Source organism: Acanthopagrus latus, chromosome 12 (genome assembly GCF_904848185.1).
Source record: "Acanthopagrus latus isolate v.2019 chromosome 12, fAcaLat1.1, whole genome shotgun sequence".
NCBI classification, from domain to species: Eukaryota; Metazoa; Chordata; class Actinopteri; order Spariformes; family Sparidae; genus Acanthopagrus; species Acanthopagrus latus.
In genome coordinates this window covers 21499868-21644046 of record NC_051050.1, presented here as the reverse complement: position 1 = coordinate 21644046, position 144179 = coordinate 21499868, and the positions used below count along the sequence as shown (strand labels likewise).

General features: G+C 42.7%; 4 protein-coding genes and 2 long non-coding RNA genes across 11 annotated transcripts; 3 read left to right on the top strand and 3 right to left on the bottom strand.

Moving 5' to 3' along the window:
• Positions 1-32469: 32469 nt before the first annotated feature.
• Positions 32470-36363, top strand: LOC119029441. The gene is made up of 2 exons (XR_005077992.1): positions 32470-32674; positions 35834-36363. It is a non-coding gene; the product is annotated as an uncharacterized LOC119029441 (long non-coding RNA).
• Positions 36218-40978, bottom strand: LOC119029440. Its single transcript, XR_005077991.1, has 3 exons — positions 40534-40978; positions 39820-40131; positions 36218-36333 (listed from the first exon to the last, which is right to left on the bottom strand). It is a non-coding gene; the product is annotated as an uncharacterized LOC119029440 (long non-coding RNA).
• Positions 40979-52707: 11729 nt separating this feature from the next.
• Positions 52708-100606, bottom strand: arhgef28a (Rho guanine nucleotide exchange factor (GEF) 28a). 5 transcript variants are annotated; one of them, XM_037117287.1, is made up of 37 exons: positions 100436-100601; positions 98643-98805; positions 92257-92311; positions 85851-85995; positions 85394-85765; positions 82824-83013; positions 81856-82045; positions 81168-81237; positions 79429-79475; positions 79146-79218; positions 75161-75261; positions 74524-74795; positions 74261-74435; positions 74043-74154; positions 73285-73371; positions 72384-72426; positions 71471-71572; positions 70078-70201; positions 69414-69549; positions 68583-68638; positions 68114-68174; positions 67855-67993; positions 67644-67759; positions 66800-66940; positions 66419-66669; positions 66189-66314; positions 65988-66105; positions 65641-65895; positions 65474-65550; positions 65146-65324; positions 64973-65064; positions 64666-64851; positions 64284-64519; positions 63484-63531; positions 61776-62294; positions 59854-60139; positions 52708-54738 (listed from the first exon to the last, which is right to left on the bottom strand). In XM_037117287.1, the coding sequence occupies exons 3-37, from the start codon at positions 92287-92289 to the stop codon at positions 54563-54565; spliced, it is 5334 nt and encodes a 1777-aa protein (XP_036973182.1). In that variant the 5' UTR covers positions 92290-92311; positions 98643-98805; positions 100436-100601; the 3' UTR covers positions 52708-54562. The 5 variants fall into 5 exon arrangements, with proteins under 5 accessions (XP_036973182.1, XP_036973184.1, XP_036973183.1 ...); XM_037117291.1 differs by lacking the exon at positions 52708-54738 and adding an exon at positions 60864-61037 and having other exon boundaries at positions 60017-60139; positions 100436-100606; XM_037117289.1 differs by lacking the exon at positions 71471-71572.
• Positions 100607-105340: 4734 nt separating this feature from the next.
• Positions 105341-110243, top strand: ankra2 (ankyrin repeat, family A (RFXANK-like), 2). Its single transcript, XM_037117545.1, has 9 exons — positions 105341-105471; positions 105748-106096; positions 106215-106373; positions 106466-106531; positions 107432-107529; positions 107629-107754; positions 107907-107973; positions 108600-108680; positions 109228-110243. Exons 2-9 carry the CDS (start codon positions 105805-105807, stop codon positions 109281-109283), a joined length of 945 nt encoding a protein of 314 aa, XP_036973440.1. The 5' UTR covers positions 105341-105471; positions 105748-105804; the 3' UTR covers positions 109284-110243.
• A 606-nt stretch (positions 110244-110849) lies between these two features.
• btf3 (basic transcription factor 3) lies at positions 110850-116077 on the bottom strand. 2 transcript variants are annotated; one of them, XM_037117546.1, is made up of 6 exons: positions 115984-116077; positions 114349-114414; positions 113977-114090; positions 113680-113881; positions 113402-113458; positions 110850-111392 (listed from the first exon to the last, which is right to left on the bottom strand). In XM_037117546.1, the coding sequence occupies exons 2-6, from the start codon at positions 114412-114414 to the stop codon at positions 111346-111348; spliced, it is 486 nt and encodes a 161-aa protein (XP_036973441.1). In that variant the 5' UTR covers positions 115984-116077; the 3' UTR covers positions 110850-111345. The 2 variants fall into 2 exon arrangements, with proteins under 2 accessions (XP_036973441.1, XP_036973443.1); XM_037117548.1 differs by having other exon boundaries at positions 115921-116050.
• Positions 116078-122172: 6095 nt separating this feature from the next.
• On the top strand, positions 122173-124647 carry foxd1 (forkhead box D1). The gene has a single exon (XM_037117456.1). The coding sequence runs from the start codon at positions 122438-122440 to the stop codon at positions 123497-123499; it is 1062 nt and encodes a 353-aa protein (XP_036973351.1). The 5' UTR covers positions 122173-122437; the 3' UTR covers positions 123500-124647.
• Positions 124648-144179: the final 19532 nt, after the last annotated feature.

Sequence of the window (144179 nt, the reverse complement as noted above, 5' to 3'; positions counted from 1 at the left end):
CAGGACATGGGAGCTCACAACACACATACAGGAAGGTGTGTGTTCTTGACGACATGCAACACACACGCAGGAGAACGTTTAGGAGAGAAAGTCAGAACACGCTTAAAAATCACATACAAGCATGCTCTTTGTATGTTTAACAACAGTGAGCAGATTCCTAAAACCATTAAATTATCGATGTGTTTGTGGACATCAAGCGTATCGCTTTCCTTAGAAAAGCAAATCACAGTTGGAAGAGTATTTACACAGGGGGGCCTGCCGTCCATTCCCACAACTCACAGCTGCTGAAATTGTGAAACTGATACCTCAGGAGATCTTATAATGTATTTTTTTTAATTAAGAAAGGTCCCACACAATGTCATCGCTCAGTTTATTACACACACACGCTCACACACATGCACGTCTGGGACCTTCATCAAGCATCACATTCACAGTGGGAAACACTGAAGCCACAGCTTGTAACAAGCATTCACAACCAAACACAAGCTTTAAATGAGACAAACACATGTTTCAGGTGTCTTGGCTCAGTCTTCTTCAGTCCTCTGAGCCTCCCGCCTGCCCTGCCTGTTCTGGATGTTTCCCTGCTTCCAACACACCTGATTCAGATTAATTGGTCGTTGTCAGGCTTCAAGCGGAGCTCGATAACGAGCCGATCATTTGAGTCAGGTGTGTCGGAGCGCGTCTGATTCCTGAAAACAAACTGGGAATATCTTCTGAACCTGCAAGAAAAACTACTAATACAATCAGATAATCAAGAAATATTAAATAAATATCAATCAAGGAGCCTAATATTGAATGTCAAGTGAAAACTTTCTGCATAGTATAATATTACACAGCATATGTTGATTTTTTGATACATTTTGGCCAAAAATGAATTTATTCAACAATATTATCTTCACTTCAGACTCTTTAACAGATTGACTTGTACTTGGTTTGTGCCCGGAATCAATTCTGCATGTTCACTATTGTATTATGTTTGCATTCCACAACAAGTAAATCAAAAACATGAACATTTCTCTTTAGTGTCTCATTCTAAAGAGGCTCTATGTAACGATTTGTGGAAGTTTGCATGTATTAAATCACTTTTTTGTGAGCAGAGTGTTACGTTACATGAAGAAATGAGACCTTCCTCGTCTCTCGCAGTTGCTAGTGGACGATTTGTTGAAGTTGTTTAATTCAGTCTGAATTTCTGTGTGAAAGGACCTGAGTCAGACTCTCAACATAAGACTTTATGAATGTTCAACATCCTCAGTGATTATCTTATGATTATTATATTATTACTGTGGCTAACATAAGTTAGGAAATGGAGTCCGCCAATATAAACTAATGATCCGCTTCCAGCAGAACTCAACAGAGCCCCTTAGAGTCCGATCCTGGTTCTGATGCTTATTCATTTCCCCGAGATAGGGCTGTCACGAAATCTGATTTTCACTTCAAGATTATCGCAGCCGTAAGAATTCATGATAGATATTATCGTCATATCGGCAGAAAGCTTTGAAAAGAAAAGAAAATGCCGTCATTCACATTCATCTTTAATGTTGTTTATTCAATCATCATGTGTGTTATTAAGGGTTAGGGTTAATTTTCATGGTTATCATCAGCGCTGTAAATCGTGACATGCCTACCCAAAGTACTTTCCATCACTGTAATCCTTCTGTGAACAGGGAAAGTTACCAGCTCTCGCATATTTTAAAACTTTAGACAGTTTGACAGGCAGCCCCGGATCAAATATTGACACTTGTAGACAAATAAAGCCCCTGTTTTTTTCATCCGAAACAGAAACTCCTCAAGTCTAATTTCTTGGTTTCCTGACAGTTGTCAGGGGCTCACACTCACACACTTGTTAGTCTTGACAGGAGGCATTGTGGTGATGTGAACAGTGACAGAGGAGAGAGGCGAGAGAGCAGAGGACGTGAAGAAGAGGAGCTGCAGCTCACTCTTGTCAGGGTGGAAGCTCGAGGTGGAGGGCAGACATCCAGCTGGGTCTGGAGAACAATGTTGCACATCAAGCAGGGTTTTTTTTTTTTTTTTTTTTTTTTTTATTAAAGAAAAGAAGGGTAGAGCTGAGTGTCATCTGGTTTGCAGTTACTGTAGAAGATAGTGAATGTGATGGTGGAGCCAACATGTTCATAGAGAGGAAAAGCAAAAGGAACCCCACGGAGAGAGAGAGAGAAAGCAGTGGTGAATACAGAAATCAACTGCTGTGCTGTGGAGTTCAGGAAAGTAGAAACAGAGTGCAGCTGAGATGATAGAGGGCCGTGTAGGGATCGAAAATCCCAGATATGATGTGATGAGACAGATCTGTAACGGTTAAGTCGGTCTGCAAAACTTTAGATATTCAAGAAAAAACTCCTTGCAGCGTGAGAACTTGAGTCAATCGTTTGTTTGCCGCTTGCTATAGTTTCACTCGTGGATTCGGATCACCTGTTGCTCGTCCTGTGGAGACGTTGCTCCTGATTAATGATCGAGAGCAGCTTGGGGGGTGATCGCCTCACAGCCAATCAGGGCTTGAGGAGGCGGATTCTGTGAAGGCATAAGAGAGGCGTGGAGCGGCAGAAATCAGATCCTCTGAACCAGCTTAGCAGCCAAAGACTCTGGACTGTTGGGCTTTACCTTGCTGTCTCTTTTTGTTTTTTTCTGGTTGAGGAAGGTTTTGTGTGTTTGGCAGCTGGGTTACGTGACTATTTCAGAAAAAGTCACCTCTCAATTAAGCGACTTGAATCAAGGCTGTGCTTTTTACACAAGATGAGCAAAAATCAGGATTCATCGTATCTTCCCTGAACCCCTTTAAACCCACGTCCCTTTGTACACATTTCAGTGTTTCCATTCTGTTTAATTGGAGAAACTTTAGAGGCTGGTTAATGAAAATAAATGATTTCAGTCTCTTTATCAGACAAAGAGGAATTTGTGAGAATTGAGATGAACTGCGCATTGAAAAGCAGAGAACAAATACAAAAACCCTGCGATGGATCCAAAGCTCCACCCTCTGGACCCTGATAAACAGAGCTATGGACAAGTCATATTATTTGATTACCTCTATATTATATAATTACATATTTCTGTATTATGATGTGGTTGAATATAACACCACACGATTCAGAGCCCTCATGGACTGGATAAACCGCCAAGACTTGCGCCAACAAAGTCTGCAAGTGTGGTGAAGTCTGGACACACGGCTGCAGCCTTGGAGAGTTTTCCCAGCCGCCTTTTTGATTTGTGCAGAAAGTCACGCAAACACTCACATCTCTGGTTTATAAGACTTATATCAGTGTTGGCACGCAGGCTTCTATTGCTGTTAATTATGACACCATAGTCTATTAAAATGCTACGCAGGCAATCTGTTAGTTCTGTTCATAGGTCGACCTCCGATTTGTTTCAAACGTCACGTAAATCAGCATCACATCAGTTTGCTGCTGTTTTTTTAATATAAATCATCATCTAAGGAGATGCGTTTCCTCTCAAACCACATTCATAAATATTAACATGATCGCTTTAATTTCTGTTATACCAGATATTTATGCTTAACGAGGATCTTTTTTGTGTTTTTGTTTTTGTTTTTTTTTTGTTTTTTTTTAAAGCCAGAAGTCAGCTCTTCGCTGTTTGTGTATTTATTTGTTCAAAGTCGTGTTTTTTGTTTTTGTTTTTTTTGTTTGTTTTTAAATCTACATTAGGCTGACTCATGGTCTAGAAACACCACATCCATTTATTTTAATTAACCCCCATTATCTCAGTCAGCCGGCTCCTTACCTGGCGGCCCCTAAATAAGCCATGAGTCATGCCCTGCACCTCCTCCGCTGCAGAGCTGGCTGAAAGCAGCCGTGTGTTGCTCCAACGAGAGAAAGATGAGCAGATAAAGCCGGTGCTGTTATCTCAAGATTCATCGGGCCATCTGAAATCACACAAGAATCCCAAACATCCATAAAAGCAAACACAAAAACACAGCAAAGTATTCCTCCCCCCCCCACCTTCTCCTGAATTACTCAGATTACATCCTGGCAAATCCCTTATTTTGTTAATCAGCACTCGCCAGATGATTGTCTTCTCGCTACATCTATTCGCTTGTTTTTCTTTCAATTTAAAGTGACATGTTGGTTACATCCTTATCTGCTGGGCCGTTCTTTGGCGTCTGCCTCGCCATAGTATGAGGTTATCAGTCCACCCACAGGAATGCAGATATGAAGATTAACGGCCGCTGATTGTGTAAAGATTTTTTTTTTTTCTTTTTTCTTTTGCTATTGTTATTAGCCGGTCCTCCTGTAAACAATGTGATTGTGATCATTTTAGATGGAAAAGCCTCAGGCAGCCGTGTGAGTAATGTGATTTTTATTGCAAAACATAAATTAGAGCTGTGGATGTGTTCAGAGCAAGGATTGATTTGATGAAAAGCACTTCAGGTGTTTTTGGAGATGCTCTTTTGATGATCAGTTTTTTTTGGGGGGGGGGGATGGGGCATTTTACTGTGGAGATATCTGAGCTACAGGTAACGGATCACAGCCTGCAGTGTCTCCCAGAGGAAGAAGGTCCAATGTCAGTGAAGGGTCCAGCGTAGAGGGGAAAAACTGAGATCAGGCAACCAAGGATGGGAGGATGGATGGATGGAGGAATCAGCTGGCAGGAGCAGAAAGATAAATGACTGTGGTTTGGGAGGAAAGAATGGAAATTTCCGTAACATTTTAAATACCAGGCATGCTCAGAAGGAACCATGAAGCGCAGTGCAGTTCTGTGTAACATCTGGGCCTGACGGGGTTACAAAAGTTCAGGAATTAAAGTGCAGAAAGCTTCAGACTCGAGACAACAACGATGCAGAGGACGAATAGGTATCAAAACTCGTCCGATCAAATGAGCGGTTGAAACACAAACTGCTTCTGATCTGACGCATGTCAGATCTTTTGATTTGCACACAAAAGTTAATCAGTTTCTCTTGTTCCCCCTCCTGATGCTGTGATTGAATCGCAATCCAAGGTCAGACACGCTGACCTGATGTCTGCTTCTGTTGAGGACGAGCTGGTGTTCCTTAATCCAAACTTTGCAGCTTATCTTCTGGTTCTATTACAGTTTCTGAAGAGCACCTACTTCGCTGCATTGTTGACTTCCAGGTGTTCACTGTAGCATCTTACAGTACACCAAGAGGGAAAAAAAATGTGCTTCTTTCAATAGTCTTTTTTTATTTGCATATCTTTTTTGGGGGGGAGATGACTGAATTCTGACATTTTTCTTGCCTATTTAATGTAAGAAATGATCCAACCGAGTTTGAGAATAACAGAACAAACACGAGTTCTGTTATTCTCATTTGACTGCACTCGCCGCCTTTTTCAGTGAATCAGTCCAAGGTCGTGCAACTGAATGTTTGTCTTTCTACAAAGTGCCGGTTTAAAAAAAAAAATATGGTTATTAACTGAGGTGTGAGTCTTTTTAACGTGTGAGTCACGGTCAGGAGCACTGTGCAAAACTCTCTTTCTGCAAGTTATCTGCAGGAGAACTGCCAGTGGCAAAAGCAGAATTATGATTTTTTTTTTCTTTATTTTTTTATGGATTTCAAAACCACAAAATCTCACAACTGACAAACTCCATTCCTTTCCAGCATCTCTACAAAGCAGTCAACAGCGCACTGTCAGCGTTTTTAAGAGAATGAAAGTCAGTCGATCAGTTGGTCGCCCGGTTTCTTGAGCTCTTTGTTGTGAACGCTGGGCTCCACATTTTCCCGTCAATGCACACTGATGTGGTAAATAATGGACAACGGTAAGCACGGAAACTGACTGCCCAAGGCTGGTTTGGAACAGCGGGGGGGATCTCAGGCTGGCAGGAGGCTTAAATCAAGAGAGCAGTGTAGACTCCAGCTCCAATGTGCTGCTGATTCTGCTTTGTGGTTGTGATAAAAAAAAAAAAAAGCCTCCAGCCAGTCCAACAGTGCCCAGGAAGACACAGAACAGAACTGATGTGAGCAGGGGGAAGTTTTTCCTTCCTCGAACTGTTCACCAACTTCACTCGCCTGCAAGCTGCAACGTGGAGTTTCCTTCAGTCAGCTGTAACACCTGGAACAAGGGTATAGTAACCTCCTGAATTTATTTATTTTTATTTTTATTTTTCTCTGTCCATGTTGGAAGCGAGGAACAGATCCAATCAGCCGACTGCTGGTGTTCACTCTCAGTTAAACCAGATTCTACCGTGACCTCTCTGAGCCAATTGTGGTGTCAGAGTTTTAAAAAATGTGTCAGATGGCTGCAACCCTCCGCCCTCACCGATGGTTTTTCATCACTGCCATTCTTTCCCAGTCGGTCCTCCCAGTGATCCCATTAGAAATCCTGCTGCACATCTCATCCATCCGGACTTTCAGCATTAATCTTCTCTCCTTCACCAGCACCATCATCAGTGTCTGGACTCTATCAGGTGATATTGCTGTACAGCTCACAGCATCACTACCTCCTTTTTGAAATATGACGTCATGATTCAACTCTCTCGCAGGAGGTCCCGGAAAAATTGACATCATATTCATATTGTGGTGGCCAGTCTTGAAACTGGCGATCAGACTGGCTGCATGAATCTCCGAAAACATGTAATTTAATTGGGCCTCGAGTACCAGTTAAAAACACATTTGTCACCTGTGGATGACGCCAATCATTGTAGCACCGGCACGCTGGTAGCTGAGCAACGTGGCAGCTTCTCCTTTTGGCAAACACGACAACAAAACAAAGCTCGAGTCAAAGGGCCCTAAAATTCAACTGTATTAAAGTAGGAAATGCTAGAACACAGCCGACACGACCACTCGGTATTTCTCAAGGGAAGTTTTTATCAGATTACATAATACATTGCATCAGTGGCCCCTATAATTGGGTCCACCCCCTTAATTTCCGTGCTGACATGCACACAGGTGTATGCGGCGTCCCTTGCATGCCTATCAGCTGACGCTGACAGAAGCATAAACAGTTTGCTTTATGACCAAAGAATTTGACAGATGTTTTCCAATTGCAAGACAAGGCAAGCCCCGTTGAGCTTATCAGGGAAAAGCGTGAGGGGGAAAGTCCCCCGTCGCACGGTTACACTCCTGGCACCGGCATCAGTGTGGATGTAGTCTGCGAGCTGGTGACAAGGGAAATTGCCAGTAAACAAACAACCGAATCTTCGCCTGATAACACATGAAAGAGAGGGGGACTGTGTGTGGTGTGTGTGTGTGTGTGTGTGTGTGTGTGTGTGTGTGTGTGTGTGTGTGTGTGTGTGTGTGTGTGTGAGTGTGTGTGTGTGTGTGTGTGTGTGTGTGTGTGTGTGTGTGTGTGTGTGTGTTGGTGTGTGTGTGTGTGTGTGTTTGTGTGTGTGTGTGTGTGTGTGTGTGTGTGTGTGTGTGTGTGTGTGTGTGTGTGTGTGTGTGTGTGTGTGTGTGTGTGTGTGTGTTATGCGTTCATACCTCTCTGCACTGCGGTTTGCGTCCTTATCTCCCATCAGCACATGAGAGGATTCCCGGCGAGCAGCCGTCCCTTTGAAATCCTCCCAGCATGTTTGTTTATGTCAAGCACTCGCGTGTTTCAGGGATTACATCTTTTCTTTCCCTTTCCTGAATTCCCCTTCTCGTTCGCCTCCAAGGAATTCGGCAACGACTCCCCTCCACCTCCTGAGAGACACGCACACACATTTACTTTGGCCCTGTGGCGAGGATTATCAGAGGTCATTAGGACAATTTCGTGCATAACGATAAATGTAGTTTGGCATGGAAAACAGCACTGCAACATGATAAAACACAGTTGAGACAATTCATTAAACTAGAATATAATCTGAGTGCTGATATCGAGTGAGATAACTTCTGACTACCTTCCTCTCCCTTGCCAGGACACAAAATGTCAAATATTTGTTGCACCGCAGCTACTTCGACTCTTTCAATCATCCTTTTGGACGTAATGGTCAGGCTAATTAGGTCTTCAGAGAATACTGTTGTCAGAACAGTCAGGCTTGTCACTAGAAAGGAACCCAGAGAGACCATTAGAGCCTCGATTGATGTCCACTAGACAATTGCTGCAAGGGTTGTTCCTTTTTGACTAAATGAGCCCCGGTGTTCTGTTCCAGCTGTAAGACAGAATGCTCCAATCACAGCTGCTGTCTTCATATCGTATTTTTATTACTGGGCTGAAAGTTCCCTCATGGCCTGAGCAACCCCGCGTCTTACATATACAACTAATTTGCATCAAAATATATTTTGAAGGAAACACAAAATTAGCAGGATGAGAAAATATCTACATTAAAAGTCTTTCAATCAGTGACACGTTCAAAGAATTTGCAATAGATAACAGGGTTAAAAAGCCGATGTTTTAAGGAAGGTACCATGTTCACTATCTTGGTTTAGCTTGTTAGCATGCTAACAGTTGCTAATTGGCACCAAATGTACGTCGACTGTGACATGACCCATTGGTTTGTGTACTACAGCTGTGAAACCTTGAGGTTGGTATTAAATAGTGGTCGCTATCTGAGTTCTTTTGGACTGGGTGAAGCTGACGAACATATACTGACAGAGTTCCTGGTGCAAGAGGAAATGTCAGAGGGCAACCAAAATCATTAGCATGCATCGTCTTGGAAACATAAATATCTGTACTAAATCTTTTACCCGTCCATAAGACCTTTGTTGAGATATTCCAGTTTGAACCAAAGTCTTGAACCAAAGTCCTGGACCAACCTCAGCCTCCTTCCTATGACTTGTGAGCTGTATGGCGATACAACACTTCCTACATGTTTTTAAATAGATGCCAGTGAAAGTAATCCAGGACCTAATTATGTTTCCTCCGAAAAGAATTTGGCAAAGCAAATTAGTGGGATAGAAACATATGTTGTCGGAGATAGGCTGCCCAGAGGGATGGACAAACATATTGCAAGACTGCTGCAGCTCAGTCGGTAATGACAATTTCTAATGTGATTCTAGCAGTTTGTTGTGTTTTTTTTTTTTTTTTAACATAATGGAGTCATTTCCAAAAAGTCTGCCCAGGTCCAACAAGCTGGTCTGGGCAGAAATTTAAACTGTTAAGACAAGTAATGCAGAGTAAATGCATACAAATGTCGAAACAGAGCCGTATGTCGTGGTTTGCTAATGGATCTGTGAAATTATCCGCATTTAGGAAACAACCTTGATCACAGGGTGAAATCTCTCCCCTGCCTGTCATTACTGGTGCCATGAATATGCATGACGAATACATTTATGTTGGAAGCGACAAAGCCTGCTGACTTTCAAGATGGGGTGCTCTTTATTTATTTTTATTTTTTTTCAGGGAGCAAGGGAGACGGGTTAACATCATCATGTAAACGCACACTTACCTGCTAAGTAATTGCTGGTTTCTGATTCAAACAAAGACAGGTGCACATCGGCACACACGCCTCTCCTTCACACCGAGCCTCGAGAATATTTCACACGATGACAGAATCGAAGTTTCCCTCTGTGTCACGAGGAAAGAATGTCGCTGAGAAAGTCAAGTCTCGACATGCCCGTGCTGTCAAATTCCTCTTCTGGAGACAGTCGAGGTTATATCAGTTAGCCCAGGTTTGAACCCTTTTAATGAAAACAGTCTTATTGATATGATACTCAACAGACTCAGTTTATCCCATGAGCTGTTCTCTGCTAATGACTCACTCTGAGTCATGCAGCATATGGTCCTACTGTAGAGGTGACGTTGAGGAGGTCTGAAGTCTTGCTACACTGTGAAATAATGAATGTATTTGGGTTCCCTTCTCTGTCTGCTGTTATATCACGGATAATAACCCTGTCCGAGGTGATGAATGCTCGACGAAGACGTTTCGAATGGATCAACGTTTAGGAAACAAACTTTCCTGCTGACTCTGTGCCGCAGAGAGTGAAGCGAGCGTCCTCGTCGACAGCGTTTTCTTTTCCTCTCCACAGCACACAGACTGAACTGTCTCTTTCAGATAAGCACAAAGATAACAGTGATTTATATTGTTTGATCTTGAAAGCATATAGCAACAGCAGATGTTGTCTCGGAAGATCGGAGAATTGGAAATGATTCGTTCTTTGTAAACCAAGAGCAGGTCATGACTCTGACTGTCGGATGGTGACAAAACCCACCTACCTGTCTGTCGTTTTTTAGAAGGAGGTGATGTGTTGGACTAGTTCTTGGCTCAAGACTCCAGTCAGTCCAAGAAATACTCCAACCCCAAGGTTTTACTCTGCAACAGTCTTTGGCAGTATGCTAAGCTAACTGGCTACTGGGTGTAGTTAACGGACACCATGTGAGAGGCACCAGTCTTCACATCCAACCCTCCCTTGTCTGAAGAGTACACGAGGCTGCACGCTGTTTGCCAGGAAAACAGTATTAATAAAACGAACCTCACAGCCTTTTGTACAAATTCAATTTATCATTTATGATTTAAAGACACGTTTTTCTACTTTCAGGATAAGCGAGGCCCGTTAACAAATTGGCAAATACGTTTTGAATGTGCACAGATAATTTGTCTTCCTCTGAAGCAATCAAAAGCAAATATTTCATTTCTTTCTTCTCTTGACATTAAGTATGAGCTGTAGAGCTTCCAGCGTCTTTCCTCCGTCCTCCCTTTTTTTCCTTTTTTTTTTTCTTTCTTTCTTTAATTCAGCAGAATTAGAAGTAGAGGCTTCTGTAATGGCCCCCTGGAGGCATGAAATTATGAGAGTCAGAGAGAGCAAGGTAATTACCATCAAGACTTTGGGCCTCAACCAAAAGCACATTAGCCACTTCAAACGCTGAGAGAGAAATGCAAACACAGGACTAAGATACAGCTGCTTCACTGCTGAACTGAACCCTCTGACTGCCTTTTTTTTTTTTTTTTTTTTTATCATACCTGGGGGCTGTTTGTGGAACAACACTGTTTAAAAAGCTATTCTATTTTTGTTGAAAGACTCATTTCTGCTTCCTTTTTAATATACTGCAATTATAATTTCATCTGCTCATGAAAATGTCAAAGGCGGGTAGAAAAACTATACTGTAATACAATGTTATGACAAAAATAGCAGTCAAGTTATTGTCATTCTAGGTTTTTTTTTTTTTTCTTTTCTTTCCACTCATGGCATCGACATCATTAAGTAACCTGCACTCACAATTGCAACATATCGGTGTTTTTGGCCTCAAAACAAGAAGTGAGTCAACATTAGAAGCTCACTTCCAAAGAGTTTCCTCTGAATCCCCTGTTACATTACATAATACAGTGTGTACTCAGCAATGTAGGCGACTTTTAAGGCAGCGTTTTGCAAACTCAACTTCTGTGGAGAGCATCATGCTAACGGTCACAGCTTGGTTAGAATCAGGCAACAAAACTAGCCTACTTGGTTAGGTTTAGGAAAAGATGATGATGAATACATGACACGTTAAATATGTTGCAGAAATACTTACAGACACCACATTGGATTTGCCCGAACACGGATCTGGTCTCAGAGTCCATCTTTCTTCTCATCCTTCAGTTGGGAACACAAACCTTTTGTCTGTCTGTTGTTGTGATAAAACACACTTGCAGAATTGTGATTTTTACGTGAACTTCTGTGAGCAGCGTTGGACTTCGGCGTATGACCTTCATCTGGGGTCAAAAGCCATGATGGGGTGGCGGTGCATCAGTCCGTAGAGACTTTGCTTGGATTTCTTTCTACCAGAGCAGTTTCCGGTACAACACCTGCTTGGATCAGTCTATATGAGTGTGCCTGAGCAAAAAGGTGCCCTTGAGCAAGGTATCTGAACCCAAAACTACCCCAGATGGGGCAGCCCCCTCGTTCACTGGTCTGTTTGTGCATATATGTGTGTTTCAATCTGTTACTTATTTTGCAAACAAACTGAATTCCTCCATTTCTTTTCTTCTTTGTTTTCTTCTGCTTCATGTTATTTGTATGCAGATTAAATTGCCTCGGCTGGCTCTCCAGTCTGCACACCCTGAGGGCAAACATGGCATCTTTATTTATTTGCCAAACACACTTTTCCCCTTCTTCCTTTTTTGTGCAAACAAAGCAGAATTCTCTCTCCACTATCTGAAGCATACTTGCAAAGTTAACAATGAAAGACTACTGTGTACAAACTAATGGCGTCCTCCATCTTTTCCCTCTGACCGCTTTATGGTTTAAGTATTATGTTTTATTAGTTTTTCCTCAACTATCTCAGTGCCTCATTTGTACAGTTCACAGTCAGCATTGATTCTGTGATGCAACCATCGGGCTCTCGCCGATCAATAGTTCTCAAGAAGGCATCAACTAGATGCAGTGTGTGTATATATGGAGATGATCTCAGAGCTCTCTGCTGCTGCGACTGGCTCCGACTCTCCGCACAGGCAGGGAAAAAAAAAAAAAATCCATAAACAATACAAACATGCCCACGAATGATTATGCAAAGACTACTCAATCCTGACCCCAAAGGTAACTATTAAAAATGAAATAGTGCTTTGCTACTCTTAGTAAAACTGCTTTCAACAGGGGAGCAGAGATTGTAGTAGTAAATAAAATGTTGGTGGGCGCCTGGAGACTACGCGCTGTGGTTATTAGTTTGTTTCCCAGACTGTCTGTGCGCGAAGACACTTCCTCCCTTTTACTCCCTCACCAGTAACTGCGGGTCTCTGTGCGCGGCAGAGAAGCTCATTACTGCACTGAGCTGCCTCTAAATTTGAATAAATGTAAATACGGCACTGTGAAGCCTGCAAATGGTCAAAACGAGCAAAGCTACTCGGCCAAGTGAAGGGAGAAATCTGCATTATAAGCGCCAAACAGCCTCTTAAAAACGATGTGTAAAAATTCCCATAAAAGGCTGATGTGTTGTTAATTATGAATAATGAAGCGGTCATACCCACGAGCACCTCCTTTATATCGCGCTGAGTGAAAACTAGCTTTTATTGCAGCTGGAGGCAGAATCTCTCCTCTGTCTCGTATCCCCTCTCGGGGGTTTAGAGCCGTTCTGCTTCGAAGATTTAATTTTCACAGGCATGAAATTGGACCTCCGTCCGGCCGTACTTGCTGCAGCGGAGTGTCTTGACCCAGAGATTTTAGTCGGTGAGCCCAGCAACAACAGAAATGTGAGCCAGGGTCACACAGCACGGTATAAACAACACTGAACAGCCCCAGAGTGCTCCTAAAGGGGCAGCCCGGTGACCTCTAGTGAACCCAGCGGCTGCTTATGGGGATATTGATCTGTTTCTAATATACTTTTATTTAAGATCTAGATGGAAAACTCTTTTCCAGTGTCCCTGCTGAGGCGTAGTTGAATAGAGGTTATAGGAGGACGCAATTACGGAAATGCACCAATTGGAGTAATTGTGCTCCTGATTGTTGGAGCTTTTATGGAACCTGTTGTCCGTATTGTTACATTCCACCTCGCTGATTGCTTAACCACAGTCTTATCGTATGAGAAACAAGCGCCTGTATCGTCATGGTAATGTCACAAAAACATCTGTATTTGGATCATCTGAATACTGTCTGTAACTAACTCATTCTTCCTTCTCTAAACAGGTGTGGCATGTTTTATACAGAGCTTTTATTTAGTCACTTTACACTGTTATGGTCTCTTTTGGATATTCAAAATGTGGAAATGTAACAAGATGTTCATGGAAATATACAAGTCAGAGATTAATTGGGCCATTCGTGATAATGTGAGGAAACCATTAAGTGCCTTATTTACAGGAAAAAACAAAAGGATTAGGTCATTTTGCATAATTCCTTCAAAATGGAGCACTGTGGAGATCAAGATGTGAATAAAAGTAGATTTGAAAAGTTTATCACAAAAAAATTAACAGCGATTAACTACTGGTTGTGAGGTAGCGGTGTAACTATTACATTTGGCTGTTCATATGTGTCCACAGCACATTATCTGTGCATATCTGGATAACGTCATATTGATTTATTACTTCTGGAGTGAACTTGAAAGACTGTTACACAACCCAGAGATTTACAGCCGCATGAATCAGAGCATCAGGTGCAGCACTCGTCTGAAGAAGAATTGTTTCCTTTGAATTCCTGTGGAAACTTGGATAAAGATGTCCACTGACTGGTATGATGGTCAAGGTGACACGAAGGGTTTTCATTTTACAGACGTCAATGTGAAAGGCAACAAAAAACATTTGAAAGCAGTGAGGACAGATGGATCAGCGCGCAGTGAAAGCAGCTGCCAAGTGAAGGAAGAAACTTGAGAGGCATTATGTATATTTTAATTGGACCTATTTGTGTATTATACTTGAGAGAAACCTATGGAGACCTGCACACCTTGGAGGAATTCACAGAATGAAATTTGGAGTGCTGTACGGTGACAAGTGCGCCAACAAACCAGTCTTAATATCGTGACAAAGTTCGTGTAGAGAGAAGGTCGGGCGGAAATAGACCAAATAAACTCAGGACTTTGGCCTGGAAGGTGGCTGCTTGTGAAAGCAAAAACTGACACTTGTTTTAACTTGCATTGGTACAAATTATACTTAACTAATGTCACACACCTTACTTGAGGCATAATGTCAGTTAATGTAAAGTGACAACAAAATTTAACATAACAAGACGAATGAGACGTAACACATCCAGACGCTGTATAAGGGGACTTTTCTAAGCCTACTGAACTCAAGGGTTTTCCAACATTAACCTCCATGTTGGAGAAGCTTTCTAGTGGAAATTCTTACTGGCAGTTTCAGACAGAGGTTGTGACAAAAACGTCAGCTTTTGACAACCTTGATCGAGTCTGAGAGAGTAGCAATCAAGATCTGAACTCAACAGGTGTTCTGTTTGTTTACGTCCAAACCTGACGACATTTACCCAAACCATTCTCAAATTTTGTCTGAATCTGGCCCAGCCTGTTGGGACCCAACATACTCAGGTCGAGTATCCACATTCTAAACACATACTTTATACAGGTTTTCTCACCTGTTTTCTCAATGACTCACAGGGTTGAGGGAGTATTCGACCGAAGCGAGTGTCGTCCTAAATCCATCGTGATGACCGAGTATTCTCATTTAGGAGTTTTGAAATCCAAAATGTAAAATCTGAAGCTTTTCTGTAAATAGTTTATGAAGAAATAATAGATATAGGAACAATATCAATTTCAGGCTTAAATTCACAACTTCAGAGTCGGCTTAGCAGATACAGATACTGGTGTAAACGCTCATCCTTCATAATTTAAATCACAAAACTTGGCGTCTCCTAGTCCCATTAATATCAGGACCATGCTGATTTATTCTTCCATTAATTTAAGTAACCTTTGGGCCATCACTGAGCTTGGCTATGATAATATAATTTGTGGAGAACTCCAGTAAAATAACTCATATGCATCTTAATAATTGAAGGCCCTTAGCCCTCAGAGGCTTTAGCTAAATTATAGTGTTTTATTTGTAAAATACACTCCCATAAGTTGGTATCAGTCTCAAAACAAAATAGATTGCTTTTGCTGAACACAGTGATTAAAGACTGTGAAACTCCTTCCTAGTAACTATAAGTAATTGGCCTGAGGGAGCAAGGGCTCTTTGTTTTAATAAAGTAATGCTCCTCCTAAATTTGTATGGATGTGAGTTTTTCCTTTTTCATTATTAAAAGTCTGGCAGTATTGCTGCTGGACATTTGATATTAGAAAAAGTTTGTAATACTAGGAGGCAAGTGTTTTTGCTTCAATTTTCAAACCTCATTCCTATCCCCCCCCCCTTTTTTAATAAACGGCTTTGGCTGTTTCAATCACTTCCACAGCAGTGAGTCAAGATGTGGTGAGGCATGCTAAGAGAAATCATTCAAGGGAAGGCTGTGGAAAAGTAGTTGGACAAATGTGTGGGGAGATAATTTATTTGTCCGCTGTCACACCACATTCGTAAGAACATGAAAAGTAGGAAATGACAGGTCCTCAACTCATTTCCACGGCGCTTTCAGGAAGATTATGAGCTGAGACGGACAGATTTTCTGATTTATCTTTTGAAAACACTTCACTGGCACAGCACGACATTCAGCTCGAGGAGACCGTATGCAGGTTTTTCCCCTCAAGTAATATGAAAAGTGTCAGTCAAAAAGTGAAACGGCAGCTAACGGGGGATCCAGGCAGGTTGTTTTCCTGAGGCTTCTGCGATTCATGGAAAACAAGAGAGTGCAAAAAACACTTGTATGTCTGGATGGAATTAGCGTATATGGACACTGTGGGATAAAGCCAAACCCTACGTTTGTTTCTGTTAGCGCACACTGGTTCCATATGGGATGTTCGTGATGCTTTTAAATTATGTTGAGGAAAAATGGGCTCAAATTTCTCCACCGGTAATCTCACAGTAATAAACAGCTGCTGGCGGTGACCTGCACTGCTTGGGGGGGAGGTCAGATCCATAATTTATTTATTTTTTGTTGTCTTTTCCACTTTCAGTTCCCACCCAGTAAAGCAACGCGTCCACATGTGAGAGCATTGTCCTTATCGGTACCTCCTGCAGCTACTGTGGTGGGAACAAAGCGATAATATTGGAGTGATTACATGTGGATGAAATGACATCATAATATGTGCTTTTGTATTATGTTTTTCTCTCTTTGTGTCGGGAGGGATTATTTTTTTTCTTCCAGTGGGCTGTGAGGTGATTGACAGCAAACAGAGCGTAACGTATTTGTGCGTGGTGACATGAAAATGGTTCAGGTACAATGAGACGACGAGAAAATGGGAAAACACAATTATGTTTTTGTGTTTATTGTTAGGGATTAACTCACTCTGCGGATGTTTTTTTTTTTTTTTCTTTACTGTACAGCGGCAACCTATAAGCCATGTCCACACTAATGCAGATAAGGGCTCTGCCCACACTCCATGGCCCCTCAGATGGATTTCTTAAAGTTCAACATCCACATGAAAATGCCAAAAGCCGACTTCTTGCTCTTCTACTCCTCCTTCTTTGTGTTCCAACAACATTGTGCCTTGACCAAGGATTGCTACCAGCCTCGGGCTTTCTGTGTGATCACTTATTTTCTGTTTTAATAAAGCTGAACACGACCCAATCACCGGTATTAATGTTCAAAAGTGTATGTTTCTGCAAACCGTGGATATGTTGAAACTGAGGTCCAATTTTCAATTTGATGCTGTGACAACAGTTTCTGGCCTGGTTAGGGACAGGTATACAAACCATTTGGTGAAAGTTAGGAAATGTGTTTTTGACTGAATATGTTGATAGCTGGTGACTCCCAAAACAACATAATATGAAATCTACCGGTAGCCATCGAACTGGACCTCTGTCGTACCCAAATGTGGTTCGGTTCAGGCAGTGAAACTACTTGGTTAGGTTTAGGAAAACATTGTGGTTCCATTTAAAATGACTACATTACATAATGTTATGCAACTTCAAGAACGTCCCTGATGTATCTTCTGTTACGTCACATACATTTCAAGGTTTAGTAAGAATCATATAACTCACCAATGGCTTTTGGTTCCACATCATACACAAACTGCGATCTCCTCTGTGAAAGTTCTGATCATGTTAAACCCAACCAACTGTCTTCAACTTCATCTCTATGTGGACTTTGTTGCTCTCTATACTACTCCGCCCGACTTCCTCCTTTGCTGCTGTAATAATTACTTTAGCCACGAGAGGTCACTGCAGAACAAGTGTCATTTTTCAGATTTTTTTTTTTTTTTTTTTTTTAGCTTATCAGGTTCTGCCGCCATTAACACGGTTGGAAAATATCCCAACAACTTGTAAAAATATTCAGTGGTTTCATGCTTATAAATGTTTAAACACAGACTCAAACGATGGTCTTTGGCTTCTCGCCCAGCTCTTAACCCACCTCCATCCCCTCCTCCCCTTCAGACATGGAAGTCATTGAAATATGTTGCATTACATTCACTTTACATTTGTATAAGCTATGTTTTGAAATGTACAAATTTTGACGTATCTTTGGTTTGCAGGAATGTACAATACCAACATGATGATCTGACGGCTTGGCTGGAACATAAATGCCATCACTGGCACAATATCGTGCTTGTGTTTTCAAAACGCCTCCACAGGCATTAAATAATCATTTGAGTGAGGATCGTAAACGCTTCCTGCTAGCCGAGGCTAACCGTAACTCTGCACCAAGCGCCTCGATCAATAAATGTGCTGTGGTCTGACAGCATGGACATAAAGATATGATAGAAAATTGGGTTTTTAATGTCGCTGCTACAGCCATGCTGTCTGTGAAGATTGGCAATCATAAGTCAGTGTTTAAAAAAAAATTTAAAAAATGCAACACCGGTTTGTGAGACCAGCAATTTCAAAATTGATTCTTGGAGTATCATCAAAAAGCTTGCTCTTTCGTGGATGGAAAATGCCTGCCTTGTTGGCCTGAAAGATCAAAATGAAGAGGGAGAACATGTGCTTTTTAAATATACCCCAGACAATTGGCACAAATGCATAAAAACATGGGTATTATGGTTTTAATCATGTGTTCAAACATAGACTCGGATCTGTTGTAATCACAAAGATGTTTAAAAACAAAGTAGTGGAAGCACGTAGGTCAACATGAGGCTCGTGACTAGTTATTATAGTAATTAAATAGGTGCTCAACCTTATTTACACTGTGCATTGAGTTTATTCCTTATTGCAGCACCCTGTAATTTACTCCCTCATTAGAAAACACATCCAGCTCCGAGCTAATTCCCTCCCCGAGTAGCAGAGAATAAGATGCACAGCGGCAGAGAGCAGTTAGATCGAGACTCTCGTTCGTATGTTGCATATCGAGTCATAAAATGTAGCTTGGCATTTGCAATTCAAACACAATGATGCCTCCCCTGGTTTATTTCTAAATCAATACCTCCTTTCAGCAGCGTTTTTATGCTGACGAGTCAGATGGCTGATCGCGCTGAACCGCAGCATCAAATGATGATAAATATCGTGACGGACACACATCTGTACATCTACCTGATCAGCATAAGCGCTGATTCCTTTTTGACTAATAACATTCATATCTTTTTTTTTTTTTTTTTTTCCTCGGTAACTGGAGGAGAAAGTGTTTGTTCCCATGGCAACAGCAGCTTAAACATCAGCCCTTCTCGGTGGTCAGATGATGAGAGTTTTCATCATCCCGACACAGACGCTCCCATGTTTACATCGGGGAAACGTCACACAACACGTCTGAAGTAATGACAGGGGAAGCCAGTCTGCTCCCTTTATGGGCCAGAGCAACAGGCCCGTAACAGAGAGCGGCATTAAATGAAACATGAAAATACTTTTTTTTTATGGTTTCCTGGCACAAAGCAGAAAATGCCTGACTAGTTGGGCAGACCGCAACACAGCTTGAACGAGTTTAGAGGAAATGAACAAAGGAGCATTTGCTGAAGGGTGGTTCTGTATACATCTCTGTAATTCACAAAGGAGCCGGCGCTACCTGACAACACCGAAAACCCAAGACAAAACACTTTTTACTCAGAGTCCAGGATATTGTGTTGTTCATCACGCAAGGACAGCAAGTACATGTGGGAAGATGCACTGAGGGATGCGTTCGAGACCTGATCACGCAGACCACATTTGGAGGTGGTCTTGGCCAATTGACCCAATTTTTTTTTTTTTTTTTTGCTTGCCGCGTGTGTGTTCCGGGCCACACTGAAGGACCGCCTACTACTCAACTTGACGTCCTCCATGAAACGGCACGAAAAAAAGCCACAACAGGCAGAGTGGATTACACACTGTCTGGTTTACATGTGGTTCACTGTAATGTCAATTATGTGTTTTAGGGGTCTCTTAACCTGCAGATGTTCGCAGCAGATGTTTGTGAACACAACGTCCGTTTTAACCACTGAGCGAGTGACAACAACAGGTCGCTTAATTTTAGGCGTTAACATTCAGCTGTTTCTTTCTCCAGTTTCAATTGATTTCACCATTTACACTGATTTTATGAAAGGACAACATTTTGTTTAAGGCAAACATTTACATTTTTACTAATTCAGTGAAAAGTAACCACCAAAGGCAACTCCTTTGAAGCTCGGGGGAGAAAGTTCCCAGACTGCCTTTAAAAAATGCTAAATTTTGTGAGTTGTAGAGTTAGAGGAAACTTTATAAACTTTGCTGCAGCTAATTCTTAATCATTAGTGCCTTCTTGTAAATTCGGCATTCAGTGGAATACATTCAGTTGTTTTTGTTTGTAAAAGGTGTCAGTTTGTCGCTGTGCCAGCCCATCTGCTTGTTCAGCAGCTCTTTGAACTCACTGTCACCACTTATACAGAAGTTATAAAGGAATAAGACATTTAATTGACAATAAACCTGTCAAATATTAAAGAATAACCAATAAAGGCAACATCTTTGACGCCGGTGATGAAAGTCCCCAGACCCCCTCAAAAAATTGGCTCCATATTGTGAATTGTTGAGTTAGAGGAAACTTTATAAACTTATTACTACTTTATGCATGAAAATACTTCCGTGTCCGTGTGTCCCAGTGATGTACATACTTATTTGCATATAGAGCAGGAAATGTTAACTCCAGGTGTGAAGTGACTGACTGTCCACTTGTGATCAGATCACTCAGGACGGATGTTATTATCAGTCCCCCCACCGTGTGTGTGTGTCTCAGACACTGATGCAAAAAGTAGGGAAGAGGCGTCAAACCCCACCAGTCCAAGACATTCCTGAGGACCAGAGTGTGTGTGTGTTTTGCATGTTTATACACATGTTCTTACAAGTGTCTTTGACTGTTTGTGTGAGTGAATCTCCTCTCTTGAGTTTCCCCCCGTCTTCTGTTGTGGCATCCTGGGTTGTTTGTGTGTGTGTGTCACGGGAAGAGAGTGAATGGAGTGTGGAGTGTGTGTGTGTGTGTGTGTGTGTGTGTGTGTGTGTGTTTCGATGGAGGTGTCGAACCACCCAGGGCTAATGGCGACACAGCTGCGGCAATCTACCCAAACACCTCTCAGGAATTCTCGGGGTGGATTAGGAGGAGGGATGAAAGAGGAGGAGAACAACACCGTCAAAAGCAGCGGGGGAGATATTCCTGGCTTCCTCAGCAATTTTGCACAAAAGTGCTGGCTTTGTGTTCACTTCATTTTCAGCCGCGCTGCGAGTCTGCCGTGTTTGTACCTCTCGTCTGCGCCGGATCATTATCATGTGCCTCTAACTCGTTTCAAGATGAAGTTGAGGAATTCAGAGCCTCCATGTGATATTTGGCCGGGCTGCGTTAAACCAGCACAAAGTGGTTTCCCGTAACAGCTACGAGAGGGTGTGTTTGATTGAACAGGACAACTGGTATGTCTGGACAAATATTCAAAAATAAGATCTTTTTTGAAAATCTTGTCTATAGGGCTCAAAAAAGAAACATGGATATCATGTGTCCATATCACAAAAGCAGATATTTATTTCAGTTTTATCGATGATTCTGGAATGTAAATCTGAGCTAAAACGCATAAAAGAAAATGTTTTTCTTGACCCTTAACTTTTAATAATCTAATCTTTTTTTAAATAGTTCATAATCCTTCAGCATTCTACCCAAGAGTTAATTTAACAGAGTACGAGGAAGCAATTAGTACGGCCTAGCATAAAAGGAAGTTCAGAAATATAAGGCAACACACATTATATCACTTTTGCTAAATTCATAGTTACGTTAGTTATTTAAGGGAGTTGGGCGACTAGCTTTAGCAGTTATACCACATAATGCCCCCTAAAACTTTTAATTTTCCCACAAACACAAATGTTATCAAAATTTAACAACCTAGACAAAAGACAGGAACTTTGGAGGGAGGCTAACTGTGTCCACCTGCTTCTTCTTAATGTAAGCTAATAGCCTCTTGGATCTGTTGCTGCAGTCTTAATGGCAAATCAATCATCTCACCCAAGCTTCCTAAATGTTTCTAAACTATTCTTTTACCTTAACTCTTAGACTCTGCTTTGTTTTTTGTTTTTGGCTTTCCCCATTTTTACCATCAGCAAGAGAGAAACGCAGCCGAAAGCACATATAACACAACATAATATATTGGTATAAGAATTAAAAGACAAAAACACAATAGATTCTTAATAAAACGTGAAAAGAATAAATGCTGACATCATAGCCAAATACAATAACAATAGAGATGAGATGCATTTGGGAAAATGAGCAAACTACAAAAACAAAGGTACCCTCGTGTATGCAATAATATCGAGAAGTAATAGGTTATATTATATATCACATTGGAAATATTGCACCTTGTGTTCATCGATGGTCTCAGCCTCTGGCTGGAGGTGCTCTGCTATGACTCGAGTGTGGCATGCAGGGAATGAGCGGTATTCTCCACAACACTGAGCAGTTTCCTCTGCATCTCGTTCTGATGTCGGAGTGAAAACCACATCTTACACCAGGTCTCACAAACACTTGACTCAGACGTATGGAAACATGTTTTTTATGTCAGATACACTGTCTGAGTCTGTGTGTAGTAGTGAGGGACTGATTGCAGTAATCATGTGGCATTCCTCCTCTGACCCCATGCTGACTGCTGGCAGTTTATTATTTGGGAAAGTTAAAACTTGAAGGGGAAAATCATAGCCACAGGTATATTTGTGGCTGATCAGTGATGGATTACTGTGTGTGTGCATATAGAATCAATTCGAGGTCAGTCCTGAACATGGAAATGTAAAGCAAATCTCTTGTTGATTTAAAGAAAAGGTTCTGTGACGGATTAACTGGCTGACCACAGAGGTAGTGACATCACAGATCTTCAGATCTGGTGTTAAAGGTCCCTCGTGGGTCAGCTTTGTGGTGGGAAACGCAGGTCTTCAGCGCAGAAAAGAGTATTATATCTGCTCTCCTGCTCGGTAAAACTGTTTACTGGATTTGCAGCGAGAACCAGCTCCCACTCTCATTTGTCCTCATTTATTTAGTTTTATTTTCCAATCACATAATTGATTGATTTAAGAACAATTCCCACTGCCCGGGCTACCTCCCAGGCAGCTGCTGTGCCGCGGGGCTTCACTAATGAATGTAATTTAAGCGTTATAGAGGACGGGGTTTCATATCGGTGATGGATGATGGTGTTTGGAGGCCTATTTTGTGTTGCGGTGGAGGTGTATTAATCATTATTAAAGACGGCTTAAATGGTTTCCCTATATGCCCAGGTGATTTAGACTCCGGGGTGGACAGTGTGCCTAACACTGAGCGACCTGCTGCTGCTGGTTTTCATAATGAAGCATTCACTCAACCCGCTGCCAAGAGACTGCAAGGTCACGACAAGCTGTTACGGTCAGGCTGACGCAGTTTACGGGCACACTCAAGGGCAAGCACAAGTGTGTGTGTGTGTGTGTGTGTGTGTGTGTGTGTGTGTGTGTGTGTGTGTGTGTGTGTGTGTGTGTGTGTGTGTGTGCACAGCAATAAGCACATGCAAAGCTCTATGACAACACAGTGATAGTCACGTTTCTGACCGTGGTGTGATTGTCTAACACAATTTTGAAATGATTGTGTATTTCCCAAAATATACTGTTCAATAAATGGTGGACGGGGCTGCTGTGATATTACACACATGGTTTGCGGACTGCCATTTTGAACCCTCAAGTTCATTAAGGGCATTATGTATGGGCGTCGCCATCTTGTTTTTGTTTTTTGTTTTTTGAGGGTGGAGCCGGGGAGGATATCCTGATCCGATCTGAGAAAACAGTGGTTGGACCATAATTTACAAAATGAGCATCATGCTGGATTCAAGAATACACGAAACAAGCAACTGGGACCATAAAATAATCAGGAAACTGATTCCTGAGGAAATAAATCAAGTGAGAAATACGGTAAATTTCTCATAAGCTTACATATAAATGGACTTCTTTTTTAAAACCAGTTCAGTCGCCCCCCTGCTGGCCTTTACAAAGACCACAGGTTTAATGCATTTCCACATTTTAAGATTCAGAAGTTCAGTCGACTTATAATACAGTTTGTATTTCGGAGCAGCCTGCAGCCAATCACAATCCAGGAAGCTACTGCCCAAGCCCAGAAATAGTCTGGCACATTACTCGCTGTAAAATGGCTCATAGTCGTGTTTGTATAGATTAAACAAATCTTTTATAACATGGTTTTGTAAGCTACAGATGTGCCGGTAGGTGGATTTTGTTACCCTTCTCCCTTTTCCTCCTGTTGGCAAGCTTTGCGCTAAGCAACACTAACCATCTGCTGGAAGCCTTCTCATAACTTTTAACATCTTTTAAACTCAAGTTTATTTGCTCAGCGTTGCGCAACAAAAACATTTGGTTGATGTGGGGACGTTCTTGTGATTAGGTTAAAAAGAAACCAGTGCTGACTGCTAGGAAACAAGAGGTGAGCGGCGCTTGTCTTCCCAGAGAGCCTTGAAAGCTGATATACTCAATATTTGTTATCGTAGCATTAGCACTGCATCAAACGATGAGGTGAGAGCAGCGATATGAACATACAGAGGATAATAACCCAACTTACTGCAGCGTAATGGAGCTTTTATAGCGCCCCATAAAGACAACAACTTTATTATGAGAATGTTTGTTCCACTATCAGTACTCTCAAGGCATGAGAGTAAAAAGTGAAGTGTTTTTCAGGGAACAAGCTCTAAAAACCTGCTGCAGTCAGCATGAAACAGCAGATACAGAAAGTTAGCGACTAGCTGCTAAATGCTCCACTGTGTTTTCATGCTAAAGAGCCAGATGTTTCCCTCATTTCATTTAATGCTAATGTTTCTTTTTGCACGTACCGAAATGTGCAAATAAGGAACTATCTGCAAAACAAGTTCTCCGCTGCTGACATGCTACTGTTTGTGTTCAGACATTTTAACCAATTATGGTGAGTAAATATTTACCAGATCGGCCAGTAAAATAGTTTGTCATTGAGTTCTTGCGGATTTAAGTGTTGTTGAGAAACCAAGTTGGATTATATAAGAGCTCTCAGGAAAAATCCTGTTTGGTGTTTGCTTTAAACTGACATGAACGTTTTGCCAATTTCCCGAGGCGCTGTTTTTAAGTATCTAATCTGTATTCCTGTTTCAATCAGACGTCTGTATCCATTTCCTCCCATCAAGGATGAGTGAGGCACACCGCGACGTCTGCGGCACCGGATACAGTCGGCGTTAACAAGGGTCTCAGCCTCGTGACCTCCAAAGGTCACAGAGGAGTGCTTGTACGTGCAACAGCTATTTATCAGCCTTTCCTCCCCTCTTGCCCTGTTGCTAAGCAGTCACAGGCTGTTTCCATCCGCGGCGCTCGGCGACTCTTTGTTTATCAGGAAATGTGATTCATTTGAGGAGGCAGACGGTGGTCCTCTGTGTGGGGGGGAGGCGGCTTTAGTGGCCCTGATGGATGGAGGGCCACGGGGACGCTGACAGAGGTGGCACTGTGAGCAGATAAAACCTCCGGAGGTCTCATATTGAGATGCTATTCAGAATAATTCTCACTCGATTATTACCTTTTTTTTTTTTTTTTTTTTTTTTTTTTTACAGTTTTCAAGTTAAGCGGGGAGAGATTTTAACCACATACTGAATTTATGAACATTAAAATCACAGCGCTGTGACTGTTCAGCTCTGCTGCTCAACGCTCACAACGTGTTTACACGAGAGCATCCACTTAGCTCTCTTTGTTCGCTTTCACTTTTTTTCTTTTTTAATGTGGTGAAGGAGCTGCAGTGCACTAAGAGGGAAATAATGAAGGAGGCACACTAACGCTGCCAAGTGTACTTGTGTTCACTGCTCAATGTATTTTAAATCCCATCTTTTCCTCCTCAGCGCATCAATCATCCACTCTGCTAAATAATAATAATAAAAAACTTTAAAGCCCACTTTTTTTAAAACGTGTTTTTTTTGTTTTTTTTTGTTTGGAATTGGCTTTTTGCCTTCCTGGTGGGATCCAACATGAAATCACTTCTCTACAGTTGTGTTTACTTCACCTCTCTTTCTTTCTTTCCTTCTTTCTTTCTCTTTCTTTCTTTCTTTCTCTTTCTTTCTTTCTTTCTTTCTACTTGTTTTGCTTATTTAGCCATATTATTTTATGTTACAGAGAAGTTTCCAGGGGTTGTGAATGATTTTGTTTTTGGTGTGACTTGATGGCCGGCTATTTACTGCTGTGAAAAGTGGCACCCGTCTTTACTGCACAGCCTGCTGTTACATCCTGGGACTATTTTCTAAATGAATAGTCTCAGGATAGATGGATGTGAGGAACCCCCGTGATCGAAGTTACAATATGCTGTTATAAAGTTCATCTGTTCCTGGAAAAAGTTTTTCGTGGTGGAAAATGGCTGTAAGTTTTATAATCTCAAAGGTCAGAACATGGAAGAACAACAAACTGGGAATTAATATCAACAGGAAGTAGTCGATGTTATCGCAGCTACAGCGTGTTGTCTTCACTTTAATGATACGGCATCACTGCTGCACAGGAATTATGTCGGTTTGTCTGCTCTTGCTTGTTCATCGTGATTTTATTCTTTATCTATCTTTAACACTTTACTACTTTCTACCTCTGTTAAGTGAGAGAAGATGAAGTACAAATACTTTGTTGATAAAGTACAGAAACCTTAAAAATCAACTTTTTTATAACAGTACTTTCTACTCCTCACATTTTCAAAACAGGCTCATTGTTTTAGTTACATTGGAGGGAAATTATTCAGTATGGAATCAAACAAAATGGATAAATACATCATGCACGGCTGACGTAGTGAGACAGCAACGTAAAGGACATTAAAAGATGGAAACAGACAGAGACAGGGACTCGAATGTGGAGAAAAGATGTGTTGGTGTCGCATATCTGCCTGGATTTTCTTAATTTCTCAGTTTTTTGCAGCTCGGGACGCTTCATCAGCCCAAAAATGAGACTATTTGACATCCTGGGAATGAGACTCATCTTTGTGGTGCGTTCAGGAGCAGCTCAGACAGTTTAGTTTAATACTCGTTTAATTGATAATAATATATATAATAGACATTTAATTATGTGCTTTAAGATGTGACGTTCAGTTACCTTTGCACAGAAATGGCCAGTAGAAATATCCTTCAGAGGGATACTTTTTACTTCTATACTTTTATGCTATTTTTGCACAAGTATTTGTACCTTCAGCCTGAGAAAATAATGTGTGTGCTTTCCTCTTCTCAGCAGCTCTTAACAACACGCAGGTGGCATCAGTCTGCCGTCACCTACAGTCTAATTACTCCAATGTTAGTTTTACTGTGTCTGCTGGTACGATCACAGTACTGGATATTGATTACAGATTAAAATTTGCTGCCAAACTGCAATGTGAAGTGTATAGCTAATGGACCTAGCTAATCATCAGCCTTGGCAAAGTATAATTATTGCCTTCAATTAATTTCAAACCTTTTTTTTTTCTTTTCACAGTTTATACCTCTGTGAAATCAGAAAACTATAAAGATACTTTGGAGAGGTGCTGCAGTGTCTTTTTTTTCGGGGGGGCATTTCAAACCACGGCTCCTTGTAAGAGGACAGATTGATGGCGCCTTTCAAGTGGAGGTAATTACATTTTTGCACAAACGCACCATTCTCTCGCTTTGGCATTAATGACGGAGGAAGTCGCTGATGTGTCTGTTGATTGGGTTCAAATCAAACAGCCCCTCGCGACGCTTCTCGCTATGTTTGGGTCGACTGCCTGTGTCTCTGCGAATAAAAATTGTGCGCCTCATTGACTTGAGGGGAGCTAATAAAGTGACACACTGTGCGAATACTCACTTTGAAGACTCCTCTCTCCTCCTTATTATGGGAACTGCTTCGCTTTCTGCATGTGTGCGACTGTATGTGCCATCTGTGACTCTGAGCGCTGCTCAGAGAGTGTGACGGCTTTGTGCGAGCGTCTCCGTAATCCCCGTGTCAAAAAATACGCGCGGTACATGAAAAAGAACTGCATTTTGTGCATGTGGCATGTCAAGAACAACAATACTGATTTACCTCCAGCATAGTGTCCTCAGACCTGAGTGTATATGATTCATACAGAGCGTGTGTGAGTAATATGCAGGAAAATCGTGTCTTTTATTAGCTATAACAATGATCTGTCTTTAAGCTTAACCAAAGAGTTAGTGGTACCAGTTTGATAATCAAATTTTAAAAGGGTCTATCAGCATTCATTAATGTGAAAATTCTGAGAAAATGTACTGTGTGCGGTGCTCCTTTGTTCGGGGAGATGTTGATACGTCAGAGTAAAAATAGCTCCCCGTCCCTGAGGCCTTGCCTCCGCTAACCCCTCCAGAGTTCTGAGTGGGAAGGTTTCTCCAGCGCATGTATTTATTCATCTTATACCTGCCAAACAGAGAAGGTGACCTGGCCTCCTTGCTCCGACTGAACCGACCTCGGCGAAGGCAAAGAAAGCGATAAAGAAAGATGAACAAAGCAGGGCGCGCAGCTTGAAGGTCACTCAGAGCCGACAGACTCTGGACTTCAGCTCTGCAAAAAGAAGAAAAGGTCATCGTCTTTTCTCTGCGTATCTGAGCTCCCTAATCGGTGGGCCTCACCCCGCCGCTCTGCTCTCGACAATCCATTCCACTCCTCTCTGCCGTCTTATAAGAAGCTCAACCTCCGACCCCCCCCTGGATTTCACAAACTCACCTGATGCCAGAGAACCAGCGGCCGCCGATGTGGAAAAATACTTTTCATCCATATTTCATGAGAGATTGAAATAAGCTCAGGGAATGAATCATTCGGTGATGCAGCTTCGACTATACCGGCAGGTTTGACTGAGTCATCCCTGCGAGAGCTGACGGATCTGGTGACATCATCGTCATCGTCATGGGCTTTGACCTGACATTTCGAACTCTACTGTATTTGCCTCACTTTCTTGTAGTCTCACTGGGGATGGCTGACAGCGCTCTGTTAATAATAATATTAACCATATTGCAGCAAATTACCTCACTGCACCATCCAGCTTCATTACTGGAATCCTGACAATGAAGTCATGGGTTAGATCACGAGAGCATGACTGTAAAAAAATAAATAAATAAATAAAAATTACGTCATCAATTAAAGGGGCTTGTGGTTGCACTCATTTTCCATATAAATGAGTCTGACTAGCTTCTGGCACGCGGAGTAAACACGACGGCTGCAACGCTTTCGCATCAAAGTCAGCTTGTTTAACGCGATCGCAGGTCGGATTTCTGAGCATTAAAAACAAAAAAAATGGATTCCTTTAAAGGCCGTAAACGCAGAGGCCAGGGGAGAATTTATACATGTTATTTCAGCGGAGCTTAATTCAGGCAGTTTCATAGCGCTCATTTTGAAATCCATCCCTCGTGTGGAACCGCACACGAGCTGTTTTATTAGCGAACCGCAGTGACAAGCGTGATAAATAAAAGAACAAAAAACCACACCGCAGCAGCCCAATCGCATGTGGAGCAACCTTGAGGAGAAAATGTAGAGGATCATTTCTTGGTGCTGTATGAGACCTCTGGCCAGACGGCAGAATGGAGTTGTCAGGAGCCGATTCAAAAAGTAGAATTAAATGGATAAATCTCTCGTCTCTGCCATTAACGAGAGAGTCTCAGATGCTCCGAGCTGTTCCTGAGGAGGTCGATAATAGCTTGAAGTTCCAGCCCTGCTTTTGTAGTGATAGCTGTCTCTTTGAGAGCCACCGACTGCTTTGGGTTGTTTTGTCAAAAGCATCGTCTTGTCCGTTTAACCTCCCCTCTGCTCAATAAAGCCGTATACCTATACCGTAGCATAACGCACAGGCTCTGCTTTCTCTCTCAGAAGGAATTGTTACACCACAAAAGAAAAAGAAAATGAGATTTCACAAAAGCCCAAAGCAAACGCACGTCCTCCCTCCCTCCTCCGTCCATCCTTGTTGCTACAGCGCAGACACGTGTGGGCGGTTATTGTTGTTTGACGGAGCTAATTTGAATATGTGGCCGCTGTGGATTTATGCGATTTTTCTTTTCTCCAAACAGTAACATTTGTTTGCGCCCGACGCGACGTGACTTTTTCTGCAAACCACACTGACAGATGACTGTTCTTTTTTTTTTTTTTTTTTTTCTGTTTTGCGGCAGTGAAAATGAACAATCCAACCTCCGACAATAACAAGAACCTGCTCCCCGCTGACTGCCCGCTAATTATCTGCTCTACCTCGCCTTTCTGTAATTACACTACTTTTGTTCAAGAAACTGCCGAGCTGCTGCGTCTGGCAGGGTGTAACATTATGCGGCGGCCTCTTGTACTTTCCTGTGTTTAATACATGCGAGGAATCTAACAACACGCTGCTTGTTTGTTCAAATTCTGTGATGACCTCGTTCTGGTGATCACTTTGTTTTGTGTTGCTCGTCCTGCTGAAAACGACCTGTTAGCGGTGACTTGTCGCCTCCTTCGTGAGTCACATCTTTTATTCTTCTAAAGGTAAACTGAAATGCAAAGCACACTCTCTCCGGCGCTGCTTTTTATCTATTTGCTGTCTTGACGCAGCGTACTGGATAAAACTGCCAATTTCTGTGACTCAGAGCCTCAAAATATCTCAAATACAGAAATGTAAACGTCTTATGTAAATTAAACATTTCATTTCATTTCGAGCTCGTCTCTGTTTGGCTGTACATTAATTTCTACACACCACATGGATGTCAGACAATTATCACTTTGTCACTTCCAGATGTAGAGTCTGTCAACAGTATATTCACCGATTTGCATTGCTGCGGTGTTAAACATGTGCGGAGACTGTGGGCAGACCCGGCTGCGGAAACATATTGGTGGGTGGTATTAAATTTTCACTAATGTACCATTAGTACAGCGGTACTTGGCGTTTTCTGACCGAGTGCAATCTCTTCAAAACACTGTCCTTCCGCTTATCCCTGAACTTTTTCCATCAAGTCCGCATCAGTCTGACCCAAAACTGAAACATGAACCATCAGCACTGCCCATTTCTTCTCTGATGACCAAGGCCTTCTCTGACCTCAGAGTCCAGAGCAGGGGGGCGCCGGTTTAGGCACCAAAACTACTTGGTTGAATTTGGAAAAAAAAATCTTAACCCAACATAAAAATCATTGTTTTTGGTCAGTAACCCATGTTTCTCCTCCCCCGGCTCATGCCGTAAAAGAGAAACTACATTTTCTGGTATTTCTTCCACACTTTATCTCATCCAGACAGCGAATCCTACAAAGAGCTGGTTCTGTCTGCTAACACGGCAGTGAGCAGGGTCCGCAACAGGGTAAGCTATCAAATCCAGCATTCCCTTTGACGGCTTATGCTGCTACCATAAACGCTTGAAGGAAAGCAGCCTGCTTCGACTTCCCTCACAGAGAAAGTTAGAGCACCCGAGTGCACCATCCAGCTTCTTGTGAAACTTCTCCTGAGAGCCATTTTTCTGCAGGACTTTAATACTCGAGCCTTTGTTTTATTCAGCAGTCAGGTGTGTAGTTGCAAACTTACAGAAGGGGAAAAAAAAAAAAAACAGTATTACAGTAAACCACCGAGAGCCGTTGTTTTATCTGATATTGAGTTAAAGCCCTCGTGTGCTCCTCTCAGGAGAAGGGTTTACACCATCAGTCACAGATCAGCAGAGCTCCGGTGAGCTTAGCGCTACGGTGCTATACAGAACAAATCCAGCTCCCTGTGTACTGACTCCGAACCTCAAACTTGTTTTTTGCGCGGATTTAAATTCAGCTCGTGTTTTTGTGCGGAGCGTTTGTATAACATCACCCCTAGTGTTGATGCCGCTATTGTTCGTGTGTGGGGAATGGATTTGTGTTTCGTTTCAACACAAAACAAAAGGCATCCTTTTAAAAGATAAGCCTACGGTATACTCTATGGGTTTGAGTGTGTTAGACTGTGTGTGTGTCAGTTTCGGTCAGTGTATGTATGTGTGTATGTGTGCCAGCAGTGTGTGCTGATTTGCGCATAAGTATGCAGCTGCAGTCACATGTTTCAGCTTTGAAAAGGCTAAATGAGTAAGCGGCACCTTTGAGAGCGGAGCAGCCAGGGATTTCATTGACCTTTTGACCTGCGACTGGGAGTGTGTGTGTGTGTGTGTGTGTGTGTGTGTGTGTGTGTGTGTGTTGCAGTTAATGCATTACACGGCATACACACCTGGAGAGGAGACCTGTCAGTGACAATGCCTCACTTGTTACAAAGATCGTGACAGTGAAATATCGAGAGCTTCACGTTAATTTCCCACTGTGTACATTAATGCATACGCAAACAAGATAAAGACCCTCTCTGCCAAACACACACACACACACAATCACACACTCTGAGTGAAGGTTATCCAAGGACTGGAAGCTATCTGATGCTCTGCTGTGATTTTTTTTTTTATTTATTTATTTTTTCCCAACCTCCTTGTTGATTTACAGCAGCTGAAGTGGGCACAAAACGCTCCGCCATGAAAGCAGCGCGATAAACTTATGACCATATCTCATCTTGTCGCCGGGGCTCGGCAAATGAAACGGATTTATCTCTAAATCAGTGACTTATACTTCTAATGCATCATTGTATCCAGCTGAGGCCAAAGTATCTCCATCTCATCACTCATACATTTATGCAACCTCTCCCGAAGGGCAATGATGTGAGAGAAGAGCTGCAGGATACGGTGACGAGATGAGTCTCTGTGGGCTCAACTTTTTAACGAGTTGTTCGACATTTCTGAGATGCACTTCTTCTCTCTCTTGTGGGGAAGATTGCCGAGCTAGCCTGGCTTACACACCAGCACCTCCGGATCTTAAATGCACTGTGACCAAAGGTGCATTATGTAAGAATGTGAATCCATTTACATGTGTGAATCAATTTGTGCTGCCAATGTGTGAACAGGTTGTAATGTAGCTTTAAAAAATGAAACCTTCCCTGACTTTCTCGGCCTGTTGACTGATTTTCTAAGTAGCCTAAAAGACCAAAGTGCCTCGCCTCAGCGCCATCAGCACTTCATTTTAAGGTAACGTCAGCTAATGCAAACAAACATCCAGTACCCACAAAAAAGTCCAAATTGAATATGCTGCAAAGCGTAACTGCGATACCGTGGTTTCAGGAGGCTGTGCTTGCTGACATTAGCTTGATAGCTCACACAGAAGTATTGCCGGCTAGATAAAGTAGCAAAATGCTATCTTGCATAGAAAACATAGGCTTATTTTTGACAGTAGAGTAAGCCAGGCTAGCTGCTCCCCTACTTCCTGTTTTCATGCTAAGCTAACTGACTCTAGAAATGATGTCTGCTAATGTAAACAAAAGTACATTAATTAGTTCAACACAAATTCAAAAACTAGCACACCACAAAGCATGTAACATATATTGTGATGTGGTGGTCTTAGCTGGCTAATGTTGGCTAACATTAGCTTGATTGATAAAACAGAAGAATTGCAAGCTAGCTACCCTGCTGGAAAGACCAGTACCAAAACACAACATATGCTGGTCTTTTTGGTGAATATGTTGTGTTCAGCTAATACTTTTAACAGTTTCCTCCCCTACTTCCTGTCTTTATGCTAAGCTAAGCTTATCAACTCCTAAAGTGCAAACTCAACATCTGGCGCCCACCACAATACAGGACTAGCCTATGAGTCGGACACGTAGGCACACATTAGCTTGATTGATAAAACAGAGGAAATGCTGGCTAGCTAATATAACAAAAGAATCGTAAGTGGATTTATAACATTTGCTATTATAAATGTGCTGTTAGGCAAGTCGATTTCCCTCATGTATTTATGCTAAGCTAAGCTAATTGACTCTTGGCTCTAGTCCCTGTATTGCCATCAATCTTCATCATAAAGCTCAGGCAAAAATAATCTAATCTACATATTCGCTATAAAGTTTTGAACTATTCCTCAAAGGCTCTTCGAGGCCTAATTGAAAATCTATACACAGATGGCATGAAGAGAAAATGGAAAATTAGAAGTTTTATGTTTCACTTCCTCAACAAAGGAAGGCAGATAGCCAAACTGTGCTTTCACTGAGATTGGTTTCCCAAACTGTGTTCCCTTCAGTCCCTTCAGCAGTGCAAGAAAAGATATAGATTTATGAAGATAAAAAATCCATGTGGAGATCGATGTGGACAAAGACGAATGGTTTCATATTTCTGAATTTCTAAGAGTTTTTTTTTTTTCCTCAAACAAAACATCCCAGAATAAAGAGACCACTTTATTACATACAGCAGATTTCCAGCAGCCAATCTGAATAGCGTTGGTCACGACCACGACTGCAGCAGATGCAGCAGGATGGGTGATGGGGTTATGGAGAAGAGAGAGGCCTTTTCTACATGGGTGCATGTGTGACAGCTCCAACCCCCCTGGAGGCAGAGGTTTGTTTCTGCAGGACTAAATTGGCTGTCAGAGCTGCCACAGACGACCCTTCACAAGCGGCCCTCTCATATTTCTGCTGTAATATGAACTGGGGGGAAGAGATACAGAGGGGAGAAAAAAAAATGTAATTACCACTCTCTTTTTGTATGTCATCTCTTCCATGTATGAAGGCAAAAAAAAAAAAACACAGAGCGGCTCTTGTTCTAATGACTACCCCCAAAACTAATTTTCCACTTTCAACAACAGACACAGGTGTGCAGGATCCTATTATGCCGAACCACGCGAGACTGTCAAAACCGCTGGACATTACATGCTATTACTCTTTACCCTCCCTCCGTTTTAATAAAGCCTCTTCAATACGCCGACTTGCCCCGAGGCCGCAGAGCTCGAATTACATCACGTCCTCTTGTCTGCCGGTCTCGAGGCTTTTTGTATTTCTCTCGACAGTAATAGTCTTTTTTTCACTCAGCTTAAAAAAGGAGCTCGACAAAGACGAACCGCGACATCCTCATTAAATTCATTTAGCTCAATTTAAAGCAACAGAAAAATTCTATAGACACGAAAAGGCCATCAGATGTTAGATATTACTTTCTTTTAATGCAAAGTAACATGTGAGCTATTACAGAAAAAATGTAGGGCCTGTAAACATGGGGTGGCTGTGACTCAGGGGTGGAGCCAGCGTCTTGTTATCGGAGGGTCGCTGGTTCCATTCCCCTGATCTGAGTGTTGTAGTGTCCTTGGGGCAAGACGCTGGACCCCCAACTGCTCCTGATGTGCTGGTCAGCACCTCTGCATGGCAGCTACCAACATCAGTGTATGTATTTGGACAAAAGCATCTGCTAAAAATGTAAATGTAAACAGCTGATCAACACAATGAAAGACAACCTGACAACTAAATGACAACAAATTATGGCCACAGATCTGAAAAATAACTCCAAGGTGTGCTAAAAAAGGGACCTTTTTTTTTTAAATGTCCTGCAACTAAAAGCCTTGTTTCCAACTGAGTTCCTTCAGTATAGTACCCTTGCTTAATGTACCTGAACCCTGGATGTGCTTTTCATTTCCACTGCAGGCCGTATTCTGAAATGTTGGCAGGCTTGTTGACAGCCGGGCTTCAGGTGTAGCCCGCTTTATCTTTTCAAGCAGTTGATGAACCACAAAGTTCACCAGTAATGAGTCACGGTCAGTCTCCTTGTCGCAGTGAAAGTCTTCTTCGATGATGACTCTGTAATGAACAGTGTATCTGCTCTTATTTCACAATCCTCAATTCATTTTTTTTTTGTACCACGCTGAATTGCTTTGGATGAGAGCGTCTGCTTAAATGCTTGAACGCGAGGTGGATTGACAGCCGCCCACAGTGACAGACTGCCCGTCTCCGCCCCTTTTACGGCCCAGATTTTCTCATTAAATTCACCGCTATGACACAGCGGAAGTGATCGATGGCGCCGCTCTCTCGTTCTCGCGTGCCCCACATGATTTATCATGCAACCTACCCCTCCATCTCCATCAGGACACCTTCGCCACCTCGAGTGCGGGGAGCAGCCATGGTGTGTAAATACAAGGAATGATGCAAATCTTGTTTTTAAAAAGTTTGGGGGTAAACGTCTTCAGAGAGTTGAGAGGTCACGGCTGAGGACAGTGCAGTGAGTCACTCTTGTGGTGTTCCTGAGCTCCATCTGACGTTATGACTCCGCTCTCAGAGAGACATTCCCACCAGCTGATAGATCACAGGCAACGCTCTCACCCACAGATTAAATAGGAGGGTCTTTTCTTCTACTGCTTCTCCTTCTCCCTCGACACAGGAGGAGGTGATTCACCAGCCCAGGGGAGGTCGGCGCGGAGCTGATGACTTGTATGACACATGAACTTCTCACACTGTCATTACCCATGATCCATCATCAGCACCCCAGCCGGGGCCTGTTCTCTTACAGCAGCAGTGTTGATGAGTGACCAACCAGATGAATCACAATTAAACGCGGCTCCCCTCTCCTCCTCCTCCGCCGTCGCCGCCACCCGCCGCCACTATATCACCGAGGTTATCAGTGCCAGACAGCCCGGCGTGTAAATTAAACGCAGACAGATACAGGAGCTGTCAGTCACCCCGCGATCAGAGCGAGTGCATCCATCTGTGTCTCTCCACCTCCGAGCCGCCGAGGCACCAAGGACGTGCAGCAGCCCATCACCGTTCGGGAATAGTTCCCATTTCAGCACCTCCTCTGCTCCTCTACTGTATGATTATCATGTTCTTCATGAATAAATTTGGTTTTTCCAGCGCACCAGAGCTGTGCTGCATTCTTCTGTCCTGGGTAAAGACAAAAAAAAAAAAAAAAAAGGCAGCCATTATTAGGGGGAATGCAGGAATGCAGAGCACACACACACATGTTCTTCCACACTGTCTGTTTGCTGTTTTTCTTAACAAGCTCAAACAGCTGAAATATGTAATGTGTGCCAGGTGGGGATGTGCACACAGACCCTGAGAGGCACAACTGCTGGTGGATTTCCATACCTTCTCTTTCGGTTTAATGAAATGCAGATGCCCTTTGTGCTCCAGACAACACGGCTCGTCTCCGCGCTCTAGCATGCAATCACAGGATTACCATGTGCTGCGTGGACAATGCCGGCGCGAGGCCGAGTTCGTCTGGGTCGAAGGAGTTCAGAGGAGGAATCAGCCGACACGCATCAGACCTAATGCGTTACTTGTTTAGTACATTTCATAGCTTTCAGAAAGACGACGGTCGTTTCAGGCGATAACAAAAAACATATATTCAAATCCAAAGCCGCCCACGCACACCGTCACCAACCGGTTTGTGCTTCGAAGCTTTGAGTTTGCCATCATGGTTGATGCCATCTTGTTGATTTTCCCAGCCCAGATGTGCCTGTGCCGCCCAAATCTACTCTTATTCCTTTTGTGTCTTGAAATTAACTGGATGAAAATACAGTAAAAGACAAACTTGTGGATGTCAAAACAAAATTCTCTCAGGGCAAGTTTCTTAAGAGGCCGTGCAGTAGTGATAGAATACATTTACTCGAGTACTGTACAATTTTGAGTTATTTTTACTTAACTTTTGTTTTCCCACTTTCTGATACTCTATGCTTCCACTCAGTCTGGAGGCAAATATTGTAAATTAACTGATTTGATGCTCCTCCACCCTACAGCGCCTCTAAACCACAGCCAACCACTCTAGCTTCAGCTTTTGGATCATGATGCCACTGTAGCAATAGATGAACAATGCAGACGTTTAGCGATCACTGCAGTTGCCACAACTCAAGGTTTGACATTGCTGCACCAGTTTTGCTGTTAAACTATCCCATGTCGCCAAGCTATCGTTAACATAACCGTTAGTTTGCTATTGATGTGATTCCAACACAGTAGAAAATGGCATTCTAAATAATGTTTTAATGAGATGTTAATATAAATCTAAAAATCACTTTTTGTTTTGGCTCTTGCACACCTAATACCCCCCTGGCCCACCAAAATTAATATCTCTAACTGTGTTACTGGCCAGATGTGACCACATTTGGACGAGATGGAGGAATCTGGGGATCAGAGGTATCACCAGCATCTTGTTATCAGAAGGTCGCTGGTTCGATTCCACTGGTCTGCGTGTCGAAGTATCCTTGGGCGAGATATTGAACCCCAAACTGCTCCTGATGTGCTGGGTGGCACCTTGCATGGCAGCCACCGCCATCAGCGTACGAATGTTTGAATTACCGTAAGTCGCTTTGGTCAAAAGCATCTGCTTCTTGGAATGCTTTATTGTCTGTTTTACTCCAAATGGGACCAAATTTACAAAATGAACATCACACTGTGTTGAAGAAGAGTAGAAACTAGTGACTGAGAGCATAAATTAAGATTGAGGTCATTTTCTCATAAGCTTACATACAGTTGGATTCATTTAGAAACCAGTGGCGTCTCCACAATACCATCGAGAGGCACGTTCAGCTCCATGTTTTATACAGTCAGTGAGATTCTCTTTTGTAATGTGGGCGAACCGCCGTCATAAAATGAAGCTCAAACAGCCCGAGGTAAGTCATCCATGACCAATTGTGTGTCCATTTGTTATTAAATGAGACTCGCTCAGCAAGAAGAACTTTAATAGCCTTTAACTTCAAAGTTTCTTTCGGGGTGTTTTTAAGGGGCATCCAGCGAGTGTTAAACGCTTTCCCCTCATTAAATGCCACCGAGTTGAGCGTATACATGAGTCACGCCGGGAGGGTTTTACATCATGTGGTCGCCGCAGCGCGTTGCTCCTCCTCGTGGTAAACATGTATTTAGAGTCTGAGCTCATTGCCATTAAATTCATTAAAACAGCAACCACTGGAAAACATTTTATATATTTGTTTTGTTTTTTTTTACAGTTTCACACATTTTCGAAACAGTCAGATTAATTCACCAAAGAGAGGCTGTAGCGAGCTCTTTGACCTTTTTGTCACGCGCCTCTCGTCAGCACAAACAAGGCCTAACCGGGGGGACTCTTCCGCCGCTCTCTCCGCCAACTAATTGGGCTCCTGAAACCACCGCTGGCCCCGGTAATTGTGGCATTGTGTCTGAATTTCCACTCCGCTGCCTTACCCTTCTGCAATTAAAATTCATACCAGGCTCAGGGGTTAATAGTGTGTCATGGCTGTGTGTGAGAGTGTACACGGGGAGAGAGGCTTGGGCTTTTCTTTCTCATTATCCTGGTACTGTACACCTGTTTGTTGCGGCGGCGGCGCGTTCGGATCCTGTCCAACAGGACTCGATGACCACTGATAATGGAGCAAACCATATAAAAAGCTTTTTAGTTCATCACCTCTTTGGTCTTTTTTACTCTAAATAATAGTGTGTGGATGTGTTACGTAAGAGGGTAAAACGAATGAACATTTGACCTGATGTGCTCACCGACTTGATTATTAGAAATAATTTCTTAAAGATGTTATATGCAACAACAGCTTTTTGTTATACATTTAAATTTTTGAGTTGTGTTTTATGAAACTCACATGAACTTAAGCCTTTATCACAAAGGTTTCCAACAACTTCCAAACCTTTAGTCACTTGTCAATATATCTTCTAGGAAATCGGATGATACGTAAGAGAGTGAGTCAGGAAGTCGGGGAACCATACTGATGTATTTGAGTGTTCTTGTCCTTGGTTTCTTGCAGTTGTTACCTGCCTTTTGGATTCGGCATGGTCATTAGAGCTAGTATTTTCGGTTTCTGCAACCCGGCTGTCTTGAATCTTGCATTTGGACCTTTTTTAACTTGCAACTGTCCTCTCCAGAAACACGACAGCATCCGTAGGTCGCATGATGGAGAACGAACAAGATATGGAACCGAAAAACCCCAGTTTCTACCATCAGTCAGTGTTGATTCCCTCGAACCTTGGAAGATTAGATCGGAGGACTTGTTTTCCACATTCATTATACGCTCTTAACCAGCGGTTAGTCGAAAAGCCAAACTTGTCATTGTCTCTCCAGCTATGCGGTGTGGAGAGCCTAAATGTTTTAATCCAGAGAGGAAATGAGAGAAAATACAAAAACAAATAAAACATTTGACATGTGGACCGCTGAATCATCTCGCAGCGTTCTCCTCTTACCTCCTGAAGGTTTGTATTTGTCTTTTGCCAATTCCTCAAATAAGCGGCCTAACATATCAAGTCTGACAAGGCCGTGCAGAGGCTGGCGGTCCTGACCCGGTTTCAGCTTACACTTCAGGAACATGAGATTTGTTTGTTTTTTTTTTCTTTTTTATGTAGCAAATGATTCAAGGTAACATTCAACACCCACATCTTTCTGTCTTCACTCTTTACCTGCTAACGATTTACTGGCAACACTCCCAGAGAGACACCCACTGTTTGTCTGCAGGGACGCTGAGAAACAGTCTCACAGTTCTCGGGTCATTCTGTATCTCTTAGATCCTTTTGAGCTGTTCTTCTTCTTCTTCTTCTACCTCTGAAGCCAAACAGTCAGGTTGACTGTTTATTTTGGCATCCCACTTGTTGGGAAAGAAAGCCAAGCATTGTGCCCTCTGCTTTTTTTCTTCTTCTTTCATTCACTGTATTCCTCTGTTTTTTCACTGTTGCAGGGTAGAGTGGGTATTTGCCAGCGTCTGGTTCGCAGCCCTGTAACACAGCGTTTTGTTTTGATTAAAGACAAAGTATTTGATCGGATCGCCTCAGGCACGTACAGAGTTGGCCTCACACGTTCAAGAACGGAAAAAGGGAACATTGTGTGCTTGTGTTTTTAACGCTGGTTCCCACCCAAGATCATTAATCTGCTAAAACATTCACTGTGTATCTTAATCACTGTAGATCATTATAATACTGTTAGACTGCTGCAGAAGTGGTCTAACCGTCACTTTATATCTTGTTTAACTTTTAACACACTTCTAGAATCCTCCTTCACTGCCGAGAGTATCAGCGATTATTACCAAACTTCTAGCTAGCCTACATTAGCTTAAATGCCACACGATTTGCAACGCAGCTCAGCAGCTTAGCTAGCAGAACAAAAAAACCCTTTCAAACCTGCTAACGTCCGGCTTTTGTCTTCAGTGTGAAAGGGTACAATCTGCATTCAATCCTGTGTTAAATGACTCTGCTGTAGTCGTGCGTAGGTAGATCTTTAGCAGCTTCAGATCTGATCAGCTGTGATGGAAACAAAACACCCAGGTAGACACACTAATATACTCCCTTTTTTCAGGAGCGATGTTGTGACATGTGTTTGAAGATCGCAAGTTAAGTTTGTGACAAGCTAATTGCCCCTTCGCTTACACAATGCTGTGACACATATTGAAACTTAAGACGTTGGCATGTAAATAGTTGTTTATCCATCCCCATAAGCAGTGCTTGCACATCGCTCAGTTGGCATTGAGTTTTAGAGACAGACCAAAGTAAAAGGTTGCTTTTTTACTATTCCCTGTTTTCCAGCATGTTTGTGATGTTAAACGGGGCACACCAGAAGATAAAACAGAGAAGCAAACTCATCTACTGGCTGTGGGAAAGAATATATTTAGAGGATTTTACCCAGTCTAAAAAAAAACAAAACACTAAATGCTGTAATTTTTGGAGCCAGAATGTATGTTTTGTGATAATTTGACCCAAAAAGTGTGTAGGTCCGTCCATGTGCGTCTAAGGGTTAAAAAAAAAAGAGAACTAGACAAATATGTTGGTTAAAAAACTATAAAAATCACTTTCAATAACCCTCTGAGCCACTGCTGCGAGCTCACTGATCTATAAACACATTTAAAGCAAAACAGTTTCCGCCATAAAGCTTTTTAAAATGTGTTTTTAATTTGACAGAAATAACATTTGATTATTGCCTCGCAGCGCAACACTGCATCAATCATTTCTGGAGCGGCGCGAACAACAAACAAAGCACGCAGCCTCAGTAGTTCAACCGAAGGGGAGGGGAGAGCTAATACACAGAGAGGAGGCTGTGATTTTAAAGCAATTGTTCCGTGATTGAAGTACTCCCCAGCCCCGGGCTATCAAATAAAGTCTGATCCCTCTTCCTCTATACCCTCCAAAATCTTTTAATGAGACCAAATCCTTTTAACTCGAGCCCTAACTGCCAGAGTTATGGATATAACTGTGTATCTGTCTGTCAGTGTGTGTGTGTGTGTGTGTGTGTGTGTGTGTGTGTGTGTGTGTGAGAGAGGACGAGCTCCGAGCATTTTTCTTTTCCCTTCTGTCAGGGTGGAAAAGGGAAGAGCAGCAGTTTCCTCTGGAGGAGAAATCACATCAAAGACATCAAAAGGCTGAAAAAAGAAAAACCACCAAGCGTCAATATCAGGCCGAATGAGAATCATCTCACAAGACCAACCGGAGTCTGTGAACCGCGGCTCGCGCAACCCAGATACACGCGGCCGCAAAAGATTATTAGAGCTGAACTATAAATACTACTGTGCGTCCAGTAGATTGCACCTGACAGACTGTGAGCTTTTTTACTTAGGAGCTGGACTGGAATTTAAAACTATGACCACGCCGTGTTATAAAAATCTAAATGAGTTTTAAATGTATGTTTTGTATCAGGAGTTTCCAGGCCGGTGATCCTCATTGATAACGGGTAATTTAACTCCATCTCAAAGGGGAAAATTAAGCGCCAACAAACTTGGGGGGAAAAAAAAAAAAAACAATTTATCCACAGCAGGAAGTGTCCAAAATGAATTCACTGGGCATCAGTTCGCCTTAAAGTGACAACTCATCTGTGCGAGAATATCACAAGGAAATGTGTTTTACATTTTCTTGAGGAATTCGAGTTGTCTGACGCACGGCTTTTGTATCTTTAATCCATGACAGACGGCGAGAAAGGGCTCGGAACGAGAAGAAAAAGAGAAAAAAAAAGCCATTGGCTCGCTGCAAACACGGAGCATGACATCATTCCGCTCACTTTGCAATACAAACAATATGCAAGCAGTCTGTCGGGCTTCCTGACCTTAAGTGGGCGTTGTGTTGTCACTGAGTATCTGAATGTGAGGTGCTGATTTCTTTTGTTGCCCTCCGTCCTCTGGGTTCAGGGTGAGTCAGCGTTTGATTAAACATTAATCCCTGAGAAGATGAAGGAGTGTGTTTACCTCCATCCCCTGTCATTAGGCTTCTGTTTGGCTCATCTATCAGCGCGGCTGCATCTCACACATGAGGCGTGGAGGCTTTAACTTCATGACTTCTGGGTGTGATTGCAGCTCTTAGGTTGGATATAATGCACGGCATCATATGTGAGGCGTGATTTAAAAACATTAACTCATTATAAATCATCATTGTTCTCACCTGTCTCCTCTCAGCAGCATCAAACTGAGGATGAGTTTCTGGCGCGTCTGTGAAAATGCACCATGACTCATTCTGGCCCAAATAGCCGGCGCACAGAGCGTCATTAACTCCATCCTTTCTCAGCTGATCACAGAGCAGCTGCGCCCGCGATGGACAGCAAAATGACCCCTGTGAAACTGTAATTGTCGCTCCCTCCTTTGTTACCGGGGCGGATGGAGGTGCGGACTGACCTTGTTTTCACCTGTTTTAATGACCCACCGCTCATCTCTGAGGAGCCGGCGCGCTCTCTTTTAACTGCCGCCACCTCTGATGTGGGGAAGGACATTATCAAAGAGGGGGAGCGGAGTGAAAAGGCGGACATTAGAGAGCTCACAGTCCGATGAACAGAAAGCGATACTCATTTAGAGGCAGATGAAATGCCGCGTGCACAATTGCGTTCAGATGAGACGACATGAAGGGTAACCTGAGCTAAGTGATAATAACCCTGCAACCAGCAAGTTATTACCTGAAGTCTGGGAGCATAGATGCAAAAGTTGAATGATTAGACGGCGCGAGAAACTCGAGCAGTCGGATGATCACAACCGTGCGCTGTAAACATCCATCACAGTCTACAGACGAGCGTCCTGTTAAATTTACAGTTTGCTCACTTTTTGGTTTTACTTGCACCGTAAGTGACGTCGCCTTGTTTCCTCAACATCTGTCTATGTGAAGATAAAATACTGAATACACTTAATTTACATTTTATTCTTGTAATAAATTTACATTAAAGAGTTTTGTGTTTTGTTTTTTTGGGTGACCATGTCTCAGGTGGTAGAGCAGGTTGACCAAAGTTCGGAGGGTCAGCGGTTCGATACCCGCCCTTGCTACTTGTGTTGTGGTCGTTGTGTCCTTTGGCAAGGCACTTCACCCACCTTGCCTCATGTGCATGTGTCTGACTGCTGTATGTTTGAGGTGATTTTGATGTAGTTTACCACCACCAGTGTGAATGATTTGGAACCTGGAAACCTGTCAGGTGTTTCCTACAAATCCAATCCATCATCATTTTGTGTATATTGACCATGATTACATTTATAAAAGCTATAAAAAAGGGGAAAACATCCAAGAGGGGTGAACACTTTTTACAGGCACCATGTCTAAGGTCTGTTCTATTTACCAGGGTGTTTACTCAAACATTCAGATGTTGCCATGGAAATCGAGTTATTTGCTCGAGAAATACTTAACTTCATTTGATCACAGTTAAGCATGAGAGCGACCGAGGTGGAAGCAGGATAACACGGAGCCAAAAGGATACTAAAAGACCACGGAGAAGCTCTTTTCCTCGGGCCGTGACACTCTTGAACTCGTCCTCCGCACTCAAATGTCTAAAATAGAGGTAGCACAACTCAAGGACTCAATCATTATTTCGATTTTTTTAAACCCTTGTTCAATAAAAGGCAATACATGTACCTTGGTACCTTTTGGTACAGTGCCCTTCGAGGTTAAGGGAACAAAAACCATTTGTGCCTCGAGGGGTCTCTCAATCACAACACAACAAAGGACATATGTAACGTGGGATCACTTTTGTCTTCGGCAGCCACCATCGCTGATGAAAATCTGACGAAACTGAGGCAGAAATGTTCAAAGACGAGGTAATGTTTAAAGTTTTATACGCTTGACATCTGTCACGTTCGCCGACTTCCTTTCTCTCTTAACATGTTCATGGAAGTCCTAGCAACGGGCAAATAAATGAAACAGGTCATTACCTTCCACAACTCAACAAGACATATGTAACAAAGGTATTCACACAGAAATGTAACACATTATGTTCTTTCTTTAGCTGAGCCTGTAGCTCATAGTCCCCCTCAACACCCCTAACTATCCATCATCCATTACCCCGCTCCCTTATACAGCCTCGTACTCCCTCGCACGACACGCGAGCTCCCGACAGTCCTCTATAATTTAGAAGGACAAAGCAGGAAAATGAGGGTCCTATAGAGAAGCAGGTGGTGGGTGGGTTGGACTAATGAGTGAGCCTATTGTTGAGGATTACCTCGCTGTCACGGTGCAGGATCACAGTGAACAGCTCATCCCTCTCACGGAAAACGCCGCGGCGTGTGTGTCACACACACACTCCCCGAGCGCTGACAGGTGAAGGCCCTCGGCACGCATCAGTACGCCTGCAAGACCGCCGGCCTCCTCCCCCGACTGCAGAAACACTAAGACAGAGCGGCGTTTAAAGATGGCCGCACGCAGTCAGGTCACTCCTGTCTTCCTCCTCTGTGCACGGAGGCAGCTGATGCTCTAATGTTACCATTCACCACATTTTTCCTCTTCGCAAACAAGCTTAAACACACTCACATATATAGTTACACATGTCGCTGTAAAGCTTCACAGGAACGACTGATGACAGAGAGTACGGAGCGGCGCTGACAGGACGGCAGGCGGCGAGCGCTCTCTCCGACAGACGCAGCCCTTCACGAAAGATGATACGCCGTTTGTGCCAGCAAAGCCTCCAACAGGTGGTGTGACAGATGCTGCCTCGTATTCATGTAGTAACTTTTTGTTCTACCTATTCCCTCAATTTCGAAAAATAACAAATCGTGAACAACTAAAAAAGGGGGGAAAAAAAGCGTGTGGGCGAATCATAGCTGGCGAGGTTGATGCAGATAGGCAAACAAGTGTAGACGAGGGAGGAGGGAGGAAAGGATGGGAGAAGAAGAGGAAGAGACGCGGTGTTGACGAGGATGAATATGAATCATTCGGTATTGATTTGCGTTCCCCCTCCGGCAGTACGAGGTGTTTGGAAGCCATGGATTACCAGTTCCGACCCTCTTTTCCACACACCCCGTCGATGACATTAACATTAAGCATTTCTTCTCCGATAACAAGCAGCAGAAATGTTTGGCAGCAGCCACAGAGAATACAGATCTTTTGTGTTTTTCGTCTCTTTCCACTGAGTCACATCGTCGTCTTCTTATTCCAACAACCTGGAGTCCAAAAAAGTTGTGAAACTGCGTGAAACGGAAATTAAAAACAGAACGCAGTCGGTGCCAAACAAACTTTGTCAACTGATAAGGGTAAAAGAAAACGATCATGTGTTTCGCAACGTGTGTTGTCTTTGCTTGTGAACAACTGAGGATCAATTTCACACCTGATCACGATACTGTCACCTGTTTCCAATGAGTCTTCCAGACAGGTGTTTTCTGGAGCCTTTCTCAGTCTTTTGTTGCAACTTGTTTGAAACGTCTCGCTGGGATTAGATTCATAATAATCGCATACTTACAAAAATCTGTTACGCAGATGAGATTCAACACTAAACATATTGTCTTTGTACTGATTTCAAGTGAGTATATCAAAAAAAGGATTAGCAAATGATCACATTCTGTTTTATTTATATTTTCATGCGGAGTATTGCCTCAGTCTGGGGAAACTAGATTTAGATGTATCTCATCAGTATTCCTGTTTAATTTAACATACTTATCACCCGTTAGATGATGAAGATATCTGTGTGAAGTTGTTTAATTGGAGTTACGGAGTAGAAACGGAGCTGTAGGAATGAGGATTGCAGCCGAAATCCTCAGTGACTCAAAGTCACATCACTGCCTGCACTTTTATGGCAACCAGGTGATCACACAGGTCTGAATGAAATTCATGTGCAGCTTTTTTAAAGTAACATATGAGCTGTAATTCTGACTAACCAGTATGTGACAACATTAAGAAAACCAAACCAAATCAATCTTTAGTCTCTTTCAGCTTTGTGGGTCCCGGCAGCTTCTTTCCTCCTTCACTGTACGACCTGTTGCTTTGCTGCTTACTGTTCTGTGTCTGCATATGATTGGTACATTTTTTTTTGGAAGTACAGCAAATGGAAAAAGTTGCTTTCCCTCCGAGCAAAGGACGAGATCAAACGCCATGTAACAGGGACGGTAAGTGATTGTAATGCGTCATGTTGCTGACGCTGTTGTGTTTCAGAGGGTCTTCACAGCAGCAGTTTTGTGCGATCTCTGTAACAAAGATGTTTGATCTCATCACTCTCGTTATTTCCAGCTAAAGTCGGCAACTGTTTTCATCAAAAACAGTCCTAAAAATCCAACACGGTGCCGCTTTAAAAGTTCTACTGTCTGTTCACTGCTTGTTTCCATCATTCCCAAAGGACACAAGACAATTTAAAAATCCTTCATTACACGTCCAGCAGATATTTCCTCACTTATTGTGAAGTGATTGTGTTTTTACAGTGTTTGTGTTTTGACTGTCTCCATGTGAGATCATCTTCTTTCAGCTTGATGTGCAGCGACGCCTCCAACCTCCGCCTGGGAAACTAGATTCAGACGCACATCAGAAAACGAGCCCCGTCTGTGTTTCTGTTAATTTCTCAGACGATTATTGTCATCACACTTTGAGGTCGGATGATGAATGTAAGAAGTTACTTTGGAGCTCTGTGTTGGTCATAAATGAAAAATAAATAAAGCATTGACGTTGCTGCATCACTTTTATGTCCTGGGAGAATTATGTAGGCTGCTAGAAATTTGGAAAGCGGTCTCATAATAACAACGTTGGCAGGCCTTTTAAAACACTGCGCTCGCGTCACACGGAAGAAACATATTTGCCATTTTCCAGCTTATAAAACCAACTTCCAGGTCTTAACTGGATGTTTTGGGGTTTTTTTTTTTTTCCCAGAGCTCTGATATAACTGACCTGGCTTTATGTAAAGGGAAAAAAAAAAAGGAAACATCTGAAATGGCTTAAATCCGCCAAGGTAAATAAATCCCAATTTTTTGTTGCAGCTAATAAATCCTGCTTTGGGCTTATTAACATTAATCTGCCTCTTCATGTGCAGACAAAAGGGGGAAAGCCAGCCAAACGCTTCTGGCAGTTTAATGCACGATCCAACTCGTAACATCATTCTGGGGCCAACTGTTAATGCACAAAAATGTACTTAACTAGCTCATCAGTGAAGAAATGACAGCTTCAATCACCCCGGGCAGAATGGAGTTGTGTCTTTAAACCGCATAACCTTTTTTTTTTTTTTTTTTTGTAGCCTAAAACCGCCACTGCATCTGAGCCGCGAGCCGTAGCTCCCGAGGCTGCGACGCTGAAGCCGTCCTAAACGTGCCAGTGCCGTAATTAGCATTTATTTTGGGGTAAGCAGCGATGCACTTGGCTTTGACACCAGCTGCAGGAGATGTGACGAGTTGAGACCAATTAAATCCGGGGTCAAAAGTAAAGATCAGAGGATGTGTCACTTAAAATGTCACTTCAAAAAAGCAACACAGCATTCCTTTTGCAAAGAGGGGGGGGAAGGGAGGGAGGGAAGGCGAGATGAAGGCTGCACAGACACGTTGGAGATGTTGTTCAATTAGACCTGAAATCTTTAACTCCACCAACAGAGGAAAGAGAAAGAAAAACCTGGCAGAGTATTAAAAGTCAAACATACAGTGAGTTGTTAAGATCTTCTCCTCTGGCTGCAGTCTGTGTGTGTGTACATATATATGGAGTCCAGCATGTCGCTATATTTCACCCCAAGAGAAATCTAATAACCTGTATATATGCTGTATATTGTTCAGGTTTCTCATAAAGAGCGTTCCTCGCTGGGATAAGCTTTAATGGCTGTTATTTATATTTGGGCCCGGGCAGGTTTACTCTGTGCACCTTTACAAAAATCATTACACCTCCTCTCCTGGGAAAAAGCCTCGGCAACGCATGTTTCTCACCCTGGCAGATGACTCAGCGATAATATGTTTCCCTTTTATCGGTTTTTCCCCTCGGCGTTATTGGTTACCTTCCACGGGGGTCATTAAAAAGCAACTAGGGGAGACGGACAGAGACCGCACGCTGCCGCAGCGAGGTGGGTTTCTTCACAGTGTAATGAGGAAGCGGGGGGGCTGCTTCTGATTACTGAATCTGAAGGAGGGAAAAACGCTAAAGAGATATTAAGTATTTAACACTATTGCAGGTGCAGCGTGGAGCCTGTATGGTTTCGAATCAAAGCTCCCGTCAACTCAAATACGTCTGTTCTTCTCGTCCCTGCGGCTGAATGTTTGAGCTCCACCGTGCAGAGTGCTGATGCTGCAGTTTGTCCTCCGCTGAACGTTTTAAAAAAAAAAAAGTTTCTCTCTGCTCACTGAAAATCCCAACATCACAAGTACTCTGAAAGCCGAATCCTGGTCCGATATTAACACAAGTGTGATGTGAAAACTCCAATGCACAGGTTCTTAGAATCAGTCGAGCTTCAGCAGCGCAGCCACCTGGATATGATGTTCAAGGTGGACATTTGGACCAGAAGTACAGTACCAGATGAGTGGACTTTCACAAGGCTGCCAAACTGGTGACTGATCAACTCTGTGGTTACATCTCCAGTTGTTGTTTGTGACAATCAAATGCAGTTGTCTTTTCCCGGGAAGTCGGACCACCTCCGGCCCATTCTGAGCCGACAAAGACCAGGTGTTGTGCACAGGAGGTCGGACCGTCTCCAGCCGTTTCTGTGTCATTTTAAGCCAAACTGTGATATTTTCTTAATCCTAACCAAGTGTTTTTTGTGCCAAAAAGCTAAGCAGAGCATATGATGTAAAGTTGCAACATAAAGAACTTGTCTTCTTTAGTTTGTAGGAGACGTCTCCCGTGAAGTCACTGAACTCTTGAAAATGACACAAATATTCATAAATTCAGGATACTTAATGAGGGAAAGGGATCCAATTAAATTTTTAGGACTTGAACAAGATAAGAGAACATTTCTGTGTGAAAACCATATCAGAAACACATTATAAGTCACAGAACAGTGTTTCATATACAAAAAAATTGTCGAAAGGGGATCTTTAGCTTTGATACTTTAAGCTGGAAGACGGGATCTTAATCAATCACCTGTCCTGACTTTGTGAAGTTATCAGGAAATGAGAAGCCTTTGTAAAGTTATCAGGAAATGAAAAAGCCTTTGTAACGTTATCAGGCGGTGATATCAGAGACTGCCCGCTGAGCTGGAAATACCCCAGATGGCTGATTGGCATTTACATCAGAGTAGAACTGGTGTAAAAACACCTGTCAGACACAAAACAGACAGGTATACGCAACGAATCGGCTCCATGGCGTGCATACAAAAAGCTCTCTTTCTAGTAAAAAAAAAAAAACACTCTTCCCGTCTCTTTCGACACCTCTCTGTCGTCTCTCTTTGTCCAACACAAACACTCCCCCCCCCCCACCTCCTGCTCAAACAGCTGTTTGGCACCTTTGACAGGGTTTTCCTTTTAACCAGAATTCAAAAAGAAGGCAGAGGCGCATAAAGCACAAGAGTATTTTGATTACACATGCGACTCTGTGGCCCATAACAGCAAAACGCTGCTGCTCACTGAAGCGTACGCAGTGTTTGAAAGCTGGTTCGGTGAGGGACGTGCACAGACATCACGAGGGGCTTGTTGCTCGACCTTCCACACAAAGACAGCTCAGGTGGTTTGAGTGCTGCGTGTTACGTGACGGAAGGCCTCGCCTTTTATTTTTCACGGCTCCGGGTCGCCCCACCTCTTCGTCCCTCAGCGGCATTAAAAGGCAATAAATGTTTTGATGACACGGTACACAGGTCTGACTTTGGCAATTAGAGGCTGCTTGCATTAACGCAACCAGAACAGAATACAGAATAACACAATTATTTTATTTTAGCTCAGCCACAGAAAGCTGATGGGATGTTGATCGGGGGAAACTTTAGCTCGGCCTCGTGCACGTCCTCGCACTGCGAGCTCAAAAAGAGCCAACAGAAGAGAGAGTGGTCTTTATTTGAAGTATAATTGATCCTTGAAGGGCTAAAAGAGGTAGCTCTTCAGTGTAAAGTATCAGACAAAGAAAAGCAAGGTAGCAAAGATGATGAAAATCAAAGGAAAATAAACGTAATGAATGAGAAAAAATATATATTTGCTAAAGAGTTTAAAGTCGGTTACAATGCAAAAGTAGCCCTTAACTTAGCGTAGCAGTGGTAAACACAAAACTATTGATTTAGCAGGGGTTAGACTGAGAGCAGGCCTCAGATCTGCCAGAAGTTTAGTCCAGAGTTGTGGATCAGAGAAACTAAACGACTGCTTCAGTTTATTCTCTTTTAATCCTTGAAAAGAAAAGCAGCCGGATGACCTGAGCGGCCCGAAGGGTTTCACGCCACTGAAGCTGGATCGGTGAGGTACTTGTGACCTTGAGTATTGTAAAATAGATCGTTGGAGAGATAAAGAAGTATCTTCGAAAGTGTATGATGTTTATACTGAAATCATATTGTGGAATATGTAAACAAAGAACTCTTATCAGCAACACTGAATCCGGTGGAGATGTCAGACTGCTGCTGAGGCCTTGGAAACCAGCTTTCCTTTTCATTCTCTCTATATTTGAATGGTTAGCCTTGTGAAATTCTATATTTCTCTTGGTGTATTTAAATCCTATGAATAGACTAAAAAACAAGATAGACTTGGTCCGTCCTCAGTGTGGCTTACTGATGCGATTTCTATAGTTTCTGAACACTGGAGCTGTGTGGCAGAGAGGAACGAGACGCCGCGTTCTGCTCACTCAGACGATAGTTTACAGTGCGTTAACGAAGCAATTAGACTTACAAAAAGAGAGAAACAGGAATTCAGGCAGCGTACGGATGCATTTTTCCTTTTTAGTACAGAAATTGGCTGTAACTTTTTTACCTCCCTTGACATTTTGTGAACTGAGAACTTGTTACTAGTATGCGCTCTGTCAACACTGTTTTTGAGCGTTTTAAACAAAAACTCTGGTCGCATTTAAGGTGGCGGCGGAGGACATTTTGTTTCGAGATACTGACTCCTCAGATGTTAAACTGATGTTAAATTGTCGCCCGCACAACTGTCAACAGAGTTTGTGTTTTCCATAATTTGAGGTGAGAAGGAATGAACAGAAGATGTCCAATAACGGACCCCTGGGGAACACCACTGGAAGACGTTGCCAAGAAGTTTCTATCGTTTAAAAGCGATTCAGAATGATTCATGTTTAGTCAGTTTGAAGTAGGTTCCTCGGCACTCAAGAGTTACAAATCTGAATATCAATATCACTGCAAATAATAAACCATAGTAAACCTGTAGATGGTTATGAGGGTGATCCACATAAAAGATAAAAATATCCGTGGTGCTTCTTCTTGTTAATAAGAACCTTTTATCCACCTCGTTCACTCTAACCTTCATTAGATTGCAGTGTAGAGGGCTTGATTAATTAAGAATTAAGTCTAATCAAGGTTGAGTGAAATTATTAAAATGAACACACATTAGTGTAAGTGGGAGTTAAGACGTGAATCACACTGGATTTCTCTGTAAATGACCTTTTTTTATGCAGCAACGTTTAATAAGCTGCAAATAAAAAGGACTGATGTGGAAATGAAGGGGGCGTTCGCAAGCTGCACCTCTGTGAAATAATAAGGTGCACGTTGTGGGGGAAGAGCAGGGACCCTGTCGATCTCAGGCACCTGCTCTGATGTGTAAAAAAGGGACTCAGGTGGAACATATGAAATAATGCTGTCAGGGAAAAGCCTGGGAGCTCCAGCTGAGGTGTCTCAGTTTTTATTTTTAGCCTTTAGAGAACGCGGCTGTCGTCGACGGGAGACCCTATAACCATTAAAGTGTACCGAGACATTTTCCTGAATGAAACGTCCTCGCAAGTTTTGGTCTGACTCCCGCCGGCTGTTAATTGCTGCGCCACATATTGTGTTCATCCCGTTCATGATGATGCTCTTTGTGAGGTGCAGTCGAGACAGGAAGCCATTGACATTCACGCACCTGGTGCACCACCTGTCACTGCTGGCAACCGAGCGGGCGCCTCGCTCACACATCTGTCCACGCCGTCGGAGACGGCTTCCCATTCGGTCCGGGGCCATAAACCCGAGGTGAGCATTGTGTTTGTGTTTCAACCAGTTTTTTTTTTTTCCTTATTCTTTATTGAACTGACACCCTCACTGAGCCTCATTTAACAGCCTCAAGAAAAACACAGCAACCGTTTCAAGTTCAATAAAAGTCGTTTTTATCAAGACAAGCGCACAGGAGGAGCAACGGACTGAAAAACACACCTGTTCATGTATGTACAATAAAACCCTTCACAAAGCACTGGAAAACATTACAACTCTTGGTACTGTAATAAATAAATAAAAGGCACAAACATATATGTAAATATATATACACTAAAATCACAAAAATACTGCCACTGCTTTGTTCTCTCCTGTGAGGAAACAACAACAGTATTTAAACCAATGTAGCTTTTATAGCGTCTGTAGGGAGACACCTAAAGCGTTGGCACACGGAGCTCTTTACACAAATAAATGCCCACGAGAGACAGTATGTAATTACACTACATGAATATTCAAGTGTAATAGTTGAAGCAAGAAAGTATTAATAAGGCAACATCATATCGTTCTGGGTGCTCGTGAAGATCATTTCAGAACAATATCTTCCACTTCTTACAGCTCGATGAAGTAAAGATGGGATTTTTTTTTTTTTATAAGGTAATGACGTAAAGGCGAAAAAAGGTTTTACTCGCTGACAATTTCCCGCTTAAACTTTAAACTGTCATGACATTAACTGAATTTTAAATTGCGTTTCTTGGCTTGAGAAAAGTTTCATGAATTTGAAACACTGCATCGATCGAACATTCAGAACGAAAAGACGGGAAAACTGAAAGCAGGGCTGCGCAGTGCCGCCATATTCAGGTGTTATCATGATGCATTACAGCATTCACGGTCTACAGCTATGCTAGTTGTGCTAGCGCCAAAGCATGAGCTGCGATACTCAACTCATGTCTGGGCAGGAAACCAAAGGGAGAGACATTTTGCAAGCCTCGGTGTGGTTGGCGCTCCGTAATTTTGCAGCTTCTGTGGTGTGAAAGTTTCTCTCCAGCTTCCCTGTTTGTACTCTCAGACGTCAGCTGACCTGTGTCACTGCGTCTACTTTCATCTGTTTCTGGATTTGTGCTGACGTTTCCTGATTTTGCTGCTTCATAATAAAAGCTTTCAAATAACTGAAAAACGGGGGATTTTATTATGAAGAATTTATAGGAATTGAAATGTGTTTGTAACTCTGTCAGCGTCTCTTCCTCCTCTTTAGTTCAGCAGGGAGAGTATTTACAGACAGCTACTCAAGTGCTGTCAGTTACAGAAACATCTGCACTGATTTCTCTTAACAAAAACAAACGATGGCTACAGGCAGTCTGAGAAACATGGAGCTGACGCTGTCACACCTCATCTCTCAGGCCGGATGTTTTGTGCTTCACGTTCTGCTCGGCTTGTATATAAAACGAGCCTGTCTCAAGAATGACTGAGGGACAGTTTACCACAGAGAGACGCATCCCAATGTTTTCGCTGATATTGGGCTCGTGCTTTTTCTCCTTTTGTGGTAAATTTAATAAATAGAGCGCTCGAGGGACGAGTTATGCGGAACCTGAGAAAGGAAGGCAGCGTGGGAGGGACAGTGAGGAGGAAGAGGGAGGGGGAAATGTTTGTTTATCCGCAGGGACCCAGTCGAGAAAGAAAACAGAAAATATAGAGACACTGAGCACCCGGTGGCGCCTCAGGCTAAGGTGCATGACACATGTGAGATTGAGTCTCAGTTTCTTTATCTGTCTCTCTCTAAACTATGCGCTTTGCAGGAAAAAAAAAAAAAAAAAAAACAAGCCACAAAAACAATCTTCAAAATATAAAAAAAAACATGCATGACTCAAGCCTGCGAAAGAGAGAAATGCTTTCTGAAGCCGCCCCGGATCAAATCCTCACGCTTCATGAACGTCTTTATCTTTTTTTTTTTTTTGTCTCCAAGTGCTGGGTCGGCTTTTTAGAGTCTGAAATTCAGAGGTACACGATGGTTTCCTCGCCGCCCTCCTCCCCTCCGCTGTCCGTCTCCAAGGAAACCAGAGCGCTCAGGTCCAGCTGGGGGTCACCGGGATGCGGGAGCTCCGGATAAGGGTCAGCTCCGCTTGCTGTCGACGGCCAGGACTCCCCGATGTAGCCGTGACTGTTCTGATCTGAGTGGGCACACACACAAAAAACCCCAAACACATTTATTTGTGAAGTCTGAGGAGAAGAAAATGCAGCTCGAGATACACTTACTGACTGAAAACTAGGGAGACATCATCATTTACTAATCACTGGTAAATAATCACCGGGATGGGACGTGGAGCCGCTTGTTTAATGAGCTCAGTCTAATTGTTTAGCCCACTCATCTAATCACCAACTGCAGAATGATCAACCACAGCTGCTGCAGCTCAGCCCGCCGCAACCTCCGAGCACGAGACAACAAAAAGATTTCCACGCCATCCGTCAAAGCCGCTCTACTTAGAGGTGACACTTTTTTTTTGATCGTTGTCTTCGTCGACGCGATCAATCGTCGTGGTCGGGATTCGATGACGTCTGCCTCCTCTCACTTTACGGTTAATAACAAGGAGCGATGAGGAAAACAGCGACGGGTGAAAAAACTCCCAGATAACAAGGGCTCGGCCCTGTGAGTCTGCAAACAAGCGACCTGCTGGGGTGTTTTTTGAGGAATCAATAACATTATGAGTCAACTAAAGCGCATCTAAAGGAGAATGCGCTGCTATAAGTGGTTGAACGTGTGTGTTTTTTGTCTGTGTGTGGTGTTTCCGTTCGTACATTTGTGTGCTGTGCGCCGGGTGCCGTCTAGCATTAGGGCAGGTGTGCTGTCATGGTAACAGATGGCGTGAACTATAAATTGCCTCATTGTGTCCCTGTAGGAAAGTGTCTCTGTTTGATTAATTATATAAGAGTGTGTTAGAGTGGCTCTGTTAGCCACCATATAGGCCCGGCCTCTTGATAGATGAGACATCAGTGTGCAGTCAGACGACACAAACACTCCATCTCTGTCTCAGAGCGTTATCCACCAAGTAATGCCATATTTTTTTTTAGCATTATTAAAACGTTATAACAACAAAGACAGAACGTGTATTTTATTGTAAAGATGGCAACAAAACATGACTTATTAAAGCTACAGGACATTAGAAGAGAGACTGAATACAGGTGTTGTTTTCTGTCCACAGCATTAAAATGTAATTAGATGGTAGAAATGAACTTTGTGCTATTTCATCTTATTTTATTTACGTACTGTTCAGTTGAGTTCCCCTTCAACAGCTCACTCGTTTTTGTCTGATTGGTGGGAATATTAAAATCATGACGATGCGACATTAGTTGTGCCGAACAAACATGTTTTCTTACGTATGGAAAACAGGATTTAAAGGCCAGCGTGTCTCTGCACTTGGCCATTACTGCAGTTTCAACAATCTTTTGATTAATTGTGCTTTTACTTTCACATATCTTGGAACGTGCACTTACCACAAACTGAATTTCACCGACAAACATTGACAAGAAAAGAAAAGATCTGTTATTAGGAGATGAATTCGTTTTGGTGTCAATGATCCTTAAAATATCTGTGTTTTAATATCTCAGTCCGGCACACGGTCACCAAACTGTTGCAAACAGAAAACCAGTTTGTTCAGGGGAAAATGTAGGTCATCGGGATCAATGGATGCTATGTCAAAAAAAAAAAAAAAAAAAACTACAGGAAAGCTTTGGCTGTGACACCTGCGCTCTGAATTTGAATACATCCCTCTGGACAAGACTATAAAACAAGTCTGGCAAACATAAAATACACACAGGGGATTCTTTGTGCTCCATTAGATTATTTGTGCTCATTATCTTTGTGTCTTTTCTTTGATTATTACATTTCTGCTCTGGTGAAACAAAAAAGTTTTTTCCTCATTAGTCGACTCTCATCCAGTCGTAATCTCAGAGTTGAGCAATCACTGGTGTAATTTAGTTGTTGCTGTGCAGGACGACGCTTTTGTTTAAAAGCCACAGATCAGGTTTGTGCATCATGCCAACGTGCTAGGTGGTGAATTCATCTGCATACTGTAAAGAGCACCGTCTCTTCTTCTTGTTCTTTCTCACGACACTCTCTCTCACAGCCTTTGTATGGAAAAGGTGAGCGACAATAAAGAGCCCGATGCGACTCATCAGATGAGTCGTCGTCTCAAAAAATTCCATCCAACTGGTTCCCCGAGATTACATTGTGCGGGAACAATTTATGGAAATCCACGCAAAGGGGTGTGTGTCTGCATGTGCGTGCGTCGAGCGCATGAGAAGAAAACCTTCCTCTGCTCAGCTGAGGATGAGAAAGTGAGATCGTAGTTTTGATCCCTGAGACTGACGGAACAATGCGGAATTTGCATTTCAAAGAGATTCCTCTTTCGTTTGCACGCAAAGACAAGAAAAGCGATACCACGTTCCTGCACACGGCAGGCAGCGTGTGATGCGGTACGAGGTCGTAAAGAGGAGGTCTTAAAACCTGAGATTGCACATAAAACACTGAAATGACTCCATATAGCAATTTTAAATCTGATGAGAAACTATGTGAGGATTGAGGAACATTATTCAGTGTCACGGCTTGTGAGGGAGAGTGAGCTCCACCTCCTCCTGTCTACATGTAGAAGCGTCCTTAGGCAAGAGACCAGGTTTGTTCCGATGTCTCTCTTTTTTTTTCATATTTCCTTGAGCCTCGCTTGACCTGGAAGTTGTTGTGGTCCGCCATCTCGCTTTACACGAGAGCAACCTTCACTAAGCACTTGCAGCTGAAGGCCACAACGAAGAAACGAGAAACGCTTCTGAGAAAAGGACGTCTCGTTACATATTTCGAAACACATTTCCTCATTCCCCCTCTTATCACGTGGTTTTCTTGCAAGGGAAAGATGCAGGTGAAGAACCAACTTCATGCCGGTCACAAAACAGATAAATTTTAGTCGTCTGCCAAACACTTTATCTTGGCAGCTCTGGTGAAGTAAGTAATGTCTTTTCAAATTGAAGTTTTGGGCTTCTAGAGACTTGGATTATGTCGGCATCTACTTCAGTTGTTTAGGAGGATGCTACACACTTTTTCTTTCCATCGGCATGGTTCATTTTGTTTTTTTGGGTGAACATAGCCTTCAACCCATACTTCCTCATTTCTTCCCTCTTTGCCTAATTTCCCTGCGTCTATCCATGTATCCTTGATGGAGGGATTAAGACTTCAGGAAAAGACGCCAGGGAGGGAAACTTGGATGCAATTTTAGAAAATCCCTGTTTCCTCCCGGGCTACTGGGATTGCACAAGCCAGTGTGTTCCAAATGGCCGGCCCCAAAGCCCAGATAAATGTTGCATCAGGATGGATATCCAGCGTTAAAAGGCCTCCACCGTTTAAAATATGCGGATTGCAAATCCATGCGAGGTTAGACGAGGGTTTGACAGTGAGATGGAGACAGATGTTCCGCTGTAGCGACCTCTAATGGGGAGCAGCCGAAAGGGGAAGAAGAGGAGGAGACGCCAGCCGGCCCTCCCGGGATCCGGTGAGGAGTGCATTGTGGATTAGATGTCAGCTGAAACACACCCCGCTTTGTAGACACGTATACACCCCGGGCTTGTTAACAAGTGACTCAGGTTTCACCGGGGCTCGCGCGTGCTCAATAATGAGGAAAGGTTAATAAGCTGATCAATGTGGGAGAGATTGTGCCGCCTTCTGCAGCAGGTAAACAATACCAGAAACCCAGCTGAGCGACAGGACACGTGTAACCTCTAATTTTCTCCCCCGCCTGCCACAAATATGACAATGACCCGGTGCGAGAATGGATTAGGAATGGGGATAGGCGAACGTGAGAATGTAGCTGACACCTCGCGAGTGAAACTTAGATTAATACGTGTCCGCATCTCTCATTTCCCTCCTGCCCCCCCCCCCACCCCCGTCTTCCGCCTGATGCGATGACAAGTCATGCTGTAATGAGTTTCATAAAGATTTTTTTTAGATCGATGTCCCAATCAGTCAGCCATCGCCTGTGAACTGTGATTCACATGCCGTTGTCTGCCCTGCCAGTCGATAGATAGAGGAACCATTGATTTTCTTTTGCTTTGGCAGGTGAGGGCCCCGGCAGGTGGAGATGGTCGAGGGAGGAACGGGGGGGGGGGGGTCTTTGTCAGGAGACACTGATTAACTGAGAGGAAGGACGGTGAAGGCCTCACCCAGGATACAGCCTTGAGAGCACTATATGTGTGTGTGTGTGTGTGTGTGTGTGTGTGTACAGTACCCTCACACACACACGCGGGTGAAACCAGTGCAGGCGGAGGGGTTTGTTTACGTTCTCACAGGAAGCAGACTTTTCATTTTTATGCTGAGCAGCAGAGACGGATGATAACAGTCCGACGCGAGAGGCACCTGAGCTGTGTACTAACGGGCGATTAGCACTAAGACACAGGATATTAAACATAACCACTAATGAAAATCAGTAATTGAGCTACTTGATGCATTCATTAGTGATTTTTTTTTTTCTTCTATTCCAAATGACTTCCCTTAACAGATGGTACCTGGAAAAAAAAAAACTGTTAAGAAAAAATTGTTTTCCCTCATTAATATGCAAATCATTTTTGATTCTCATTGCTTCTATGTTAGCGGTTGTCTCTAACTTTAATTGCTATAAAAAGTTATTGTCTTTACAGAAATGCGTCAACACCAGAGCTGCAACAATTAGTTGACTGACAGAGAGATAATTGTTTATTGATTTTTCGAGGGAAAACAGCAAATATTTTCTATCATTCTGGCCTCTTGCATGAGGATTCGCTAATTACCTCCAGCAAGGAGGTTATGTTTTCATGGTTGGTTTGTCGGCAGCGTTACGCAAAAACTGCTCATCAGATTTCCACGAAACTTGGATGGAGGAGGAGTCTCGGCCCAGAACAGACCTTATTAACTTTTGGTGCTGATCCGGATGAAGGGATGGATTCAGATTTAAGATTGCAAGATGTAAGAGAGTGTTTTTCAACATTTTCGTTAATATCTCTGGGAATTTAAAGCATGGATCTTGATGAAAAAGTGGCTGGTATCTCTGAATGAGTACAATTTGATACAGATATTAAATCTTAAATCATGGCTATGCAGATATGGGTGGTTAAAACTTTCGGTTTCGTTGGAAAGAACAAGAAATTTGAAGATGTCACGTTGCACTTCAGGACATTACAACAGGTATCAAGAGTATAATCAGCAGATTAACTGGTAATACAATAATCATACGTTACAGCTTTAGACAGACAAACATAATAATTCTCACCACTGGGCGTGTGCTGCAGCTCCAGCCTCCCTGCAGGGCCGTAGAGATAACCTGTCCCCATCACCCACCCCTGGGCGTCTGACTGAGGACCATGGGGAGTCTTAGCCGCAGGGGTCTGTCTGCTGTTGGATCTTGCCAGCAGGGCGTTGAGGCAATTGTGCGCGCTGGGGTCATTCTTCTTGTGGTGGACGTGACGGTTGTTGACGCTGGTGCCGGCGAGCGCAGCCTCGTTGACGAACACGGAGCCGTTGCCGGCGTGGTCTCTGGACTGAGTCGGTGCCGAGTCCTGAGGAGAGAAAGCAAATGTCACGGTCAAAGAAGTAGACCTATAATTTAAAGTTTATTACAGCTTTTCAGCTCGTACAAATAAACATATGTAATAGTCTACCGTATTTGGTCATTTTGAGGTCATCAGACTTCTCGATTTTCTGTCACTTTTGGTTCGATTTGTTAAATTTTTGTGACATCTGTCTCTGACATCTCAGCCTCCTGGAAATACAACAGCTTCCGATGGAATTTCACTCGTATTTTACAAGTGTTGTCACGACAAGTGGGAATAATCCGGAGAACATGTTCAGCCTTGTGCGTCTTTTGTAATCAGTTCATCTTGTTGCCTTTTCTCTACTAATTGATTCTTTTTGGTACGCTTCTTTTTACAGTTATGGTTACAGACTCTCTCCTTCTCCCGAATCTCGTATTTTGAGAGTTATTTATTTGCAAAAACATTGTGTTTGTAGGTAGAACTCTCCGGATAAACACAACTAAAAATGCGTCCATGGAAAATAACTTGTTTTGTTGTTGAGTTCTCAGGGCTGCAGCTGGCTTAAGGCTCCTCCTGCTCTCTCAGTACCCTCTCTTTCTCTCCCTCCCGTCCCATCTTCACTTCAACATGGCCTCCTTTCCTCCGCTGAGCCGAGGCAACACAGCTAATTAGAAACGACCTGAGAGCCTGAGTGTGTGTGTGTGTGTGTGTGTGTGTGTGTGTGTGTGTCATTCGATCGGTCTCTGACCCTGTGAACCGCTGCCTCTGGCTAAAGCATTAGCATGGGAACATTAGGGCCGCTGCTGCCTCCACACGCCTCTGTCAGCCCGCTGCTCTTAATGCAGCCTCCACACCCGCTAGAATAGATGAATGGAAATAAATAAAGTCCACAAAGAGCCAGGACAGCCTCATCACGTCTGGCCTGTGAAAAAAAAAAAAAAAAGGCCCAAGGTGGTGTGCAAATTAACGAGGGAGAGAGGGAATATTGTAACATGAGAGTGCTCATTTGTCTGTGCGTTCGACTGCTCCCTGTGTGCGTCTTTTGAACATTTCGCACCTGCTGAACTGAGCACACCAAAGCCGAGCCCAGCAGAGGCTCACAGAGACGTATGTGCAGTCTTAGTTTCACCGCTGCTGCCTGTGCATGTGAGGTACATTGAGTCTTAAAGGGCAGAGAGAACAGTGCCGCCTTTATCCTCCGTGCTTTCCAGCTGCGGGGGGGACATTTCGCTGTAGTGCTTTTCAAACAAAGTGTCGATAATTTAAGTCCTCTCGGACACGATTGATTGGTTTCTCGGGCCACGTGCCTCCGGTTTTAATTATTTTGTCGGCGCTTTTATTTGCAACGGTTTAATTATCATCAATCACGGAGATGTTTATTGGTGAGCGGAGCTGCTGGAGCACTAAGACAAATGATGCTGAAATTGCTCTCATTATCGTAGGTTGTACATCAAGAGGGGATTGAGCTGCCCTCTGTAAATGAGTCAACCGGCGTAACTCAGGCTGAGAAAAGCTCCTCATTAAGCCAAGAAATACTCCATAAACACTTCATTTTTACCTCGCACTCGTGTCAGGGTCAAGAGATTTAGTCCGGGGGGGGATTACTGAGCCTCAAACGTCTCGGATTAAACTGAAGTAAGAAGTTGTGTGCCTCCCCTACCTGCTGCCCATCTAGAGGGATGACCATGTGTGGGATCACGGTGGGCAGGCTCCTCTGCCGGCCGTGCCTGAAGGTCTCCAGCAGCTGCTGCTGGTTCTCCAGCCGCTCCCGCTCCTTCTCCACGTTCCTCTGGCCCTCCCTGAGACGCTCCAGGCCCTGCTGGTACTCCTCCAGCTGCTCGTCGAGCTCTTCCCTCGCGCGCCGCAGCCTCTCGGCCTCCAGGTGGCACTGCCTCTCCCTCTCCTCCAGCCTGCTCTCCTGCTCCCCCTGCTGGCTCTCCCTGGCCTGGCACTCCCTCTCCCAGCGCTCCTTCTCCTGGCGCAGTCGCTCCTGGAGCCGGTGAGCCGCCGCCACCTCCTCCTTCCGCTTTTCCAGGTTCCGCTGCTTCTCCTGTTCCTGCAGGGTGCTGCCCCGGATGCTCGGAAGGTGTGGCCGCTGGGCGCGGGGCGACGGGCGGCCGCTCTCTTGGAGGAGGAGCCTCTGGACCTCGTGGCAGCTGTCCTGGATGGTCACCGCCGCCTGGCACAGAACGAAAAACCACTTTTTTAACCACAAGTGCATCCTCACAACATGCAGTAGAAGGAGGTGATTTGAATCGCAAAACGAGACGGAAATGATGTGTGTAGGCAACAGCACTTCTTCACGAGGTGAAATGATGCCACAGGTAGAACTGCGGGTTTCAGGTTCATATACAACAACTTTGAATATGAAAATATCATTGTGATCAAAGCATCGAACGCACACGGTTGAGGTCATGCAAATACGCACACATGTTCTCCTTGCAGGAATTTACATTTTATACCAAAGACTGAGCTCTGTGTGTGTGTGTGTGTGTGTGTGTGTGTGTGTGTGTGTGTGTGTGTACACGGTGAAACAAAAAGCCCCTCATATGTCTCTCAGCAGGAAAAAAGATACCTGGGAGTCTCACTCATGCAGCTCGCTTCCCTCGGCTTCAAGCGGTGCAGACTTGGCGCTGTGTGTGCCGGAACACTAAAGCCTTACATGGCATATGTACATGTTCCCAGAGAGAGGAAGAGGCTTGTTTGTTTGCTGAAGTGCCGATCAGATCTCAGAACAGGTGAGGGCGGTGAGGAGGATAGAAAGAAGCTGTATATAATACTCAGGGGTGGAAGTAACAGCTACTCAAATTATTCTAAGTCACTTTTGGGTACTTTTTCTTTTTTGAGTATTTTTCTGTCTGTATTTTATTCATACATCTCACCTTGTAATCTACTTAGTTACTTTTACAATCATAATTGAGCACTGAGCACGATTAAATGTCGATATCCAAACCTTTAATTTGCATGTTTGTGGCCAAAAGCACACAGATCCATTTTGTGTATACAGTATATCTATTGTCTTCTATCTTATCTGAGTATATTTTTATATGAATCTAATTTTCTTTTAGTCAATTCCTACTTTGCGTTGCTTCTTTTTGTAACTGTTTGCGCACTGTGTCTCCTGCGGGGGATCATCTTGTTTTGTATTAAGGCCAATAACAAACCTGACATACGGACTGAGAAACACAGAAACTCTGCGGCAGACGCAGGCTTGGAGAAGTGTTCGTGACCACTGAGCAGAACAGAGCAGTCAGCAGTCATTTAGACTGAATACCTGCAGTGAGTAATGTTACAGTAATGTAACCGCACTCGTTCATGAGTTCAGATTTTCGGTTCCCTCTTTCCACCATTCCTAAAAATGCACTCACCTGCAGACTGTAGAGTAACTGGGTCAGGCTCTGGACACTCTGAGCAACCTGTTAGTGGACAGAATCACACACAACATGCAGATAAACAACCTTGCTTTTGTTTTTACAGCATGATTTTGAGCATTTCTTGTAGATATCCTTCCACATCATGAGTTACGGTTTACTGTCTACGCACAGGGAAGTCAAACTAGTTCCCTGAAGCTGCATCCGTGCAACATTTGCGACCCCTTGAGGCCACAAGCTGCGCTACCGCACTCTTTTCGGCTTAAATGAATGAAATAAAATCACATTGCAGCCTATAAGAAAAAAAATATACCCTCTTATCGGAGTCATTTACCTCACAGGTCACAGAAAGCTGCAAACGGTAGCACAACTGTGGCGCGGTAATTGGAATAAGTCTCCATATCCATTTTTAATGGCGCAATACCATCGGGAGCTAAATGGACCTCTTCCTTTTATTATGAGCTTATCAATGATTCATCACATTAAGACTGAAATGTAATTCTAATAGGCTGCACTGAATTATTAAAACAACTGTTGGCAATCTTGAGCCGCACATCTGTGAAGAAACGGAGAGAGGCGACGTGCAGATGCAGCCTGTGAGAGGCGGTAACAACCTATAATACCTCCACAGTAACCGCTGTACCTCCAACCATCACGGCTACAGTAATGGCAACAGGCATTACATCATATCGCTGCATCAATATTTAACTCAAGAATTCCTATTAATTCACAGGCTTTATTTATATCACAGGGCCATGAAGCTTAATAGGATCTATACACCAGAAAATGTGCTGTACCTTGAATTCGATGTCGTTCGTGTCCTGTTTCTGAGAAAGAGTCGGGGACTCAGGCACAAAGGCATCATTCCAACTTCCCTCGGCGGCTTCGGGGGTTTCAGGTGAGGTCTCAGAGTCCGAGGGGGGCTGTAATGGTGTAGAAGGGCTGAGAGGAAACACAGAGTCTGTGTCCGAGTCCGAGCTGTGACTGGATGGGGAACAGGCCTTCGAGGACAGCGTGGCTTTCAGGTTCTCGGCTGGGAAACAAAAACACATGAGAAAGTTAGTGTGATGATCAATTAAAACAACTAAGAGTGGGAATTCCGTGTGTTCAAAACACAAAAACACAAACAAATCTCTGTATTACTGTGTTTGTTTGTGCAGTACATGTTGAACGTCTCACCCTCTTGCAGAGCTGCAGCCAGCAGCACGGTCGCCTGCGGCAGCTCCTCCGAGTGCGGCTGGACGAGCAGTCGCGGCTCGACCGGCGAGGCGTCCGGCCGCCCACTCAGAGCGGAGAGCTCCGCGTAGACCTGCAGCTTCTCCTCCAGGCTGGAGCAGATCTGCTGGTCCCGGCTCAGCAGACTCTCTGAAACACAAGTACACCGGGTTCACAGATCATGTAAATTGTTGACTCCTAATGAAGAAACAAATATTCAAGACCGTGAGGGGAAGAATAACGAACAAACGACGTCACAGGTTTCGAGTACCTTGGAGCTTGTGGATCTTCTGAATGCGAGCCTCAGCAGCTCGTTTCTCCTCTTCAGACTCGCTCGTGTATTCCTCTTCCTCCTCGGGACAGCTGAGCAGAGAAGACAGTCAAATAACCTCCTCTTCGATTTATACTCTCATATATGTTCATAACACACAGACGTGTACACACCTCTCTACGGCCTCTCTGATGAGCCTCATCCAGGTGTTTCTCTCCTCTTTGGACGACGTGTGAACCTCGTACATTTCTGGCCCGGCGGCTGACGCGCTGATGAGAAACATCCCTCTCTCCTCGTTTGCTACCTCCCGCACTATCAACTTCTGCAGGGCGATGACTGGAGGCTTCTGATCCTGAGGGGCGTTAAAAAGCGTGAAGGAATAACATAAAAACGTGATGTGATAACGGCCCGGGATTAAAAAGAACAGGTAATGAGGTGTGACATCTGCTGACTGCCGTTGCAGACAAGGATTAATTATAACCGTGATTAATGTGTGCGTACCACAGTTGCAAATGCATATTTCTGGTCCTTTTCTTGCAGGAAGATGAGTGTGTCTGTGAGAAGGAGCGCCAGCACGTCTATGGAAGTGAGGAAAAGCAAGTAAAACGTGTTAGAATGATGCGATAATAACATACAGACCGAAAAACAAGAGTATAAATCGTCCCCACCTTTCAGTCGACCGGTGGCGGTCTTCCACAGCAGCAGGCCCTGGTGTTTGAGCGTCTGTCCCGGCCCCATCATGTCCTGCTTGCGGAAGGTGTGGCCGTTCTTCAGCTTGGCCGAGCTGCGGTTCTCCATGCGGCTCCACACTTCCTGTAACCTCTGCTGTCGCTCATACTCGCTGACGCTCAGGTCCACGGCAGCGATCACCTCTCGAATCTGAGCCAGAGCTTTGGAGAGGTCGGCGTGCTCCTGTGTTTCCTCTGAGGAGTCGGGATAAACTTTATTACTATCTTTATTATAATCACTACGACCATGTGAGGGTGTAGCCAGCAGAGGGCAGCAGAGGACTGACCCTGAGTGTATTGCAGGATCCTCTCCAGCAGTACTGGGTACTTTGTAATCCTTTGGGTCACCAGCAAGATGCACTCTGGGATCTCCCTCCGTCTCACCAGAGAATTATTACCTTGTTGCTTGAAAAGGAAAGATCAAGAGTTGCTGAAGAGTTTGGATGACTGCAGGATACATTTATAAAAGACATGCTTCGGTTAGGTACCTTAATGAAGGTCTGAAATCTCTTGTTGTGCTGCTGGAGCTCTTTGAAGAAGCTGACCGCTTCGTTGTGACGACTGCAGAAGTCGCCGTACACCTGCTTCATTTTATCTTTATTCTCATCTGAAAACTGCAGGGAAACACACACACACACACACAGTGATTCACACCCTCACTGGTTTTCCAGCTATTACAGCTGAGTGACAAGTAGTCCCAGAAAGACCTCCAGCCAACCTGTTGGAGCAAGACGTCTCCTATTCGCTGGATGAGGTAGTTCCTGTGTCCCTGCGGCCGGGCCGAGCCGTGTCGCCGCTCCTTCATGGCGGCGAAGAAGGCGTGGTGGAAGAGAAGCAGCTGGTCCAGACAGGGGAAGACCCGCTCCACCGCTTCCGTGTCCAGCTGCACCTCCTCCTTCATGCCTCGCCGGAAAACCTCGGCCATGATGTGGAGCGTCTGCAGGTGGTGGAGCTCCGTCTGCATCAGCTCTGCGTCAAACATGCAGCGTCACAAAAACATAAATCTCTCGCGTTACTCAACCAGAGCAATTTGCGACACTCATATGCGCGGTGACGCTGGCGGGGTGGTTTTTCTTTCCCAACCCTGACATCTGCTCACCGTAGATTACATCCTGCCTCTTGACAGCTCGTTTGTCCTGCTTCTTGCAGAACTTGTGCTCGACTGTCAGGCTCCACGACTCGGCCTCGTAATCCACAGCATCCGCCGACATGTCGCTGTGGATAAACGCATCCACGCAGTCTGTAGAGAGACAGAGAGAGGTTTTATTAATCTGTGTTCCTAACACATACTGGGAGGAGACTTTTTAGCTTCAGGGATAAAGTTCACGCCTTTATCCCTGAAGCTAAAAACAAAAGTCACAGATGTGTGTGATGATTTGTGACTTCTTGAGCAAATACCAACCAATTTCAACACATTTTAGTGGAGACTCTTTTTACAATGTTCCATCCACAAATACATCTTGAACTCAAAGCTCCTACATTTGTATGTTTTGTTGATTCTGGCTGCCCCCTTTTCACAAAAAGGTGAAGATGATGTTGATGATGACCACCAGACGAACAGAGCGGCTCCTTCTCTCGGGATGTGAGGCTCCTCAATTCACTCTCAGCCCTCCATATGAATAGCTTTAATTTTATGACTTGTCTAACTTGTTCCAGAACCAGTTAACAGTTCTGTGTGGTGCGTTTAAGTGCTGGTTGTAAAAATCAGACACCCATTTTTTTTCCCACTGCAAGAAAATACTTTGAATATGCAGCTTGTTTGCATCTTTTTGCTTTTGTTCCTGTTATTTGATGATTGTGAGCCGTGCTTGTTGGACCTTGTGCCTGGCTAAATTAGTGAGAATTGTCTTTCAGTAGGAAACCCTTTTTGGATGCACGAGGACATGAAATCCATGTAAATGTCAGAAAATAATCTGACAATTAGTATCTTATTCGTCTCCTACCTTCTCCAAAAGAGGAGTCAGTGGAGGTGGACGACACCGGAGTCGGCAAGAGCTCTTCTGATCGGCTGTTCACCTTCGAGACGTCAGACTCCGTCTCTGAACTCTCACTGAGTCGACTGTTACACAGGGAACAACATGGATAAACATCATTACCCCCATTTCTCTTTTTCCCAGCCACATCTTAATATGTGATTTATAAAGTCTTAATGACCTGTCACTGTTGGGGGAACTCCCTGAGAGAGGGCATGACGGTGTCACGGCGTCTTTCCTCTCCTTGGGGGCCATGACGGGTAGAGAGGCAGAGTTGGGGACGACACACTGAGGAGCAGGACTGTCTCTCACTGTGAAGTCTGTGCAGGAAGCAAAGAGAATCAATATGAATCATCCACCAACAGGAGCAACAGGATGTTTTTCACACACAACACGGTTAAAAGACGTCGAGGCGTCGACCCCTCGCGCTGTAAACTCACTCTGTGGGAGGGATGCTGTCCTGTTCTTCACCATGGTGACCGCATACTTATCCTGAAGTTTCTAAGTAATACAAATGAGAGAGGCCGGTTACAGAATATAAACAAGTGACATAAGGACAGACTCCAGTAGAGTGAATTGGTTCAGACGAAGGTCGTCACAATAACAGAATTTTTACCTTTGAGACAAAACTGAGAGTCCTAGACATAAAATAGGATATTTTATCAACAACCTCCATATAATAAATTTCTAAAAAACTAAATATCTGGCCAGTCTTATGTTGAAAATCTGATTATTGATCTACTTCAGTACTTAACATAATAATAATAATAATAATAATAATAATAATAATAATAATAATGTGGATTTAAACACATATCCAAAAGCTGAAAAAAGATTTAAAAAATCAATACGTTTGACAACCTCAGCTGAAACCATTTTTTCTCCCCAATATATCGAGAGAACACTCACTTTCAAACATGGGGGCAGAGAATCCTTACAGCCCTTATGGACGATAGCAGTGCAACCTGGGAAAAAAATACATTTTAAAAAGTTTATGTAGGTTAAGTAAAAGTACTTATACTACTGAGTAAAGCTACAAGTCAGTACTGCAGGAATAATCATTACTGCATCGGTGTAAAAACAAGATTTTACTGCTGTTGTTGGCTGAGGTTGAGTTTTAAAAAACGATTATTTCATCATGAAGTGACTGATGTATTGTCACGGTGCAATTTTGTCAAAACAAAAGTCAAAACATTACATTAGATGACAAAAGGCTGAAAAATGAAACACATGGTGATCAATTTTCTGTCGATCGACTGTTTGTTTGCTGTTTTGCATTCACTGCAAAACATCATGTTGCCTGAGCTCTTCATGTGATTTGTTTTCCAAAATCTTAAAAGGGACTGCTGTGGAACTTCTGTTGACTTCCGGTCATTAGTTTATGTTAGCCGACCCTTTTTTTAAACTAACTTTAGCGACTGTTGCTCTCTGTTAGCGGAGCGGAGCGAGGCGTTGAGATGACGCACTCGAGAACGTGCGTGAAGTCACATCTACCGGACTGTCACGGAAAATCTGACCCGGATCGTCACAAAAAAAAAAAAACCCAGTCAGTAAAAAAAAAAAAAAACAGAAAGAAATGAAAACATACAAATCACAACAAATTGTAACACAGAGCTCGTTTAAAAGTTGGTCAGCAGTTCCATCTGATACGCAGCCTGGTGGGAAAGAAAACACACATTTGTGCAGCACATGACTGATTAATTCTACTCAGTTACATTCCACCACTGGAGCATTTCTTACCGGAGCAATGCAGCAGGTCCTTTCCAGATGCCGGCTTGTTACACACCACACACACGGTGGGGCCTAAACAGGCGCCCGTGTTAAACCGATGTCCATTCAGCGGCCTGTCCTTGGCGTCCCTGTCCTTCCCCTTCCCCTTTGAAAACCAGGCCAGAGACATGGAAGTAAACAAAGAGGCCATACAGACGGACAAGACGCAAAAAACGTGACCGACTACTACAGCTGAAGAACTCCGAGCCAAGCCGGCTTCAAATATGTTTTCTGAGGATCTTTGTCAAGTTCCTTTTCCCAGGTGTAAATAAATATGTCCGCCTGGGAGGAATCCCCCCGCCTTTATCTCTCCAGACCGTAGGGGGAAAAAAAAAAAAAAAAAAACACTGACGAGGAAATGGAGCGTAGCATAAACAGCAGATGCAGGTCGGGGAGGGCTACACAACAGAGGATTAATCATTAAGAGGAAAGAGGCTGGACACCATGTTTGGTCTGTCACTCTGTCCTTGAGTCATTCCCAGAAACATTTCCTGGCTGTGTCTCCCACAGAGCAGGAAGACCAAGTCACATATTCTGTACCTGCGTCTGGAACCCGGGACACCGGCCTTTACTGTATTCACCACCATAAAAGAGTCAGAGTAAATCAGATTTTGTGCACTGTTTTGTGGTTTACCTTGGTCTTGTTGCGTGTACTGGACATCCTGCTCTTGAGAAAACTGAAGGTGCGAATGACTTTGTACTTCTCTGACTCCACCTTCGTCGGGATGTTGTACTTATCCAGCTCCTCCTCTTCAATTCTGGAGGGAAATTAAAACACTATCAGCGCAATTTGTCTTGGGTGTGACGGGTGTGTTTTATAACTTACAAGAGGAGGAAAAGAAAAAAAAAAAATCATTGTTAGTTTGCAGACGTGTGTTACGCCACCTCGGTCTTATGTTTGCTGAGTCTACAGGACAACGGAAGCAAATACGACAGGCAGAGGGTCCAACGTGCAGCTGAATTCTTATATGCTTACAGAACACAAGCATATAACGGGTTCACGACCTCATCCAGAAATATCATAAATAAATGTGAGAGAAAGCGACGTTAACACAGTTCTGTTGACAGAAAAATAGTTTGTTAGTCACTAAATGAGGCGCAACGGATTTTAGATCATTCTCTGCGACTCTGTGCTGTAAAAGTAAATTAAAATTAGTAGAGAAGAGATCGGATACATGCAAACATGACGGTGACTTTCAGCACATATTATTAAGCATTGTTCTCCTGTCAGAGAAGGAGAAGAGACAAGGACGGGAGAGGAGAGGAGGCAAGGAGAGGAACAGAAACAAGGCAAGGAGAGGAAGGGGAACAAGAAGGGGAGAGGAGGTTAGGAAAGGAGAGAGAGAAGAGGGGACTAGATGAGAGAGAGTGAGGAGTTGGAGGCAAGGAAAGTAGAAGAGGAGGAACAAGGAAAGGGAGAGGTGGGTAGGAAAGGAGATGAGACAAGAGGAAGAGAAGAGAGGAGGTGAGAAGGAGAGTAATGGTAACAAGGAAAGGAGAGGGAACAAGGAGAGAGAGAAGAGGAGACTAGTTGAGAGAAGGTGACAAGAGGAGGCAAGGACAGTATAGGAGACCAAGAAAGTAGAAGACGAGGAATGAGGAGAGGAAAGGAGAGGTGGTTAGGAAAATGAGATGACACAAGAGAAAGAAAAGAGTGGCGGCAAGGAGAGTTATAAAAACAAGGAAAGGGAAGAGGGGTAAGAAGCAGAAGAAGTAGAGAGGAGACGTGACGGCGCAAGGAGAGGAGGCAAGGAGAGTCGAGGAAACAAGGAAAGGCCCAGAGGGAGAACAAGGAAGGGAGATGAGAGCAGATGAGACGAAATTAAACCAAGGAGGAAAAAGGAGACAAAACGAGGAGAGGAGATGAGACCGCACAAGAAAAAAAAAAAGGGAGGAAATCAACGAGGAGCTTGTAGATGTTGCTGAACGTGCTGTAAGTTTCCATTAAGTGTTAGTGTCTGTCAGAGTGGAAGTGGGTGGTTAAGGGTGCTAGAACAGTTAAATGGGGCTCGGCCCCCGCCACATACTCTTTGAGGAACTCAGACAGGGTGAGATGCTGGAGGGACTCTGCCAGCTCCATGCTGCCCTCATCATCAGCTGACTGGGCTCGCTTACGGAACCTAATCTCCCTGCAGAGAACAACGCGCACACACACACACACACACACACACACGGACACACACTGAGGTTTTAATACTGACGAGAAGCCGAGAAAGTCCCGTTGGGTTGATCACAAAGACGCAATAAGGAGAAATAATGTTTCACACTTCTGTCGTCTGTCCCTGATTCCGTCCACTAGGGGGAGCTACTGAAGTGTTGCAGGTCAATTGGGATATTTATACGTGAATTAGAAGAGGAGGATCTGCATCAGCTGGCATCATTCTGCGGTGAAAATCTGCTGATTAGAAAAGGAAGAGGGAAGGACGTCCTCTCTTAAAAACCAGCGTCCCCTCTCAGAGCAGACGGAGGCCTCGCACTGCAACACTGTCACGTTCTGTGACTGTCGAACACACGACCCACTCGATCATAATCTGCTGGTCTTTGTAACATACAGAACATTCATCAAGGGGCAAGATGACACAGCCGGCCACTGATTCTAAACAGAGCGAAGGCAAAGTGTGTTACTAAAGCAGGGCTGGAGGTGTCTCAGGGCCACGCTGATATCTGTGCGTCACAAGAACAGAAAGGATCAAAACAACAATAACGCACAGAAAACCAGCTCGTCTTCACGAGGACAGAAGAGTTCCCGCTGTCACCAAGCAACCCGGTTCATCATGGTTACCCACATATGTTGCTCCTGGGGGATTATGCATCTGACAAAATGTACTCTCATCTTAATGAAGAGCGAGTGAGGAAGGCCGAGTCATTTCATGGAAGGGCATCTGGAATACAGCGAAATCCAAACAAGACTCAAATGAGTACAAAGGGAAGCATAAATACCTTTTTTCATGGGACTGCTCTGATATACTGGAGGCTCTTTGCTCTGTGAACGTAAAGAACGAAGAGAGAGAGAGAGAGAGAGAGAGCTATGAGTTACAGTTAAAGTTCAGGAACCCACCCAGCACCTTGCTTAAAAAAAAATAAAGTAATGAAATCAGGCAGCAGAGCAAATTGAATTTAATGTGACTGGCAAACAAAAGTGAGTACAGTACACAGTATAAAAACAGCCATTCCGGTTTCATTTACATGCGAGAGGAGCTGAACAGGTTCCCATAAAAAGCGTCCAACTAAAACCCTCCATTGTTGTGCAAAGCGACAGAGATGATCCGCAGGTACGTAACCAAGACAGCACAACACACAGAAAGCTTGTAGCGCAGACAGACACGAAGCGCTGACCACCAAGAGACACCTCATATCTAATCACTCCTTCTCGATGATTGTGAAAGCCACACACAGACGTTCATGCAAACGTATGCCACGGTGACTGCTGCTTCGTGACTGTACGAAATATCTGGCGTTTCAGCTGCTAAATGCTCTGCTATATTCACCAGCTAGTTGCTTTTTTTTGTCACATATCTGCTGTTTGTTGCAGCGTAAGTAGCACACAAGGGAGGTTTATCTAGTGTTTCTTGGGGGAAAGACGATGAGAGAGGTGAGAATGACCCAAAACAGAAAAGTTATAAAGACAAAGGAACCAGCATCTCTGTGGTTTAGCTCTGTATGTATCATCTGATCCAGAGTTTTAAAACTTTCATTTCCAAACAGCAGAATTACTTTACAATAATAACTTTGACACACACACAAACACACATACATCATAGAAGCGCTGACACTGACAGCGGCATGCCGGGCTATGCTGGGTCTTAGCGCAGTGTGACGGCTGCAGGTGTCCGGTACTTACTACCAGGGTGGAGCAGAGACAGAGATTTAGACAGAGAGAGGGCCTGAAGGAGAGATCGGCTGTGGTTGACACTGTGGAGCACGGCATCTACGAGGGGGGCACAGTGGACAGAGGGCGGCTCACACATCAGCGACAGTCACCACGTACAGTCAACTCCACACGGAGAGCTCTATCGTCTATTCATGCAGAGGTGTGGGCTCATCGGAACAGGAAAACATTTTGGGAAACACACTTATTTCTGACATCGTGTTAAAGATGATCCATTTCACTCTCAAGTCCGTCTGTTGAGGTTTTTCAGGAGTATCACGACAACCTCAAGGTGAGGAAAAAACTCAAGGATGTCACCGCTCATGGCCAAGAAGCAGAGCAGCGTCAGACCCCTCGTCAAACCAAAACTTTTTGTTTTAATTTGTGAGTCAGACTCGCTGTTTCCCCCTATTTCCAGACTTTATGCTAACCATCCTCTGGCTGTAGCTTCAAGAGAGTTGCATTCATCTTTGCATCTAACTCTGGCCAACAAACAACAATTATTATTTCCCAAAAATGAGTAACAACAGCTGTAAACATTTTTTGTGGGCGTTGACGGCACTTTATATTAGTACGTAAAAAGAAATCAGCTTTTGCACCAACCAATCTTGTGAAACCGCTCCATCAGTGCCACCCAGACGAGTGATGTTAGTTAGCTCATGGAAACATTGTTAGTTATGTGTGACTAAAAACTATGTGAGGAAGTGACAGAAAGTCTCGGTGTTACTGACCGGGGCTGATCTCTGCAGCGTGGTTGTCCCGGGTGAAACGAGCCGGACGCAAACTGATTTTGGAGGAAGAGTAGGAATACGAACGCAGTCGGATCCCCTGGTCGCCCAGTTCCTACACAAACGACAACAGGAGTTTAAAACAGGGACATAAGACTTCTTGTGGTAAAATAAATGATTGCTGAAAAGCTTATGTGATGCTGAGATGGTTTTTTTTTTACTTTTGCAGTGGGTTCACACGCTGAGGCAGATTGGCTGCGAGTGCAAGGAAGGTCAGGGGAGGGACGAACGGTTTCCATTCTGTCTTCGCTTTTGTCGACATCTGACGAGAGCGGGGAAAGAAGAGACTTTGGCTCAGCGCTGTCCTCGTCGCTGTCTACTTCCAAAGCCACTAGACTGGGACGAGAGCAGTAAAAGACACGTTTAATATAGAGAAGCACCGGCGGTGCCTGCTGATGTAAGAAAACGTAAAGATATGTAATACCTGAGGTCACAGGTGTCCATCGGAGGACTTTCTCTTTGACTGGTCGAATCAGAGAAGGCAGGACGGGTCAGCCTGGCAAGCGCCTGGTCAGCGGGGGAGATTTGGGGAGAGAAGAATACGGAGGGAGAGTTGAAATCTTCTGGACACGGTGGAGGAGTATCGGTGGCCAGCAGGAGAGCTTCTGAGTCCACAGCGTCCCATAACCTGCTGTCCGTCCCCGTGCTGTCTCCCGTCACTCCGCTGACGCTATACTTGATCTCAGCATCTTCTGCCTAAGATTAAGAAAAAACTATCAGTGTGTCTACAGCTATCAGACACTTGAAGTGAATGCATTCAAAGACCAGACAAGCTGTATGGAGCCATTTTTTAAATAAATTAATTAATTATTTTCATTTTAAATCAAGTCCCCATCTGCCTCAGTTGGTTAGAAGAATTCTCTCGACGTTCTCAAACAGTTTTGTCCCGACTTTTCCATCAGCATGAGCAGATCATGACTGAATCTATATTTTCAGGTGAACTGTTCCTTTAAGGTCTAATATGCATAAAGCTGAATTTAAGACTTCTCAAGGACCTGCAGACAGCATGACAAAAGCCAAACAGAAAGAATTCAATAACAACTCACAGGATGATTTATTACCTGCGTCTGATCGCTGCTGTTGATCATGGAGAGCGGAGAGTCCGCTGCTCTCTGGACGATCTGGTTCTGGACTCCACTGGACTGCACGGGATGCCCATTTACTGTGACAGAAACACAGCACAATCTCAAAATGGCTTGGGTGTAGTTTATAATAATTCAAACAGGCCGCTTCTCTTTGTCTCCTACTGTCAACTGCTCTACAGTATTGTACTCTCAAAGACGTCTACCAGGAATTTGTTTTTATTCCACCGGATGATTTACCGTCTCGGAACACGGTGAGGAGCCGTGTTTTATGACCATTTATCATCCTAACATCAGCCAGATACTTTAAATGTCTGGTCGGATACAGAGCGGCGTGACATTACCAGATACCAGACAACATTTTTCTCTGTCTGACACCGGACAACAAAAACAAAAGTAACAACCATTTAATAAAGAAAAAACATGCCCAGGACCGAGAGGACAAACACATCGTATCGGACTGCTGAATAACATTTACTCCGGCTGCGATAAGCCTTCTGTTTTCCCTCATTCTAAGTCGACCCACTGTGCCATAATTCATTGATCTTTCATCATTTGAATGTCGAGGCTCAGATTAAAGACAGGAAAATGTGATGAGAAATGTACTCCCTCGCTGACCTTTAAAGGTTTGTTTTCATAGAAAGCTCCACGTATCAGCCTTACCGCTGGAAAATAAGCACTTTATTGACTGTTACGGAGTCGTGCTCGCTTTTTATTTGCCCAACATTATTTATGTACACCGTCTCTATGTGACACTGATAAACAGAGTAAAAGGAACATGATTTTCACACCTGGATTAGGTTTGAACCCCTTATCTTTAGCTCACTTACTAGGTAACTTTAGCCACACTCGCAGTTAGGCTCAATGGACAGTATAATCAGGTCTGTTTAAATTTGTCAGAAAGAACAAATCAGGTCTTTTGTTCGTGATAACTTCCATACTGAAGGTCCTTTCTGTTATGAAAGCATAAACACATGCAGTTAAACTGTATGGAAGCTAATGCCTTGGAAGTTACTGTAACCAGTAACTATCTATCTATCTATTACACATGTATAGTGCCATTAAAAAGCACAGTACTCAACTCTGAAATGCAAAGCAGCATAAAGTAAAGTAAAACACCCCATAATATTACTTCAGTACTGCGCCTGTACCACTGCTGACATGGGCGGCTGATGGTATATCTGCTGTAACAATGTGGAAAAGTACCTCCCCTGACGAGGAGCCGTTTTCGTAGCTCTCTGCGCTCTTTCCACCCAGACTTTGATGTCTGGACCAGCCATGCCTGCACTAATGTAAGGGGAAATCCTGGGCATCACAGAGGCATTTCCTCTCTGCTGCTCTCACACAGAGAGGCCATTAGCACGGAGCTCAAAACACACCGGGCAGACTTTCTTATATACATTCATCTTGCGTCTCTGTCCTCCTCCTTGGCCTTTGATTGCCCAAGTCTGTGCATGCAGCTTTTACACGCAGCTACTAAAAATCTGCTTTCCATTTAAAAAAAAAAAAAAAAAAAAAAAAAAACTGGTGACGGACTAGAGCAGCACCCGTCTCAGCTGGTAGACTAATTGTCACATCAGCCAGCTCCAACAATAACCGACGCGCGCTGATTTATGTCGGTGACACCAGAGAAATCTGGATCTGGAAAAAAACAATAACTCTGGATGACAACTTTGTACCACAGTGGCCTCGCGTCGCTCGCCTCACGACAAAAATATTTAGCTGAACAGTAAGTTTGAGCAACACGGAACAATCTGCAGCCTGTTGAACGCTGGGACTGATGCCCTTGTGTTGTCACTCGGAGCTACTTCGTGAAGACTTATTACCGCACACACACTTCTGTTTACGGGCTCCACTCAGCAGCGGAGTTTACGACAAACCACTCGTCCTTCCACAACAAAAACACAGGAAATTGGCTTTCCACAGTATCCGTGGCAACACCTGAAACACTTGTGCATCCTCCTGAAAGTTTTTCACACAAGGCCCCCGGGGAGTGTTTGTGCCAGCTCAGCTTATATAATCCTGCGTGCGCGTGTGTGGTTTAAAAGAGAATTCAAGCTTATTAACGTATGTGGCATGTTAACATCCTCCCCTTCTCTCAGTTCAAGCACGGAGCTGCACTGTCCAGGGGGGGAGTCGGGGGAGGGGACGGCCGGGGTGACGGGCCAGCTCAGACAGAGTTTGAGTAGGACAAGTCTGACCCCATTCCTGTCTTTGTCCTGGTGACAGGGCAGATTCCTGGACTCTCAGACTGCGTCATGAGTGGAAGCCGACGGGTGAAAGACCCCAACCTGCCCGGAGACAGACTCCAGGAGGATAACGCATCTGTTTAATCAAAGCAAACTGCTCGTCCACCTCGGACAGAGGTCTGAGCCTGTGAGATCTAAATGTATCGATTTCCTATGACGTGATTCAAAACAGAGCTCTGTGCTACTGTGCCAGCATCACAGGAGAAAAGATTCCACTCGGGGCTTCTCAACCAGCTTGTTATGCGATGTTCCCACACCCTGCTGTGCAGTACAGCCACAAATATGTTGTTGTGTTTTCTGTTTTTTTATGGATTACTGCTACATCATTTAAGCCACATGGAGCTCCTTACTAATACTTGTGCAAAATAAAAAGAGTGTTACCAGCAATTTATGCACAATCACACTAAGACTACTGATCTGCAACCAATGATTATTTCTATTGTCGATTAATCTGTTGATTATTTCCCCAATTGTCAATTTGTGTCTCTCAAATCCCAAGTTCAAGTTCCTCAAATGTCTTGTTGTGTCCACAACACAGTGATATTCGGTTTACTGTTATAGAGGAGGAAAGAAACCGAAAAATATTCACATTTAAAAACTCTGTAATCAGAGAAATCAGACTGTTTTAATCGATCGTCAGAATAAGAAGTAGACCAATGATCAGCCTGGCCAATTATTGAGGCCAATATTCAACCTTTTTTCTGATAATTGGTATTGTTGTTTTTTGTTGTCCAATTGCCGATAACATAAATGTGACACTCTGTGGTCTCAATGAGTGTGAGCTACAGCACTTGAATCCACGTCAAAAGCATGGATCCGCCAAGGAAAGGGATCTGGATACGGCGCCAGAGGTGGAGCAACATCCATTCCTCTGAAAGCTGCTCAGTCACGCATGAAACAAAAAAAACTCGCTGGGTTCAGAAATACCTGGATCTTACGTGCTGTTGGGCCGATAGAGCGTTCGCACTTCAGCCATGACGGCTAATTTACTGTTTCGCCCCCGTCTTACTTGTGAGAAATGATTTAATCGCAGCTCTTCTGAACTTTCCAAACATTTTCCAACTGAAATGAATGTCATGAACCAAGTCATGACAGTGAAACGAGTCACTTCACGGTTGTTGTGACGTTAAAAGAAACATATACACAGTTTTACAGCCGCTTCTTAAACAATGTAAGCTTGTGGGAAAAGAAGTATTTTTGGGCCCCAGTGCATCATGTGAAGATGTAATTACAGGGTTTGGCCACTATGCAAAAACTGGCTTCAAAGCCTGGCGCTCTTCTTGAGGGCCTGGTCACAAGTAACAGCCCATCAACACTGAATTAACTGAATCTCAAAAGTAACAAATAACTTAAGATAACAAATAAATGCAGTGTAGTGGAAGTATAAAGACGTACTTGAGTAAATAATTTCTTATCAGATTAGTCGACATTTAATGTTCACAACTGATCTTTAATTGCTGAAGCTCTAACTACCTCCACCTCCTCTCAAGAAGAAGAGTCGTGTTGCTGAAATCAGCTCCTCTGAATATGAGTCTACTACCCAGCAATGGAAGCCAGATGCCTGAGTAACTTTGTACAAAAACAAAATTTCAGTCTGGAAAAGTTGCTATGGTTCTTTGCCAAGCTGTTGGGCAAATAAATAATTCCTTTATTTATCTTGAATCCTCGAGGTGGATAAATAAATTGACGCTGACGGATCGACTGAGAGGACTTACCAGATAGCGAAGATGGGCACTCTTCTACATCATCATCGTCATCCAAAGACAGAACGAGCTGTTCTTTAAAAACCTTCAAACAAATCAGACAAACACACACACACACACACACACACACACACACACACACAGAGGAAGCATGAATTCATGAGCCGTTTCCTTTAAAACTGCAGACACATGTGAAGTTGCATGCAAAGGAACCACTAACAAACTTAAGAGGCAGATCTATAAACATTTACAGTCACACACAGATCCGCATATGTAACTGTATATATATACTCACATTGTCCACCAGTTTCGTCTCTTCCACTCGGAGCTCCTCGCTAATGCCTGTGCAAAATAAAAATATTTAACCAGAAGTTGATGCATGACATACTCTCCTCCTCCTCCTCTTCCTCCTCCTCCTCCTCCTCCTCCTCCTCCTCCTCCTCCTCCTCCCAACGAGAAAGTCAGGATCTCTGGATATGACTCGACTATCCAGGAATGGAAAGCTGGCCAGTGAGATGTTGTGCTCGTGCAAAGCAGCAGGTCCAGAGGAAGAGCACAAACTCCCCACTGTGAGGCTGTTATTTCGAGAGGATTAATGGACGGCTGCTGAAGACGGGACAGGGTTAAGGTCAATACCGAGGTACACTTCCTGCTTCTCTTTTATGAGTCGATACTGCCATGTGCCATCTCCACGGTAACCAGCAACAGTGGCCCTGCAGGTTAAGTGGGAGCTACCGGCGCATGACAGGGAGAGACAGGCAGAAAAATAAAAGAGGCGGCATTGAAGGATCGCTCTGTGTGGTGTGTGGTTGCATGCCAGCCTGAGCAGCTCAGGATAAAAACACAGTTCTCAGAAGAAAGAAGAAAACGCACACGGAGAAGGAGAAGTGCACCTTTTATGGTGTCTGTTGGGAGTGTTTTCTTAAGTCTCTTTAGGTTGTAAGTGATGGATGTCGGACCGTACAGATGTTTGCTCAAGTGGATCGCCGGCGGTTCGTTTTCCACTCGCATACCGCCGCGCGCCGACAGACAGACGGCAAATAAACGCCGCTTGCGCATGTAGAGACCGAGTGACGGCACTACAAGTTTAAACTAATGATTATTTTTTATTACTGAGTAATCTGTTGATCGTCACATGTGACAAAAGAGCAGAAACAAAGGCCAGCGCCACTTCCCAGGGTCACAGATGACGTCTTGCCTGATTTGTTTGTGCAACACCTGTTTCAGCCTCTTTAAGTCGGCTCCCCGCTTCTTTAAGGATTGATTTTATGGACTTATTGATTACTTTTAAGGCTCTTCGTGGTTTGGCTCCAGATTATATTTTCAGAACGTTAAATCCTTTATGAAATTTTGTGTGGTTTGAGATCCTTGGGCCGTGGTTTTCTGTCTCTTCGAGGCTCAAATCTAAGAGTGACAGTGCTTTTGCTATCAGGGCCGTGAGGCTCCTGGAATGAGCTGCCTGGGGAAATTTGCTCTGATAAGCGCTCTATAAAATGATTTGTTCTGGCAAAACAACAGTCCATACTAAGACTGATGTGCAACAGAAAAAAAAATTAATCATAATTGAAAAGCTGCTTCATAGATTCACTAAAAGATTCATCAACTATCCAGATTTGTATTAATTTGTTTTCTGGGTGGATTAATACTTGAAGCACAGGACACAACTACACGTGTGAGTATTTACGTGCTTATGTCACCGAGTGTGTGTGTGTTCATGTGTCTGGCTTTGTGCGTGATGTTTGTTTACTGGCAGCTCGTGTTACACAGCTGGTACATCCATGTGATAGCGAGCGGGCGGCACACGAGGGAGAACGCAGGTGATGTCTCGTGCTGGGGTACCGTGGGTAAACACGTTCGATAACAAGTAGTATCTATTTACAATTAGTGTTATTACAATCAGTATCTCTATCTGGAAAAAAAATAAACATCTTGTGATGCATCCTTGCCTCGCTGACAAACAAACCTCATTATGAGATGACTGGAACTACGTCTGAAGGAAATAAATGGGCACAATAAACAAGGAATTTAATTTACCGTCATCAGTGGGGAGGAGTTCATCTTTTCCTCTCTTGCCTCCTTCACTATCAGCTCTGAGCACACTGATCTGGAACAAAAACAGCAAAGCAAAAATGATTTCATTACACAGTTTCATGGTAAAACTGTAAAAAGAAAACCTTATGTGATCAAATATTTCGAAACATCATGTAACCTCATTCTGCACAAGCTTCAGTTACTGCATCCTGACAAGAGCCCGACTGACACTCGATCTTTGGACGATGTTTGGGAGAAAAAGATCCTGATTTTGACATATCGGCCAATGTACACATATCTTTAAACAATTAACTTTATTGTACAATACGACATCAAAGCTTGGGGTGTCACAAATTCAATTTTAAATACAAAATGAATTAAAATCAGCCTTCAGTTTCACCATCCTCACCTGTCTGTCCTCTTCGTGCCCTCTGGTTTACAAGCTGCAATATCTGCTGCGTTGTGTTTACTCTCACCTGCTCCGCTCTTATCAAAATGTCCGACTGCACCTTAAAGGCTGTGAGACCGTCAACCGTTGACTGCCGTTTACTCAAGCCAGAACAAAGCCTGTGCAAATTTCCTTATCTCCACTACAACAAACACTACATCAGGCACAAAGACGCCTGGGAATATTTATCAGCCTCTATCCTGTGTGACATACTCGATGTGATGACCAATATAGATTTCTCACCAGTTTGAGGATGCGGCTGTCTCCCAGTCTGTCTCGGAGGATCTTGATGCCGTCCTGAGGGCAGCTGCCGGGTGTATTCCGCATGGTCAGGGTCAAGGAGTCCATCCCGGGACAAAACCTCAGCATGCTAGAGCCGTCGGACCAAACACACCACACGCCTGGGACTGGGCCGGCAACAGGACCTGGAGGGCTGATGAGGAAACGGACAGAAGCACCGACAATCAGACTACAAATAATTGGAATCAGATTACAGATAGCAGGAAGTGAGGCTGAAATAGAGAGAATTTAGTGAGAGAGGAGCTAAAGGTGTCTAACATTCAAACTGATAAACTGATAAACTTAATTGTTTTACGAAAATACACACTCCTTCTGAATTTGATGCCTGCAACACCTTCCAGAAAAGCTGTTTCCAGGGGCATGTTTACCTCTGTGTTACGTCACCCTCTCTTTTGACGAGTGTTCACTAATTGTTGCAGATTTGAAAGTGAAGCGCTTCAACACAAGCCCCCAACCCCCCTGAATTCCGCGGAAAGGTGAAGAGTTTGCATGCGCGGCTACTTAAAGCTCCTTTTATCATCTGACAGCTGTCACGTTTTGAAATACGACCGTGAATCATACCTGAAGCAACTCTACCGCACAGTCTACAAACACGGCTGATTTCTCTTTGTTTCTTGAGTAGATTTCTGTAATTGTCTACAAAGAAAAGTTATTTCAGCTGCAAATCTGATATTTTCCTTTGCTTTTGAAAGTGGATTTTTTTAAGTTTGTGTGTTATTTTTCAATGGAAAACAGTGTGTGCATGTATGGTTTTCTTGGTGTTTCATGCTGTTTGATCATGTGTTTATAGGTAAAAGCATGAGCTCAACTTGCAGTTCAGAAAGCCTGTAAAAACATTAAATAGCTCAAACTTATTTTAAAGGCCTTGGTTACAATGGCTTTCTCCCAAATAAGACAGATCGTGTCCTTACGCTGCGAGCGCTCTGAACATGGCGTGTTGTCCATCCTTCTGAGCCAGCTGGAGCGGCGAGTCTCCCTCCTGATTGGGTAAGGTCAGCGCCCTCTGGCCTCTCGGTTGGTGGATCAAGAAACGGCAGAGATGGACCAAACCCAGGCGGACGGCGAGGTGAAGGAGGGTTTCTTTAGGTTGAAGCTCAGCAGCTAGAAAAAGAGACCAAGGAATGAAGATGGTGTGATGTGCAAGCAGAGGCGAACAACACGAAGTTCATGGAGGAGTCAAGTTGAATTACAATCTCAGTCACACATACAAAATAGTCGATCAACCAGTTTGCCATGTGGCAAGTCCACACTTGCACCATACATCTTTCCTTGGTCACAATTCCTCTAATCTTTCCATCAAATCAAAGTGTTCGACAGCTGCTCTCTGAACTCAGTACAGATGCACATATCATCTGCTGCATACTGTATGTACGGAATGTAAGACAGAAGCAAACGGCGCAGATGAAGGATTGAATTACTCTGGGTCACATGAGATCTGCAGTATATCAATAATACTACTACCCAGAAAAACTGGATGTTTCACCGAGCCAACACCTGCTCCGAAACCGTTGCTGCCTTTTGCCTCGTGTGCAGCGGAGCATACGGGAGCGTAAACAGTTAAGTATGAGGGCAAACGATAAACTGTGACTCTGAATGATGCTTTTGATGCAGCAGCACATGGCGGCACCGGCTTGGCCTGAGTCCTCCACATACACCCTTCTTGTTTTGTAAGCACAGGATGAAAGAGAGCACCAGAGGTACTTTATCTCTGGGGCCTCCGCTGTAAGTGTGGGTGAGGAGCCGAAGGTTGCCATGGCTCTGTCTCTCCGACCCAGAAACAATGTGGAGAAGAGAATTCAACTCCTACGTTCTCTTTTTCCCTCCAATTTGTCGCCGGAGGCCTGAGACGAACTGAAGCAGCCCGTCACTTCCACAATGGCGCCGTTAATTGTGACCCAGTTTCGACCGGCTGAGAGAGGAGTGAGTGCTGAACATGCTCTTCATGCAAAGTTCAACAAACAAGAATGTCATTGTCGAAAAAAAATGGCCGGCAAATAGTGCACCATGGGTCGACACCTACTTTGCATTTGCGCCTCGCCCATGTTTTGCATGGACGTTTGCTTTTTATAAACAAGGCATGTACTCACAGGGGCCTGACGTACGTTTTTGAATGCATCCAGTGATTCTTGTCTTGTATCTTTTTTCTTCCTTGGCTAAATAAACAGCCAGTAGCTGCCTGCACCAGTTATACTGACCTATACGAGTGCATGTGATCTATTAAATGTCTTTCAGCGTAATTGAAAATACACCTATGTTCAAGCAAAAAAAAAGGCGATACTTTGGCATGCCCTTAGTGTTTCAAACTCATTTCCTAATAACAAAGAGAGACGTCACTGCTTTGAAATAATGAAACGCCATAAATAAAATCTGAGGCCGAACGCCAAAAACAACCCTGACACAGCTGCGGTGTGAAGGAGTTGGAGCGCAGTGCAGAGAGGAGGATTGTGGGAGTTGATTTAGTAGACGCAGAGGTCTGCAAGACAACTCTAATCTGACTGGGGAGGAATAATGGCAGTAATTGCTCCCTCTCTGGAGCACACCGGCCTCTGCCCGGCTGGCTGGCTGGTCCTGCACATCATGTGATGAAAGAGTCGGGCTGCGCAGTCAGATCTCATGTCGGGGTTGAAACCTGCTGAACACCAGAACACCACTGCAAGGATATTAACCCAAACGACTAATATTGTTTGTTTGATAAAGGGTCAGTTCACAAATTACAAAAAATCTTGTGGTATCGGGCTATAAAAATGTATAGTTATCTTTACTCTCTTACTGGTAACTTTTGTTATATATAGGCTATAGTAAGCTTAGTAGAGATCGATTTTCAGATCGTACTCTCTTTGTGTTAGATCATTTGATGATAAAAATGACAAAAATCTTATCAACCTTCCATAATGCTTTTGTGGAAATCTGGTCATTAGATTGAGCAAAAATATGAATATATGTCAAAACCGTTGACTTTAACAATGGTCATTTTTGGCCAGGTGCAAGGAAGCTTTTCTTGAAATTGTGTCTCTTTTAGGACCTGATCAGACTCAGTTTTTATACCCAGAGACAACTTTTTTACAGTTTTCTCACACCTTGATGTTTTGAGTGGCTCATTCATCTTGCACTCTGAGAAACAGGCTGTAGATCTCAAATGCTGAGCAGATAACACCAAAACTGCGACTAGATAACACCAATAGGGAAGTTTCCAGAATCTACATAACAGCACCAACAGCAAAAAAAAACATTTTTTTAAAGTAGGACAAAAAAATTCTCAGGAAGTTTAAGTGCAGAGGGGATTCCCTGATATTTGACCTCTGTGGTTTTCTATGATCCAGGAAGTAGCCAAGCACAAACTAGGACACAAGTGTCCTTTAGAAGTGCCAGAAGGCATCAGTGACAGGCAGGGACTGGAGTGTAGACAAAATGACCTCTGCCAAAGAAAAACCTACAAGACCGCAGCTTGTTAGTTGCACTCTCACTCTCCCTATTTCATTACCTTCTCTTGGCTGACTCTCCGTGTTTTCCCACTGCTGAGGGTAATCCATGTTGGCCATAGCAAGTGTGATCTTCTCGTCCAGGTGCCTAAAGCCGGTTTCGTCACCTGAACTTTGTCTGAGCTGCACGTCTTCCTCGCTGCAGTCTGACCCTTCAGCAGAGAGCTCTTCGTCAGCTGCCCGAGTGGAAAACCTCTTCAGGACTTCTAGGTGGCTCCGAGGGCCGAGGTGGTCCCTGTTTGCACTCAGGTACTCTGCAGCCTCCTGGGCAACGTCCCTGAGGTACTCAAGACATGCTTCATCCTCGCATGGCTTGACTTGATCTTCTGTGTAAATGTAGGATGTGACAGTGACACTTTCCACACGGGCATGACCTGTGGAAGACAGAGAAACTCGTGATACAAGGCAGATAATCACCGTCAAAGAGTGACACTTGAGTGTTGTTAGAGGTCGACATACCTGGAGCTGCGAAGCAGAGCGTCATCCCGTCATCTCCTGTTTTTGCTGCAGTCACATGCGAAAGTGTAGAGCCTTGTACAATCACATAAAACTCTGCATCCTCAGGAGCTTTGGCTTGTAACCTTACGTGGGCCTCCACCTGTCCCTGAAATAATAAGAAGAAAATACCTTTACAGCACAACCAATATAAAATCTACACTAAATGATCACATCGGTTGCAGAGCATGAACACCCAAAGTCACAGCTGTTTACAGACAGGCAGGAGAGCTCAGATTACGTTTTAACTTTTAGGGTTAAAAACTGGATTCATCTTCACTCAGTGGTGAGTGCTGAGTCGAGTGAGAGGTTGAAACTCGATTCAAACACAGACACAAACCCTCTGTGTTTGCCATCACTTGCTAGTTTACAGATAAGGTACAGTAATGTGGCTGTTTGGTGCAAATAATGAATCACGCATAGTAGCACAAATTAACACAAATGATCCCACGGTCAAATTTGCAGCATGAGGCAAAAATTTGCTTCCCTGGTGGTGAACACAACATTTAACAACCCACTACTGCTGATAAAAAACATTTATCTGATGTGACTCAGCCACAAATGCTCACAGATGAGTTTATAATCCCTCCTGGAAGTTATAGCGACATGTGTCCAGATTAAATGTACTGTTACCTTACAGAAGTGTCACAAATGATATCTTGAAAGTAACAAAGTAAAAATGACTAAGAGCCCTTGATATACAGCTTTCTCTAAAAGGAAACGTCCTTTGCTATCAAAGTGCTGACACATTCATGCTGGGTTCACAATACTGATCGTACTGGATGGAAGGAACAAAAATGGGGCAGTGGGGAAGAAAAGAAAAAAGATATCCGCTCTTTCCTCCCAGTGGGGGGTGAGCTGCACCCTGCAGAGCGTCTACTTCATCATCCACCTTCATAATGAGATTATTAATTTCTGTTACATCACTGACCTTGTTTTTTTTTTTTTTCCTTTTTTTTTTTTTTATTGACCTCATCTAAACTCTGCTTATTCCCACATCATCGCAAAGACACCCATAAATCCCGTGACTGTCTCCGATCCACTGATGACATTGAGGGCGACTGTGCGTGAACGCAAACCCCAAACTGCAATTTACTGCATCCGATACGTCTCCGCGGCATTTTAACCGCTGATTGCAGGAATGTCAAAGCATTGGGTTAGCAGCGCAACATGCTGGAAGAGTGAAAGTGGAGCCTCTTAGTCACTGACAAAACAAAGTAAATGTTTTTCTCCTCATTATCAATATAAATCACCAAACACAAACCACAAGATCTACTTCCCCTCGCCAGTATTATTTGCCTCCGCAGGCTGACCTCCACAAGAGGGGTTAGCTCAGAGTGTGTCTGTCACATTCAAGAGGGATCGCATACTTGGAGTTTCATGCTTGTGCAATATTCTTATCTCCTGTTTTCTTATGCTCAGCTTAAGGGTTTTATCTTCTGATTCATGGGTCTATTTTTATTGTTAATACTTTTGGCTGAGGCATCCATCATGCTAAAAATGTATTTTTAGGGCCTCAGTTCAGCTTTACATTTGCAGAACGTGACCTTTTCCTTCTCGGGTCTCTTAAAACTGCATTTTGTGGAGTCTTCATCACTGTAACGTTGCTCAATAACAAGGGGCTGGAACATACGCAGCTGATAATTACACTTAAGACTGCGAATGGATTAAATGTAATCTTCTCCATTATGTGTAAACAAGACTGAGACTCTACTGTAAATCAACAAAAGAAACTGCGAGGCTTTCTCCGCTGACATCAGCACGCTGACAAGCTCAGACAGACAACGCCTCCACGCTGAAGCTCAGCAGATAATGTTCACCATGTGCACTATGGCCTATAGTTCAGCATGTAAACATGCTGACATCAGCAAATAATTAGTAGCCAGACTGATAAATACATCAGATACGATAAATTGATTTATTGCAACATTTGACTGAAAACCTTAAACATTAGCCTCACCGTGGTTGTGTAAAAAGTCAGGAGATTATCAAGGTCATCAAGATAAATCATCTACGGACTATGAATGCAAATTACTTAAGTAATTTTGAGGTACTTGTACTTTACTTCAATATTTCCATTTTGTGGCACTTTATTCTTCCACTCCACTACATTTGGGAGGCAAACATTTTACTTTTAACTCATATCAGTCTCCCATTTCTTCGCTTTGCCCCGAGACTTCTGGAGCTTTCAACCGCTGCTCCTTGAGTCCAGCCCGGAGTGGTTCACAGGTAGAAATGTGACTGACCTCTTGTGCTAGCGCGCTGTTGGTTTTGACTGATAACAAGAGGTCTGACTCAGACATCGGCCAGTTTCTCAGCTTGTTGTGAGCTGCTAAGTGGATAGCTGCTGTACCACTTAGTGCACACTTACCGCCGTTACCGTTATCGCTGATTGTTTTTCCACCGCGCAACCAGATAAGATGTCGATCCGTGGTTTGTGCAGCCTTTCCTGTTTTCTGTCAAGAATAGCTAGACAGGAATAAAAAAATCTTTATATTTTCAAAGTAACCAAGAAATGTTATTTTATCTTTTTGCAATGGAGCAACTGTTCACTGATGTGTTTTGGACACAGATCTGGAATTTTTGTCTATATCTGCATCAAGTAGCTTTCTTTATTCTCCATGTTTTGTGTTTTATTCTCTTAAAATCGCCCCTCAGCTAAATGTCTTTGAGAGACATGAAAAAAAAAACACAAGTGAACACTTAGTTTTAACATCTCCTGATATTGTTTTCACTGCTTCAGGGAGGCTGTAGTTTCCACTTAATCCTCCCAACCTCAGATCATATTGGTTTTCACAGGCACAATGTGATCAGACTGGATCCCATCTATATCTCCTTTGCCTTGGGGAGGAGGATGGATGGCTGGCTGGCGGTAAGACGTCAGACCGATGTGATCTATGGCCTTTTCTCCATGGCGTTATCATGACACAACCTGATCCAGTAACAATGAAATATTCAACACCTCGTGGTTTTACCCCATGCCTCCCATATGGGCAGGTTTCAGGTCAGGTATAATGTGTTAACTACGTAACATAAACATAAGGAGCGTGGTATAAATCTAAAAGACAACCGTGCGGTGTGAATGATGACACAATAAGTGCTGGGTATTAATATTTGTTTTCAATAAACGCCAAATCCAAGGATACACCAACAACATGATTTTATAATCTCCTCGTGTTTTCGTTCATTCAGCTGGGAAAAACAACATCAGATCTGCTGCCTGTGGTCTCCAGGAAACCGGCAGTCATCAGCTTTAGAGCTCTTTGCTGTGATCTCCTGAGTGCAACACGTAGGTGACGTCAGGGGAGCAAGATCACTGCCACTTCAACAACAAAAACAGCTCCGATAACAGTCAGTCTCCTCGGTGAGAGACGGCCTGATGTCAGATGGAGTATTTTTTTAAATATTAACACGTTGAGAAACTGACATAAATGACATATTGTCTCATTAAGAAGAGAAGTGTTGAAATCATGATACAGAATTAAAAAAAATAATCCCGTCACTATAAATCATTATAAATGAGCGAGCTAGCTTTGATCGAAACCCAACAGAGAGCTGAGAAACAGCATTTGTTTGGATCAATCAGCTTTCCACACGCTCAATCAATTTAATACAAATTTAAACAAGCTAATACATCAAGAGAAGCCTTTTTCAAACTCGTAAGAGTGTTTTAAAGTGAAAATACTTTGAATATTCGTAAGTCAAAATGTACCGAGGTGACATGTCGGGCAGGAACTGCATATCGGCGCTGAAAGAAACTCAGCGGACCAGAATCTCATCGGAGTCTTGAGGGTGACAGCTAGGACGGTGCTGTAGGCCTTTTTCTCATACTCAGCTGACGCACATACCTCTGATTTAATCTGCTGTGCAAATGAGACATTAATAACAACTCTACATGTCAGATAATGCTGTCAGTAATGCTGGAGTGCTGCCACAAACATTTCATTTCAAAGGAAAGGGGAGGAAACAGACTCATTTTTTACATAATAATAGCAAGAAGTGTCAGAATTTTGTGTGAAATGTTTAGTGAAATCATTAAGACTCAGAGTGATATTCTTTGTTCTGCGATACGGGAAAGCCTTTTGACTGAGAGCACATGTCTGTTTGTTCAAACTAAAGACTTTTTTTTTCCCCTCCTCTTACAATTGACTGTCTTATCAAACGTCAATAAACAACTAGCAGGGTGGGGTTTTTCTGTTGGTTTGACGTGTGAAAAGCTTGGCAAACACATTCACCACAGCCCTTCCAGGGGAAAAAAACATAAACCTCAACACAGAGATATCCACTAGCTTAAAGAGCACGGAGATAACTATCACTATCACATCATACTCGCACATGAACAAACATGGAACAACATGGAAACAGCTAATCTATCTCTATTCATGAACATGATGTGCTGTGTTGAGGTGATAGCTGCCATACACAAAGAAGACTGTCTAGAGCCATTCAGGCCTAGAAGTGTATTAAGCAAAATGCTAACATCATGCTAACATGCTTACAACATGTTAATTAAGCAACATGTCATATTTATCATGATCATTATCTTTGTTTTACAGTCTTAGTATATTTGTTCCTGTGAATGTTTAAGATTTTGAAAGTCAAAAAAGGTCAGAAGCTCCCACAGAAAACACTGCTTTCAAAAACCTCGTCAGTAGTCCCGCCTTTAATCATGTGACATCACACTAGGTCACCATGTCACACATTTGTATGATAAACGGCTCGCAGCTAATTTGCCACGTAAGAACTTATTTAGCAAAGCTGCTCTGTTGTTGTCAGTGGTGCTGGCTCAGGCATGTATGAGCTGACCAATCAGAGGTGACTTGGAGGAGGGGTCTTAAAGAGACAGGAGCTTAAATAAAGTGTTTCAGACGGAGAGGGAATACAGAGCTGCTGCACTGGACAGTCTGAGAAAACAGGTGTGTTTACTGGGCACTAAAGCATGTAAACCTGTTCCAGTATTAACTGAAAATAAATTTATGAACCTTAAAAAACTTTTTTGCATGATATGTCCCCTTTAAAGCTGGGATTCTTAAGACCATGCCATTCTGATAGTTGTTAAGATATCTTAGTCTGAAATAAGAAATAAAAAAAACAGTGGACTGACCAGTAAAAAAAAGGCCAGTATGACCACCCCCAGAGCATTGCCACAACAGATGGCTGAAAACTGAGAAACCCATTTGTGTTTTGTATATTTCTCTCTTACAGCTCTCAGATTCCTTCTCACCAACATGTTCACACAGTGTTCTTGCAGGGGGATAACTTCTACGGACACATACACACCTGGTTGAACAAACTCCCTTTGACGTGAAATCCTGCACTGGAGCTCAATAAACCCTCCTCAAACACAGGAACCGCCGCACAATTCAATGCAACCATTTATCCATTGATCCCGCCTGACAGTACCTGCTATGGGCCTGACGCTGTGTTGCATGTGTGGAGGTGCACCATAACACTTTTCTAAGGGTGTTACAATAACAGCCTTTATATGACAGCAGTGCGCCGCTGCCTGCCCACACAAAGCCCGGCATTGAAATCTGGATCTCATTCAGCGCCGAGAGTTGCTCCTGTTGAGCTGTGACCTTCGAGGGTGGAGACTCCACTTCCTCTTAATGGAGAGAGGTGTGTGTGCGAGTGGTAGAGCTCGTAATGATTCACATGCCTGGGTTTTTCAGACCAGGTCCTCAATCAGCCTCTATGAGCGAGTGGGGGATTTGGAGCCCTGCCCCCCCCCACCCCCCCGCAACCCCGTCTGAAACTGGTGACACAGCAAAACAAGCAGACACTCTGCTTACCAGAAATCTGGCAACGCTTCAGTGATTGGCCCACCCAGGCTTCCACACACACGGGAGAATAGGGGTGAGAGAGAACAGAAAGAATGAGAGAGAGAGAGAGAGAGAGAGAGGTGGAGGATATAGAGGAAAGAGAAGACAGATGAAAGTAATTGAGAGAAAGTGAGTCAAAAAAACAATAATTCAAACATGCCTGCACTCTAACAAGCTTCCAGAAAATGTGTATTCATTAAATTCATACACCAGCCTCATTCTGGCTCTAGCCGGGCTTTTGGTAGGGACTTGTCATTTGGCAAACAGGCCCTGTAAGGCCCGGCTTCCCCAGGGACTGAAACCCTCCTGGCTTGGGTTTCACCTGCGACACAAGGCTTGCCAGTCAAACCAAATGCACAGAGGGACTGGGAGAGAGAAAGAAAAGAGATGGCTGGAGGGGAATGACTAGAGTGCTCTAATTCTGGTGAGAAAAAAAAAGAAGAAAGAATTGGGTCTAAAAGTGGGAGAAGAAATATCCAGATAGACCACACACACACACACACACATCACACACTCACAGACTGGAACAAAAACATACAGGCACTTACGTATAGAGGCACCTCTCTTCTGTTCACCTCCATTTTGACTCCATCCACCACAAGCCTGGAGAGAAAAGAGTCATATTAGTACAGTTTCAAGATAATAAAACCAAAAACCAAAAACCTTTTTACCACATAGTTCTTTGCATCGCATTGATTACTTGAAATTGTTCATAAAGTCGCAAACAGTTTGCTCAAAAATGTTGAAAATTCATTGTCTCTTATTGCCAAGTGATATTTGATGTTTTTTAAACAAGGAATATAACAAAACCTGAGGTCACTTCCAGGTGAAATCTAATATGTTTATGATGTTTTGCTAACAGCCTTCAGGTGACTGAGGTATACCTTTCTGTACAGAGGAAGCTGCAATAACTACAGCAGAGTGTCCAGTGGTTTGGGGCAGGACGCAGCAGTGGAAGAGACTGTAACTGTATCATCAGCACACACCTGATCTGCTGTGACTTCACTCTCAGCTGTGAATAGTGCATGACTTCAAAGCCTAACAGTGGTGTCTGTCAGCTCGGCAGGTTGTCCAGACGATCATTTGCATGAGATGGTGCCGTCCAGACAAGCTGTAACTGTTTTCATTCTGTGGCTCAGAGGGTAATAAGCACAAATCTTCCCTCTCAAAAGGTCCCAATTACTGGAAGAGTGCAGATAATAATTAGTTTTATTTATCTTGTGATAGTTTTCTCTACAGATCAATTCATCATAGGGTGCACATCACACATTCTCGCTCAAATGAACCGTCTTGAAATGTTTTGTGTTGATCAGCAGTCCAGAACTGTCGAGGGAAGTTCCAAAAATATATTGGGCAGAAGATCAACAGTGTTACTTTGGACGCAGCTACCAGCTGTTTTTAGCTAAGTTGGCTAGTTAGCTAAGTTAGCCTTGCAGCTAGTGGCGCTGTTAGACCGCTGGGGAGTCAGCGCAGGCCACCGGACTCAGCAGCATCCCAGATCGTGTACGGTACAGAGGTGATTTACAACAACCCTGACTATGAATTTGGGGACGGGAAGACACGGCAGGCCGGGACAGTAGCTGTATGAGGAGGGATGGAAAGTAAAAAAAAAAAAGTTCTGGACGTATCTTACGAATTGCATCTTCAAACAGAGAAAAGCCAAAAAAAACCTCACCTCTCTTCACATGGGAGAAGCTATAATCAGAGAATGAGGCACTTGGAAAAAAATACTTAAAAGATTAGTCAGTTAGCTAACTTTATCAACTTACTGTTTCAGTGTTGATACCATTATTCTATGTAAAACCAATTATTCCACAAGCGAAACATCCAATGATTTTATTTTTTTTTAATCCTTTATCCTTTCTATCTTTTTACTCTGGGTTAAATATCAGATTTCTTTATATTTAAGAAAGCAAAAGTATGAAGTGACACAGTTGACTGACAACTAGTTCAGGATCCAGTGTCTTTACCAGCGTGTCCAGTCACGTTATACTGTAATACACTAACCGATGTCCTCTGGTTATGTGTAACAATAATATCACTAGCACGTTTGCGTGCTGTAAAATTGTTTCCGAGGGACATCTTATCAATAGAGGAGCACAATGCCACAGGCCTGGGCGTCCATCTCTGTTTTTAATCCTGCTCTTATCAATAGGGCCACACTGTGAAGTGAAACTAGAGAAGCTTCACGTGTCATTTCACAGGATAAACATTATCCTCAGTTGGCACGTCGCACCCCATCACACCAATAAAAGTAAATATTGAGCTATACTGGTGCTTATGCAAGGTTTAAAGACTTAATCTGAATCCACAAAGAGAGAATCGGGATCCGTCTTGATTTGAGTTTCTTGAGTTCAAAGGTGAAAAACCTGCTTGTGAATCATCTAGGAGCAAACAAAAGTGACCTGAAGAAGGAAGCTGTAAGGACAAAATGTAGATGAGAGTATTTGTGTCAGTCATTGTCCTCAGCCTGACTTCAGCCTCTGACACGTTCAATGTGAATGAGAAACCTGAGCTGGCTCGTGGCCACGGACTCCAGAACAGAGCGTGAGAAAAGAGATTACACATAACAAGAGAAAGCACGCTGTCAAAAAGCATCTGGGAAGCTGGTTCTGACATCTATGTATGTGATTCACATATTTTGCAATGAGGGCGAGTCGATCGTGTTGTCCTGGACATATTTTCAGGTGATGCATGATTGAATAATTTAATTCGTCTCACATGACAAGCTAAAATGAAAAGGTGCCTTCCTGCTCTCAGACCTTTGACATGCAAGTTGAAAGTTATAATTTGGTACACGGAGATAAATTTGGCACCAGAGAGTCACCTCTGAAACTTACACAGATACCACAATAAGCAACACACTCGCTCAGCTGGTGTTAGTCAAGTACTGTACTTAACTGCAATTGTGAGGTACTTATACTTTATTTCAATGTTTCCAATTTCTGCTAAGTAAACAATTGACATAATGTGAAGAAATAAAAGTTTGGTGTTGTGATGTAGCCAGCCAGTCTTCTGTATTAGTGCTATAAAGTGTTGTGCTCAGAACACCGACTCGTAACTACTGCTAGCTGCACTGCTAAATGTGCTAACTGGCTAAAAGCAGCTACCAATAGCAGCAACTAGCGGTTACACGACCGATGCTGCCCTCTATTTGTTTGAGTGTGAATTCAACAGATGGCCAAATATAACATATTACACCTCTAATCAAGTCAATAAATGGACTGGAACTGGCTGGTGCTAACTGGTTAGCATTCTAAATTTGGTAGATATCCTTGCAACACAATACAGATCAATCAAAACTGTTGATTCTTCACGCTCTGTTGATAGTTTTAGTTAATTTTCTAAATGTTTTCAACTAAAAGTCTCACACATTGTACATTTAAAGGATCTATTTGATGGAACAGTTTGGTTTTTGAGTCTTACCTGACCACATGTGACCACTCTGGCTATCCCAATTCTTCAAAAATGGACATTTTGAGGTTATAGTAATTTTGACAAATTGGGAGTGAGACTTAAAAATAGTTTTCTTTTTTGCTTCTTTTTTTGTTGTTGTACAATTAGGACTTTTAAGGGCATTTGAATTCAGATACTTTAACACTTTCACTCAAGAACTATTTGTATTAATGACTTTCACATATGACAAAGTGATCAAATGTATTAATATCATCTACATTTACTGAAATATTACTTCTGGGTACTTTTCACTACATTGTTTAAAACAAGTAAACCTCTCTGCTGTCACTGGATGAACTGGTCAGTAAACCCTCAACACAAGGAAATGAAAACATTATCACTACTCAAACATTTAATACTGCAGGAACAGTAAATGACCTCTACTGCTTTCACCGGGAAGTGAAACTCAACAACTGCAGGCAAATACGGTCCGTAAACGCAGCGGAACAAAAGGGTTTGAATCGCTCGTTTTACCTGTGAACGCACCACTTTGATCGTCTATAAATCAATAAAACGACATGTTCAAAAAGTCATGCTGAACATCATCGCTACAGTCTTGCTTTCTCATCGCTTGCATTAAATTATATCATGTTTTCAGCTGTAGATGAATAAACTTGCCATTACCTGCTGGCTCGCAGTTGCTCGCTCCGATCTGCTTTGTGAGCTCAAAAAAAAAAAAAAACCCGCACGACTCAGTTATCTCTGTGAATAAAAGTTCCCCCGCTGCTTCTTCCTCAGTAAGCACACAGACTTTTCACACCCTCATCCCGCATTGCTCCTGTGTTTAGTCTGAGCTTCGTCCGTGTGTGTGTCCTCCGGCAGAGAGTCGGTTTGTCTGCAGGTGTCGTCAGAGTTTGTGTCTCCAGTCTGCAGCAGCGGTCCGCTCCGCTGGTCCAGCCCCCCTCAGCACCGACTCTCACCGGGGCTGCAGGACTCGAGCCTCTCCGGGGGGGTGTGGAGGCAGGGACACACTCACATGATATCACAATGCGCTTATAATATCATCCCCATGCACTTAAAATCCTCTGCAGGGTGAGTTTAAAGTGACATTTCACGCTTTATAAACTGTGCGTTATGCTGCTGTAGAGCCTCTGCATCAGGGGTGAGTTGTAAGTTCAATTTCCTCCAATCAGAGGCAAGTTGGAGTGATGTCACTTTGACTTTGGGCCAGTTGCACTCAGGGCTGTAGCCAGGATTTTTTAGAAATACTGAGGTCATGCCCCGCAATCCCACAGCCCCCCCACACCCATCTGTCCATAAAGTTTTGAAGACTATAATATCAATCTGTTTCATTTCTCTGCATTCTGACAGGATTATAATAGTTTGGGAAATAAAAAATCAGTGCCAGCAAACAGATGAAAATGGACTGAATGGAGGCACTGCTTCACTTCACTGGCTCCCTGCAAGCTTCACGATCCATTTTAAGATGTTATTGTTCACCCTGGTGCTTTTGTTTGTCCCCAAATCAAAGCTGAGCTCAGAAACTCTGTCAGGAGTTGCCTCGACATGTCAGGCTGGCCTCCGAACTGCCTGCTTTTAAATCCCATCTCAAAACACATTTTCTTTATTGCTTTGCTTTTGTTTCAGTGTGATGGTTGCATTTCATGTTCTTGCAGTCTTTGGGATTTATTGCGTTGTTTTATTTGTGCTATTTTCTGACCAACTGTCGTTTTCAATGTGCATTATGAATTAATTTTGACTTGACTTGATGATTTAAACTTAACTTAAACCATCATGTGGTAAATTACTACGACAGTTTTACTTCAATTATCAAAACAAACATTTTAAATAACCCCAGGTGTACCAAATGTGTTCATGTGGTAAATTATTACGACAGTTTTACTTCAATTATCAAAACAAACATTTTAAATAACCCCAGGTGTACCAAATGTGTTCAGTCCTGAGAACTTTAAGTGCTTTACAGACCAGAAAAAGGATTTTAAAGTCTGTCTTTTGACACACAGGGAGTCAGTGCAGCGACTTAAAAAACACATTCAACCAGAACTGAGACAAACACGCAGAAACCTTTCTGTGCAGACCACAATGAGGCGGCGTAACAAGCATATAAACTACTTTAGCTGCTCAAAATGACCTTTTATCGATCTGCTTCCTGATATCACAGGCAGCACTTCAGGTGTCAGAGGCTTTGTAACCCTGGTGACACTCACAGCCGGCATGAATTTATTTTTTCTGCCACTAAGAGGCAGCAGAAACAAGCTGTGAACACAACCCTGCCGTTTGAATTTGATATTGTGCATGTGTTGGCAAACATTACCCAAAATGCATCTCATTTTGAATCACTCAGTCATACTTGTTGTTGTGCTAGTGGAGGCTAATGTTGCAGAAATCAGAAGTGGACAAGAGACGTCTGGTCATCTTCTTTCTCCACATAAACAGTTTTATTTCATTTTCAAACTTTGTCTTCAACCAACACTTGATCAAGTGACATCACATGAGGCAATTAATCAGACTTTGTGTGGATTTTTATCAAATTTAGTCGGAATCCCATCACCAAGAAAAAAACTGTGATGTGTAAAATCAGTGAATTTGGAGCTGATAGTGGTTCTCGATGAAATGTGCAGGGAGTATCAAAGTTATGACAGTTCATCCTCTGGGGACGTGGATGTGACGGATTTGACGAGAGGATTTTCCTCTTTAATAAGACGGTCTGTATCGTTTTCCGGGATTATTTTTGTAACATTGTTGGAGACTTAGAAGAAATCAAACACTTTCAGCAGACGATGTTTGACAGTTGCCCCAAAGGACTACGCTGCAGCCAGCAGAGATAACAGTCTGGACTGCTTTCAAAACCTTTTGTACCTCTTAATTATTTACAAACCAAAAATATAGTGCAGTTTTAAAAATACATGAATTTCCCTCTAATAAGAGGATCATTTGAGTAGATGGTGTAAATGTGTGTTTTTGTTTTTCCACCATTACAGTTAAAACGAGGCAAAACTGAAATCTACCATTTTCATCACAGTTGTTAATTGGTGAAATGATCATTTGTCAGATTGCCTTCATGTATATGACCTGCGCCCTCAAACACAGCAGTACCACTTCTGGCACAATATGGCCGACAGGTGACTTAGTTCTGTTGTGTTTCCTCAACCAATGATCTGAAACCACAATGACAGCTACCACACCTTTAAGTATGTGTGTCACTTTTTTGTCTAAATCAATCATTCCCAAAACAGGAATAGATAATGAAGGTAATGGGAGCCTTGGTCTCCACTGCAGAAACAAATGTGTTAATGTATTAAATATAGTTAAAGTATTGACGATGCCACCGAGAGCAGGCACTGTACTCCATCAAAAGACTCAACACATTCTTAAAAAATCAGGAATGAGCAGGATTAAAACCAAAACCGAGAGTAATTTTAAAACAAAAAGGGTTTATTATGTAAATAGCCAGTAAAGACACCAGTGCTCACTGTCTCTGAGCAGGTGAAACTGTAGTCAACAAACAACTGATAACCTGAAGGAGTTGTCATCAGAAGACGGATACTCAGATATTCTGTTTTCCTGCTGCTTCAGGCTCCTGTTGTGGCTCGTCTCCAGGGTTTGGCTCGTCTCGACTGCTGGTGTTGTTCGTCTTGGCTGCTCATCTTGGGTATTCTTCGTTTCGACTTGTCCATCACCTGCAGGAAGATGAAGAAGAGCAGTGGTAGTTTGATGTCTCTTTGTGTCGTTTTTTTGTTTGTTTGTGGAGGTTTTGTGTTTTTTATGGAGGTTTTGTGTTAGTTTGTTTGTGGAGGTTTTGTGTGTTTGTGCAGGTTTTTTGTGTGTGTGTGTGGAGATTTATATTGTTTTTAGAGGTTTTGTGTGTGTTTGTGGAGGTTTTGTGTCTTATTTGTGGAGGTTTTGTGTGTTTGTGCAGGTTTTTAAATGTGTCTCTACCTCAGTTGTATTTAACCTGTAATCACTTTTCATAATTTGTTTAAATGAAATTTTAATTTAATTTAATGGGAAGAAGATTTGAAAACGTCGATGGGCGTAAAGTTACTTTGTACGTTCATTTAAGTAGTGTACTTTTTGAGACTTTTTACAATTTTGAGGTACATGTACTATTCTTGAGTTTTTCCATTTTCACAACTCTCAGAGACCCTCAGTGTGTTGGTCAGAGTCCTGAAATTGACAAAACACATTTACATTAAGATCATATTTCATATATTTGCTGTGATCACTTAAAACATGTACATTAATATTCTAAGTTCAGAGAGCATATTTAGGCTTGGACTGAATTAGCTGAAACCAAATATGTGAACTGAGAGTGGGAAAAAAAGAATTCAGAGGAAAATTACTGACAAATACTGGTGCAAGCTGAGGAGCAGCCTGGAAAAATTTATTTCAGGTCCCATTTTCTATTTTATATCAGTGAGTACTCAGTTGAAAACAAGGTTTACAGATCTAAAGGTTGAGATAAAAAAAAAATCTTCAGTCAAATAAAACCTCACTGAACTACTGTTAGCTTCATTAATGTGATAAGAGTAAATGTTCAGTCGAGTTAGCAGACAATGCTTGATGCGTCTTAAAAAAATCTCTAAATTAATCAATGTTTTATGCCGACTTCACCAAGACTAGCTGCTTGTTTTAAGATAGTGACCCAAATTGAATTTACTGGGACATTACTCTGTTAAAAAACATGGCATAGAAAAAACGTTCAAAATCCCAATGGAGGTTTGGTACACCGGACACAACATAATGTACATAACGGATTTATTTAGATGTAATACGATAATTGTGTCAATCAATTACAAAAGCTCTCATGCCGAATTTACTTGAACTATTCACTTGTTTGGGATCGCGTCTCAAATTGAATGTACTGTGGAATTATTATGGTTATAAACACGGTAGAGAAGAAAACCTTCAAAATCCCAATGAGGTTTGGTGCAGCAATGAAAACAAAACATTGCTAATGCATTTAATTCGATGTGTTTCGAGGATTATGTTCCAGCCGAATTAACCTCGACACTTCTCAGTTTAATGAGACATCTCCAGGTTCATATTCAGAATAACTTCAGACACATTTAAGGCAAAAACAAACCATACTAAGGCTGGTTCTCTTACTGTGCTTAGCCAACACATGAGGGTTATACCTAGCTTAAACTCACTGATATACAAAGATAACATCTGGGTATCTTTCACCTGGAGAGAGGCAAAAAATAAATGATCTATAAACTCCTGAGTCGACTTACTACACAGATTAAATATACTTTTACTGTAACTGTACAAAAAAAACAGCTGATTTACACAGAATTGTTTACATACCATGTTGGCGTCCTCTGAGCAGCACTGTTCCGATCAGAGTAAAGATCAGACATTTAAACTTTAGGAGGGAAACGCACTCACTGAGCCATGGGCGGGTCTTACTTCACGCGCCAAAATGAGTGACGTGGCACCTTTCGGCGCGCACCACCTGCGGTCGTCACCGGGTCTGTGGGCGGGACTTAATTTGAACGCGAAATGAGCGAGACTGTTGACTTCCACACTGCCTGTTTTTAAATTCTGTCTCAGAACACTTTTTTTTTTTTTTTTTTAATTCACTGGCTTTTGATTCAGTGTGATGGCTGCCTGTCTTTTTCTTGTGTCCTTCTGGTTTTATTGTAATGTTATTGTTTTTTGTGCTATTTTCTGATGGCAAACTGTTTAAAATGTGTGTTTTAAATAAATTTTGGAAAAGTAACAAAAATGGCCAATTTTGATTTAAATGTATTACATTTGACTTAATCCATCATTAATATGTGGTAAATTCACTTCAGTAATTTCACTTATGCTTATGAGAGAGTATTATATTTAAACTATGATGTAACCACTTCCACTTAAGTCACATCACTGAGTACCATTTCCACCACTGACCTTTTGGTGTTGCCGGCTCAGGAAATGTCTCATTCACAGATGATAATAGTTTGAGACATTTGTCAGAAGTCTGCTCTGAGGAATGTGCTGTTCAAAACATTATCTAGGTGTTATTATTATCTCATGTCTATTTATAATGTCGTAGTCTTTGTCACAGTCAACATACAGATGAATTCTCTTCTTGTTTGGCTAAAGATCAAAATTCAGTCTCAAGATAAGATGACATCATCACTTAACAACTGTTTATTCACAGCTGGTTGAGTGGAACTCCTTGAGACTAATTATCTAAATTTGATGATTAAAATGAGTGGACTGCCCTTTTATAGTTTGGAGCTAGCCATCAACGGCAGTGTTTTATGTGTACACTGATACTGCCGTATTGATACATTCAACGCATAACTACATCTTTTATTGTCTGTTCTGTTGACCTTGTTTTCCTTTGCACATGTTTGTAAAGTGTGAATTCGTTACACTCGTGGGTTTTGCTTTTTCCTTACTTGGCCTGATCTGACCAGTCACTCATGGTGACGGCTGTTGTTAGCTGATGTCAACATTTACGCTCAATGACTTAATGACTCATTTCTGCTCGAGCTAAACTATGTTAAGCATGTATTATTATCATGCTTTAACTGTATGATCATAGAGCTAGCAGGCCTACTGATCGTATCATTATAGCATAGATGCAATTGTGATGCTAAGCGTTGACATTCAGCAGCAGCTCACTTCCAAGTATTACATTTTAATTCAAACAACGAAGTGTAGAATCAGGTATAAATGACTTGTGTCAGCACTGCAGCACTGCTTCATATCAGTGTTCAGTTTGCATGAAACACTTCCTGATGCTCTGCTGCTGGATAGAGATCTGTCAGGCCTCAGTTGGACCATAAACACACACACAGAAGACACCCAGACGTATGACGGGAAGCCAGAGGAAGACTTTCCCACCCTTCCTGCTCCCACACTTATTCCACTGACTGATAATGAGCAGCAGATTAAAGCATCTGAAATGAGGCCACAGCTGACAGTCTGCCACAATGCAGTCTTAAATTAAACACAATCAGCAGTCTGAGTTAATTTAGACTTTCTTGTGGACAGTTTTGTCTTCCGTAATTGGGGAGATTAAAGGCTTATAGACCATTTGGAGAGGGAACAAACCCTTTTTATATTTGCCACACTCCTGTCAAACTTTGGCGACATCTCCTGGCAAAAGTCTGGGACAGTACAAAAGTGAATGAAGTGACGATGCTGCCATCATGTGGAGGTTTCCCGCACGACAGTCAACAAACAGCACATCATCTGGCACCTCACACTTGTTTCTCTAAATAAACTGCACAGTGCACCACAGAGTGACACCCACAAATCCGAGGAATAGTTTGATGCATGCTGATCTTGTTTTTAGTGTGTGGGATCCAGATCCAGCATGGAAATCATCACCCACAGGTGCACGTGATCTTGATCTTGGGCGGGTCACGACCTTTCACCTCCACTGTCTGGTGGTATAAACCCAGCACAGCCGCCATTAGACTGTTTCAATCCCGCCTCCTTTTTTTTGCTGAAAAGACATTCCACACACAGTCCAAGAATAACAGCTTACGACTCGCTGTGTGGTAATTTTTTTACATTAACAAACTGAGCCGCAAAAAGCTCCTCCTGACCTCTCGATCACACCAGTCGTAAAAAATTCAGGCCTTAAGTTGAGATTGAGGGATTTGAATTTTGCAACACAAGCCTCCTCATTCAAAGCAACGTTTTAAATTCTTTCTTTGTTCTCTTTGTTCTGGCATTGAATGAAGGTTTAATTCCAACAAAAATGCCCAATTTCTGGTGTTTCCCCCCCTTGTGAGTGTCTTTTACAGTAAAAAGTCAGTAAAAAAAGGACATGAAAAGTCAATGAAACCCTTTATTTGGGAAGAAGAAGGGTTGTAGATACTCCAGTCCATTTGAAAATCACCACCTTGCACCTTTCAGGCCCCAGGGGGTCAAATCAGAACAAGTAGGCCGACATGTGAGGCACTGCGGACCACTCACTTCACCTCAATTCACAGCAATTAAACAGAAAGAAGGCTAATGCCATGTTTATACCATTCAATTGAGGGATTTGAGCAATTCTGAGAAAATAGTTGCCGTAACCTCTAAATCAGATTAATACGTTGGAACCTCGAGCAAAGAAAATAACCACTGCTGGAGCGAATTTGTAATTCCCCGTCATTAATGTGGTAAAGCGATCTAATAGAATATCAAACAAGCTCAAACTCTTTCTGCTTTGTTGAACTTTTCTCATGTAAGCCCCCTTCCTGAGGGTATGGCGTCGCTATTTGATTATTATTCAGAGCATCTGCTCATCAGTGGTCAGTAATTACTTTTACACAGCCATGAGTTGGATTTAAAGTTATTAAAGGAGCCAGGACAAGCCAGATGATACTGGATCAGAGCCTATAATGATGTCAGTTACTGATACGCTGACTTTAAGTAATAAGTAATTGTACTTACGAGTTCTAAGTCCATCCATCATCATCTGTCTCTCACCCACTGCTGTGTTTCAGTCACAGAGAAAGGTAATGTTTGACTGAGGTGACACTCAGACAGTTGAAATCTTATATACCTGATCAGCTAGTCATCTTCCTTGAAACAGCAAAACCTGCTGAAATATGGCTTCTAACAGACCTCCTGTGGTGGAGAACCTGCTGACCAGAGAATTTGTCTCGAAAAGTTAGTTTAGAAAATAGGCCATTGGGTCAAAGTATTTTTTTTCTGGTGTGAATGAAACCTTTCTGCACAGACATCAGGAAGCAGAACGTGAACGTTTGAAAGTTACCCACACAGATGAAACCACATCTAATCAGGTTCATCTGACTGTTTCATGATAAATGACTATTTCCACTCTTAAATATAAAATGTGTGATGAATCCTGTCAAAAGGTATTTATCTTGAAACCAGGGAAACAATCCACAGAGTGCTCCTCACTTAGACCAATAAGCCTAATTGGATCTGACACAAAAATACTTTGCAAAGCCCTGGCAACAGACCCCGGGTCATGGGCAGGTCCCAGGGGGGCCAAGCTATTCAGCATTTCTGCCCTCCTGGGAGAAATCAGCATTACTATTGTTATCAACTATCCTGTGACACTGGCATATGGAATATCGTGTTTTTAATGTGGGATGAATGTCTGAAAGAAAATTGTGTGTGTGTCTGATATGATCAGAGTCGACCCTCTGCTGGTGATCCACTGGACTGGTTTGGATGTCAGCTTCTGTCAGTTTTGCACATCTGTTTTTAAGGTTTTTTCATATTTCACATTTTCACATCCTTTAATGTTCAACACTCATAAACACATGAATCTTTCCTCTTACTGACCACTCTCAGCACCTCTATTCACTCACTTCGCAAGTGCTCAGTTTCCTTAATGCTGTATTTACATTTTCAGTATAACTTTTTCATAATTTTCAAATTCAAGTTCAAATTTCATTATGTGTGTGTGTGTCCAATTCAAGTAAAAAAAAACAAACACTTTCAGCCACAGTGATACTGTGTTATGTAAAGTCCTTTACCATTGGTGATGTTGAAGTAACATGAAGTGTCTTGAAATGTGTTTTGTTGTTGTTGTTGTTGTTGTTGTTGTTGTTGTTGTTGTTGTTGTTGTTGTTGTTTTTAATCAATTGCCGTTCATTTGCAAATGCCACCTTGTCTTACAGGCCTCAGATCTGTCTTCAGGCTCCCATTTCAGTTCCTCTTGAGCACTTACAGAACTTTATTCCATTTGTCATTTTGTAAACAATCTTCAGGTTTCATTGGAAATTAATTTGTGCAGGAATTATTGTTTTTTACTGGAACAGACTTTTGGAGGGATTGAATTCCCTGCTTGTGTATGTTGCCTGACTCACTGACATCTCTTTTAATAGGAAAATAGCCTGGAATGATGAATATTTGCCTCCTCATATTAGTGAAGATATCAAGAACACATGATGTGAGCACCCTGATTAAATATTCTATTTTAGTTCTAGCATTTCACTGATGTGTTACAGAAATGTGAATTACTACATTTAATGAATTATTTGTCTATAATAATCACCATTGATTTTCTATATCACTATGCTATTTTGATGACCACATCATGGCTTCAGTTGTCACAACTTCATGTCTGCTTCAACTGAATTATTTCTGCTAATCTTGATGATATTTATAGTGTGTTAGGTTACGTATATATTGTATAATCCTACGGTGATAGTGAGATCATACATTTGGCAACTGCTTGAATGAGATATTCAGTCAGAGTTTAGAAATTATGTTCATTTTGGCCACCTGGTGGTTCCGGAACTAAAAAGAGGGAGGCTAATAGCGGACGGACCACGTTGAGGACGCGAGCACTTGCGCATGCGTACACCTGTCAAAACACCGCTACAATAGCGGTCGCTGCACGAGGATATTCAAGAAAAACAATGCATTTTCGAGTAAGAAATGTCTTCGTTTTTATTTATTAGCCCTTTTTGACGTCTAAGCTTAATGTGTGTCCATGTTCATATATGTTTGTCACGGTTAGAGAGTGTGACTAGCGAGGTTACGATAACAATAGCTAGCATGCTAACTGGTAGCTAACAGACAGGCATTTAACTAATATGTAGATTAGCATCGTCAGATCAAGAAAGCTAACGTAAACGCTTTAAGTAATGTGAATTGAAACAAAACACCGACTTTTGTTTTTAATATAAATTATCTCCGCATTTCAGGCGCGCAGTAGCCTCAGTTCAAACTCAGTGTGACGGTTCAGTGTGTGTGAGCGGAGGATGGACAGCGTTGTAATGTCAACCTCGGATGGGACATCTGAGTGTCCCCTGGGGTCTGAGGACATGGAGGGGATCTGCGTTATGCCGGATTTGAGTGCCATCAAGACTGAGCAGTCGACGGGAGATGACCCAGGCACCCAAAATGTGGCCATGGGCATCAAATTCATCCTGCCCAACCGCTTTGACATGAACGTGTGCTCGAGATTTGTCAAGTCGCTGAACGAGGAGGACAGCAAGAACATCCAGGACCAGGTCAACTCTGATCTAGAGGTGGCTTCTGTTTTGTTTAAAGGTCAGAGCTATGTTTATACGGCTCCAAAATTACAGTTACTCTAAATGGCGTTGACATTTCAATATGGATATGTTGTGATCATGTTGTAACCAATAAAATGTCTCTCTCTCTATTTCAGCTGAGTGCAATATCCAGACTTCACCTTCTCCTGGAATACAAGTGCGCCATGTTTACACGCCTTCCACAACCAAACATTTCTCCCCCATCAAACAGTCCACCACACTCACTAATAAGCACCGTGGCAATGAAGTCTCCTCCACGCCTCTTTTGGTGCATTGTAAGTACCACAGTTGTTCCGACTTCATTTATTACAGTGTTTCTGACAGGAATCAACATTTTCATCAATATATGCATGTTCTTTCCTTTCAGCCTTGTCCATTCATCAGCTGGCGGCCCAGGGTGAAATGGTGTTTCTGGCCAGCAGGATTGAACAAGGTAGGCCATACGTAACCATGTCATGTTATATATATGCTGAGAGAGTGTTTCCAACAAATATTAACCAAAAAAGTACAATTTTATTATCTACTCGCCCCTATGTCTGTGGACAGTTGGATGAAGTTAGGTAGTCTATCAAGTATTTCAAAAGAATCACAGCCAAACAGTGTTGTAGCATTCTCTAAATAAATGAAGTAGATGGTGACTTGTTGTTTCACAATTAAAAAACAACAACAAAATGAAAGTGCTAGATGAAGCTAGTCCAGTCTAATGAAAGTTTCGGTAAGCTAGCTCATGGGAGTGACTAGATAATGACTGAATTCTCATTTTTCTGTCGTGTTTTTTTTTTTTATTTTCTTGATCAATTTAATATTTCGTCAAAAAATGTCAGAAAATAGTGACAGCTGTCAGAACAACGACCCAAAAACCAAAGACGAAGAGTTTGTTGACATGTAAGAGAAAGAAATGGTACATTTTCAAAATTAAGAAGCAAATATGGACCGTTTTTTTTTTAATCTTTAGAAAAATTAATCAAATTATTTGATCATCATTATAGTTCTAATCAGCTAATTGTTTCAGCCCTACTACTCTTACTAATAAGTGCTTAGAGAAAAATATATACTTTATGTATAGTATAACAAGAGTAAGTTAATGTTATGATATAATAATAACTGTCTAATAGTGTTTTCAAACACCCAGATAACATATTGTGAAGACACAGAGTAATAAACAATAAGAGCAAAAGGATCTTTATTGCAATGTTGATATTACAGAAGTTCATGAGTCTTGCCCACTGTCAACTACAATCCTGCAAGGTTTAAGTAGATATAGATGATGGATGGTGATGAAAACATATGTAACGATTCCAATGTTTTGTCTTGTTATATATCATTTTTATAGAAACTGTGATCAATCTCCAAGATGAGGAAGGTTTCACCCCCCTGATGTGGGCAGCTGCACATGGACAAATCGCTGTCGTCGAGTTTCTGCTCCAAAATGTAAGAAAAGTTGAACTTCAGCGTATAATTCAGATATGAGAGCAGCATGCCCTTTTTATTTACTCTGTGGTTGTCTTTCTGTATCATTCTTCACTGTAGGGTGCTGATCCAAACCTCCTGGCCAAAGGGAGGGAAAGTGCATTGTCCTTGGCCTGCAGTAAGGGATACACTGATATTGTGAAGATGCTCATCGACTGCGGTGTTGATGTGAATGAGTATGATTGGGTAAGAATACTCAACGTCTGTAAAGATACAACAACAAAAATGTGATGGGGGAGATTCTGTGAGGTGGTTTATTGTTGTTGATGCTCATGACGTCATGTGGAGGCGTCAGTCTTCATGGCGGCCTGTTGTGATGATCCTCCTGTGGTTTTCAGAATGGAGGAGCCCCTCTGCTGTATGCTGTTCACGGGAATCATGTACGCTGCGTGGAAATCTTGTTAGGTGAGGACGAATCTTTTACTGAGGTATTTTTTCTGTTTGCACACACATGCGGTTACATACAATCACATGATGGAAAAAAAACTGTGACAGATGTGTCAGGAAAGGTCAGGAAGCCATCAGGTTTGTTTTATAACATAATTTGAAAAAAAAAAAAATAGCAACTCAAAACACAAACAAAGAAAGTTTAAACCAATAGACTGAAACATAATAGAATGCTTAAGAAAATAATTAACGTCATGAATTAAATGTGAGGTTTTTTTTTATTATTTATAAAAAGGATGAGCTCTTAATGTTTTTTTAGAATTCCATGATTGATGATATCTGAGGGAGGACTGGGATTTCATAGCACATAGCTATGAAAATGTCATACACTGAAAGAATGTTCAGTTTTCTGAAGAGTTTGATCTTGTAATCTTGCAAAAAAAAAATCTTGCAAAAAAATGTCTGGAGTAAATAGTTTATGTAGATTGGAGCAGAAACAATATTACCGTAAATCAGCTGGGGATCGATCGTGGGCTATATCGACCCATGCGAACATGGGTTTAACATTTGTTTTCATGAAATGTGTTGTGTCCAGCATAAACTTGTAAAATAATAAAGTCTTGGCCTTTTTGTCTGTCCTCCAGAAAGCGGTGCCGATCCTACTATTGAGTCGGATTCTGGATTCAATGCAATGGACATGGCCGTGGCTATGGGCCACCGGAATGGTACGTGTAAAATGTGCACATACTTGGAGCTGAAAATCGTGTAGTTACACAGGTTTGTTAGCAACTTACACCACAGAGATGTCCCTGAAGTTACAATCAAGCAGGTAAAGTCATGGATAAAACTGTTTGATATTGAATTTGGAAACCCTCTTCAATGTCCCACCTGCAAAAAAAAAACACTTTTACCAACAAAGCAAACTTTTAAAAGTTTTAGCAGAATTTATTGCAAATCAAAATGCTTTCTGCGCACATAAGTTTGACATATTGAGTGTCAGGATCCCAGTTTTCCTCCTCTTCCTGCTGATGCTTATTGTCTGTATCTACACTTGTCTGTGAAGGCTGAGTAGATTACAAAAGCATAGTTCTTGTTTCTTTAACCTGTTGATGGTGCATCCCACCACACAAGAGTTTAGGCATTTTTCTGTTATTCATTAGCAGGAAATTACACAAAATGCACCACCAGGCGATACAGAGTCAATGGAGAGTGATGAACAGTTTCCCCTTCTATTCTCACATCAGTAAATGACTGTGTTTATTTGTGTTTTAGTTCAACAGGTGATGGAGGCACACTTACTGAAGTTACTGATGGGAATCAGAGAATAAACTGTAATACTTGAGGAAGACAAATACCGAAGGCACACCGCTGGGCTCTGGACAATCCTGCAGCTCGCCCAGGCTGTCGCCCGACAGGAATCTTCAGTTCCATTAAGTGACATTTCAGCAGCATCGCATCGTATCAACATCATGTTGTTGGAACGATGCACATGAAGGTTTGTGCTGTGTGAATTTTCAATTTTAACCCTCTTTCAAACTATTTTACTCTGCACTTTTTTTCACTTTGAATGTGGAGCAGCAAATCGGATCTAAATATGCTGATTTCTAAAGAACAGAGAAGTCGAGTTCTTCTCTACAACCCAGCATGCATTGCACTCCACCTGTAGTCAGCTGCCAAATGTGCAGTGCAGTGTAGATGGAATGATAGACTTAGCTTTAACCAAGCATGGAGGTTTTGTTTTGAACCTTTTAATATTGCATATTGGATTACATGCCATCAGTGGCTGTTGGGTCATTTGTCCCATCATGACAAATGTTTTTTAAACCATCATAAAAAGACATTTTTAAGAGTTGAGTATTAATGTTATACGTTGAATTGCACAGACTGTGCTTTTATGATGCTGCCAAGCCGTTTGTTGATCCTGAAGATCTTTGTGTTGCTTGTTGTTTTTATTTATTTGAATATTTTTAAAATTGTGTCGTGATAAAATCTTCATATTAATGTAAATCTGTTTTGTTTTTTCTGTATTGTGATACTAATGTGCTTTTGCCTCACACCTCAGTGTCCCACAATATTCTTGTGGTGCTGTTTGCCACTGTTTAAGGGTGCTCGTGTTTTATACCAGTCAGATTGTAAGTGGTGTATCACAAAATAACATGTAATGACCTCAGTGTCAGTCTTCATTCTGTACAGATATTTATCTGATTGCAAGTCAAAAGGGTCATATTACTGTTTATAGACACTGAAATGGAAGCTGTTATTTAATTAAAAGATCTTTTTAAACCTCATTTGAGAGTCACAGTGATGGGGAGAATATACACTGTTGGGAGAACAAGTCTATAAATGTTATGCATCCTGCATTTTTACACAATTACTCCTTAACAGGTTATTTTTATTCCAAAATTGTAAATTTTACAAAGTCGAAACAGACGCTATACATGGAATGAAAAAGTCCAGCAATGAGCTAATTTGGGTTAAAAAGCATGAAACAAAAATATATAATTCTTTGTTCTAACAAGACCCATAGCTCTGTGCTGTACATGCTGTATTATAAGCTGATGAGGAGGAGGAATAAGAGGATATATTTTCATCAATATCTTTACATTTATCGTATCTTCATCTGCATCTTTATAGTGTACCTGGAAAAAAAACCTGTATGTTGCAGGCAAGATCGATACATTAACACCCTGGTGATGGAAAAAATAGTTTGAAATTTACCTCAGGTTTTTCAGTTCAATGCTCCTTTAACTGTTCTATAATGTAAACAGACTAGTCAAAGATCAACTCTGCACACTTAAGCATGCGAACCAATTCAAAGACGGGCAGCTACAGAACTTCAGCTGTGGAAGAAGTACCGAACGTACTAGAGGGAAGAAGAAAGACAGAAATTTGGACTTTGTATTGACAGTAGCAAAGGTTTATTTCCAGATACGGTGGTTTTAACGAGGCCACAAAGAATTAAGGTTCAGTAACATGGAGGAAACAGATGTACAGCAGGAGCCTTTAAACACCACATTTGACATGATTTCTCACTCTCAACTGGACATACAGACCACAGAGCACAACAAGCGTTTGGAGGGTCTGATGGAGGAGAAGAGGTGGAATGAGTGCTGAAATACAGCACACTAAAATACTCCTACCCCCCAGTTTTTAACACTTTTAGAGTACTATTCTACAAAATTACTCAAAAATAATTCACTTAAGGGTATGCAAGTACTGTGTTCAAGTGTTGCAAATTTTTTACAGAATGCTCACAGCCAAAAAGTTGACAGATTATCCATCTTCTCAGGTACTTCACTGAACTTTCCACCTCTCGAAATAGCCAGAAAAACATCTTGTGCCCCACATGGTCCTGTCAAGTCTTGACACTCCACGGAGTCCCCTTTTCCTCTAGTTAGCCTCATCCTTGGATGCTTCATCAAAGTTCTCCACCAGATCTGAAACAACAAAAGATTCAGGAGGTAAATTGATGCAGTCAGGAGGCTCTCAGAGGTGCCAGATCACAACTCAGGAAAAGTGTGTTTATGTGAAACATGATTATAGGTGTAACGTGATCCCAATTCCACGCTCATCTCTGTGCTCCACATCTGAGGCCCCTCGCAACTACTGAAAGCAGCTGTAAAAATTATGTTGTAAAGCATCAAAAAGTTGGCTTCAATTACGCCGTGAAATATGAGTAATCTGCCTCTCCAAGTTTCGGGGTCAAAGGTTAAACTGGAAACAATCCAAAAGGTCTGAATAAACATGTTCCTTCAGCAAGAGAACAAAAAGGAAACTTAACTCCAATAACAACATGATGGCAGTGGCTGTTAACCCCGTGCCATCGGGGCTTCGAGCGCTCCTATAGCCGAGTACATGTGTAATCGTTTGTTACATTAGTGAGAACTGAGGCAACAGGCAGAGAAGTGCTGGGAAAAGCCGAGATTATTTTAATGGCAACCTCATGTGTTTGGCCCGTTTTGCTCACAAAGAAAAGCAAACTGGATCTTAAGATCTTATAAACAATGAGCATGAGACTCAAACACAAAGCCCTGCGTTGCACCATGACGGAGAGTCGTTGATGAATCCCCTTCATATGACCCCCGTTTTCACAGGCCAAAAGAAAACAAACCTGCCGCGATTGTTTAACAGAGACAAAGGACAAAAAACAAAAAAGTCTTGCACATTAATGGACGAGTTTAAAGGACGATTTCCAAATAAGGCCGCAGAGGCACGCTAAAGAAATCTGTTGTTAAAGGTGGAAGTGTAGCGTAATATTGGACAGTTAAACCTCGTCCACACAGGTAAGGATATTCCTGCTGTTTTGACACTGATACCTTTATCGAAGACGCCCGCGATGCCGCCTAAAATGTTGGATCGGTCTTGAGAGAAGTCTGATCTGCTGCTACATAATCTATATATCAGAAACAGGCGCCTACTTCCTCCCAGCAGCATCCCGTACACAAGTACGACACGCTTAGTAGCCAATATCCAAAAACAGCAAGCATCATATGTAACTTCAACTACATCCGTAACACAAGATCCATACAAGGTTAGTAGTATACAGCTGTCGAAAAATATTAATATATATTGCATTTATTAAATGCATCAGACATTAAAGGTCTTGAATAGGTGCTGAATATCTGTGGGTCTCTGAATCAGAAAGATGTTGTTCTGTTCTTCTCTTCTTATCTCAAGGATAGGACAAACATTTCTCTCTGCATTTTGGCCTTTTCTTTCTTCACATGAGATTCTTATTTCAAGCCATCACAACATTTTTCAGAACTCCAGTTCATGTTTATCCATGTGGACTCGGGGAAACAATAACATTGTCGCCCTCAATTCGTGCATGCCCGCTGCTGTTGCTTCGTGTAATGAGCGTGCACCTGAAGCAGCAACAACAACAACAACAGAACGGTTTGTGTATGTTTGTTTAGCACCGGTGCAAGTTTCTCTGGTAGCTTTGCTCGCTCTGATTACAGGTTTACAATATAACCTGGTGGGTTTCTACAGTTTCGCATCACTTTATTCAAAGTGGAAACAGGCAACGTTTCCCCTTTGTTGATGGTGAAATCACTTTCAGTTTTCCTCAAAGAAGCAACTACCAACAAGACGGCACAAAACGTGAGTTTATGATTTCATACAGACTATGGTGGAGACATGAGTACAGATAGAGATGCTGCCAGACGACTGGATTACCACGCAGAATTCCTTTTCCCAGGAGATGTGTGCAGACAACCTAGCACAGTGAAAGCGAGGTTTATAGAGAACTGATCTAGATTCCTGATGGTGGTTGGTGCGTCGCTGATGTAGACCTTATTGGCACCTACTGGCCTGGCATGCTTGTTTGTTTGTTTGAGCATTGTCTTTGTCTGTATAGAAATATATTTTTTTAAATAAAAGTTTTGTTTACTTTTCCTAACGGAAGGGGAAAATGTCCGTGTGAACTCGGTACATCATCACTCACCTGGAACATCATCGTCTTCCTCTTCTACTGTTGCAATCGGCGCTTTTCCATCTGCAGCTGTAACAACAGAACAGATCTGTGAGAGACTTGAAGAGTATTTTATTTCAGATGAATTAGATCTAATCTGAAGGGCAGAGCCGATCTCTTTAAACCGGTTTGACTAAACAGAAAGCACAGCTATGAACCTATAGTGTGATTAAATTCTATATTACAGGGTTGGTGCAGAACCCTGATGTTATAACCTTATCAACAATAAGTTATTATTAGAGGTTACTGACCCTGCTTGGGCAGTGCCTCTGCGAGTCTCCTGAGGCTCGTCAGACTGTCGGCTCCCAGCTGGTTCAGGATGCCCGGCAGCATCTCGGTCAGCTGCTTGGTCTCAGCGTGGCCGGTGATGGTGAAGGTGTTGGCTGCGAGGGAGGCCTGCACTTTGGGGTTGTTGAAATGGATGACTGTCCCTTGATTTGTAAACATGTTAACCTGTTGACAGAACAAAATTTCCCACCATTAACAACAAAATAACAGGCAGGTTAAAATCACAGCGAGACACGACAGAGATGAAAGATGGCGCCTACCTCCTCAATACCAGAAATATTGTTGACACCGAGTTTCTTTAAGGAGAACTGGAGCTTCTTGTCATCTGCAGTTGCTGTTCTGTGTACGACCTTCTTCTTTCTGCGAGCACTGCCCTATAAGGAAATTAACACAGACACACTTGTAACTTGTTTCTTCTTTGTGATCTATAAGAGCATCGTCTTCTGTATGCAATATCGTTTGTAGGCTGGATGGATGTGACATTGTGTTGTGTGATCTCTCTTCACTCAGTGCATTTTTCTCTCCATTTTTTTTTAGCATTTAAGCTACAGAATTCTTTAATAGCACAGAAGGTTGTGTGTTTTGCAGAAAATCATGTAATGACTGAGAGAGCAATTATTGTTTCCACTTACCTTTCCGCCGATGCGGACTTGTGCCTGTAGTTTAGCGAGTTTTTCTTGATTCATTATTTCTTTCATCTTAAAAAAAAGAAAAAGAAAATAACATTATAAGATTATGTCAGCACCACCAGCAAAGTTGATCTTATTAACAGCAGCCTCCGACTTTAAGAACTTGTTTAACAGTAAAACCACCACGACTCTGTGTATCCAACAAACATTTCAAACTTCTGACAGCATGAACTTAAACGACCAAAAATTACAGTCAAGGCAGAAAAACGCGTCAAAAAAAAAAACACGTTACAGCAAGCAGGCAGGAAGATGCAAAGCACACCATGCAACACAGTGAAGATCTTTGTTGTCTGACATGAAATTTAAAAAAAGTTTAGTAGTTTTTTACTTTTGTCTGCAGTCAGTTTAATCTAGGGTTGTAAAAATGATTATTTTAATTGTCTGGTCAATTAAATGTCAGAAAATGGGGAGAAACTGTTAATTTTTGACGTCCCCAAATGTTTTCTTTTGTCCACAACCCAAAGATATTCTGTTTACCCTCATAGAGGAGTAAGGAAACATGAAGATATTCACATTTAAGAAGCTGGAATCAGAGACTTTTGACATTTCTCATTAAATTACTCAAAGCAATTCAGTCGATAATAAAAATAGTTGGCTTTATATTCAACACCTGACAGCTAATCTATTCATTGCAGCAGCTCTGATGTGATCAACTTAAACAATCCACTGCAGAGCTGCTGTGCTACATCCCAGCAGTAGCTGCGATATGTAAAGCTACACAAATTCATGAATTGATAAGCCAGATGACGAGCTAAGAAACTAAGAAATGTTGTGTGCTTTCCCTTTTTTGAAGGAGTGCGCACGTTTTCTTAGCAGTCAATGGATCAAAAGCTGAAAATGAACCATAAAATAATCTAGTTTTGAATCTATAACATCATGATATACACATGTACATCAAGAGACACACAGTATGCACACAACACAGCCAATGCTCACACATGCTAATGGTAAACAAGGTGTAACCAAGTGATGATCTGTTGGGGAAATTGCTGCTTCGTCGACACACTCAGGTAAACACACACAGGTGGGCAGCAGAGGCGCTGGTGTGGGTGTGGTGCTCGGCGGTAATGAGCCTCATCAAAGCGGTAGAAAGACGTTAAAAAAAGCCCAGTGAGGAGCTGTCAGTGCCACAGCCAAATGTGCCGAGTTGGGTCCATTAGCTACACAGAGCTAGCTAACAGTTTAGCTTATTTGTTATCTGTGTTGTGGTCACAAGCGATGGCGGACAGATAACAATAAGATACCGAACGAAATAAGACACAAGTTCCTCATGTGACGCCAGGTGGCTTCAAGCTAACGTTTGCTGACTAACTCGGCCAGCCGCTGTGCCGAAACAAGGTGTGGTTTTAGCTTTTGTGCAACAACTTGTTCGGCTAACTTCAGCTAGCTCGCTAGCTAGCCGTTGGACGGCCTGTCACTCACAGCCTCTCACACAGCAAACACAGATTCGCGGGTCACGTTAGCGTCAAACCGCGGCGGAGTTCAGCCGCCCGGTCAGAAAAGGCTTTCGTTTACCTCTTGCCGTCGGATCGAGGGGAAACAGTGCAGGGAAGAAGGTATTTAAAGCTCCTCACTGACCTGTAAACTAACAGCAGACACATGCGGGGAGCAAGATGGAAGCGAGAGAGGAGGGAGGAAGTGACGTACGGCCAGAAGCCGGAATCGACCAATCGGTGTGTGCGCCCTGAGTTTAGCCTCGCAGGCAAAACTTTGTTTTCTGTAACTATTAGCTCTTTATGTCATTCTGTATTATTCTCATTATCAGTCTTTCATAAATATATAAACACAAACAATTAAAAATGGAAATGTAGTAGTCATTTATTTACTAAAGCTTGACCGATACTCCATTTTTGGGTCAAACCAATACAGATACTAAGATGTAAAAGACTCGGATATCAATATATTGGCCAAAATGTGCACACTGGTTACACTTGAGGGATAAACTGGGCTGAATATAGATAAAGGAGGCAGGATATTTGATCAGTTTACCATCTCAGATTTCAGCTTTTGCACACCTGAGGATCAACAGGTGCGTAGCAGAAGACAAAATGGTGGAAAAATAGGAAAAAATAAAACACCTGTCAGCACCCAGCTGTCATTATTAGGTTATATAGGAGTTTTTATGTATTGGTCAACCAATAATAATTCAATCAATCTGACTGGACGCCTCGGTAACACCTCCAGGAGTCTCCAGAAGTCTCACTGTGCAGCACAAGCAGGTGCACGAAACAAACTAGACGAGGATGAGGGATGATGATCAGGTTCTCATCAGGTTCATCTGCAGTCTGTAGGATTTCAGGCAGGAGGTGTACATGAAGGAGAAAACACCTGAGCGCTGAAGTAGATCAGCTGATGGGTTAGGGATGGAATAAAGTCTCGCCTCAGGGGAGATTAATCCAAAATCATACGAGTGAGGAAACTTTCAGCTAACTTGTTTATTGTCTGCTGGTGCAGCTGGAGGCTGATGGTGCTTCCTGTCGATGGGCCTTTGGGTTTAAACACTCTGGAGCTGTTGACTAAGACCAGAACCAGAACCACACTGAGGGAGCTGATGAGGCTACATTTATAGATGACAGTGCCTAATTACCAGAGACAAGATGTTACGAGATGTAACTTCAAGCCATTTGCAGTTTATTCATGGAAGACAGAGAACTAAATCGTTATAATTTATGGGATAGTGTGGATTACGTCTTATTCTATAACAGATTTAAGTTTTAAAATGATCTAAAACACCAGTATGATCCTCTTCTTTTCACTGACTTCACATCTAAATAATGGTTTATGATGACAAATTAAAACCACGTTAACACAAACTGTGTCTCTTGATATTCAAACGTGCACGTGGTGACGCTCCTCACGTCTCCTCGCCGGCACGTGATCCTTTCACCTCCTATCGTTCAGGCTGAGCTCGCCTGAGAGTGAAAAAGGTTTTGGCCGTGCTGCACTCGTTGAGTCACACAGCAGGCCATGATATCAGTTTGCGAACTCTCTTTGAAAATTCACCTCAAATCATCTTTAATCCGGCGGATCAGCCTTCTGTGAAGTTTTTTAAGAGCACTCCAAGAATCATTCCGAGGCTACAGGACTGTGCTGTCTTTTAATATGTGTGTGAGTGAGCTTTTAATCTCAGCCAGCTTTGACCGCGTGTCCTTCAGGGAGCAGGTTTCAAAGACTCCAGCTTGTTACATGTAGGAAACAGCAGAAGAGCCGTAGAAAGACGAAACTCGGGCTCCTTTTTACCTCAGTCTGGTTTTGTGAGGGAGCTGCACGTTGAGAAACTACTGAAGACTTCTGCCAGAACATGAAAACAGAAATCAGTAAATCTAGAAAGAGGCATTTTCTCTTTGGTGAACTTTCAGTAAAACTTGGCGATGAGGACATAAATATAATATGACAACATGACAAAATGTAAACACACAGCTGTTTCTTGAATTTAAATATAAATACAAGGTATGCTACTTGCAACCTGAGCTATTTTCCCAAATATAATGTGTAAAAAAAACAACCTAAAAATAATGAATAAATGAGGCTTAAGCTATATTAATAATAACAATAATACGGTTTCAGGGATGTGGTTTATATATTTATCACATGTTTACACATGAAGCACCTACACGCTCCTCGTATACCTGACAGGGCACTGAAACATGTCCAAACAACACATGTTTGTTTGAATATTTATCATCAACTTGCATATATTTGCATAATGCAGTTCTATACAACCTATAAGATACATCAATATATTTAAAAGCAAACTTGACAAATAACCCCTTTTTTTTATAAGGTATGACCTTAAATCTTTAGGGAACATGCAACAGGTACAATAGAAAACAAATAGGATAAACACTAATATTTATATTTAAGTATAACACACAAGTAATAATGATGTAACTGCAGTTTTAAACTCCTGTTTGCATCCTCATGATGATCACATGCTTTTCCCCCGTAGACCCCGAGGCCGCATCAGGAGCATTTGGTGCAGTTTAAGGAACTTTTTGAGGGTTTTTTAAAAAATGTAAGCTGAGAAAATGTCATTTAACTTCCCTCATGTAGAAATCAAGAGTGTGATTTCATATCTAAATTGATGAACGCCCCTAAAAAAGTTATCTTGCCTACCTCACAGTGATTAGAATGAAGTGTCGGCATCACCTCCTCTGTTTACTTCAGTCTTTTTCTGTATTTCCTTTCCTTTGATGCTTTCCCCCCTCGTAGACCCCGAGGCTGCATCAGGAGCATTTGGTGACGTTTAAACAACTTTTTTAGGGTTTTAGAAAATGTTTTCTTGTCTTCGTCTCCAAGATAATGTCCTTTAATGTCCCTCATGTGGAGGCGAAGAGTATGGATTCATGTCTAAATTGAAAAGTTATCTTGTCTACCTCGTGGTCATTAAAAGAAAGTAGAAGAGTCCTGATCACTGTACATCAGGAAACCTTTGTTTGCACTTTAAGGAACTTTTAAAAATGTTTTCTTGTCTTCAATTCCAAGTTAAATGTCCTTTACTGTCCCTCATGTGGAAATCAAGAGTGTGAGTTCATATCTAAATGAATGAATGTGGCTAAAAAAGTTCGATTAGTGACTTAAAATCAGCTGTTGAATACTACAGCCTTCATGTCCTGTCATGAATATAATATTTGGCTGACAAATTTCTAAATAAGCAGCTCTGAGTTTCAACATTTTCAAGAATTTTTTATAAAGATATTGAAACCAGCCCACTGTAAAAAGTTTGTGCAAGACTACACCAAACATGCAACATGTTCTGAGCACTTTGTGTGTTATTTCCAAGCACTCACATTTAGATTTAAGCCAATAAAACGAATGAATGTCTTTTATTTAACGTGCATTTATCTCCTCTCTCCTCTCAGTGTCTTTGACTGTGTCTGGCCTTTTCTCCTGCATGTGATCCACATTAATCACATCACATGCCCCCGCGGACCCCTCGCTCCTCTCTCTGCCTCGTTTTTTGGTGACACTCGGAGGTTTTTTTTCTTGTTTCTGTCGGAGCGTTCAAACAGCTAAGTGCTTTCTTGGTACCCCGTGGCACGGAAACAGCATCGGATCGCAGAGGGGGGAATTTTAGAAACACTTTAGAGGTGGTTTACCACACATGTGAGGGCTGATCTCGTAAGTGTCGCCTCCAAGAGAATAATAAAAAATAAAAATAAAAAATCGCCTGGTGTTCATTCATTTAATGCTTTTATTTTGTTTAATGATAGTTTATTAAATCTGGATCTGGCTCCACATTATTCAGCTTAAATGCAAATATAAATAAAATGACAGATAACAGCATAAAAGTAAACTCACTAAACAAAAAGTGGGAATAACCTAATGAAGCACCTCAGCTTCTTTAAATGTCAAATTCTTATTTGATGAATCCAGGATCGATCAGTCTGCCGTCCCTCCTGCAGGAAAACAACAGGCCCCACAACACGCTGTTAGATCATCACACAGCCGATACAGGCTCGTTATTGATTACTGAGGTAATAGCCTATCAGTCAGGTCATTGGCCAAATCGATTAAAATAGCATCAGTCTGTGCGTGAGCTCCCCCCTCCCCCCCAGCGTAACAGCATTTTATTTTGAAAAGCTAATCAATAAAAAATAAAAATAAATAAATAAATAAAAGTCTGAATAACTTTCTTTTTCAACTTTTTATTTCATTTTATAAGATTGTGTTTTGTCCATAAATTAAAAAATGAATTATGAAAGTGAAGTTTTTACATTTTATTGTATTTTTTTTTAATTTCTCATATGGTGGTTGAAAACTACTCTCTCATTTTAAACATTCAAAGTGGCAGAAATTATCTATAATACATAAGAAAAAAGCTCTTTTTTTTCCATCAGAACTTTCTCAATAAGTTTACAACAGCTCAGTGATGTTTATTAACCTGTGTATTAAAAAAATATCATTATTTCTAAAAGCCATGTGCAGGTCAGAGCTTCATGCTGGAAGGACGCTCTACACCAAACTCTGTTGTAAAAATGGGTAATTTAAGGGAAAGTTAGTGCTGCAGTTCTGGTTGTGACACATCCAGCATGTATTAGTGTTTCAAATGTGGGGGACAAGTTCACCGCTAGATGGCGCTGGTCAAATAGAAACCTTTGAGAAAAGTTAGAGAGGGGCCACACAGAGTACATCTGGAGGACTGACATTAAAATCATGATAAACCAGATAAAAGTTTCCTATTAGAAGCTTAAAAGGTGTTTGAGGACAAGTGCGTTCATGAAGGTTGGTTGATTTTATTTATAGAGCAATAAAACAAATAAATAAATAAATAAACGAGCAGTAAAGTGCATGAAAGTTTCTGGAAAGTTGTTTTTTTTTTTCACTTTAAATGATTTTACTAACATGAACACAGAGTGATTTTTTTTTTTTTTCGGTGATGAATTTTCTTGTTTTGTTTGTTCCAGAACATTTACGAGCTTTTCCGCTTTAGTCTCTGACTGAATATAACCAGGAACGAAATCACAACTAACCAAACACATCAGTGACGGTCACATGTGGAGGCCAAGCTGAACGGCAGAGAGAATAAAAATCACAATAAAACACAATATTCATAATTTATTACCTGACTGTCACTCATGTTGACTGATTAGTCTAACAGGCTAATGGCGAAACGGCCTGAGGCGTCAAAAATAATGACGATAATAATAATAATGATAATAATACAAATAGTCATAAAATAGTAAAATGAATGATTCAACACGTGTTTTACTTTTAATTAAAATATAATATATTATCATAGTTTCTGAGAGGCCTACACACACCTTCACTTCTCTTTTATTCTGAAAATCTTTTGAGAGTTAAAAAAAACAATTCATAATATTCCCTCCTTATTCCTCGCTCCCAAAAAATAAATATAAATGCAATGAAATAAAAAAAAATACAATAGAATTAATAGAGATATCCCACCACACACACACACACCTCCTCCACCTCCACCACACACACACACACACACACGGCACCGTGCTCCAGACGCACGGCAGTCAGAGGCCTTATATGTGGGGCTTGCATGCTCTGCGTGACCCGTGACTGATTCGAGTTAACAGCTGACTCTTTTCCATTACAAATGGCTCGCGGATAATCTAGATAACTACCGGATCACGCAAACATGAGCTGCCTGGATGTGGTGCACTGGTCTCGGGCACTACTTGCAGAAGCCCCCCCCTCGTGGTATTCAATATATATATATATATATATGTTTTTCTATTTGCTTTATTTTAGAATTTTACGCGCAAAAACCAAAACCAAATTCTAGTGTTTTTCCTCCTCTGCGTCTTTAAAGATATTAAAAATTAAAAACGCACATGCGCTCTCCTCACACTCGTAACTAAGCTTAAATAAATACAACGGTCGTCAAAATATCCGCTTCGATCCCACACCAGCAATTAGACTTTCCCTAAAGATGTTTTTTTTTTTCTTTTTTCTTTTTTCTTTTTGCTTCCAACTTCTATTTTTTGCGCATAAGCACCGGGCTGGAATAAAAAAAAATAAAAAAAGAGATCAGTGCGGACTGCAGGCCACCGTGAGTGACCACTAAAAAGGATGCAGGCCACACCAAACTTTTTTTTTTTTCTTTAAACCACTCACAGTTAATTTTCAAAGACTCATTTTCGTGTGTGTGTGTGCGCGCGCGCGTGTGTTGTTGTTATTTAATTTTTTCTCTCTCCTCTCATTCGCCTCGGTGACGTCTCTCTCTCTCCCCCCCATGTGACCAGGGCGGCGGTATAAACACCGAGGCAAGGTCCGCCCCCTCCGCGAGTCAAGGTTTGGACCCTTTTGCAGGTTTTCCCGGCACATTTTCTCAGCCTGGGCATCGCGACGGGGGCCGCTCGTCAGCGGGGCGATTTAAAAGCGATCACCCCTGCAAACATATGGAAATAGCGAGAAAACAGGGGGACATCTCTCTGTCGGCGACACGTGCTCCTCTCCTCTCTCCCCCTCCTCGTAGGAGTTGTTGAAGAGGGAGGGCAGGGCAGCCTCAGCGTCTTCCTCATCTGGCGTCGGGAGGGCACAGCCGTGTGTGTGAGCCATGACTCTGAGCTCAGAGATGTCGGATGCCTCCATCCTTTCGGAAGAGACCGACATAGACGTGGTCGGAGAAGGGGAGGATGGGGACAACCAGACGCGCTCCTACGTGGACGAGGTGGCGCAGATGCACGACGGCATCCTGCTGGACGGCTCTCCTCCTCCGTGCCTGGACAGCTCCACCTCCTCCAGGGATGCCTACAAGCCGGCGGGCAAGAACACCCTGGTGAAGCCCCCTTACTCCTACATCGCCTTAATCACCATGGCCATCCTGCAGAGTCCCAAGAAGAGGCTGACCCTCAGCGAGATCTGCGACTTCATCAGCAACCGCTTCCCGTACTACAGGGAGAAGTTCCCGGCCTGGCAGAACTCCATCCGGCACAACTTATCCCTCAACGACTGCTTCGTGAAGATACCGAGGGAGCCCGGGAACCCTGGGAAGGGCAACTACTGGACCCTGGACCCGGAGTCCGCTGATATGTTTGACAACGGGAGCTTTCTGAGGCGGAGGAAACGCTTCAAGCGGCAGCAGGCGCAGGACCTGCTGCGGGAACACAACAGCTTTATCCCCGCAGCCGCCGCCGCGTACGGCTACGGACCGTACGGCTGCGGAGGATACGGCATCCAGCTCCAGTCCTACCACACACACTCTGCACTTTTTGCTTTCCAGCAGCAGCAGCAGCAGCAACAACAGCAGCACTCCAGGCATTCACACTCGCACACGGGAACCATTATCCCCGCGCCGTCTTTGATGCCCACCACCACGGACTTAGCCCGGAGTAGGTTTTACCCGCAGCTCAGCTCCAGTCTGGGCTCAGCCAGCGTGCAGGCTGCAGCCCCGGCGCAGAAGTCCAGCTCCCCGGTGCAGCGGTCCCCCTTCTCCATAGAGAGTATCATCGGAGGGTCTCTGAGCCCCTCCAGGACTTCTCCGGTCGTTGTCCCGGTCCTACCGTCCCCTCTGGGGCCCGCAGCGGCCGGCCAGCCGCAGAGCGTCCACCCCGGAGCTGCTTTACACCCGGTCGAAAACTTTCCCAACAGAGCGGTGTCCGGCTCCAGCGGCTGTTAAATGACTCAGAACTTCTTCTTCTTCTTTTTTTTTTTTTTTTCTCAAGAAACTTTTTTTTAAAAAAACAAAACAAAACAAAAAAGAGACAAAAAACGCCCCTCTTCGAAGGTAGGATTATTTTTGTATGTTTGTTTGATAGCACGCAGCTGAATGACGGACATGACCAACACTATCTGTGCCTATATTCATGCTGGTTTTTTCTTCTTTTTAAAAGCAAAATATATATTTATGTTCATTTCTTTCGGTGTGAATCAAACTTTTTTTTTTTTCTTATTGGACCACAAACTTTTTCCCTTGTATTTTCCCATAATTCGTTCCCAGTCACTGTTTAGGGCGTCTCAGGATATAACGACTTAATGGACAGGTTATAAATGATCACATGTTTAATAATAATAATTATAATAATAATAATGAGAAAAAAATAGGCTAATAATGTATTTGTGTCAAACACATCCATGTTTTTTTATTAGTTTGGCAAATCAAAACTTTTTCTTAAAACAGTTTTGATTTGAACTTTTGTATTAAAAGAACACAGAGAGCGAAGTCATACATTTATAATAATATGCAGTGTGTGTTTATTTCAAGAATGATAACAAAAAAATACATTGTACATTTTTTTCTTTTTTGTGTAATTGAAGTGTGATATTTTTACACGGTTCTGTTTTTTTTTCAACCAGAATAAATTTCGTTTTTCAGAAAAAAAAGAAGAAAAAAAAAGGAAATGTTTGGAAATAAATTTATTAAATAAATCACAGGAGCCTCCTGGGCCTTTACTGCCACCTCAGGGTTCACGCTGTGGAGATGTGAGCATGCTGAAAAATATCACCAAACACTTCAAAGTTCAAAGTGTGTTGAACTTTCAGCAAACATCCACCCAGACAGGCTGCAGGTTGGAGGGTGTGTGGTTTTGGATTAGAGGTGAAAAGTTACCAAAAAAGGGAGCAACTTTACGCATCTTGTGATCAGACAGCGTTGAGATGCTGCCCACTCTCTCGTCGTCAGTGTTGGAACATGCGCACATGCGTCCTGCGTGTCCACCTGACCTCTCTCACACTCATCCTCGTAATTACGGTGAGCGGGCAGGAGGGTGTCGGCCGGGGTGACACCGGGGGTATATCCTGCACTGCTTCAGGTCTCTGATTACACCGATGCTGCCGACCCGAACACTCCTCGTCTGATATTTCATTATGTGCTCTTATGTGACAGGGTTTGTGTGTGTGTGTGTGTGTGTGTGTGTGTGTGTGTGTGTGTGTGTGTGTGTGTGTATTATTATTATTATTATTATTACGCACGGAAAATGAGATGTTATGGTGCGTGGCCCTGCAGTGTGTGACAGAGATGTAGAGGAGGTTAAAATCACCTTCATCCACTCAGCGGTTTTTTTTTTGTTGTTGTTGTTTTTTTTTTTTTCTCCCCCTCGTGTTTACTCACCTTTAATTCTGGCCTTTTGTTGCCCCACATCGGATGCAGCGTGACATTTGTGATGTGCGTGCAGCCGGTGGCACAGAAGGAGGCGAGTGGAGTTCAGCTTTTTACGCACAAATGCAGATAAATTAGCAGATAATTAGACCCTGCGAGGAGCTAAAGTAAGACCTCTGCTTGGTGTTTGTCAAACTTCTTCCTCTCAGCACCTGTGTGTGCGTGTGCCAGACCTTCCCCCCCCCCACCTCCATGTCTCCCCCCTTTAATTCTTCATGAGCTCTGCATGCATGTATATAACGCAGGCGAGCCCCCTCGTACTGTACAGCCGCGCTGCTTCCGTGACTGGATGTGTGTGTCTGCCTCCCATGATTCAATGCAACGCGTGTGTGTGTGTGTGTGTGTGTAGTAGATGGCTAAATTGGTGCAGCGCTTAGAGCCAGTTCACTAGGCCACGGGAGGACAGCTATTGCGTGATGATGTAACACGCAATGAGAGACAGACAGGCGCACGCACGCACACAGACACACACTGAGGAGAGGGAGAGAGAGTAGCAGGAGGGAAGGAGGTCAGTTGTACTGTATGGGCTTGTTTACAAATAGAGAAGGTTAAACAGGGGAAAGGCGAGAAGAATTCATCCAATGAGACGCGTTATAATAAAAGCTGGACTGTCAAAATAAGAGTCCTGCAAGGTTTTTTTTTTTTATATTGTGCGTAATGTATTATATTTTTATGGCACCAGTCTGGCTAAACACTGTAAATATTGGTTATTACGCTTCTCATGCTAATTAATATTGAAGACTTTCTCACTCGCATTAGTGTTTTTTTTTTTTTTGAGAACGTTCTTGTTTTTCTCTTCAATGTCTGTCCATCTGGTGCGTTTACGGCCCTGTGATGCTCTGTGGAGGGGGAAAAAAAAACTCAACCCAGAGAAAACTCAGCCGTCTCTGTAACCTATATCATCCGTGCGTGACTGCTGATTTGGTCAAATATTCGTTGGGGGTCGATGATGACGTGACATGCCGGCTACTGTACGTACGCGTCCAAAACGTGTAGGCCAGACGAGGATCTGTCCCGGGATCTGAATAATTCACAGACCCTCATTTGCCCGAGACGACGTTTTTCATTCATACCAAGAAAACACCACGATGGTTTGAAATAGTCAAACTCGCCTCTTGGTGGCTCTCAGGCCTCCCCGGTCCGGGTGATACTGTGTTTTATTATGTGGACGTGGTGATCTGCCATTTTGACCAAGCGCTCCTTAAAAAAAAAGCTCAAGAGACTTACTGGTTGAATTCAGGTTAAAAAAAAAGACGCAATACAGAAATATAGAAAAATAAAATAAACGCATGCGAAATTGGCGATCGGTGCGAATCTATCTATCTATCTATCTATCTATCTATCTATCTATCTATCTATCTATCTGCTGAAATGTTTGGTGCGCTAGTTAAGTTGATTATCAATTATGTAGTGACAAATCTACACATTTAAAGGAGTAAAAACACATTTCCAGGGTGCTGACCCGTCTCATAACCTCAATAACAAACCTATAAATCTTTGAACTTAAAGGTGCAGTATGCAGTTTTGGGAGAGACACAGTTTAATCTGGAGAAACAGAAATTAGCATTGTGACTGTTTTTATTTGCAGGACACATCTCTGGGGACGTCACCCTCCTCCTTTTTCATTTATGGAAATACTATCTAACTAATCTATCAAATAAATATTTCCAGAGTTTCAGTTTGTTTTCTAAAACTACATACTGCACCTTTAACAGCATATTTTTCGGATTTTCATTCAGAGAAATAGTCACCCGATACTCAATTATTTATCAGTTAAATGACATTATTTATTTCATAATTATTACTATAACCACCCAGTAGTAATATTGAGCATCATATAATTCTGCAAAGTGCCTTGAAATAGAATTAATAGATGATTAAATAGACTGATCTGACAATGTGGTGCCTCATATTTAAAATAAAGAGTTGACGAAGTAATCAGGAGCGTTTAAAGATGTCGAGATCGTTGAATTCAGCCAGAAGAAACCAGACGACTCTCTGAACCTCAAACTGACACGTCTGTCCTGATCAACTAACTCATAACTCGCTTCATTAGCTGTTTTGTCGCGGGCTGCAGTATATCAGGCAGTCCTGCAGTTTTGGAAAAGAAAAGGGTTCTTTTCATGGAAATGTCACGGATCATGTGGACATCAGCCTTCTTGAGCATGACTGAAGCTCAGTTAGCAGTTTATCCTGCTGGGTCACAGGTCATGAGGAGAGGGGATAAAGCACAACACTCAGCCCATAAAAGACACCGGGCTTTGGGTAAATGTGTCGGGGCGTTCAGGGCTGTGAGAATAATCTATATTTCAAAGGAAGTCGTAAAAAGACTTGTGGCTACTTTAGTTTTTTAAACACAGGGCCGGTAAACGGTTCAGTCGGGCCACGTTCGGACACCTGAATATGTCTCACACTGACTTCTTCGGCTTCACTTGACGAAGCAGCAGAAGTGTTTCTGTGAGGACGAAACAAAAACTGGCAACAGCTACTGGGAATACATCTGATAGTTATACCAGCTGGATTTGGATAAATGGGGACAACGAAGTTTCCAGGCTCAAAATCAAACCGATGAAGAAAAAAAAAAAATGCACAATTGTTGTAGAATAAAATAAAAAGGCTGTATATATTTGTGGCTGTATTATACAAGTTATATTAACGTCCATCTGTTTCTTTGATGAGCTTTTTTATTCTTGAATAAATAGCATCAACTCTACAGTGCTTCAACTTATTTGTGACCTCATGCGGCAAAGTTTAATATCTTGTTTGAAAAAAAAAAAATGTTTTTCCTGCGTCGAGAAAATATTTCAAGATTCATAAAACTGCTAAAAACGTCGACAGCAACACTTTTCTTTTTTAACCCTTCACTTGTTAATAATAAATGCAAGTTGACCCGAACGATCACTGAAGCTGAGACCGTTTACCGAGCAGTGTGACAGCAATAAAAATGTTATTTTCTGGCCTCATAAAGCCTCCACAAAACCTTTCACTTATTCATAACCTTACGCAGGTGCATGAAATGTAGCTGGAAGTCGTCAGCGAGGTGAAACAAGCTGTTTATAATTACTGTTGCTCTCTCTCTAATAATAAAACTCAACATTACCGTCACAATAATCTTTATTTACAGCACAAATACGATCTAATTCAGCGTGTTTTTACCTTATTTACAATAAAAAAAGTGAATATTTACACTTTTTAAAAGAGCTTGAAACTTTTAAAACTGCACCAAAAACAACACAAAGGGACAAAATTAAGGAACACTAACTTATAAGAATGTTACATAAAAAAGTTATAAATATAAGCACATTAAGTTTTCAATATGCCCATAATTAGTATTTTATGCTACCCATTCATTATAATGAGCCTGTACTATCAGGAATGTCTTTTTATTCCCTTTTCTTTATATTTGATCCCAGTTAAAGACCAGAAAAAAAGAATAAAATAATAAAATCACATTCCAACTTTAAGTCAGTCTTGTGCTTTGTTAATAACTGATTTACAGAAACAATATAAACATGCCTGTGTCGGCCTTCAGACTGAATTACTGCCCTCAGTTCAGCTTATAACAGACAATAATGTGTCTAAAACCTTCCAACATGTGTTGATGTGAAGTGTGCAGAAAAAAAAGAGAACACATAAGAAAAAAGAGAGCAATTGAGAAAAAAAAAAGAAAGAAAGAAAGAAAGAAAGAGGGTGAGTAGAAGGAATGGAATACAAAAAAAAAGGAGTAAAAAGAGTGAATACCTCCCAGGGAGGTGCAGAATCTCTCCATCTGCTATTCAGCGTATGGAACGAGCGCTACACTTATCCCCTCTCTCTAAAAGGAGCTCCGCTTTCCACCCCATTAAAAAGTTTGGGAACTAATGCCACCCCTGAATACTGGCCTAATTAGAGGCTGCTCACAACTGCAAGGACCTGCTACACAAGAGTGGCTTTGGGATGGATTCTGCTTTTCCCCTTTTGTAACGCCATCGTTTCTGCTCTCTCTTTTTTCTGTTTTGTTCTGACCCATTACTTCTTTCTTTCTTTCTTTCTTTCTTTCCTATTCGTGGTTGAGCACATGCACCGTCCTTAGACATTAAATACACGCTAATGTTTTTAGCTTAGCAGCTCCAGAGAAGTTTAGGGGGTAATTAACGTCTTCTCAGATCGATTTGGGATCTCGAGGCTTCCAGAAACTTGATTTCACAAAACGAGCTGTGTGAAGCCATTTTAAGTTTTAGTCTCCATCTAGGACAATGCTGCAGCGGCGTTTCTTTGCGAAGCTCCAGAAATGTTTTGTGACCTACAAAACTTCATCCGACCCGAGTGGACATTGGCTGAATTTTCATTCTTGGGTGACCTTATTCTTTGAGATCTTTTCCTTAAGGGAAATTGTGAATCTGTTTTCAAAATCTTACTTAAGTAAAAGTATGTAGGTAAGTCTAATCGAGAGCATGTAGTTAGATAAAAAAAAAAAGTACTTACTCTGCTGCTGGATGGGCTCTTTAGTTTTCACGAGTAGATATTATATTTTTAGAGCAAATCTACTGATGCAACGAAACATACGATGAGTTTAAATGCTAAACTTGGCTGTAATAAAGTGAAATGTTGTCATTTTTATACTGTTAGGTGGTTTAACTTCTTGTGAAACGTTATAGGGAGACGTAGAAGTAGAAAGTATAAAAGTGATCACCTCAAAACTCTAAACACTTGAATAAATCCAGTGTTTAGAAACGTCACTAAAAGTAAAGATACTGTGTTAGAATATCTGAGAGGTGAAAGTCACCTACACCAATAGCACTTAAGTAAAAGTGTCCCTTAGGTGACCATCCTTCCTTCCTTCCTTCCTTCCTTCCTTCCATCCTTCCTCTCTCTTCTGTCTTTCTCTCCTCAGCCCTTTCTGATCCAGCCTTCAGAGACAGACTGATGGTTCCTTCAGATAAAGCAGTGATGAGCACACGCACATTTACAGTAACAGCTGTACAGATGTGCCGTTTGACAGTGGAATTAAAGCCTCTGGCTCGGGGCCACCAGAGTCAGGCAGGCCGGGGGGAGAGACGTCGAGCTCTTTTCACCACTCCGTGAAGTGCAAGCTCATTGCACATAATTTATTTAGCCGAAGACTTTTCGGGGGTGTTTTTATTTGTTCTACATCTTTTGCCTGTCTCACCTCAGTGTGAACTCGCAGATCCGGGATCTGCCGCAGAGTTATGTTGCTGCGTTTTTCACTTTTTTAGCCCCGCGCGTGTTTGCTTTGGCATGCTATCCGCTCATGCAAACAACTTGGGGGCCCGTGGCTTATCCATCACGCTTGTGCAGAATGTGATGATAAAATAACAGGCGGCCTGAAACAAACCATTTGTTACAGCAGGATTTATTTTTCTGTCCACTTGAAACAAAGTGCAGAGGTTACCTAGACATCTCCTACTTAGGTTACAACAATAAATAGAACCAAAAAAAATAGTCCCACATCCTGGTGACTCCAAAGGCTCCTGACTCCGGCAGCAGCTGCGTGATGTCACCGCAACATCCGCTGACCGTTTGCATCCTCCGCATCATTAAGCATCATCGCGTTACCATTCGGAAGAAGCCCCCCCCCCCCGCTCACGACTACCAGCTTCAGGCTTGATTAGTTACATGCAACAACGCCTCTCGGTCATAAACACTTCATCGAGGCCCAGCAGCCCGTTCATCATCGTGGCACCCGCAGGTAATGCACACCAGCGGCTGCAGCTGACACAAGGCAGAGCCCAAACATTTCCTCCGAGCGGGACCGGCTTCTAAACACAGACTGGCAGCCACCTATACGGCAAGACCAGGGAAAACCAGAGATGCGGAAGCTCTCTGCGTGGGTGGGGTGTGTGGGAGAGAAGGATGTTAAAGGAAAAGTTCACCCAAAAATGAAAATTCCAGTCATTACTTACGCATGCTGATGAAAAGTCGGGTAAAGTTTTGTAGTCCACGGCGTTAAAGCAGTCTCATGAACAACAGAATGAGACAGGGACTTGTTTTAAAAAGTAGATCATACTGTTAAAAATCAAATGGCTCCATTAGGATTGTCTGGCAGAATCCAACCCTGCAGAAGAAAGACACCCTCGATTCAGGGTCGAGCTCATGCACCGGCTTTAGACAGGATGTAATGTTTTTAGCTTCGCAGCTCAAGTGAAGTTTTCACCTTAAAAAAAGGGTGTAAATAACATCTTCTCAAATCAATTTGGGATCCCAAGAACTCCAGAGACCTGTATTCACTTGGCTGGGTGTATAATGCCACTGAATCTGAATTTTTTCTTTCAAGTTTTTGCTACGTAGTAAAACAAATCCTAGTCCTCACGTATGAAGATAGTTTTTTTTTTTTTAAAAATGCATTTTTTTCCATCTCTGGTTTCAAAATAAATTCTCGTCCACACCAACGCAGGCTGTTTCGCACACACCAAAGCAACATATATTAAAATCCTTAACTGCATTATAGCAATTCAAACATTCTACAGGTGTAGAAATAGAAAGTAGCATCAAAGTACATGTACCTCAAAAGTAAAAGAAAACGTCTCATTTGAGTAAAAGTAAAGCTACTGTGTTAAAATGTCACCTTGGTAAAAATGAAAGTCGCCCACAAGATGGTTGATGAGTAGAAGTGTCTGATAATCAATGTACTTAAATATCAAAAGTACATTTGTGGCAGTAAAAGTACAACTAAAAGTAAAATCTATATACTTTTACACGCCTGTGTGGATGTTACCCGAGTAGTTAAACATAAAAATCTTCAAGTATGAGATATTCAATGTATCAAAAGTTAATAACTGGTAATAAATGTGCATGTAGAAGTAAATCATGCATGTATATACATGTGGCACTTTGGCTCTGATGCAGTAACTAGTCAGTAAAGTTATCAGCGGAGTTAAAAGTACAATATTTGGTGTCTAGATGTCTGGAGGGTAAGTTCAAACTCCCTCTTCCTCTGGGAGCCTCCGAGTTTGAAACTTCAGCCTGCCTCCTCTGCGTTATGTCATCGATTTCTCAGTGACGACGGCGCTGTCACTCACAGGGAGAAAAAAAAAGTAGAGAACGTCAACAGTGGAAGCCACCCATGTAGGCCCATTCACTCCTCACTTTTCCTTCCCTAAATATCCTTCCCCTCTCCTCCTCCTCCTCCTGAAACATTCCCTTCTGTTTGTATATTTCTTTCCCTCCATCCTCCTCTTTCTCCAGCTCTCCGCCTCATTGACTCGACCACAAAGTGTCTACGGCAGATGATCTCTGAAAAGGAGACGGCTGAGCAATTTAAGTGGTCGGATCGAGCCGCCCCGCCTGCTTCCCCCTCGCGTCTCTGTGTCTTCACGGAGCGTTTTGGAAGTTCGCCCGACTCCGTCTCGATATTTGACATACGTGCCTCTTATTACGCAGCAACAGAAAACGACCCACAATTAGATCCAGAGATTTTTTTTTTTTTTTTTTTTTTTTTAGGATGCAACTCTCAGATTGCTGCCAAAATGTGAGCCACATGAAAGACAGAAACCATGACCCTCTGCAACACATTAAGGATCCGAGCTTTGATTTCCCCCACGATCACACGGCTGCATGGCTATGTATGACATTGTCGAGGTGAGGAAAATCCCTCGGAAAGGACACGCTCTTAAATTGTCTTCCCTTGTGAGTCACTGTGCCTGGAAGAAGAACAGAAGAAGAGAGTGACGGGAAGTAAATTGAGTATCTGAGTGTCAATTTCCTCACATCTACTGTGTGTGTGCATGTAGCTCACTGCGGCTTACAAGGGCGATCACCCGACCCGGTGCCCCCGTGTTGGAAAAAGACCATCTTGGATGCCATTATGGTTGATAAAACATGATAATGTTTCCTTTTTTAAGGTTCCCATCCAGTGAATACAACACAGTGAAGTGACCTCTCTAGATCAAAAGTACACGTGGTGCCCTTTCTTTTTTTTTTTTTGCCCCTGCCCTTCAAACATCCTGATTCCGGCCCTGCCTGCAGTCAATCTCACTTCAGAGGAATTTTTCTGGAGATTGATGGACGTTTCTTTCTTTTTCTTTTTTTTTTTCCCAAACCCCTTCTCCATCCTCTCTCTCCCCCCCCACAGGTTTGACAAAATAACCAAAGAAAACATACACCTAGTGTGCAACAACAATGTTGACTCTCTCAAAGGGAGGAAAGAAACCGTAGAAACACTTCATATCACGAGGTCGCCCTGAAAGCCCCCTTTTTTTTTCGTCTGACAGAAAGACATCTAACTGGCCAGATCTCACCAAAAGTGGAAGAAGAGATGCCGTTGTATTTGATACTTCCTCCCAGGGCAGTAGGCACTTCCTGTCTCCCGTCACAACATTTTCAGGGAGGCCTCTATCAAAGTATAGCCGGACCCCCCCTGCTGCGCTTCAGGGTGGTCAAGCCCGCCAATTTCTGAGCGGATCTCCGCTGGACGTGTGAAGTGGCTCCACTGGCAGGTAACTGGATCCATATTCAGGGCACAGCAGGGTGCTGAAATGTAGCCTAACTCCAGTGTTTAGCACGGGCTACATCCACCAGCTGAATTTTAAACACAGTTCTGCCTTCTTACACAAGCTAAATATAACCCCACCCCCCCGATCAAGAACCCAGAAAGCTGCACTCCTGCTCCGCTCACACGGATTGCAGCAGTTCACAGAGTGGTAAAGAGGTCCATCTTGTGTGTTTACTGAAGTTCCATAATCCGATCTCGCTTCACGTTGGAAGCTAACAATCACTCTGGTCACAGGAAGGGGGGGGGGGGGTTCACATGTTTTATCTCCGATGCTTAGAGTGGCTCACTTATGCTTCCATTTTTGCCCTCTCGTACACGGCAACGCTGGAAAAGTGGCTTTTACACACCCACATACCCTCGGTGCACACACACTCTTAAATGTGAACACGCAAAGACTAATTACCTCCATCCAATAGTGGTAATTCAGCGAGATCATTATGCAAGCGGAGTTCTCCAAAACAGCAAAATATCTGTTTTATCCATGATTTCAGCGCTGCTACTCTGACTCGATGATACTGATGATGAGGATGATGTGGCCGCCCGTTAAAGAGGCAGCTGACTGTCACAAACTGTGTTATTTCATTTTAACGTGTACGGTGTTGACATTAAATGGGTTATAATCAATTCAGTGATCGATAAAGGACAAGGGTGGAGCCGTGGAGTCGACGTTAGAGGGGGGACCAAACCTGCCTGGGGGGCAACTGACAGCGATGTGACACAAACATGACATCCTGTTTTGTTTTTTGTTTTTTTTACCTTTTTATACGTTTGACAGAAATGAAACAGAGTGAGATGTTTGACGGTGATTGTGCAGTCAACGGGTTCTGCACCATTTGGACAAACCACACCCAGAATCGTAGAGGCAGCACATGATAGTAGAAGTGGTTTGACTATTAATTATGTACATTATGATTAAATTTACAAATGATTGTTCTTTTATATCAATCTAATTGGGATTTGGGACGATTACAATCCTGTTTTATGAGTTTAATCAACCTGAGGAGGAGTTTCGAAGGATGATTCAGTTGTTTTTAAATAAAATATCTTTTAATTTCATCGTTTTGTATGTAATCTATACTGTACATGACATCTTATTACAAGTTTTTAGTTATTTATTTATGTCTGAATCTTGTATTAACATGTGGAATGTTCTTTGTCAAGTTTTTTTGTGATATTTAACACATTTGTGAAATATCCAAGAATCACATGGCTTCATGTTCAAGTTTGAATTTTTCTTTCCCGTGTTTTTCCTCTCATAGAGGAAAAACACGGGATATCTTCTGATAGCCGGTCAGATATTTCACAAAAAAAATGCTACAATTAATTTTCTAACTAGAGAGGCAGCCACTGATTCCAATTTCTAACAAGATGGATTTATATCAGAAATAGAAACTTTATTTTCCAAAGTAACTCAGACATCTAAGATCTGCTTCTGAATGGCAACCTTATAATGCTAGAAACGATAATACTTTATATTCAGCTGCACATATTGACCATCAACTTGTTGCTTGCATTAGTAGCGTATCGACACATTTTAAAGTCATTTTAAAGCACTTATCAATGCCTTATTCTGCATGTAAATCTTAACTAAGAGTTTACCCACAAAAATCTCCTAATTGATAATGTGTAAGGACATTTCCCATTTCTCCCTTAATAACACTATGTGAAGTATTTTCTTAACAAATCACTAATCACTACATGTAATAATATTGTCCAAAATCCCTCTAAAATACGCCTTTCTCTCTCTCAGAATATGTTCTTCGTCGGGGTCTTGCTCATTATTAATTCACCAGCAGCACCTGTGTGGGTTAATAAATGTCAAACTGCTTGTGAATTAGTTATGAGCAGGACCTCATGGTGATTCATGTACAACAACTTCTTTGCTTACTATCAATACGGAGCAGTGAGGAGGCTGTTGAAGGGAAACACGTCATTAACGTCCCTGCGGCTGGAGAATCCGGTCATGCAGAACGAGGCGTCTATTAGTGACTCGTAAAGAGCCAATATGCAACTAATATGAATACAAAGCTGCTAGTTAATGGTGAGTATGTGTGACCTAATACAAAGTGTGGCCGTGATGTGGATGTGGGTGGTTTGGCGCCGGGGGGGAAATGTGGATTTGTGACTAAAAACAACGTGGGAACAGCCGACGTGAAATCTCGTAGTGCGCTCTGGTATCTTCTTCTAATCAGAGTCAGCAGTGAAATGAAACATGAAGATAAAACGTCAACAGGTCAGCTCTCCTTTCATGTGCTGTGTTTGGTCAGGTGTTTCTCTGCCGTGTTCTCCTTGTTTCCTTTCAATTAAAAGACCAAACACGAAGAAAACGCCAAATGAATGACAAGAACTTCGAACCCTAACTATATATGGCATCTAAAACATCTTGACGTCCCTCTCGTCTTCCTTGAACAATATTTTCAGTCCGAACCTTACGCGGTGCTTTGCTAATTGTGCTCCGCTGTCCTCGCAGCCTAAGATAACAACGTCTAAATTTGTTTTAAATGTCTGTATTTGTTGCTTTAGCCGAGGAAGTTTCTCAAACGATGCCCTGGACGGTCCGTCAGTGGCTGTTTGTTCTGCAGTGACTCATGTATGGCGCTGCTGCCACGTCGCCGCCAACTCAAACACGGTGGAATAATACATTTGGAAAGTTTCAACAGAACGGGATTACAGAGCGGGTTCTTGTTTTTAAAGCAAAGATATTAGGTGCCGGATAAACTTATATTGAGAAATCTGATAATAAGAGAGGCGGCTTTTAAAAAAAAAAAAAAACAAGCCTGGTCTGTTTCCTGAAAGTCACCAGAAGCGAAGCCCGCCGCCGCCATGTGTTCATTAATGAGAGACGCTGCCCTGCTGTGAGTTAAAAGGGAATGAGACACTTAAAAGTACGTTAAATCACAAAAGAAACAACAAACCCACAATCCCAGTTGAACGCTGTGCAGACAGGATGCAGACAGTAGCAACAGCTCTGACAGCTGGAGCTCCTCTGCCCGCCTGCTGCCTGCCTCCTTGTTTTTACAGTAGCTTAATTGATTCACTGGTCTCCTCGTCTTGGTCTCTCCATCCTCTCCCGTCACTCTGCACTCAGGTGGAATGAGGCGGCAGGGGGTCCAGGGGAGGACGCGGGGTCTCGGTCCGGCCTCGGCACATGTGCTGCACAGATCAGTGTGTGTTTTCCATGTGTCTGCCCGTCACCGGAGGGGGATTGGGTTACCGTGTGCCGATGAGGGAAGAGGTGGCGAGCTGCAGCGCTGGTCGGATGGTGCCGGGATGTCACAGAGCGAACGCATAAATCTGGTCGTTTGTTAGCTGAGGGACTTTTCCTCCCACATGTGCCTCGTATTTATCCAACACTCCTCCTGCATACGCAACAGTTGAATAGGTTTCTTTTTCTTCATACTAACAATAAAACACGTTCATCAATTCCTTTTCCGTGTTCATGTATAATTACTAAATATGACAAAAACATGGGGAATGTTTCTAACTTACAGAGCAACCGATTTGTTGAAGGTTTACATTTCACCTGGGCGTATAAAAGTAAAACAGTTCCTGTGCTGTGTCTTCTGGATCAGATGCAATCCAGATCAAGACTTTTACTGCTCGAGGTGACGGTGCTCATACCATTCTTGTCCACAGGGGCCGCCAGAATCAACAACAATTTAAAGCTCCTTGTAGCAGCTTTAAATAACTAACGTTAGTGACAAGATGAAAAAGGAGACACTGTCCATCAACAACGTCTCTGCGGACTGTGCCTCGTCGGCCTGGAACATGGTCGAGTGAAACAGCTTGACCTGGGATGTTGTGGTGGAGACATGTCTCTGTAAAGATGTACACACAGCAGTCACTGATTTTCTGTTTTTTGGCCAGCTTGAGTCTGATTTTGTCTTTTCATTTCCCTGCGAGGAACAGAGCCTGTATGTAGAAGCCACATGGCATGACTCTTATCCTGACTCTCCTCCCTGAAGCGGTCGTCACGTTGGATGGTTTAAAGATGCTGAGGGCAGAGAATCCAAAATGTGTGCTTTCCTCTGAGATGCTGATGAATTTATTTCTGCCATAAAGCAAAACGTGTTTCACCAACAAAGCTGGAAAAAAAAAGAAATAAGAAATATGACTGAGCTAACGGCTGCTGCGTAGACATGAGTCACTGTTGCTGTAATCTGGCTAGCTAGCTTGACTCCTTGAATGCTGCTACCAACACCTCTAAAGCTCACGTGTGAACCCTCCTTCAGTCTTTTGGTGTACATCTTTTCATCTTACTCTTGGTAAGAAAGCGAACGAGCATCACACTCTCCATATGAGCATCGTATCAAGCGTCCTTTTACATTTTGACTTTTATGAAGATGATCAAGAACACATAGATTTCTTGTTATTTAGAGGGTTATTTAGTTTGTTACTGAGCGTTTGTCTTCAGGATAAAAGCACTTTACACTGTTGCCACCTGATTTCCGGGCTCCGAGTCGCTCGAGCTGACAGTTAAACAGCCTGACAGATTCACGCTCTCTCGTTAATACTTAATGACTTTCCCAGTCGAAACAAATAATCAGTCTCTCCGGTAGCGGAGCAGGGGGATTCACGGGGGCTATCAATTCACTCTTCAGGGGTGTAAGAAGGGAGGGATGAAGGGAACAAGGGGCTGGTGGCGGTGGAGGAGTGGAGACGGGGTTTAACGAAGAATTTATCCTCCTTGTCTTCGGCTGCCACGAGGGCGGTCAGTGTGGTGACCTCTCCCCCCCGGTGGGAGGGGTCCGCCGGTGACCCCTGTATTCCCCTGCATCCCCTTCCAGCCCCGGCTCAATGCGGGCCATTCATGAGCGCGTGTTTATCCTAGTGATGCTCCGCAGGGACGCCGCTGCTATCCACTGCCATTTTATGGAGCCTGAGGGGCAGGAGGAGCGAGAACGAGAGAGCAATGGAAGCGTTTAACTACTTAGCTCACACTTACTCACAATAACATTTCTATTCACCCCTTCTGTTTGTTTTTCTGCTCCTTGCCTCCAAAAAAGGCGTCGCAATGCACTTGATTCCAGATATTCTTTCCTTTCCTTTCCTTTGGCTGCGTGAAAGTAGAGGGATTGATATGCACTGAAGAATAACACAAACTTTCACTCTCTCACACTGCCTTAGACAAACATACAGTGGAGGCGCACCCACCGAGAGTGAGAGCGAGAGAGAGCGGAGGAAGTGTTGAAATATGTCTTACGGCGCTTAACCAAGTGAACCTTGAAGTTATTTAGCTTCCTTCAAAACCAAGCATCTGGATCCCCCCCAACCCCCAAAACCCAACTCCTGCAACCCCCCCGCCGCCTCGCCAACGCCGGCCTCCAGGGACCTGCTGCAGGACAGGGCGAGGAGGAGGAGGAGGAGGAGGAAGAGGAGGAGGAGATGCGTACACGCTTTGTTTTCACAGCTGAGGTCATTAAAGTTGTACGTGCAGGATTAGACAAAGAGCAGAACGTGCTCGGCGATGTCCTCGAGACGGATCCACGTCCATAGGAAGGAATTTTGCAGACTCATGACATGAGAAACGAGCAGTGTGTTGTGGGTAATCTGCAGCATGTGCTTGAGACTGCATGCATGCATGCATGCAACATGCTCTGTCACATCTCTATGCTCAGAGGGGAGGGCGTGCATCTGACTGAGGTGTGGCGTTCACACCGACCACCCACGCTCTGTCCAGCACTTTCAGCAGGATGGACGTCTCCCCACATCAGCTGTAATATACAGCGCAGGTGATTTAATGTTTGGATAGCTGGTAACATCACCTCACATGTCTTCATCTCATCGTGTTTCACATACGCTCTCTGACCCTCCTTATTCAGCGTGTGTGTTGACGATTTGAGCCTGATCAATCCACGTTTTTACAGATTAAGGAGGAAGTTTGGGGATTTTAGACGTCAAAGTGTGTTTACAGGTCTCAGCAAATGCTATGTGAGAAAGTTAAAGCCTGTTGCAGCTCTTGTCTGGGAGGAGCTCTGCAAAGTCAGATATCTCTGGTTGCAGCTCACATCTCAAGGCTGCGCTTGCTACTGCAAGCATAGCTGAACTAAAGATACATTACGTAACATTTGCACATAGAGTTGTGTACTTACATTGTCATCATTCTTCAAATGCAGGGAAATGTGTTTTATTTTGTTTGTAGTACTGTGTGCTTCATTTGGTCGCCGGTCACTGTAACTTCTGCGGTGACCGCCGGATGATTCATCAGAGGGCGAGGAAGGAAGTCAGCAAACGTGACTAAACATTACATAAAGCATGACGCGTGTCTGTGAACCTTACTTCTCCCACCAAACTCCCATGATCCCACACTTCTTCACCACATCATCAAACTACTTTTATTGTTTTGATAAAGAGACCCCTAGTGGCAGAAAATACACGATACCGTTTCCTGCCGAAAGACTCAAAACTGCTGCTGTGAGTTTCCCAAGACACCTTCAAATGTGGGAGATTAAAGTAGAAGATGTGTTCGCTGCAGCAGATTTGTAGTTCTCCATCGTGAGTCTGACAGTGTTTAAATGGTCGAGCTCACTAATCACAATAATCACATTAAAAATCACATACATGTGATGTTCAGTTCTTGCGTGATATCCTTCCAAATTAGCCATCGCACAAGACAATTTAAAAATAAACTGTCTTGCACTAATTGGACACCAATAATGAAATACGGTTTGAGAACACACACGCACACATGTGACAGCTGGATGCATCGCAGACAGAAGGGTGTGAGCGCTGCAACAAACACAGAAAGATTTAGGATTTCCTGACACACTTCACATATTATCACATTCACAGCATTCTCACAATGACTGTCGCCGTTTCGAAATATCTGCGGTCACCTCTCATGTGGTGCAGCTTCGATAATGCTCCGCTCGAAGGCTACGATACTAACCGTAAATTTAGTTTGTGTCTGCTGCTCTTCCAGTGTTTTGGGTTTTTTTTTTTTAAAAAAAAAAAGCCTTTTATAGCCTCAACACTAGTCCAGATACCGGTCAAAACATGAAAATATTGGGCATCAGACGGATGAAGACGCTTTCGGGTTAGTTCAGCGACAACCAACCAATTGAATCACGTCTCCTCTCGATGTAATATCTGATAAACTCTGCGTGCAGGAGTTGAGCTGCAGTTGCTGTTTTGTCGTTTTTCGGTCGTGTTTGTACCGAGTGTGTGTCCTGGAGATCGCTGTTCCTAATAAACAGAAGACATAACAAACAGCCTGCTCGCATTAGTCCCGTTCCACTGGCTCCCACGCCGCATTAAAATCAATTTGTTTAATTATTTTAATTACCATTACTCAGCAAGGCCACACAGGGCATTTATGTCTGTGGTCACCTGACTCAGGTCTCCTAGTCGTCTCACCGGGGACATTCAAAAAGGAGACTTTAAACTGTTTTTTTCCGTCTGTATTGTGTTTTTGATTGTCCTTTTCATTTGCTCTTTCAGTTTTTCAACCTACAACGTCTCAGGTTTCACTCCTTTTCTTAACCACATGAGTACATTTTGCTGATGATTGCATTTCAACAAGGAAGTTTCATTTTTTGCTGATTCTGTCGGCCGATGTGGAGAGAATCTGCACGAGCATGACAACCTCCGTGTAGATCGCTAATGTGGACATTATTTCATAACCAGTTCTTCAAGATTATTGCTGGTTTTTTTAGGTAAATGTAGTAGTTTTTAGTATCTAGAAGTAGCAGCAGTAGTGTTTGTTGTTCTTGTTGTTGCAGGCGTGTTGCCATGTTGTTTCTGCCACATAATAAAAAAACGTCCAAATTACCACCCGGCAGTAGGTCAGCTCTGCGGGAGTCATCATGTCACCCAACTGATGAGTCATAATCGTCCTCACAGCCCGAAGGAAAAAAAAACAAACAAAAAAAACACGTATTTCTGCAACTGAGAAGGGACAGCATGAGGTGAAACTAACGGCACTTACAACTTCAGTAAACATATAGTCGTTTCCTACAGTAAAATCCAACAGATGCTCTTAAAAGTCCGAGAGAGAGAGAGAGAGAGAGAGAGAGCTCTGTGTGAAGGTACTGCGGTCTTAAACGATGCCTTGAGGACGTTTGTTTTAGAAGCCCCATAAGTGAAGCCGTCGGACAACGTCGAACCACAAGCAAAGCAGAGGAACCTGCACTTTGAGGACGTTGAAACGACCAGATGAGAAAACATCACACAGCAGCTATCATAACGAGCCCGGCGGTAAAGTTTGGAATTTTTGTTTTAACTTTCTCCGAACGTGATGATTTTGTTTAGTTTTTTTTTTTCCCTCCTCTCTGGTGTTTTCCTTCCCGCCGGCGTTCCTTCCATCACAATACAAACTTTCATGCGGAACCGCAGCAGTTTTGCAGAATCACATAATTAGAAGGCCGAGCGTCCGTGATTGTAAAAACAATGCAAGCAGATCTCATATTTTCTGTATCTATCCGAAACGAGCTTTAACTTATACGTATGTCTTTTGTCGCACACATGCATTTTTTATGGCGCTGCTATCTTTAGCTCCTTGGGAATATCGCAAGAATGCCGAAAAACCGGCCACTTCCATAAAACTCCTGCTGTCGTCCTCCCACTCTGAGGTTTCTGGCTTTAACGTGCTCTGACATACTTCAGTGAATATAATTTACTTTATTTTTTATGATTATTTCTATACCAAAGCCATGTTCTTCAAAGGTTTTAAGTCTTTTTTTTTTCTGCTAAACCCCCCTTTCTCTCTCAGTTGTTGAGTGTATTGCCAGGGAGCCATGACGTCATGCTGTAATTTCAGTCTAACTCCATTTAGTCGGGGTGGGGGGAACTCGACGGAGCGGGCCCCTTGATTCGAGACCAGAAAGGTTAAGAAACGACCACTGGCTAATAGCAGAGGTAGGGATGCTTAAGAAAATAAAGATCACTTTTTGACCTTCTTTACTTCCTCTTTCAATTGCGGCGCTCAATCATTTTTCCCTCTAAACGCTCGGCTGCACATGTTTTCATTTATGAGAGATTATTCTAAAGGACGACTCGGCTGCTGTTCCGCCGCTGCGAAGTGAACTTTACTCATTTTCGTTGCATCCACACAATATACACCTTCGAAGAACAGTTTGGGAAACTGGCGCCTTTCGCTTTCTTGCTGTAAAAAGAGAGAGAGACAGAGAGAGAGAGAGAGAGAGAGAGAGAGAGAGAGAGAGAGAGAGAGAGAGAGAGAGAGAGAGAGAGAGACTTCTGTAGAGTTGATATGAAGCTACAGCTGCCGGCTAACTCTGCTCAGCACAGGAGTGGAAAACAGGAGGAAACAGCTGGGAAGATAAAATCCAACTGGTAGCATCTAAAGCTCACAAATTAACACAGTTAAAGGGCCAATCTGTAAAATAGTTAATCATGAGTCTTATTCCCAACTTGTCAAACACTGACACCAACCTGCTGATCTAGTAAGTTTTCTAACTGAGCCCAATTAATTGTAGAATTCTGACATAAAATTTCCACATATCCGGTTTACATGAATGCGATTGCTAAAAAATAGTTCAACATTTCAGGAAATCTGTCCGGGAAGTCATGTCTGTCATGTCTACACAATAAATATCATGCTACCTCTAAGTTAGCTTTGCATAATGTCTGGAAACAGGGGTAAAAATGTCAGCATTGCTTTGTTCAAAGAGAAAAAAATCTGCCTTCCAGCACCGCTTAAATCCACAAACTACCACCTCGATACCTTTGTCGACTTCATACAGAAAGACTCCAGGAAGTATCCGGTCCAAGCCAGGAAAAAGTCAAGAACTTGTTTTTCTACATACAAATTTTAACCCAGAATTAGTCTGCAACATGCAAGAACAACTTTTCCCATCTGGAAAGAAATCCAAAGACCGTATTTCTCCTTTTATCTGCTGTGTATCAGTTCACACTGTTACTTTAAGAGCCATGACCATCTACCGATGACTCCATTTGGAAAAAGTCAGTTTACTGTAATGTGCAACAAATTGATTCATAATCTGTTTCAGAGGGACCTCCTGTTCCAGACTGATCAAATTTTTTCAGGGTTCAATTCCAACTATTTTGTGCCTGAAATATGCACATCTATTCACTGGCTGTTCAGCATGACTTTGTGTGCAAATTGGACCTATCTTACTTCCTCTGTACGTGAAGTTTATGAACACACTATTCCACTTTTTGAGAGGTTTATCAATGAGAACTTTCTCCTGATCTCTCAGCTTTTATTACAATGCACTTTTGCACTAAACCACCATGTAGAGACATGAAATTCAAATTGATAAATTGGGGGAAATGCAGAAATTCACCCCTAAAATTGGCCTATCCTGAATTGATGCAAAAGCAGGAGGATGGTAGAGAAGTATGGGGAGGAAAGAAAAGGAGTTTTTCTTCTTCAACAGTGAGCAGCACAAAGGTAATGCAGCCTTATTGAAAAATGAAAAGTGCATCACAGATAGGAGGTGTCAAACCATCTTGGCACAGAGGAGGAGGAGGAGGAGGAGGAGGAGGAGGAGGAGGAGGAGGAGGAGGAGGAGGAGGGCGGTGTCGTCTGTGAGGTGTACAGGGTTGAAGTCTGGGTGTCAGTCTGCTGTTACTGGCTCAGCGGTAATGAACCCGCTGGCTTGGGCCGAGTGCCAGTTGAGCCACCAGGCAGCAAATCATCCGCTCTGGACCCCCGAAAACACCTCATCAGAATGAGCCAAAAGAGACACATTTCTCTCCTTTTCAAAACAACTCTCCATCAAATATTTC

Coding starts and splice junctions, on each gene's coding strand:
- arhgef28a (XM_037117287.1), bottom strand. CDS start 92,289: ATGGAGGTGAACAGAAGAGAGGTGCCTCTATAC. Junction 83,014..85,393: donor GGAGAGTCAGCCAAGAGAAG/GTAATGAAATAG, acceptor CTCTTTTTCTAG/CTGCTGAGCTTCAACCTAAA. Junction 74,796..75,160: donor ACAGCAGCGATCAGACGCAG/GTAATAAATCAT, acceptor TCTTAATCTTAG/GCAGAAGATGCTGAGATCAA.
- ankra2 (XM_037117545.1), top strand. CDS start 105,805: ATGGACAGCGTTGTAATGTCAACCTCGGATGGGACATCTGAGTGTCCC. Junction 106,374..106,465: donor CACGCCTCTTTTGGTGCATT/GTAAGTACCACA, acceptor CTTTCCTTTCAG/CCTTGTCCATTCATCAGCTG. Junction 108,681..109,227: donor GGCTATGGGCCACCGGAATG/GTACGTGTAAAA, acceptor TTTGTGTTTTAG/TTCAACAGGTGATGGAGGCA.
- btf3 (XM_037117546.1), bottom strand. CDS start 114,414: ATGAAAGAAATAATGAATCAAGAAAAACTCGCTAAACTACAGGCACAA. Junction 113,459..113,679: donor AGAGGCACTGCCCAAGCAGG/GTCAGTAACCTC, acceptor CTGTTGTTACAG/CTGCAGATGGAAAAGCGCCG. Junction 111,393..113,401: donor GGAAGACGATGATGTTCCAG/GTGAGTGATGAT, acceptor TTGTTGTTTCAG/ATCTGGTGGAGAACTTTGAT.
- foxd1 (XM_037117456.1), top strand. CDS start 122,438: ATGACTCTGAGCTCAGAGATGTCGGATGCCTCCATCCTTTCGGAAGAG.